The 133112-nt window shown below is 33.7% G+C and overlaps 16 protein-coding genes and 1 pseudogene across 21 annotated transcripts; 7 read left to right on the top strand and 10 right to left on the bottom strand.

Moving 5' to 3' along the window:
• Positions 1 to 7764: 7764 nt before the first annotated feature.
• LOC122589894 (probable beta-1,3-galactosyltransferase 8) lies at positions 7765 to 9980 on the bottom strand. Its single transcript, XM_043762223.1, has 7 exons — positions 9807 to 9980; positions 9626 to 9690; positions 9334 to 9533; positions 8751 to 9096; positions 8513 to 8638; positions 8320 to 8429; positions 7765 to 7913 (listed from the first exon to the last, which is right to left on the bottom strand). Exons 1-7 carry the CDS (start codon positions 9978 to 9980, stop codon positions 7765 to 7767), a joined length of 1170 nt encoding a protein of 389 aa, XP_043618158.1.
• Positions 9981 to 18587: 8607 nt separating this feature from the next.
• On the top strand, positions 18588 to 19985 carry LOC122590237 (protein BEARSKIN2-like; the record flags this gene model as incomplete). Its single annotated transcript, XM_043762568.1, has 3 exons — positions 18588 to 18747; positions 18914 to 19215; positions 19350 to 19985. Coding segments are annotated over 3 exons (1098 nt in total), but the record flags the coding sequence as incomplete, so codon positions are not given.
• A 3934-nt stretch (positions 19986 to 23919) lies between these two features.
• On the top strand, positions 23920 to 31951 carry LOC122586788 (general transcription factor 3C polypeptide 3). Of its 3 annotated transcripts, none has more exons than XM_043758775.1 (19): positions 23920 to 24127; positions 24583 to 24952; positions 25059 to 25161; positions 25437 to 25544; positions 25635 to 25816; positions 25985 to 26180; positions 26294 to 26551; positions 26671 to 26817; positions 26909 to 26987; positions 27308 to 27418; positions 27496 to 27665; positions 27821 to 27939; positions 29792 to 29915; positions 30147 to 30212; positions 30302 to 30428; positions 30698 to 30812; positions 30950 to 31134; positions 31228 to 31340; positions 31514 to 31951. In XM_043758775.1, the coding sequence occupies exons 2-19, from the start codon at positions 24585 to 24587 to the stop codon at positions 31778 to 31780; spliced, it is 2838 nt and encodes a 945-aa protein (XP_043614710.1). In that variant the 5' UTR covers positions 23920 to 24127; positions 24583 to 24584; the 3' UTR covers positions 31781 to 31951. The 3 variants fall into 3 exon arrangements, with proteins under 3 accessions (XP_043614710.1, XP_043614711.1, XP_043614709.1); XM_043758776.1 differs by having other exon boundaries at positions 24578 to 24952; positions 31234 to 31340; XM_043758774.1 differs by having other exon boundaries at positions 24578 to 24952.
• A 663-nt stretch (positions 31952 to 32614) lies between these two features.
• LOC122586792 (chlorophyll a-b binding protein CP26, chloroplastic-like) lies at positions 32615 to 34222 on the bottom strand. Its single transcript, XM_043758779.1, has 6 exons — positions 33928 to 34222; positions 33646 to 33730; positions 33510 to 33560; positions 33292 to 33412; positions 33071 to 33205; positions 32615 to 32985 (listed from the first exon to the last, which is right to left on the bottom strand). The coding sequence occupies exons 1-6, from the start codon at positions 34142 to 34144 to the stop codon at positions 32725 to 32727; spliced, it is 870 nt and encodes a 289-aa protein (XP_043614714.1). The 5' UTR covers positions 34145 to 34222; the 3' UTR covers positions 32615 to 32724.
• Positions 34223 to 35280: 1058 nt separating this feature from the next.
• LOC122586794 (chlorophyll a-b binding protein CP26, chloroplastic-like) lies at positions 35281 to 36907 on the bottom strand. Its single transcript, XM_043758781.1, has 6 exons — positions 36627 to 36907; positions 36335 to 36419; positions 36199 to 36249; positions 35981 to 36101; positions 35760 to 35894; positions 35281 to 35671 (listed from the first exon to the last, which is right to left on the bottom strand). Exons 1-6 carry the CDS (start codon positions 36841 to 36843, stop codon positions 35411 to 35413), a joined length of 870 nt encoding a protein of 289 aa, XP_043614716.1. The 5' UTR covers positions 36844 to 36907; the 3' UTR covers positions 35281 to 35410.
• Positions 36908 to 38588: 1681 nt separating this feature from the next.
• Positions 38589 to 40088, bottom strand: LOC122588215 (chlorophyll a-b binding protein CP26, chloroplastic-like). Its single transcript, XM_043760340.1, has 5 exons — positions 39880 to 40088; positions 39406 to 39456; positions 39160 to 39280; positions 38941 to 39075; positions 38589 to 38849 (listed from the first exon to the last, which is right to left on the bottom strand). The coding sequence occupies exons 1-5, from the start codon at positions 40086 to 40088 to the stop codon at positions 38589 to 38591; spliced, it is 777 nt and encodes a 258-aa protein (XP_043616275.1).
• Positions 40089 to 40757: 669 nt separating this feature from the next.
• Positions 40758 to 46987, top strand: LOC122586791 (annotated as a pseudogene).
• Positions 46988 to 48136: 1149 nt separating this feature from the next.
• LOC122586793 (chlorophyll a-b binding protein CP26, chloroplastic-like) lies at positions 48137 to 49742 on the bottom strand. Its single transcript, XM_043758780.1, has 6 exons — positions 49462 to 49742; positions 49171 to 49255; positions 49035 to 49085; positions 48817 to 48937; positions 48596 to 48730; positions 48137 to 48506 (listed from the first exon to the last, which is right to left on the bottom strand). Exons 1-6 carry the CDS (start codon positions 49676 to 49678, stop codon positions 48246 to 48248), a joined length of 870 nt encoding a protein of 289 aa, XP_043614715.1. The 5' UTR covers positions 49679 to 49742; the 3' UTR covers positions 48137 to 48245.
• A 1633-nt stretch (positions 49743 to 51375) lies between these two features.
• LOC122588214 (chlorophyll a-b binding protein CP26, chloroplastic-like) lies at positions 51376 to 52875 on the bottom strand. The gene is made up of 5 exons (XM_043760339.1): positions 52667 to 52875; positions 52193 to 52243; positions 51947 to 52067; positions 51728 to 51862; positions 51376 to 51636 (listed from the first exon to the last, which is right to left on the bottom strand). Exons 1-5 carry the CDS (start codon positions 52873 to 52875, stop codon positions 51376 to 51378), a joined length of 777 nt encoding a protein of 258 aa, XP_043616274.1.
• A 667-nt stretch (positions 52876 to 53542) lies between these two features.
• LOC122589257 (uncharacterized protein ycf45) lies at positions 53543 to 59379 on the top strand. Of its 2 annotated transcripts, none has more exons than XR_006322242.1 (9): positions 53543 to 53861; positions 56415 to 56477; positions 56748 to 56825; positions 57295 to 57515; positions 57814 to 57886; positions 57989 to 58226; positions 58495 to 58638; positions 58721 to 58771; positions 59091 to 59299. XR_006322242.1 is itself a non-coding variant. In XM_043761524.1 (9 exons), the coding sequence occupies exons 1-9, from the start codon at positions 53574 to 53576 to the stop codon at positions 59148 to 59150; spliced, it is 1263 nt and encodes a 420-aa protein (XP_043617459.1). In that variant the 5' UTR covers positions 53546 to 53573; the 3' UTR covers positions 59151 to 59379. The 2 variants fall into 2 exon arrangements, 1 of the variants encoding a protein (XP_043617459.1); XM_043761524.1 differs by having other exon boundaries at positions 53546 to 53861; positions 57989 to 58273; positions 59091 to 59379.
• A 2085-nt stretch (positions 59380 to 61464) lies between these two features.
• On the top strand, positions 61465 to 62687 carry LOC122588914. The gene is made up of 2 exons (XM_043761132.1): positions 61465 to 61800; positions 62400 to 62687. The coding sequence occupies exons 1-2, from the start codon at positions 61487 to 61489 to the stop codon at positions 62602 to 62604; spliced, it is 519 nt and encodes a 172-aa protein (XP_043617067.1). The 5' UTR covers positions 61465 to 61486; the 3' UTR covers positions 62605 to 62687.
• Positions 62688 to 65521: 2834 nt separating this feature from the next.
• On the top strand, positions 65522 to 67462 carry LOC122588913 (probable fructokinase-5). Its single transcript, XM_043761131.1, has 3 exons — positions 65522 to 65816; positions 66415 to 66825; positions 66935 to 67462. The coding sequence occupies exons 1-3, from the start codon at positions 65640 to 65642 to the stop codon at positions 67316 to 67318; spliced, it is 972 nt and encodes a 323-aa protein (XP_043617066.1). The 5' UTR covers positions 65522 to 65639; the 3' UTR covers positions 67319 to 67462.
• A 9351-nt stretch (positions 67463 to 76813) lies between these two features.
• Positions 76814 to 82866, bottom strand: LOC122588874 (CLP protease regulatory subunit CLPX3, mitochondrial-like). Its single transcript, XM_043761093.1, has 15 exons — positions 82784 to 82866; positions 81717 to 82529; positions 81342 to 81489; positions 81136 to 81215; positions 80450 to 80500; positions 79944 to 80018; positions 79773 to 79850; positions 79576 to 79632; positions 79316 to 79386; positions 79127 to 79226; positions 78924 to 79028; positions 78236 to 78298; positions 78039 to 78161; positions 77739 to 77897; positions 76814 to 77121 (listed from the first exon to the last, which is right to left on the bottom strand). Exons 1-15 carry the CDS (start codon positions 82829 to 82831, stop codon positions 77068 to 77070), a joined length of 2025 nt encoding a protein of 674 aa, XP_043617028.1. The 5' UTR covers positions 82832 to 82866; the 3' UTR covers positions 76814 to 77067.
• Positions 82867 to 84635: 1769 nt separating this feature from the next.
• On the top strand, positions 84636 to 86952 carry LOC122587166 (pheophytinase, chloroplastic). Its single transcript, XM_043759255.1, has 6 exons — positions 84636 to 85055; positions 85596 to 85707; positions 85820 to 85913; positions 86005 to 86182; positions 86312 to 86381; positions 86488 to 86952. Exons 1-6 carry the CDS (start codon positions 84700 to 84702, stop codon positions 86797 to 86799), a joined length of 1122 nt encoding a protein of 373 aa, XP_043615190.1. The 5' UTR covers positions 84636 to 84699; the 3' UTR covers positions 86800 to 86952.
• Positions 86953 to 88480: 1528 nt separating this feature from the next.
• Positions 88481 to 98038, bottom strand: LOC122586945 (histone acetyltransferase HAC1-like). Of its 3 annotated transcripts, XM_043758981.1 has the most exons (17): positions 97894 to 98038; positions 96783 to 96931; positions 95964 to 96069; positions 95609 to 95822; positions 95035 to 95544; positions 93338 to 94944; positions 92949 to 93245; positions 92580 to 92858; positions 92353 to 92481; positions 92050 to 92250; positions 91827 to 91969; positions 91423 to 91735; positions 91116 to 91255; positions 90889 to 90967; positions 90419 to 90811; positions 89094 to 89311; positions 88481 to 89007 (listed from the first exon to the last, which is right to left on the bottom strand). In XM_043758981.1, exons 2-17 carry the CDS (start codon positions 96884 to 96886, stop codon positions 88893 to 88895), a joined length of 4848 nt encoding a protein of 1615 aa, XP_043614916.1. In that variant the 5' UTR covers positions 96887 to 96931; positions 97894 to 98038; the 3' UTR covers positions 88481 to 88892. The 3 variants fall into 3 exon arrangements, with proteins under 3 accessions (XP_043614916.1, XP_043614913.1, XP_043614914.1); XM_043758978.1 differs by lacking the exon at positions 97894 to 98038 and having other exon boundaries at positions 96783 to 96943; XM_043758979.1 differs by lacking the exon at positions 97894 to 98038 and having other exon boundaries at positions 95035 to 95526; positions 96783 to 96943.
• Positions 98039 to 101072: 3034 nt separating this feature from the next.
• On the bottom strand, positions 101073 to 106523 carry LOC122589900 (NADPH:quinone oxidoreductase-like). Its single transcript, XM_043762229.1, has 3 exons — positions 106417 to 106523; positions 106111 to 106299; positions 101073 to 101695 (listed from the first exon to the last, which is right to left on the bottom strand). The coding sequence occupies exons 1-3, from the start codon at positions 106502 to 106504 to the stop codon at positions 101391 to 101393; spliced, it is 582 nt and encodes a 193-aa protein (XP_043618164.1). The 5' UTR covers positions 106505 to 106523; the 3' UTR covers positions 101073 to 101390.
• An 8391-nt stretch (positions 106524 to 114914) lies between these two features.
• On the bottom strand, positions 114915 to 116538 carry LOC122588213 (cytochrome P450 Tp4149-like). Its single transcript, XM_043760338.1, has 2 exons — positions 115696 to 116538; positions 114915 to 115578 (listed from the first exon to the last, which is right to left on the bottom strand). The coding sequence occupies exons 1-2, from the start codon at positions 116536 to 116538 to the stop codon at positions 114964 to 114966; spliced, it is 1458 nt and encodes a 485-aa protein (XP_043616273.1). The 3' UTR covers positions 114915 to 114963.
• Positions 116539 to 133112: the final 16574 nt, after the last annotated feature.

Raw genomic sequence — 133112 nt, 5'->3', positions numbered from 1 at the left:
TTTACAAAAGCATGATTTGACTTTTGGAAGTCAATCCATGAGATCCAAGAATTCTAGATAGTTGTATGTTGCATTTGAGTGCATGGAAGTTTTCAATTATTCTACAAAGAGACTATATATGACTTCAATATCTATTTAAAGATAAATAAATATATAGATAAGAATCTACTTGTGTCATGTTCACACATGGAATTATTTCCAGTAAAGCACCATTTTCACATAGTCACACATGAAACAAAATATATATTTTTTTCACTTGTCAAAAACAAGGTTTGAACCTAAAAGAAAAATATGGGGAAAGAAAATTTGAATTTTACATGAATCATCTAACGAGCTAAGTGAATTAATTTGATTATTGGAGTATGTCAATGAGAATATATAAGCTATTAGGGTTTATATACTTTAAAATATAAACAATTTTACACGAATCAGACAAATAAATCAAATCATGCAATAGCTTTCTTTACATTGGCATGTATTTAGCTTCCAAAAGCTTTTTTACAATGCAATAAGCTTTCCATAAGCTTTTCATTATCAGCCAAATAGGCTTTCTAATAAGTTTTTCATTTAGTTCCATTAGGAATGTTCATTGGCCTACTAATTTGGCATTCCAATGTTTGACATTTTTTAAGCTTAACATATCAGTCTAAGGGATACAAATACTAAAAAAAGGAAAAAAACCAAGGTGTGAAATGAGGAAAGGGGAGAGAAGAGTATTCTTTGGAAGGAAAAGTAAATTATAATAAGTAGTGTTGGTCTAGTGGAACATTCATTAAACTGTCCGGTCTCTTAAAAGATTTACATTATAGTTAGCAATTATTTAATATTTGAAAGTAAAAGAAATAAATTTTTATGTATTTGACTCTCTACAAAACTCGGAAAACAATATATGTACTTATGTAGAAACACATTTCATGAAAAATAAAATAAAAGTTGAGCCCCTTTAGTGATGTTCCATTTTAACTGGTGAGTAAAAAGAGAAAATTTAACACATCCTAATCAGACTCTTTCAGTAATTTTGGGTTTTAATTAGCAATTATCCATTATTTGAGGATACATTAAATGTGTGTGTGTGTTATTTAACCTCTCAAAACAATTTGGAAACAAAATTTTAGAAGCATATTTTATGTAAAAGAATTTTTTTAACCCCATGTTTAAGTTTCTTAACTGATTAATTAAGAAAGAAAAACTTAACACATATTTTTTTCATTTATTTGCTTCGTTAAAATCATTTAAATGAGACAATGTACATAGAAATTTACATTAAATCTTGTAACTTGACGGTTGAGACGACTAGACTAGTTTTTCAGTACTTTACATTAAATTATATCAAATAACCAGAAAATCTATCCAAAATCTATATATAGGTAAAAATACAGATCAATTGCTGGAGGCAGTTTGTTGTATGTTTCATCTTCTTGTTGTGGGCTTTTGATCAATATATAGAAGTTCTCGTATATCTCACAATAGAAACGTTGGAGCTGATATACATTAAGCTACAATATTTATTATTAATCTAAGAGTTAACGACCTAAATCGTCCTTGTGGTTTACCTAAAAAGTCAGATTTCGTCCTTTTTTTTCAAAACAGTCAACGGCAGTCCATTATGAGTGGATAAGGTTCAAGTTTGATCCTTTCCACTAAAAAAGCGTTATCTCAAGTTCGTTAAATTCCTCACATGCCTATCACGTGAGGGTAATATGGTCATTTCCCACTTCTAAAGGACCTTTGATGATGATTTTTTCCATATCTTCTTCAACCTCCATTCTTATTCGATTTACAATAAACCTAGTTTATATATATATATATATACAAACACATAGATACATAATTATACTTGCACAGAGATAAAATCTACAAAATAAATCCATTTCAATTCAACCAAAAATAATCTACATACATCCTGTTGTCAGATCCAATCAAACCAAACCAAAACAGTTATACGCATATAGTTATAAAAATATATAGAATATATATTATATATAAATATATATATATATATATATATATATATATATATATATATATATCCGGCGATCACTGTATCCATGAGGTGGATCCCCTTTTTAGTCTGCCTAACCTTCCTTCCCATGGTGGCCGCTGGCAGCCTATTTATTAGGATTTTTTTACAAGATTTTCGTAATTAGTTTACTTCCCTTCTTTTTCTGGACAATGATCAATGTCGTTGAACCAATCAAATATATAAACTAAGTACCTATAACTAGTATGGGTAAGTCGAGTATCGTATCCACAGGGAATCAAGGGAAAGTGTTATTACAAAGTTGATTAAACTAGACATAAACTTAAAATTGATTGATTGATTGGTTTGATTAACAACTAAAAGTGATTAAAGACTTAACAAAATAACTCAATTAAATAAAGTAGACCATTCTTATGCTTCAAATTATGTTTTCAAATATGTAATCTAACTTATACTCATTGGAAATCACATAGACATGATTCGTTATAACGTTTGGATTGAATGAATTCAAGAACTAGACTAATCGGTTGTGATGATTCACGATAACGAAAACCGGGGAATTGACACAACTAGACTTCTAATTCATTGAAGTAAAACTATAAGTTCATGAGAGATTCTTTCAATAATCCATGATAAACAATAATTTGAAATCAAAAAATAGATGAATTTCATTCAAAGTCATAAACAAGTAATCATTCAAACAATCCAAACAACATTAGATGTAAAAGACTAATGAGAATTAAACATCTAATCCAATATGAGTATAGGAAATATTGAACATAAATGTCTTACATAATTGTTCACATGAGAATGATCAATAGAAAACCTAGCCTATCATCTTCATCATTGAATCTTCAATTTGGATTGTCATCTCCATGAATTTATGATTTGATGATGAAATTGGGGTGTTGAGAATGTTAGGAACTGCTCCAGGGATGAGAAAATATGTGTTGTAACTTCCACAAGTCGTCCTTTGAATGATATAAACTGAACTTGAATTAAAACCATAAAATTCGGAATTTTGGTTCAGCAACTGGCGTAACCTACTACCCCCCTGGGCGTAAGTTACGCCCCTTGGATTTTCAACTGGCGTAACCTACTGCCAAGTCTGGCGTAAGTTACGCCCTTTGTAATTTCAGAATTCCAGATTTTTGCTTCTTGGTTCCTTGACTCGTTTCTTGATTCAATTAGCTCCATTTCATCACCTAGTGCCTGAAACACTTAACAAACATAAAGGTACCCCTAATCGTCTATTAAGCTTCACAAAACAACTTGATTTTACATCTTAAATCATGCATTCTAGGCGTTTATCAGACAATTTAGAGTCTGTGGCTCCACCGGATGTCTTAGTCTCACAATGAGGCTTCTATCCAAGATCGGAGGTCGGCCGTACAGTAGTGGTTTGCGGAGGCGGTATGGTGGTGATTGATGAGTGGCCAGGGAGAATAATTTGTTTCAAAAATTGAGGGATGTAACATGTTGCTTAAGTATTCGACCCAAGCTCCGGGTAAAATTGAAAAATCATAGTTCATTGATTAATAAATAAAGTGAGTTTGTGGGTGGTTGCTTGTTTCTCTTGCCAAGACCATATATAATTTTGATCTTGTTGTGTGTGGCTGCTCCTTTGCGTGAGGTGCTAGGCTTGCAGACTTCAACCCACAAGCATGAGATGTTTGTCTGATTTTTGTTGATTCAAATAATGGGTTGTGCAATCATCATCAGATAATGAGATATAGATTATATAGATTCAATGTAGATTGGGAAGGTGACATTGGCTGTGTAAAAGGGTTTTTGTTTTTGGGCTAACATCGTGTGTGTGATATTCAATCATAGATAGATTATATAGATACAAATATAAGATTTAGAAATATATATACATGTGGTATATGATAGTTGATGTGATTTAGATTTTTAGGTTTTGCATGTAGTGGAACAAGAAAAAAAGAAAAAATCCAACATCAATAGTACTTTAGAAGTAAGAAATGACCATATTACCCACACTTGATTGGCATGTGAGCGATTTAACAGACTTGAGATAACGATCGTTAGTGGAAAGGATCAAACCTGAACCTTATCCACTCATAATGGACTGCCATTGACTGTTTTGAAAATAAAGGATGAAACCTGACTTTTTAGGTAAACCACAAGGGCAATTTATGTCGTTAACTCTTAATCTAAGATATAAATTAATGATTTATGAAAAAATAGTAATACTTTATACATCACCATCCAATCATGAACATTGGCCACACCAAGAGGGATATGCCGACATTAAATTAAAATTATCGTATTTTATGACTTGTCACATGAAACATATGATATGTAATATTATTTATTTCCTCGATCCCTATTCATATTTTAAGTTGATTTCTTTTAGTGAGAGTGTTTGAAGCCAAAACTATATAAGTTTGACATTTTGTCTCATGCTAGTTAACACATGATCGAGATTTAAAAATGCTATAATATGTATTTTGTAACAATATATATATTGGATTTCAGGCTGACAAGGTGTCAAACTGTCAATTACATGTCAAATTATTGTGTCTTTTATCTCATTTAATTAAGCATCTAATTTTTTTAAGAATATTTTACAAATTTTTTTAACATATGTAAATTTAAAAAAAGTAAGCATTCAAATCAGTAAAATATATTAGTTGATTTAAACATGTAAATTAAATGTAATTTCGTTAATAAATAAGTTTAGTTTTCTGTTAGTTTTTTTATTCTCGGTTTTTTTTAGCTGTAAGTTTTGTTAGTTTAATTATTTTAATTAATAAAATCCATATATACTTCCACGTGAATTATACAAATACAAAAGAAATATCAAAGTACATAACACTTTTTGGTTCACATTTGGCTTATATATATTCAAAATGTAAACCTCATATAGTTTAACTTACTATGAAAAAGCAATGATGTAAATTAGAATTCGATATGAAGCGGGTGATCCGGGGAGACATGGGCCTATGGTGTCTCCCAATTACATGAAACACTTTTTGCCTTCTATCCACTCATATTGTTAAAAACCAACATGTCCATGATATGATCATTCCTAAATGGACGGCTGTTATCCCACTATTATTTTCATTATGCTACCTATTCGATCATAGTCTTTTTCATACGTTTCATCATTATCGTAAGGGATTTATGTTGATCCTGCATGTGTGTAGGAGAATCCTCTAACCATGAGTTCCATTTCCTAGAATGTGTGGAAGGTTATGTCATTAATATATATATACATAAAGATAATCATGAACAAACATATTTCATAAGAGTTAATTTCAAGAATCGTCCAGGTGGTTTACCCAAAAAATCAACTTTCGTCATTATGGTTTCATTATGAGTTTATGACAGTGACGATCTTTAATAGAGGATAAAGTCGATCCTTCAATTTGATGGTCGTTAGCGGGGTTCTATTAATCCCATCATGTACCTGTCACATGAGGATATTTGGACGAAAGTTGATTTTTTTTCGTAAACTAGAGGGACGATTCTTGAAATTAACTCTAAAACATTAATTTATAGTATATCTTTATAACATTTGGTCTACAACCCACAAAAACTGGGTCTATTCATAAATTGTTCGACGTGAAATCTATTTATGTTTATTTAATTATGAAAGGAATATACATGAATAAAACTACTTGTTGAAACTTATTTATGTTTGTTTATTTAGTAGACGAACATAAACAAACAAGAATACTTGTTCGTTTATCAGCGAACATAAATATGGACGAAGGATGGAACTTTTAAGGGACCAAAGGGGGTTCTAGCCCCTTCAAAAACTTTTATTTTTATTACTAATATTTTAATATATTCATTTAAAATTAATTTTTATTATAACATATTACTCCTCTAGCAAAGATAGATTTTATGTTTCATTTAGTTCTGCCCCCTTATAATAAGTGTTTAAGTTCCGCCAAATGGACCCATATATCAAAAAATGGGTACTTAAGATAATTAATGGTTATATACGGGTCTTCTTGCAATGCGGCTATTTTAATTGCAGTGGTCGAGTCAATATTTTTCAGTTTAGGCACGTTGAATTGTTTTTGTTATACTTACAAGCATAAAATTAAGATACAAAATTAAATTACACGTACATGTCTATAGTTGCCAAACTTTGCTACTATATGAAAATTATCACTTTCTCATAAAAATATTCCTATACGAAATGACCATTCTATCCTTAATGATATAATTAATTTTCTCTTTTTTTCATTAGTTAAACATATCCATTTAAAATACTTATAATACTCTTAATGAAATAATTTATAACATAAACTCATCAACTCCTAAAATAACTACACTACCCAGCTTACATGAATTATTTTAACAATAATATCCACACTGCCACCACCCGTCACGCCACCACCACTACCAACCACCGCCACCAACATTTCACTGCCGCTACTACCACTACTGCCGTATTGTGCGGGTAAAATGCTACTTACCTTTAAACTAAATAGAAACATAAAAATAATATTATAAATTTAGAGTTTATAGAGTAGGATTGTCCACCGCATAGTTAAAGGCCATCTTCATCTAGGTGCTTTTCAAGGTTAGTTTGGTTAAATGTATTTGTTATCTTGTACGTGTATAAATAATTAAGAAAAAGCTTTGTAAAGGTTTTTTGGATTGGAATAAATTTGTGTAAAGATAGACAAAAGTTAACATAAAACATGTACTCAAAAAATTTTGTAGTCCTATTTGTGGATATGTTGGATACACAAAATCAGAACAGGAGAGTCCAAAATGAGTGTGTGTGATAACCTAAGTTACACAAAAGTCAAAAATCAAAATTCCTGCATTGTTATTTGTGGGTGGTCATCAGGATTTTGTTCCGTAATATATGTGATATAATTGTCTGCCATGAACCAGACATTGATTGATGTTACAACTGTTACACTATCTTTTTGCACCACACTAGATTTACCTTGCATCACTACTACTGTATGTAAATCTACAAAGTTTGCATTTCTTGTTTTGTTTTGTCTTTTACTCTAATCCCTAGACTTGGTTCGTAAATTAGGAGCTATGAGTTTAAGATTTATGTCATGTTTGGGAGTGGGTTTTTTAAGTGGCTTAGAACCTCTACAACACAGATGGTGAAGCCGAGGTGAAAGGGCTTTCGTCGGAAGGTCTGCGTAGATGGGTTGGAGGCCGGCATGATAGGCTGTCTCGATCAAAAGCCGCATAATTGTATTTGCATTGTGTGTTCGGTTTGTAATATATTTTGTTTTTACTTTTTAACTGATATATGTTGGATGTGCATACGTGATGTCGTGATATGTCGGATCCCCAATGGTAGCAAGACAATATATGGTTCAGTTATATGGCAAATCTGATTAGCTATTACTCGTAAATGGTAAAAACAGTAAATGATCTGATAATATGAATGGGTTTTAGTGTTTTACTAAACCATCAAGACTATTCATTCACTAACATTTTTTGATCTTTGCAGCCAAAACATATGGATTTTGCAGCTCAAAAAACAAAGACATATTCTTTGCAGCCCATCATGCATTTTGTAAACGCAAGAGTTAAGTTATGAATAACAAACAGGACTGATAAGGTAACCAACAAGAATAACAGTTCCCATTAGGCCGAGTGACGTTTAATTTTCGTCTTTTGCTGATCATAGTTCACAAAAATATATTGATAAGACACAGATTAAGAAAATGGGCAAAACATATGAGAGAGATGCGTCGAAAAAATGGTATGCATTGATCCACTTGCCTACATCATATCCTAATATTTGTTTTTTCGGCATTGGGTACCCTTTAAACATCAACATTCCAAACAGCACCATCTCCTTCTCCACAAGAATTATGAACAAATTTCATCCGATCCACTGACTTACATATTCCGCTGCATGACCAATCAAATGAAGCCACACATACATTCCCTGCTTGTGTCTTCCACTCGCAATCTGTAGTGCATATCCATTCGCAAACAGTTAGTGATCTGCATACATTTCTGGTCCCAGAGGTGGTTCATTTGACCCATTCTGAGTGGGTCAATTTTGGTTGTCTATCTCAAACAAGCCAGTCAGGTTAAATCAAATAACTTAGCTTAATGGAGAACACGTTAAAAGTCGCCCAAAATCCATCTTTTATATCTTTGGGTAATCATAACTGATCCGTCATTTATTTTTAAAAATTGGACAAAAAAAAACTATTGAGGGTTATTCAAACCCAACCCAGCCCGTTCTGATCATTGCTTTAGAATGGGAAACATGTTGTGACCCGTTACCCAACCATGACCCATCCATCTTGCCACCTCTATCATGCACGATTGTGTATGTCTATATTCAGCTTAAAACATAATTTTTAAACCTGGAGGAGTTCCACAACACATGGAACGATCATCTATGTGTTGAACATCCAAGCCAATTAGCCAAGAGCCTAAAGATACATCTTCATTGGCATACCTATGTAATATACCCCTGCAGAAAGCAATCTTTAGTAAACAAATCTTCAAAGATGGCAGAAAATGAATCTTCTTATGACATTATGTGTGATGACATACGAGTTAGTAGAAATGTATGCTGCTAAGTCCTTGGAGATGGCATAAATTTGGCCTGTTGCATGCCTGAAATACTTATTTCCTTCTTCCCCGAATTTCCAATACTCTGGCTCGTGATATCGCACCCCTCTGCTCAATTCATTTGCAGTAAGCATTAAGTTCTCGTTCTTCATCTTTCAGATGATGAATTCAGTTATAAAACAATCAAAATAAACAAATGGTCAGAAAATAATTTACCGACTTTTGAGAGAGAACGGGCCCAGACTTCATGCATCCAATATAAGTTCTTGGTTTAGATTTGTAATGTGCAAGTGAAGTGGCAAGCATGCCCAAGTTGAGATGCACATCATCATCCACCTTGACATAGAACTCTGCATCCCAGATTGAGACTGCCCTCGAGAAATACAACCTTGTCTTGGTGGAGAGCTCGTGGTAGCCCTCCACGTGATTTAACCTCAAAAAATCCTTGTATTTTTCCTCCTCGGCATCAATGGCACGATCAAGAGCACCACCTGGTGTTGCACTATGTCCAATTACAAACCTTATAATGATCCCTTTTTCTTTCGCCAATTTTTTTAGTTTTGCTCCTGCATAGTGTCACATGAGATAAGAAACTTTAGTGTTTGTCTTCTCACAACCACGGGTAGATTGCATAAAAAGATAACCGAGTATTAGCTTAACTTCTATATCAAATAACTAACTATTTTTTCTTACAAAAAGCAAAACTTTACAAAAAGTTTGCTTGAAATAGAGATTTGATAAATTGGCTATCTTATTATCTTGTTACAAAAACTAGAGTTAGGGATTATGAATGAAAGACGAACCAGTGGGCATCCATGTTTCTCGAAGAGAGTCTCTGCGCTTCTTACTGCTAAAAGCGGTATTAATACCAATGACAACAAACGCTTTCTGTAAACTTGTCTTGTTAGATGTCCCCCTATCTGACAAAAGTTTGGCCCCGGATAGACTGGGCCGAGTCCTTTCTAGTTCCATTTCCAATGTTGATATCGTTTTGTCCAATGATCTGAATGAATTACACACATAAAAATTAAAAAAATAAAACTGAATAAGAGGCTTTTCCGAGTAACATGTTAAGCATGTAAAAATTTGGCTTACTTGACTGCCTGATGAGTTTTCGTGACTTCTGCCATAATGTCTACTGAATTCTCTTCGACCAGTTTCTGTTTAAAGGAAACCTACTATTAGGGTTACAAATAATCAATTTTAAGATAGTCTCAGGTACAGTTCCCTGAAAGACACCTACTGGAGCTTATAGACTGAAAATGTGCATACTTACACGTTTGTGATCACAGTCTCGAGGCATTGACAAACCAAACTTGTGATTCCTAAAACGTAAATCGTTATTTATGGGAGCGTAAGGCCATGTGTGTCTAGTGAAGAGGGTTCCCACCAGAAAACTAGAGATGCATAACATTAAAATGACTTTTCCGGGCAGCGACTTTCCCCTCATTTTCAGCATTTTTTGAGGTCTAAAGTGGCTATGGTTGCTTCAAACCACTGATCAAGCCTGCTTCCGCATAATACATGCACAAATGCATGGAAACACAAGAGTCGAATGAGAGGCAAATGGTGTGTGGCTGTTTAATCATGTGGAATTCATGGTTCAACCAACCTGCCTTTAGGTTCAAACTAGACCACCCTCCTTATCATTGTACATGATGCAACCACTTGCTGTTTCTTTGATCATACTACTAATCAAAATCACATATTTGAGTCCGAATAGTGTTTGATGTTAAAATGTAAATATACATATATAATCACACGCTACTAACTGTTGTTTTATCTGTTATATGCTAATTAACTAATTAGTGTTTCAGCCCGAAATGATGTCATTTTTGCTATGATCGATCACTTGATTCAAATTGGCACAAAACCTATCTCATCTTAGCTTTTTAACTTCAATAATAATATCGGGAGAAAACCGATCGAAAGGAATAAATAAATAAGTACTCGTATTATGTTCAGCATTTTACTCAAAAGAAGTCGGTCAACAGGTAGGCTCGAAATCGATCGAATGAGAGAAGACACGTACGTTTCACCCTTTCATAGTTCTACGGCTATTACCTAACTGGCCGGCCCGAAGAGTCTATGTTATAAATTGTTCATATGGGCAATTTAAAGATGCAACAAGTGGTGGTTTATTTTTTTGATAAGATGCTAAATATTTTTACGAGTTTTAGTACGTTTATATCAAACTGATCCACATGACTGGTATATACAATATGATCATGATCATATTAGTGCAAGCTGCATCTTAAGGTAACGGACACGAATGCTGAAAGGAGCTGAAAATCACTGGACCCAAACGTAATTCTACCAAATTTTCATTTTAATCTTTTTCCTGTAAATTACTACTCGTAATAAAAGTTCATTACTTAACGGAAAAATGGGAAACCGGGAGCTTTAAAGAGATCCGTCCTTGCACCTTGCTCAATACGGAGTAGTATTATGTATTGCAATATGTTTTGCTGTCTATTAATTAACCCCAGAATTATATAAAAATTCAACCTACCACCCAGCTTAATAACTTACTATATTTTTTTAGCTTGCTTATAACTTCAAAAAATAAAATAAAATAAAATTGGTAAGTACCACTCAACCGTTGTTTTTTACCAAGGATCTAAATCCACAATTCATTTTGGGGGCCAAATACCTTGGGTAGCCTTACTGGCCAATACCTAAGCGGTATAACATGTATCCAATTTATATGTTGCTAATGTATAGCATTAACCCAATATATATGATTATTTTGACCTTAGTCATATACATGAAACTAAAATTTGGAAGAATTATATATCAAAATTGTTATTATTAATATTTAAAACAAATACTCATAATTTTTATAACATAATAAAAATGTATGGAACACATATATTTTAATAAATATAGTTCACCATTATATTACTTGTGAAATAATAAATGGAATTCTTTATTAACACTAAGTTATAACTACATAACTTTTAATCATATTAATAGTATCAACGGTATTATTTTAATTTATGCAATTTAGCAATTACATAAATAAATCATGTAATATTAAGATATTTGAAAAAAGTCTATGGCGTTGTTGAAATAAAATCGGGATTAATAGAAAAGAAAATGTAATTATAATTTCTCGTTGTAATATTATATTTTTTATGTTTTATTGTAAATAAACAATAAAAGATAACACAACTAAGATTCTTTATAAAAAAAAAGTTAAGTAAATGGTATATATTATTAACTAACGAATAAACGCATAGTAAATTTATCAAAAAGTTTTTTTTTTTTTTTATCAAAGTTTAAATACGATATTCAACGTATCAACCCGTTATAAATAAAAACTTAGTCAAATTTACGTATCATTTACACCACATTAGAAATACAAATATATAAACTATGTATACATGAATATAATATACTATATGAATGATTTTATTTATTTATAAATTGTATACATTAAAGACTTATAAATATATGGTTAACAAAGTTATATAGTGGTATTCAATTAGGCCATTTATTAAATTAAAATAAATAAAATAAAGGACTTTATAAGACATATATGTAAAATATGAGGACCAAAAATGTTATTGACAAATTTTTTTAGTCAATGATGATGTCATTAAAATGATTTAATGGTAGAAATCAAGACATGAAATTTATTCAACGGTCTTTACTTTTTTAATTTAGAATTAATGGTTTTATTTTAATATATATTAAAGATATATATAGATGAAAATGATTAATCATATAAAGTTATGATTGTATAATATATAGAGAGGTTAAGGTTTATGTGTCTATTAGACACCTAAGATGAGGTGAACCTGTAACACCCCAAAGATTTTAAGGTAAAAGAAATTAACCTCTTTTTATAGTTTTGACATTAAATTAATTTTCTAGTATTTTGTTTTTAGTTATGGGGTTAATTTAATTAAAACTTTAGCGGATAACGAGTAAAATACCCACAATTGGAGAGATGGGTCGTGGCATCTCCAGGAAGTGTCAGCCATCCCTTTTGGTTATGACTCATGCTTCCACTCTATTTCTCTCCCCCATCATTTCTTTCATGCAATTCCTATTGTTATTTTCAAAATCAAAGCTAAAATCCTTCAAATTCAAGGATAGAAATCATAATAATAGTCATCACCATCAAATAATCTTCATTCGAGAATCAAAAGTTAGGGTTTGTTGGTTTATTGGGGGTGGCCGAAAATTGAGAGAATAAAGGGAAAAAATTGTGAATTGAAAACCTCAATCTATTGTCTTCCATTGTTGAGGTATAGATTTCCCTTAATTTAGTTTTATCTTTCTTTTGAAATTAGGGTTCATGGATGAACCAAATTGGGAGTTTTTGCTAGAATGTGAATTATGGTTAATTTTTCCCAATTCCTTAGATAACCTAGTTGTCATTGAGTTATGTGTTGAGTTTGATTATGAAATTGATAAGTTCATGTGATAATTTGAGTTTATGAGAAAATATGAGTTTTTCTAGTTATTGAAATGATAATGAAAATGGTAGGTTGAACTACCTATTGTGATTTTTGGAAATGAAAGTAACTCAATGACAAATGGGTTGGGTTTGGGTTTAGAAAGGCTAGTGATTGAGTTTGACTAGGTTGAACTAGTCAAGTTGTGAATATAAGCTTATGCATTTTTATGATATGATCATAGGTTGAAGCTTGTTGTGCATTATCGTTTTAGCTTTATTTTTCAAGTTGCGGAGGAGGTGAGTATATTTTCATACCTTTGTGTATATGTTGGATCAATTGACCACATCATGTTGAAGTCTTTTGTCCATGTGTGGTATTTGACCATATCATGTTGAAGTTTGTTTATCTATGTGTGGTAATTGATGCGGCATAAGCCCATGTGGGGCATTGTGATTATGAGGCCTAAGAACCTCCTGGGCCTAAGAATCCCGATAGTTGATATGATTTGAGGCCTAAGAACCTCCGGGGCCTAAAAACCTCCGGGGTCTAAGAATCCCGATAGATGTGATTGATATGATTGTTTAGCTTATATGGATCCATGTATAGCATGTTAGTGCATGTAAATGTGGCATGACGGTGTCATAGGTTACATGTGAAAGTCCTTGCACTTTGCCCTCCTTCGTATTCGTAAATGTATGCAAGTATATTCACTAAGCCTTTGCTTATTAGTTGTTTACCATTTTATAGGTAGTTCCGGAAGAAGGAACTAGTGTGGTTGAATTGAAAGAGTTGATTAGAGCTTGAAGTTGATTTTTGCAAGACTTGAAGGTATTAGGTCATTCTTGGATGAATGATAAACTTTTGGTTTAGAGGCTTAGAAATCTCTCTGCTCACGGCTCTTGGTACATTTTGATATGATGGTCATACTTTTGTTAAAATTATGTAAATGATCAGGTGTAAAGCTTTTAGAAAGTTTGTGAAGTTGCATTTTGGACGAAAATGGTGTCAAAAGGGGGTAAATGACCCATATGATGGTGTTCATGGGATTTGAAACAAGTTGATGTTGTAATTATCTTAAAATGTGTATATGTTGTTGTTGTCAATCTATGGAATGTGTTTTAAGATGTTTGTTTTGAAATTTAAAGGTTACAAGTTTGATCAAGTGTTAAAATGGTTTTAGGGCCGCTGAACTGATGCTCACTGCGGCGCAGTGGCAACCCACGGCCAAAATTGTTTTTCTTCCCGCTGCGCCGCAGTGGGAGTGTGTCAAACCCACTGCGGCGCAGTGGGGCTTTTCCAGTCTCGAGTCCGAGATTTCCCATTGCGGCGCAGTGAGAGTGTTCAACCTCACTGCGGCGCAGTGTGGGTATAAAAAAAAAAAATTTCGCGTTTTCGGTTTATCAAGTCTAGTCCTTTCAGAACCCCTCACACTATCACATCTTGTTTTTTTAATCCATAAAAAACATGGGGATCAATCAAATAAGAACACAGTGAGAACACCTTTAAAATATATATATTAAAAAATTAGTATGTGAGGAATTCTACACCCAAGCTTGGGTGTCTAACAGTCACATACTATGTTTTATTGTATATATATATATATATATATATGGTCAATCAAATAAGAACACCTTTAAAATAAGAACACAGTGAGAACACTTAAAAACTTCATTTTGATGCATTAAAAGTCCATAAAACTAAAATAGCACATAACTAATTATTATTATTTAAGTGTTTAACAACACATTGATATGTCAAAATCAAGAAAATCATGTTTTTTGTTTTGTGCACCCATAAAGAAAACGTGATTTTTTCCATAAGTACTTAATTAGTAGCATCATTTTAGCTAGTCATAAGTCACAATCGTTAAATCAACATTAATGTTATATTTAATTATAATCGTATATATAATTCAATCATCAAGTAATTAGAAGCTATAACCCCTAGCTCCTTAATAACGATGACAACCAATTAGCCATTAATGATTAGATCCAATCCTCAAACTTAACGTGAGTCTCAAATAATCCATTAGTAGCATAGTCAAATAATCATAATTCATACAGAGTATATGAAATTGCTCATTGAACATGTGGGTGTAGTTGGAGCTTTTTCAATGTTCTGATTTCCGTAGGTGATAGGTATATGCAACATGATTTGGATAAGCGGCAAATACTGGTCTCTGAAGACAGAAGTCATGAGTTCAATCCTTAGCCCATGTAAAATTTGAAGAGTCTTTTATACCATTTAGATAGTTAATAGAAGCAGTCTTTCTACTTAGATAAAAGTAAGGTCCGACTACATCTTAACCTCACCCATACAATGTTGAGGTATTTAGACTACTCAAAACCCGCAAAAGACGTCACTGAGCAATTTTTTCCTTTTTATTTGATTTTCATAAGTGTCTCTATTTAACTAATTACTTAATGCGTACGAGATTGTTACTCAAATGTGTATATGTAGTTTAATTAATTTTTGTATGAATTTTTTTAAAGCATTTTCTTTAGCCATCCATGATGTTTATTATTTACATGTATACATAAATGGTTTTAGTTAGCTATACATGTATCAACTTTGTGACGAACTGACAACTGATCAATTCTGTCACTAGAAATTAATGGCGTCCGAGTGCCTCGACGGGTCCATATGAATTGAAACGTTAGGCTCCTATTGTTTTCCATATATACGGCCAGCTACATATAAATTAATAAAACGCACATATATCGATCGATCAAAATGCATAAAATCAAACTTGAGTTTTGGAGCCATGGAAAAATGAGGATGATCGATCGAATTGAAGAATGCATGCATGGATAACGTAGCTTTCAAACAAGAAAAGTCAATGGATGGATATATTTCTATAAATTAAATATGATTAGACACTCAAAAGGTCGTAGCCGCATGTGCACATTAAACCGTCCAATCAACTCTAATCCCGATAAGCAGCTTGTGTTCCCATGAACTACTACGTACTTGCTTTCACAACAAGCAAATACCGTTTTCCTTAATTTCATGTTGTTACAAAAATATTTATATGTACTGTGTATTAATTTGTTTCAATAATGACGGTAATTAAATACTGTAGTTTTTATGGCGGCTTCTTTTTATTTTGAAGGTTTCGATATGTTTTGACCGATTGTACGTTTTACTATGTTTAACAAATATATAATATCATAAAAAAATAGCAAGATAAAAGTATTTTAACATATAGGTTAATTTTGTCACAAGAACTATGGGATTTCTTACCACTACAAGAACAATGAAATTATATTAATATCCATTTCAATTCGTGAAAAAATGCCATCCCCAAAGATATACGGTCGGAATCTTTTCATATTGGAGGAAAACAAAAAACTCTAAGAGAAAATAATTTCGAAACCCTTTAGCTATTATTACAATCTCCTTCGATGTTTAATTTATGGCCGAATTTATTTTGCGTACTAATTTGGAAGAAAAACAAAAAAAACTCATTTTCTACCAAAAGGGTGAAAGTCTAAAAAGTTAGCGTGAACAAATGAGGTGTTACAAAATAATTAAGAAAGCTCACACTAAAAAGTGTAACTTTTAGTTCTACACACTTTTTTTTATTGTGGAGAAAATTTCCATACGCTTTTATTTCTATATATTTTTACACACATAAAAGTGTGACAAATTTTTTAATTTGTTCACACTTATTAAAAGTGTAGATAAATATAATATTATTTGTAGTGAATTGAACTCATCAGTCCTTAAAATAACTAAGTACACTACCTTTTTTAAGATCAATTACTTTTACATTTACCATCATTGTCACACCCACCACCACCAACCACTACTACAAAAATAATGTAATAGAGACCGGTTTTTAAAATAGAGACCGGTTAATTTATAAAAGTGTGGTCTCTAAACTTATATAACTGGTCTCTATACACATACAAGTATAGAGACCGGTGAAATTAATAGCTCCCACTTAAAAAATTAAAGATAGAGACCGGTTAACTATAATAAAACAGGTCTCTAAACTTAAAAAGTTTAAAGACCTCTGCCTTTCTAATTAGGTGGTCTCTATACTATTCCAATCGTGTAACTTTTACTTTAAAACTTACACTCATTTTCACTATCTCACTAGTGCTCTAATCAGTGTCAAAAACAACCAACCAACCCCACCCCACCCTACCCTCCCCTAATATCTCATACAAATCAAATTTCACCCATTACTTAACTTCATAAAGCCAGATTTATATTTGTAGATCGGATGGTATTTATTTTGTTCATCATCTCTTTTATTATTTATTAAGTTATTATACATGGCTACCTTTAAGATTATAATTATTCGTTATTCACAGGTTGTGATACTTTAGATTTGGTGATCAAGATTCAAATTTACCTTGTATGGTTGGAGATAGAGATTTTGTTGTCTTTGGTGGATTACCATTACCAGCAAGATTAGGAAGAAAAAAAGGTTAGACCTATACTTATGAAGTTATTATATACCATACCACATATATACATATCTTATCTTATTTACTTTATATAAATACTCGTATATCATCTAATCTTATTTTTGTTTTTATTTTTATTTTGTAAGAACTTTAAAGTTGTGAATGTTTTCTTTGATTTTTTTTAGTCTATTTGTTTGAGAATATATGGAGCAAGAAGATTCAAACTCATTTTCCCATATGCCATTGTTGGATTTTCGGCTTATGATGGATTCGAAGGTTTTATAGGAGCATAGTTTACATGATTTTTGCACATATATTAGTTAGCTTATTATTTTGATTTCTTATTGTGTGCATAGTATGAATTGATGAATGTTTTTACATTTTAAATTGTATTGTTTGGATGGAACGAAAACTAGTTTTAAATTTAAAATTTTTTAGATCTGTGAATTAGTTTAGATGAAATTGGTTTGAAATTTGAATTAGTTTAGATCTGTGATGAAAACGATTAATATTAATTTTTTTTTTTTAATAAAAAAAAGAGAATAGAGACCGGTGTTTATATATATAACAGGTCTCTATAACAACTATAGAGACCGGCTGACAACCGGTCTCTATTTGAAAAACCAGTAGTCATAGAGACCGGTTGTACAACCGGTCTCTATACCCATTATAGCCGGTCTTTATTAGCTTTTTTTGTACTAGTGACCTGTTGCCGCTACCGTCGTTGCTACCACCACCACACAGTGCTAGCTACTACCATCGTCGTTGCATTGTGCGAGTATATAAACGGTACTATTAAAAAAGATGGTATTTATTTGGGTCTAGCTATATTAGGATTTTTCCAGCGCGCGTGTAGGTCTAAAGATTATTCAAAGCACATATAGTGTTATACTAGTATATATTATTGCCAATATATAACTAGTAAGTGGCTAGCCAAGATACGTGTGGCTTGAAATTTACGTCAGTTAGCTTTAGGCTGCACCGCCGCCGTAGTGACCGGCCGTCAACTTTCTATCCCTATATATATATATATAACAACAACTCACACTACTCCATCTTAAATGATTGATGATTTCGCGCGCCCGGCCGCCCTTAAAACACACACACAAATTAACCAGTACTATATATAGCTAGATTCTTTTAGTTACTAGCATATTGGTGGTTAACTATTAAGCTGTAGTAGTTCTGTGTACGGTCGGTACGTGAGCTAGCTAGCTAATATAATTAATTATGACAAACAACGGAGGTGTTCCTCCGGGGTTCCGGTTTCACCCAACCGATGAAGAACTGCTTCATTTCTACTTGAAGAAGAAGATTTCTTTTGAGAAGTTTGATATGGATGTCATTAGGGAAATTGATTTGAACAAGATCGAGCCATGGGACCTACAAGGTAACGTACTTAATTAATTTACGTATGTAGTGATCTATCAATTAATCTTAGTCTTTCATTTTCCTTTTTTAATTTATGTAATAATGCTTAACAATTAGTGAGTGTTCATATATGTAACTTAATCATGAGTCTTGTTTACGTACATGTACGATCGATGATCTTGTAGAGAGATGTAAGATAGGGTCAACACCGGAAAATGAGTGGTACTTCTTTAGCCATAAGGATAAGAAGTACCCGACTGGATCAAGGACGAATCGAGCAACAAATGCTGGTTTTTGGAAGGCAACCGGACGAGATAAGTGCATTCGTAACACCTTCAAGAAGATTGGTATGAGGAAAACCTTAGTTTTCTATCGCGGACGAGCTCCTCATGGTCAAAAGACTGATTGGATCATGCATGAGTATCGCCTTGAAGATATCGATGATCATCATCATCATGATCCTCTCAAGCCCATCTCTACTTCTTCTGTATGTTGAATTTTTCTCCCTCCCTTCTTGTTAGTTAATTATGGAATTAATTATACATTGTCGAACGGTGTTATGAGTTTAAGACTTGATGCTAGCTAGCTAATTATAGTATGTGCATGTATTCTTTCTTATAGGAAGATGGATGGGTGATTTGTCGCGTTTTTAAGAAGAGAAATTTGTTCAAGATAGGGGGAAACGAAGCTAATTCTAGTGGTAGCGTTGCATCAGATCAACGCACCAACAATATGACCCAACCGCGTACTTTCCCTTACGGTCAAGAAAATAATCAATATCTACCATACCATCACCATCAACAACAGAACTTCGATTTAGGCCTTAATTACACTCATCAATACCCTCACCTTATCCCTACCCATAAGTCTCTTGGATATGGTTTCTTGAATCTACCTTCTGAAGATTCACCGCTCATGGTTAGACAGCTCATGTCTAACCCTAGAGAATGTGATAGTGGAAGCTGTGAAAACCAACTTGATGTAGGATACCAAGCTTGTGAGCCTGGTTTAGAGGTTGACACCTCTGAACCAGCTCAAAGAATGGTTAATGCAAACTTAAGAGAAGAGACTTTAAACGAGTGGGGAATGATGGATAGGCTTGTAACTTCACACCTTGGTCAACCTAATAACAATGATGCCAATTCAACAAAAGGAGTCTTGAGGTATCGAGATGATGCAACATCATCTTCTTCAATGCAACCAATTAATCAACTCTCTTTGCGAGGAGGGATGGAATTTTGGGACTATGCAAAATAGCTTGATATAAGCTAAGTGATGTCTAATTAATGGTAATTTTCGTTAATATATATCTATACATAATGATCATATAATTAAGCATGGTTGAGAGCAAAGATGACTCATTACCATTTGATCACCCACAGTTTGTTTATTACAATTCAATAGTGTACTGTTTAACTTCTTGTGATTTGACATAATTTTGTTAAAATTAATTGGATATTATAGTGAATTATTTTTCACTTCAATGTATATTTTATTCTAATTCTATGGGCATTTTGTGATTCTAAAAATGTTCTTTAGTTTGCATACTGTTCTAATCATTCTTGTCATATATATGGTTTTCCTTCTTCATATGCCGTATCATCATAAACTTACACATGTTTTATGCCTAAACATGATTTTTCTCTACACTTAATTAACTCGACATGCGTTTTGTAAAGCATAAAAGTAGGAGTCATCATAAGCGTCTAAAAATTCTAAAATCTTTGAGAAACAATATTTACCAAAGTGTGCCGTAAAATTTAGATTTACAAGTAAAATCAAATTGGAATTTCAACATTTGATTGGACATATAGTTAAAAAGAACCGAAAACTATCGTGTACTAGTGCATTTTTATGCCTAAACAAGATAAGAGAAATGGTATCGTCTTTTCACCATCTACTTTAACTTCCCCACGAATAGAATGTGTCAGTAACAACTGATGGTCCATGAATGCACAACTTATGTTATATTTAAATTAGACAAGTAAGTAAATAAGCAAGTAAATAACAAGAACAATATCAAGTTCAATTGTAGTACATCAATGCAAGGATAATCATATGTATCATTGATTAAACGATGAATACATGGTTGATCTTACACACTTGACTTACAAGAATACAAAAGAACAGAGGTAATTTCTAAGTCTAGACACACTAAAAACTTAAACAATTACAAGTGACACACACTTTCAAGGTGACTAACACACATGATACAATGCGGCTGTGTTGCTTTATATAGAGGAAGAATTAGGACAACACAGCCTTACTTTGATAGAGATAGATGGTGGTTGTCGACATCCCATTGGCTCATGGTACTTGAATCATGTGCCCTTGTCTTCTATATCAAATCGGGTATGAGAGAGAGAACCCTTGCTTTGGTCCCAACATGTACCTTTGCCATTCAAGGCAAATTACAGTTGGTTAACCACCATGTGACTTCTTGTCATAATTTGATTTGAATTCTTCCCACCATGACCACCATGTTGGAGCATTCAACTTGCTAAAGAGGTCACTTCACCTGCTGATGACTTGCTAAATACTTGCTGACGACACACGTCAGCGAGCAAGTCTTCTTCAGCGAATCCCAAACTTAACAACAACTAGTATCCGTTTTCTTTTGTAAGCAATGTAAACAATTGACTTGACATATAGTTTGGTGAAGAATAAAATCATAAAAGACATGAATCATACAAGATAGTATTGTTTGATGTAAACATGAAGTACTTTCTATGTTAATTGTTAATAATTGTGCATATTGTTTTTTTCCATTATTATTATCTTTCTTTGAACATTACTATATTGTTATTTTAATTTTTGGAAAAATTTGTTCACTTGAATAATAAAAAAAAAACATTTAATTCATTGCTTGTTTACAACTACTTTTCTACTAGCTAGCTACTTTTACAAATCTATATGGGCCAATAATAAAACAGTGAGAATGAAGGAAAAAAAAAATTCTAACCTTTTATTTGAAACAAAAAATTTTCATTTTAATATAATAAATGTCTTTCTATTCTTTTTTTAAATGGAATAGGTACTCTTATTTTACAATTTATTGTGTTAGTCGATTCATTATTTTCTTATCAATTTATAATTTATCAATAACAAAAATTACATACATTTTTTTAGATATCTTTTGGTTTTATAATTTTAATTGAAATATATGTTTGAGTTGAACCCAAGTTCATTAGTTAGTTTATTTTAATATAAAAGAAATTAACAAGAAGCTAAAGATTACAATATCTTATAATGGTTTGAAAATGAAAGCTACCGATTATTATGGAACAAACTAGATCTATTAGATACTCATAAAAAACTTGTGGGTTGTGACTTTGATTTCCTTTATAGCAAACCCAAGTGACGGACTTTTATTAGAGAATGTGCATTTATTTTGAATTTTTCAGCTAACTCGTTGTATGATAAAATGCTTAAATTTAAAAATGATGAAGTATAACTGAAATAGAAAAATTGAAATGAAACTAATAACACTAGGGCTTTGGTATGTCATTTGGTTTGTTCTGCCACTTTATTGTGAGGGGTATTGAAAACATATTGTAAAAATTGTGTTCATTTTTTTTTCTTTCCTTTGTAGCATATGTATATGTATATGCGAATATAATGAATTGTAATTCAATATTGAATAATGAAATGGTAAAAATCGTACGAGTAAATTGAGTTTTCAGGATGAAGACAAAATAAATTTAATTTTTTTTTAATGTCAAATCTTAATCATTTCAATTTGTCAAAATAGATTTGTTCAAAACGTTGTTGAGTGGATATTGAAAGTAGAATTAGAAATGACTTAATAAAGTTGAACATAAATATAGGTTAAAAGCTTAAATTTGTCACTCTATCTATTAAAAAACAAATTTGCAACTATTTTTTTATAGGACCAAATTTGATTGTTTGAAAAAATGTAATAAAAGTTTTGTTGATTTTTTAAAACAATTTTTGATATATCATTTTAAAAATTAACATAAAAATCTTTTTATAATTCTAAGACAATAACATTTGAATATCATTTTATCACTCAATAATCTTAACCTTTATATTATCGATATCTATACTTTTATATCTATATTTATATTTATACTACTATATAAAATAAACTACCCCTCCATTTAAGTAATTAAGTCTTTGAAATACCTATATTACTCTTCTTTTTTATTCATTATATTAAACATCTTCACATATATTTCTATAATATCTTTAATAAAATAATCTACAATATAGATCCTCTAACCTTTAAATAACCATGTTAATCCCTCTTACATTAATTACTTTACATTTACTACCATGCCACCGCCACCGCCATACATCGCCGTTGCCACACCGTTTTCATTGCCACCATCATTGCCACATTGTGTCAACATCCGGGTTTATATATCTAAAAGCATTTTTGGGAGAATTGTTTAAAAGATATTTATTTATTTATTTAAACAACCAACTAAATTTTTATTGCACCAAACTAAAGGTGAGTACGATTCGGTTTGGTTCGGTTTTAGTGAAAAACCAAAACCCGAACCACTATAATTTGATTTTTGAAAACCAAAACCATTGGGTGTCGGTTTTTTCGGTTCAGTTTTTCGGTTTTAGTCAGTTTTTAACTACTTGTGGTTTCGGTCAAATTAAGCTTGAAAAATTTATAAGTTAATACCCTATAATTACACCATGATTAATTTCAAAAACCTTGCAAAACAATATTAGCAACAATAACACTACAACAATGACAACAAATCCATAAAAGTAAGTTGTATAAACTTCAAACTAATTTTATATATAACTATTTAGATCTTTTATGCGTTGTTTAATTATACAATTATTAAAGCAAATCAATCTTGTTGTGTATTTTCACTCGAAGATATAAATGATATTATTATATACACTTAAAAAAGCAAATATATTAGCATATTTATCAAAAATTAATAATAAAATAATACAAATATAAAATAAAGTAAAAAAAATATATTTTTGGTTCGGTTCAGTTTTTTCATTAAAAACCAAAACCAAACTATAACTTTCGGTTTTTAAAAAACCAAAACCAATGATTTTTTGTTTATTCGATTTTCGATTTTTTCAGTTTTTATGGTTTTTATGGTTTTCGGTTCGGTTTTTGTCCACCTCTTCGCCAAACTATCTTTCTTAACCAGGTTTTACCACAAGCAGGTAGAAAGGCAGTATCGTGTATGCAGAAGGGGTATTGTTACAGTTAAAAAGTGATACGTAATCTATTTAAATCCCAATTCCTTTGGATTTTAATTTTTCTGACGAAAAAATTCAATTCAATTAACAAACATTCGACCTCTCGGTAAAGATTCTAAGCTCTCCCGCACCCCAAATTAATCCGCCAATCTCCACCCACCGCCACTGTCACAGTCGCCGTCACCAGAAGTTATTAGGTAAATATATCTTCTCCCTTTTCTTTCTTTGTTGATACATTTGTGTTCATACTTGTTGTTAGTCAGCACTCTACTAATTATTAAGTAGAACTTTATATATTTAGTAGTATTATTATTATAATTGAATGAGAAAGAGATTGAATGACTGATGAACATTTAGACAAAATCTGCTGTTTCATAAATTCACTTTGGGCTGTGTCCAAACCTTGTTTTCATACCAAACGGAAGACCCGAACCGATATTACATCGAGAGGTGATCCAAGGGTGACATTTCCCTCCCTTAGTTTTATGGGTTTTTTGAATAATTAACTACTTGAAACCGAGGAGTTTAACGGGTTTTTATTCACTGAATGTTAGAATATTTGTATATGTGTTTGTTGGTTTTGTTTAAATAGCCAAATTTATGAGTGACTTTTTTCCGTGTTTACCGTTAAACTTGTTTTGCTTTAGATTAGTAATGGAGCGAGAAGAAGGAATAAGAGATGATGGATTGGGTACGGGTGATTCTGACAGCAAACAGAAAGAGGTCGGTGAATCGGTTTCTGGGTTAAATGAGAACGGAAATGAACACATGGGGTGCAGTCAAGAAAATCAAGCGGAAGACAGTAATGCTGAAGAAGAATATGACGACGATGAAGAAGAAGAAGAGGAAGACGCAGAAGCAGAAGAACCTTATACCCTAACATTTGAAGGAGAGATAAATCCATTGGATTTCACTGAGGTTGATGCTAATGGTGTTCAACCTTATCAACATTTGGAACGTATGGAGTATGAAGCTTTGGCTGCTAAAAAGCGTTTAGCAGACCTCGAGTACGAGCGTCAAGGGTAGTTACTATATATACTTTTTTATTCGTTCTAAGTTTGTTATATGGCCTATAGTGATGTTATGCCTAACGTAAAGACAATTTAACGGTTTACACATTTGTGCTAGAATGCCACCACAAAAGAAGTCGAGAAAAGAGGATTTTTATGAAGCAACCTTTCAGGAATTAGTAGATGAAATGACCAATGCAAAGAAAAGAAAGTCAAAGAAGGTATGATATTTTCTAGTCGTTTTCTTTTAGGATTATTTTTTCCAGCTACAAGTAGACTATTCATTGTAAGTTACTAAGAAATCAAGTACCCTTTGGTATACCGTAATTAAGTTGAATATGTTTATGTTTTTCCCTACATTTCTTATAAGAAATCTCCTGCACTAACTTACTTGTTTCACACAATGTTATTAAATTTCAACATGAATAGTTAGTATCTGGTTAGCAACTATATTATGGTCAACCATTTGATTGTTGATGGATACCGTTTGTGGCAGATTGGGAAAAGAGGTAGGAAGAAGGGATCTAAGAGGAAAGTTAGTCCGGAGATAACACGCAAATTAGGTGATGCTACACTCTTTTATGCACATGGACAATATGAAAAGGTACACTGACATATATTAGTTGAATACCCACAATCACACACTATTTTTTTGTTTCTTTTTGGTGATTGTTTCTTCTTTTTCAATGCTTAGGCCATACCTCTGTTGAAAGATATCATTCTGAGGTCACCAAACCTGCCTGAACCTTATCATACACTTGGTCTTATATATAAGTTGCAAGGGGATAAAAAGAGAGCCTTGGGGTTTTATATGCTTGCTGTACATTTAACGCCAAAGGATGCATCTCTCTGGAAGTTACTTGTTACTTGGTCTATGTGAGTTTTGTTACTTGGTTTATTTTCTTTTCAGAATAGCATACCGCTTGCAACTTAAGGACCATAAAGCAAGACACGACCTTCCATGCTTTGAATACATTTTTTGGAAGGAAAAAGAATTGTATTATCCTTTGAATCACCTTTCATCTAAGTCTCATTTATGCACAGGGAAGAAGGAAATCGTGGACAAGCTCGTTATTGTCTTGACCGAGCAATAAAAGCAGATCCTGAAGATATTGGCCTTAGATATCACCGTGCCACACTTTTTGTTGAGCTTGGAGAACATCAAAGGGCAGCTGAATCATATCACCAAATCTGGCAACTCCGTCCTCAGAATCTTGAAGCACTCAAGACAGCTGCAACAGTTCGAAACTACCAAATTTATATTCATTATTACTTAAGTTGTGCTCTACATAGTCAATTTCTTGCCCAAAATTGCAACTTTTTGTAACTACATTTTTTTCTTCTTATTTTCAGCTGTACCAAAAATGTGGTCGGAATGAACGTAGTGTCAACATTCTTGAAGACTATTTGAAAAAGAATCCAAAAGATGTTGATCTTAGTGTGATTCTTTTATTGGCTTCAGTGCTTATGTCGGGAAATGCTTATGCAAAAGCTCTTCACCATATTGAGTATGCACAACAAACTTATTCCGCTGATAAAGAGTTACCAGCTGAGTTTTTGATAAAAGCAGGAATATGCCATGTTCATCTTGGAAACATGGAAAAAGCCGAGGTTTGTTAATCTTTATATGATTCTTTGTTTATCATGAACTGCTATTCTTATAAGAGTTCATATTTTACTTATACTTGGAAACAAACCTTAGCTTTTTTCTGTTGTTCAATGACATTTAGGCTTTCTTCCGCGTGTTCAGACACGGGAATGCAAATGATTGCACTCACTTGGTTATTGAAGTTGCAAACACGTTAATGAGTGCTAAGCATCATGAATCTGCGTTGAAGTACTACCTGATGTTAGAAGGAAGGGACAGTTGCAACAAAGTTTGTAATTAGTATCATTTAACACGTAGTAGTGTATATTTTACTGTACATTTATCCTTACTTAGTTTTTTTTTTATTAACTTGCATAAAGGGCCTACTATATTTGAATATCGGGCGATGTTATTCTTTCGTAGATGCAAGAACACAAGCAATTGCCTACTTCTATAAAGGTATTGCTCAAAAATTTATCTATGCATGTTTTGAGGACCAGGACATGTGATTAAAAAAATGGTATGACAGAGTATTCAATTGACAATGGTATAATTGCATTCTGGTTCCATGAAAACTATGGTAGATTATAATTGAAGTCAACTTTTATGCATTTTAAAACATTCATATGCTATATGCTGAACAAAACCAAATATTCAGGCTACACATTGTGATAGACCACAATGTATAGACGTTTGATCTACAATAAACAGGGTCTGTTTTTCATTCATAATTCATTATTTTTTTCCTTTTTTATGTCCTCTGTTAATTTGTTTGACAGCTTTGAATGACCATGAGCACGATATTGATGTGAGGTTGGAACTGGTGTCACTTCTCTTAGTAGAAAATAAAGAAGATGAAGCCATTTGTGTACTTTCTCCTCCCGATTCAGGTGAATAGATTATGCTAATCATTACTCACAGACATCGTTGGTTTTTTTTATCTCATTGTTTACTTGTACATCTACAGAATCAATAGTTAACCAAACATCTGATAAGGGGAAACCGTGGTGGACTGATGGAAAAATAAAGTTAAAGCTATCTTACATTTATAAATCCAAAGGTTTGACCGAGGCCTTTGTAGAGGCAATATATTCATTGGTTCGTGAAACGTTGCTTCTTGAAACTTTCCAGCCGAAGGTAATTTTACCCAATTCTCTAGTGTTACAAATTATCAGCTTGCTTTTAGTCATAATTTTGTCCATCATTTTGTAATTAATTTGGATATATATTACTTCATTTTATACTTAAAAAATGTATATTCCATATCATTTGACAAGGAATTGGTTCATTAGGGTAGAAAAAAGAAAAGGCTAACAAAAAGCGAGCTTCTAAAAAGAGTTCAAGTACTAGATGAATATCAAGATCACAACGTATTTCAAGGATACCGTCCTGTTGCTTCGTCTTATGATCTGTGAGTATTGTTCCTTTGTTTTCTTTTCCCATATTCGAAATTGGATAGTTTTATAAGGTATGGTGAATACAATGTGATACCTACTGAATGCAGAACTAGGGCTGTAAATGAACTGAAATGTTCATGAACTGTATAGCGGGAAGTTCAGTCGTGTCCTTTTGTTTAGTTAAATGAACGAACATGAACACAAATTTGTTCGTTTTGTTAAACGTACGAACGTGAACAAAGCTCTCATTTGTTCATGAACGTGTAATTATCTGTTTGTGAACGTTTGTTCGTTTATTTTCGTGAACAATCGATCATTTATGCTCGTGAACATTCGTTTGTTTACATATATTAATACCTAATAAATTTTTCTTAAAAAAATTAATACTTAGTTATCTAGTTCAAGTTTAAATATAAATACTTCGTTTATAATAAAAGTATGTGATCATGTAATATTGGGCTCGAAGTTAAAGCTTTTAACCATGTTTTTTGAAAATGAGAGGATATAAACCTATTTGGTAATCTTGAATTTGAAGTCTAATATTTATAATTGTAAGTTTGTTCATTGGTGCTCGTTTGTGTTTGTTCATTAGTGTTCGTTCTTTTGTCTTCGTGAACATTAGCTCATGTCACGAACACTAACGAACAAACATGAACACACTATCATGTTCGTTTATCCGTTCGTGAACACAACAATATGTTCGTTTATCCATTTGTTAAGTTAAACAAACGAACATGAACAAGGCCCAGTTTGTGTTCGTTTGGTTCAATCACAGCCCTATGCAGAACACATAAGAACATAAGGAATACTGATGTGATCCCACATCGGCCAAGTATGGGATTGGTTGGTGGTTTATAAGTCAAGGTGTCCCCTCTTCCTTTGAGCTAGCTTTTGGGAGTGAGTTCTACACCTAGCTTATGGCATGATGCGAGCCTATTATGGGATGGGTTCATATCAATTGGTATCAGAACCAGCCCTACCTTTCGAGGTTCCAACACTCGGAGTGGTGGCCTATGGAGTGGTGGCTTGGACCCAAGGAGAAGGGTGCTAACCGTGACCAACATAGCCGTGACCAACGAGGACGTTGGCTCTTTAAAGGGTGGGGTCTTGATATGATCCCACATCGGCCAAGTATGGGATTGGTTGGTGGTTTATAAGTCAAGGTGCCCCCTCCTCCTTTGAGCTAGCTTTTGGGAGTGAGTTCTACACCTAGCTTATGGCATGATGCGTGCCTATTATGGGATGGGTTCGTATCAAATACATGTGTTGCCTTTTTTGCATAAGAATAACTAGTAAATTTCGGCCCCCACAATTGTCTTGTTGAAACGGTTGCGTTATTCTGGTGTACTTGTGTATTGCATAATTAAAAATCGTTCTGTTGGATACGTTTGTATAAAAGTTTGTCATATCAAATGTATATCCAAAAGGAAAATTTAGTGTGTAAGAAACTAAGAAATAACCCCAAGAAAAAAACCCAAGCGAGATGCGATGTAGCAAAATTCAAATAGTGATACCGGGGTCGGACCACAAAAAAGTTGAATAAACTTGTTCACTGAATTAGTTGAGAACCAAAGCGGGATGCGATATGTGAAAATCTGAATAATGGTATGAGGTGTGGGCACAAAAAACTTGAATGAAAGTGTTTATTTTATTAGTTAGAAACCCAAAAGGAAAAAAAATGTGTAAAAACCCAAGAAGTAACCCGTACTAAAATCACGAAAGAAATGCGACCTGGAAAATCCGAATAGTAGTATCAAGGTGTGGTGTGGACGAATAATAACTTGCCACGTGAGAGAGTTACTATTCATCCCCTATTGTATTATATATATACATATACACATAATTTCATCATTTGAATGGTTACAGATCAAAAGCTGCACGAGCAAAGAAGTTGCTCCAGAAACACGAAACAAAAAGAGAGGAAAAACGGGCTAGAGCGCTAGCTGCTGGAGATGTGTTGCAGAGTGACGATTCAGATGGCGAATCTCCTGTAAGTAGTCTAGACTTTAGAATAATATATATGTAAGGATAAAATAGTAAGTATTATACTCTTACATCTACAGGATATCATGTTTAAAATGCCATCTTTCACTTGATGCAAATGCAAACTGTACCAAGTATGGAGTAATGATTTGGCTACACTTGTAGCATGATGTTATACGATATTAAGATCTTGTGGCATTCTTATCTAGTTAAGGCCTTAAATTGTTTCATTTGACAGGCATATAGAGAACCTCCCCTGCCAAATCTCTTAAAGGATGAGGAGCATCTTACGCTCATTGTAGATGTGAGTGTTTATTATAGATTTAAAAGTATTCGTATCACCTTATGTGTGTTCTTTTTTATTTTATCCCACTGGACATCTGTTATTCGTAGTTGTGCAGAGACTTGGTATCTATGCAAAGATATTGGGACGCTCTGGAAATCATCAACCCGAGTCTGAAATTAGCACAAAACACTCTAACAATAGAGAAGCAAGAGGAGCTTCGATCACTTGGAGCACGTAAGAGTTCCAGTTGGTGGTATATATATTTTGCAAACATAAGATGATTAATAATTTTCCAGGTGCCCAAAATTTTGGTTACCTTTGTGTCCTAAGATGGCTGTGCATTCTTTTTTAATTACAAAAGTAATTTTGTCTATTGAAGTTTGATTTTTATTAATATATTTTTAATTGACTTCTCTGTAAACAATAGAGAAGTAATTTTCTTTTTTATCTTACCCCATTGCATTCTTTTTGGTTACCTTCTTATTGTTTTTTATTTTTTACAGAGATAGCATATAATATTGATGGTCCTGCGAATGGACGGGAATGTGCGCGACACATTGTTAGCCAAAATCCTTACAGCTTTGCAGCATGGAATTGCTACTATAAAATCATATCAAGGTACATACTTCATCTTATTTGCTACTATAATATTGATGGCCTTTTTCTCTTTTATATTTGTTTTCATTTATATAGTACTGAACTTTCCTTGGATTTTTAAATACATACTTTGTTCGTTTCTTCTTTTTCTTTATTAGATGCAGGCTGGATAATTTTAGCAAATTCTTGCGTGAGATGATTGTAAAGCATGAAGATTGTGTACCACCAATTTTAATTAAGGGACATCAGTTTACCATGAAGAGCCAGCATCAAGCCGCTGCAAGATATTACTTGAAAGCATATAAATTGATGCCTGAGAATGCGTTGATCAATCTTTGTGCTGGTATGCCTTTCTAGTTTCTCTTCACTAATTTGTTGCATTAGTCTTTCTAAATCCACAAGTAATTACTACTGATAATTCGTACTTGCTCCCAAGGAACGGCCCTAATCAACCTAGCCCTTGGATTAAGACTTCATAACAGGCATCAGTGTGTTTTGCAAGGTTTAGCTTTTCTCTACAACAATCTTCGCCTTTCAGGGAACAGCCAGGTGTTACTTATTCTCCTTTAATCTCGCTGTTGAGTTATTTAGTTTAAATTATTTATTATTGAAAAATGAGATCAAAGACAAATGGATAATTTAATAGTAAAGTAATAAAGACTTATGTTATTCAATACCATTGTGTCTGAATCATAACTGAATTGGCTCTGTGAAATGCTTAGGAAGCTTTATACAACCTAGCACGAGCTTATCAGCATGTTGGTCTAATATCGATTGCGGCTACGTACTATGAAAAGGTGCTTGCGGTTCATCAAAAAGATCACCCTATCCCAAAGCTACCGAATGATGGTCCAGAAATCACAAATGATCTCAAGCCTGGTTATTGTGATCTTAGAAGAGAGGCGGCTTACAATTTGCACCTAATTTATAAAGAAAGCAAATCTATGGATCTTGCCAGGCAGGTGCTTAAAGACCATTGTAGTGTTTAAGTAATGACCCGTATGTAATCTTGTGTAGTTAAAATCAGTAATGTAAAATCTGAATGCATAGTTAGCGTCAATATAGGTACATGAATTTTATCGCTTTTTAACATCTACTTGTATCCAACTGGTCTTGGCCTTATTAAGAATGATGGGGAAAAATGATGGTAGCTTGGAATATGCATTATCCTGCGAAGTGGTTGCTTGTGGTATGACACAGAAAACTTGCTGTTATTACTGTGTGTGTGTGTGTGTGCTTTGGTTAAAAATATAGAAGAGCTTCTTCATCAGCTGTAGAAATTTATGTTTACACTTCGAATGAACTAAACAAATCCTGGATCCAATGCGGCAATGCATGCATTTTATTATCTGCACATATCATATTTGGTGTTTGCAGTAACGGAATGCACCTATGTCTCGAGAGTTCTGTCAACTGCTTCTGTTTAAGTCAAGGATGTGAAATGTTGCTTATGAGGGTGTCAAACGGAAGCAAATGTTTTCTTTCTAGCATCAAACAATAACCGCTTCTAACCAGGTCAGTGTTTTCTTTCTTACCTACTTTAGCGTTTATTAGTAATTTGTTACTTTCTTAAGGGGTTGAAGTGGCTTGGTTTACCAAGTGTACGTGACTCAAGCAGTTGATGAGAATGCATATAGTTGTCACAAGTGTATTATTACATGACTAGTTATAAACTGGCAAATGCCAGTGTATTAGTTTAAGAGGTCTATAAGTTATTATACGTATTTGCATTGCATAATTGCAATGTCAGATGCTACACAATGCATTAGGCGATTACATAATGATGCCGAATATTTGGGTAACCCAATTGTCGTTAGAAGTTGTTTCATCAAACTACAATTACTGACCATTTGGACTCCTTTTTCATTAAAAAAAACCGAGAATATAGAATACATGAGTAAATGATTGTCATTGTTTAGCTTACAAATAGAGTTTATAGGGTTGGGGTTCTTTCGATGTTCCCAGAAATCACAGTTAGTATGTTGTTTCCAAAGGGATCACTTAAGTGAGATGTAAGGTTTTCTACTGGACCCTCTCCGGTCACATATGCTTGGATGAAGAATGCAAACATTGAGAACATTGCTAGTCTACCATTCTTGATTTCCTTAACCTTCAACAGAGCGAGCTGGTCTGGGTCCTTGCCAAGACCCAACGGATCAAATGGTCCACCAGGGTGCAACTTGTCCTCAAAATCCTGCACATAAGGCCCCTCAAAATCATCAACTGATAAATCAAGTAATATACATGGAAATCGCTGATGCATTCATTCATATACATACCAAGCCATTGGTGATTCTGTAGTATTCTGCACCACCTACAAGAACAACCTCAGCAACGACTGCCAAGACCAGGTTAATGGGGATGTTCTTTCCGAAGTAGTTCAATGTATTGCCATCGAGTAGCAGAGCTCCAGTCTACAAATACCGTTATGAATAAATAAGAACGGAGTTATTAAGCTTTTGGCTTTCATTAGTTTGGGATTGATTAGTCTGACACATACCTTGAACCAGACGGCTTCAGGGCCACAGGCAGCACCATATTTGTTGAAGGCCTCTGGAATAATGCAACCGGCTGCACCCAACATTGCCCATCGTGCATGAATCAGCTCAAAAGCTTGATATCTGCAGACCATATAAATGTAAGTATCTAGATACTGCAACCGAGTGTTTGGATTCGATCTCTAAATCCATGATTTCTGAGTGTTGGAAATGAACTTACTTGGCAAAGTCTTCTGGTTTCTTTCCAAGACCAAAAGGATCATAACCATAGCTGCATTTAAAGAAACATAGAAAAAGTCATTTTACTTGTATTTTTGTGTGTATATATTTTTATTTAATGTGTATATATTACTTACTCTCCAGCGACTTCTCCGTTGAGGTACTCTGGGATTTCTGATCGGTCCAAAAGACCTTCTGGCAAGAAGATTCTTCTCTCAGGTCCTATATATCCATTGCAAATATATAAACCGAATTAGAAAATCTAAACCATCAATTTTAATGTGTAACTTTGCATGTCATTCATAATTGCTATTTGAATTTGCAGTCTCCAAGTAACCTGTTTTTTTTAATGGTATAAATCTAAAGTTTTTATATGTTTACTTGCCTACTAAATATTAAAAAGTTGTAATGATACTTACCATACCACTTGGCGAGCTCGTCTGAAGCCGGGGTGACGGCTGCTGGCTTAGCCTTTGGTGCAGGTTTCTTCTTTTGGAAAAGGGCAACTGTCTTAAAGGTGACAGGACTGGAAGTAGAAGGAGCCGTCCTGGCTGCACTCGAGTAGTTGACTTTGTTCCCAAGCATTTCCGACACACTGAGGGAGGTTGCCGCAGTTGTTGCTGCCAAAGAAGCCATTCTTTCAGTTCACTGTTACCGGAAAAAAAATTTAGTTGGTTGGTTTCGCTGTTTTTGTGTTTGTGTTGATGAGAATTGAGGAGGAAGAGGGACCAACTAAATGGAAGTTCTGGTGGTTGTTGACTTGCCATGTAAGATGTCTATGATTGGTGAGGAGAGGAAGATGGAATCTGATACATGTATCCTATTGGATCATGAAGCTGACATGGCGGATTATGATATCTGATGTGGACTGTATGGGTGGGAACCACAGTAATGAAGTTGAAGTTGAATTTGTGGAAGAAAATGATGAAGTGAGGATAACTTGATATCTCATGACCACAAAAAAGTATATGATACTCTGGAAACAAGATTTTACTAGCAACATCCTTATTTACTTATATGACATCATATCATCCCACTTAATTAGTTATTGGTTATCTTTCAGCCCTTAACTTTGAATCGATCGTAGAGACATGGAAATATCGGATTACCAGTACTCATCAATCAAGACAAAATGTTTCATTTTGTAGTCCATTAGCTCCTACGAAAATGCCTAGCATTCGGGATCTGCTATTTCTTCTAACTTGATCACTAATTAAGCAAATGACTTCTACACTTATTGTGCCATTGTTAGGTTAATGACAATGGTGTTTTCAGATGAAACTGGAGTAGTGAAGCTGTTTGTCTTTGATTTCATGATCGATTTTTAAGAGTAACTTTTTCGTTGTCCATGATTGACTGCAAGTCTCATCATCCTTCATTTATCAAACAAAATGATTGAGTTATGTGTTTAGCTCTGCTGCTTTAGAAGCATATCGATATAATCTGAATTGTGCCAATACATAAAAACATATGCTTACTAATGGTAGTGACGATGAAGTTATTTAGGTTAAAGTGAGGATTAGAGTTTTTGATTAACATATCTTGTGATGATTGTATTTTGAGTTCACATATGATGTATCTATCTTTTAAGGACATACAGTTATGCTCAGCTAACAGATTAGTGCTTTTAGATCACATACTTCAGTAAATTCTTATTATGGCATTCGAACCCTGACTTTATGTTAACGAGTTACTGGTTCTTGTGTATGTGAATACTATAAACAGATCATTAGTGAAGTTGCAAAGTCCAAGAGCATACATAAAACCAAGGATTTCGTTTCTAAAATATAACGTCTACCAGTTCAACGATTGATCGTCTCCTCATAATACACAATGGATCAAAAACAAATATATAAGATACATAAACGATCTGATTGTCATCATTTAGAGTACAAATGGAGTTTACAGGGTTGGGGTTCTTTCGATATTCCCAGAAATCATAGTCAATAAGTTGTTTCCAAAGGGGTCGCTCAAGTGAGATGTAAGGTTTTCTACAGGACCCTCTCCGGTCACGTAAGCTTGGATGAAGAATGCAAACATGGAGAACATAGCTAGTCTGCCATTCTTGATCTCCTTAACCTTCAACAGAGCGAGCTGGTCTGGGTCCTTGCCAAGACCCAATGGATCAAATGGTCCACCAGGGTGCAACTTGTCCTCAAAATCCTGCACATAAAACCTCCCAAGTTCATTAACTGATATAAGAATTACATACTTTGGTACAGTTAATGTGTTCATTCTTATATAGGCATACCAAGCCATTGGTGATTCTGTAGTATTCTGCGCCACCAACAAGAACAACCTCGGCAGCAACAGCCAAGACCAGGTTAATGGGGATGTTCTTTCCGAAGTAGTTCAATGTATTGCCATCGAGTAGCAGAGCTCCAGTCTACAAATACCGTTATGAATAAATAAGAACGGAGTTATTAAGCTTTTGGCTTTCTTTAGTTTGGGATTGATTAGTCTGACACATACCTTGAACCAGACGGCTTCAGGGCCACAGGCTGCACCATATTTGTTGAAGGCCTCTGGAATAATGCAACCGGCTGCACCCAACATTGCCCATCGTGCATGAATCAGCTCAAAAGCTTGATATCTGCAGACCATATAAATGTAAGTATCTAGATACTGCAACCGAGTGTTTGGATTCGATCTCTAAATCAATGATTTCTGAGTGTTGGAAATGAACTTACTTGGCAAAGTCTTCTGGTTTCTTTCCAAGACCAAAAGGATCATAACCATAGCTGCATTTAAAGAAACATAGAAAAAGTCATTTTAATTGTATTTTTGTGTGTATATATTTTTATTTAATGTGTATATATTACTTACTCTCCAGCGACTTCTCCGTTGAGGTACTCTGGGATTTCTGATCGGTCCAAAAGACCTTCTGGCAAGAAGATTCTTCTCTCAGGTCCTATATATCCATTGCAAATATATAAACCGAATTAGAAAATCTAAACCATTAATTTTAATGTGTAACTTTGCATGTCATTCACTACTTTAAGTAATTGCCATTTGAATTTGCAGTCTCCAAGTAACCTGTTTTTTTTAATGGTATAAATCTAAAGTTTTTATATGTTTACTTACCTACTAAATATTAAAAAGTTGTAATGATACTTACCATACCACTTGGCGAGCTCGTCTGAAGCCGGGGTGACGGCTGCTGGCTTAGCCTTTGGTGCAGGTTTCTTCTTTTGGAAAAGGGCAACTGTCTTAAAGGTGACAGGACTGGAAGTAGAAGGAGCCGTCCTGGCTGCACTCGAGTAGTTGACTTTGTTCCCAAGCATTTCCGACACACTGAGGGAGGTTGCCGCAGTTGTTGCTGCCAAAGAAGCCATTCTTTCAGTTCACTGTTACCGGAAAAAAAATTTAGTTGGTTGGTTTTGCTGTTTTTAGAATTGAGGAGGAAAAGGGACCAACTAAATGGAAGTTCTGGTGGTTGTTGACTTGCCATGTAAGATGTCTATGATTGGTGAGGAGAGGAAGATGGAATCTGATACATGTATCCTATTGGATCATGAAGCTGACATGGCGGATTATGATATCTGACGTGGACTGTATGTGTGGGAACCACACTAATGAAGTTGAAGTTGAATTTGTGGAAGAAAATGATGAAGTGAGGATAACTTGATATCTCATGACCACAAAAAAGTATATGATACTCTGGAAACAAGATTTTACTAGCAACATCCTTATTTACTTATATGACATCATATCATCCCACTTAATTAGTTATTGGTTATCTTTCAGCCCTTAACTTTGAATCGATCGTAGAGACATGGAAATATCGGATTACCAGTACTCATCAATCAAGACGAAATGTTTATTTTGTAGTCCCTTAGCTCCTACGAAAATGCCTAGCATTCGGGATCTGCTATTTCTTCTAACTTGATCACTAATTAAGCAAATGACCTCAAAGTTCCTATGCCACTAAATCAAACGAGATTAAGTAACTAATGTATAAGTGCGGAAATTCTTATACAAAAGCAATCAACAACACGAACACAAATATGAATAAACTGGAACTGTATATTACTTCGGTAAATGCAATTACAAGTAAATACCAAGTCCCAAAATACGAATTACAATGACTAGAAAAGAACAATCTTAAACATAGGGTTTAATCTCTATTTATACTAAAACTAATGGACTAGTCGGACCTCAAACTTCATGGACCAAGCCCAACTCGTATGCCCATTCGAGCTTGACCAGGTCGAGCTCGACCAAATCAACTCGTATGCCCATTCGAGCTTGACCAGGTCAAGCTTGACCAAGTCAACGTGTTGACCAATTCGAAGTTTGACTTTATTATACGAAATACTTAACGTTTATTAAAAGTACATATTCAATAAACTCAAGACAAAATTTCTATAATGATGTTGTCACCCGAAAATGCACCAACATGACTTCTACACTTATTGTGCCATTGTTAGGTTAAAGACAACGGTGTTTTCAGATGAAACTGGAGTAGTGAAGCTGTTTGTCTTTGATTTCATGAGCGATTTTTAAGAGTTACTTTTTCGTTGTCCATGATTAACTGCAAGTCTCATCATCCTTCATTTATCAAACAAAATGATTGAATTATGTGTTTAGCTTTGCTGCTTTAGAAGCATATCGATATAATCTGAATTGTGCCAATACATAAAAACATCTGCTTCCTCATGGTAGTGACGATGAAGTTATTTAGGTTAAGATGAGGATTAGAGTTTTTGATTAACATATCTTGTGATGATTGTATTTTGAGTTCACATATGATGTATCTATCTTTTAAGGACATACAGTTATGCCCAGCTAACAGATTAGTGCTTTTAGATCACATACTTCAGTAAATTCTTATTATGGCATTCGAACCCTGACTTTATGTTAACGAGTTACTGGTTCTTGTGTATGTGAATACTATAAACAGATCATTAGTGAAGTTGCAAAGTCCAAGAGCATACATAAAACCAAGGATTTCGTTTCTAAAATATAACGTCTACCAGTTCAACGATTGATCGTCTCCTCATAATACACAATGGATCAAAAACAAATATATAAGATACATAAACGATCTGATTGTCATCATTTAGAGTACAAATGGAGTTTACAGGGTTGGGGTTCTTTCAATATTCCCAGAAATCACGGTCAATAAGTTGTTTCCAAAGGGGTCGCTCAAGTGAGATGTAAGGTTTTCTACAGGACCCTCTCCGGTCACGTAAGCTTGGATGAAGAATGCAAACATGGAGAACATAGCTAGTCTGCCATTCTTGATCTCCTTAACCTTCAACAAAGCAAGCTGGTCTGTGTCCTTGCCAAGACCCAATGGATCGAATGGTCCACCAGGGTGCAACTTGTCCTCAAAATCCTGCACATTAAACCTCCCAAGTTCATTAACTGATATAACAAGAATTACATACTTTGAAACAATTAATGTGTTCATTCATATATAGGCATACCAAGCCATTGGTGATTCTGTAGTATTCTGCACCACCAACAAGAACAACCTCGGCAGCAACAACCAGGACCAAATTTATAGGGATGTTCTTTCCAAAGTAGTTCAATGTGTTGCCGTCGAGTAGAAGAGCTCCAGTCTGCATTTAACCACAGTCACATACATCAGTTATAAATTAATGCTAAAGGTTTTGTCCTCAATTAGTTAGAGAATGATTCCAAACCTTGAACCACACAGCTTCAGGTTCACAGGAAGCGCCGTATTTGTTGAAGGCCTCAGGAATGATACAACCAGCTGCACCCAACATTGCCCATCGTGCATGAATCAGCTCGAATGCTTGGTATCTGAAATTAAGACACTTATATATATAACTACAGGGGCTTCTAATTAAGAATTACATTATACGAGTGTATATGATATATATTCCAACTCAGAATCAATCTTTTCTAAGACTTAAAAGTGAACTTACTTGGCAAAGTCTTCTGGTTTCTTTCCTAGACCAAACGGATCATAACCATAGCTGCATACAAAGTAATGTAGAAATTTAAGCTCATATTGCTTCTACTTTGAGTATTTACTTAATACTCCATGTGTAACAAACTTGAGAACTTGTGCAAAGATTTTACAAAGCTGCGCAACAATTTACGTGTTTCTTAAACTAGAATTCAGTAGATAGGTTAACTGTTATAATCACTTTTTTTTATTGTTTTTTTAATAAAGCTGTGTGTTTATGTCTATTGGATATATATTGGTTATTATTCTATTAGGTAAATATATAATAGATAGGAGGGACATTTTGGGGAAGTACTTAAAATCAATATTGAAAATTTCAAGTTCAATGTTGAAAATTTAAGAGAAATCTGCTTTATAATATAATATAGATATATAGTATAGATATAGATATAAATATAGTGATCGAGCATGTGAGCAGTACTTACCATACCACTTGGCGAGCTCATCGGAGGCCGGGGTGACAGCAACGGGCTTAGCCTTGGGTGCGGGTTTCTTCTTTTGGAAAAGAGCAACAATCTTAAAGGTGACAGGAGTGGAAGGAGCTGTCCTGGCTGCACCAGACAAGTTAAGTCTGTTTCCAAGGAGTTCCGACACTCCGAGGGATGCCGAGGCGGTAGAAGCTGCCAATGAAGAAGCCATTCTTAAATGTTTTCCGGTGATGGGGTTGGCCGGAAACAACAAAAAAAAAAGGGATATTGAGTTTGTTTGTGATAGTTTAGGATGAGAAAAAATGTGAAAGGAGAGGTGCATGCTAAATGGGAGGTTTAGGTGGATGTGGACTTGACATGTAGGATGGTTTTGATTGGTTGGACGTTGGACATGAAATCTGATGCTTCTATCACATAGGATAATTCTTGCTGATGTGGCGGATTATGTTATTTGGTTTGGGACCCACACCCCAGGAAGTTGAACTTGTGGTTAGAAGTGGCGGATGATATTATTTTGTAATCTCTCTTCCACGGTCCACATTCATGGGAAAAAAAAATCAAAATTTTTTTTTTCCATTTTTTAATGGCAATATCAATTAACATAAGTTTCATTTGTACGCAAAAAAAAAAAAAAACTCCCGTTTGGTTGTCAGCAAGTGTTTTCCAATTATTCATTTTTAGTTTTCTAAAAAAGAAAAGGGTTTTTAATTTTTTTAAAAAAAAATAAAATTTTAAAAATGCATTCTAATTAGAAAATAAAAAACATGTAAGAGATGAGAATACGAAAATGAAAAATGAAAAAAATAAATAAAAAAAAAATGTTTTCAAATATTCTATTAAAAAGTGAAAAACAATGTTTTGTACAATGTTTTTTGTTACAGTATAACTTCAGAAAACAATGTTTTTGTACTATGTATGATTCCCTTTGTTTACCCTTGTTCCGACTCCACAGTATAGGAGGATTAGGAAGGAGACGTCTACACCAGACCAGAGATTCAACACACCCAATTTTCATCATCATGTCCATACGTTGTGGTAGCTGTTCATCCTCATCTTCTTCTTCTTTTTATAAACACAATTTTCTACCTAATTACAATTACAGTTACAAACACAAACACAATAATTATAATTATAATAGTTCCATTTCAATTCCCATGGTCAAGTGCACACCTTCTGATGACATCCATGAATTATTAAAGGTATCAACAATAATAATGGATTTATTCAATTCCTTTTTCACTTCTTTTTCTGTGTATTGACTGCTGCTGCTTCATTTATTGCTTTCATCCTTACCTTAGCTACTACTCTATTGTTTCCTCCATGCTCAAACCTTGTCTTCTTGTTATATATATATATATATATATATAGGGGAAAGATAATTAGAGTATAACTTGATATGTTCATATGTGAACGAATATGTTCACATATACCATTCTCATATGAACATCAAGTTATAATTTAGAGGTTATCATGATCATTGGCGGATTTAGGTAATCATTTCAGAGTATGCATTATGTAGAAAGTTTTTTTAGCACAGGGTATTCTTTGGTTGTAATCTGGATGTGCACTAGTAATTATCCCATAATTGTTGTAAATATTGAAAATTTAGCACTAATATGTATTTTTGGAGGGTATGCAACCCTCAATTCAGCCCCTGATCATGATTATTTCAATTAAGATGGTTCTCGCATGAACCTTGTCCTATACACACACACACACACACACACATAGGGGTGGGTTATTTAGGCCGGTGCCAACCCCGGCGTTATTTCTCTTCCTCGCTCGTCTTCTCTCCTCTTGCGTTGGCACCGTGTCTCATCTTGGCTCTTCCTTGTTTACCTCTTCCCCCCATCACCGGGTGAGGAAGAGGTGTCGTGGACCCGACCTAAGTTTGTGTGTGTGTGTAAAGATAAAATATAGATAAATAAAGTGAAGGAAAAGATGAGGAAGAGGTGAAGAAGAGGTAGGGTTGGTAGTTAGTAGGAAGAGGTGATTTAAGGAGAGAGAAAAGCTGATGTGGTAGTAAGGAAGAGTCTGGAAGAGCTGCTGGGTTGGCAGAGGCCTTAGAGTACAAGCAATCCAAAAATTACAAGGCACCGTTGGATCCTCTTCCTCCTTCCTTTTTCTCCGAAGAGACTGTCGGCGCCAGCCACCACCTTCTTCTCCGGCGACCGCCACACCTCCTCCTCCTTCCTTCTTCTCCGACGAGACAACCACTGCCAGCACCTCCGGGCTCCGGCGACATCTCCGGAGACTTTTCCGGTGAGAATCAGGTTCGTTTTCGGGTGGATACGGTACGGGCGTTGCCCTCATTCGTTCTAAACCGGTTGTCAGGGAATGCATATGGAAATCGTATGGATTTGATGGGTGACGATCCAAGAGATGGTGGCGGTTTGATATGGTACGGGGGAAGCCCTTGCTGTTGGCGCCAGCGCAGTGGTTGGGGTGGTCGGAGATGATGATGGTGGTGGCGGTGGTTGTCTCGCCGGAGAAGGAGGGGGTGGCTGGCGGCGGCAATCTCCCGGAGAAGAAGGAAGGGGGAAGAAGATATCCCCTTGTACTTTTTTGTACCTTTTGAATTTCTTGTACTCTAGTTATCTTTCCCCTACATATATACATATATATAGGGGAAGGTTATGGATGGAAGTGTCTTTACATGCGAATTGTCATAAAAACACATTCTCAAACCACCACCACCACAGCCGAAAACTGTGATTCAGAGTGGCCTATGCCCTTAAGACATTAAATAAAGGGTAGCTGGTGAGGTGATAGGTCATAGGGTGTGATAGCTCAAAGGGGTGATTGGTGATGGGGTGATTTACCTATGGGCGGCAGCCCTAAGAACAATTGACAGATTTTTGCTGCCATGTATGGAAGTACTAACATAAAGCTTAGCTATCACTACTAATAGTTAAGTTGTATGTTAGTACATCTGAACTATTACTAATACCCTAAGATGTATATCAGTGTTAACAAGATGTATGTTAATAGTTCTATTAACATAGATCTTAATTAACACTGACATAGAGTGTCCATAGGAAAAGAAATAGTAGTTAAGTTGTATGTTTTTCTATCGACACTGTAATCTTTAAGCTGCATATTAGTGTTTTGCACACTTTGCACAGTAACCTAAAACTATATATATATATTAATGATTATAGTGAATACAAGTAATTACTGTGGATTAGGGGTGGCAAATTTCTGACACGACGAACAAGCCCAACACAAAAACAAACTGGTTGGAGTCATAATTGGTTGACGTGACTAAAACGTGCTATAAATGGCTCGGTTTTGGTTTGAACTTAATGACATGATTACTATATGTCTATATCTATACTTTATGTCTTAATAGTTATTGTGTGCATTCGAAATATCGACAATTTCGACGTATAAGTTATTATCGTGTACCTTTTGTGTTTGATATAGGTCATAAACGAGTTGACATGATTAAACTGTTTTAACATATGAATTGGCTTTGTGTTCAACATTTTGACACATTAAAGTAAATGGGTTGGATTTGGGTTGAGAAATCATCATCCTGAACACGACATGGTTGTTACCCCTAATGTAGATTTATGCTTTTTTTTCCAACTCTATGAATACTATGGTTCTTTGTCCTTTATATCTTGATTAATGTGATTTTTCCACGGATTGTGAGCTTGTGACGCACTGGCAATAGGCTCTTTCATTTTGTTCTTGGTTCATTTGGCCATTTGGAGTTTAATTTAATTCTTCCATGTGGTTTTCAGATCCTTCCACATGATTTGCGTGACAAGCTTGTAATGGAGTCTAAAAAAGATCAACTATTAGAGGTGATTCATTTCTGTCTCGTTTTCTTTTTCTAATATTCTATGATTTTGCAGTTTGTGTCCTGTATGTAAGTTAAATGTACAATGGTTTACAGGGGAAAACTGCTATAAACTGAACTTATATTCTACTATCCAACTGCCAAATATTCTAATTGATACAATGATACATTTGGCTCACTATGTTGTTCTCCTGCCAAAGCATAATTAAATGCACAAATCCTCTCCATCTTTACATTTTTCCCGCACTTCATTGTATCCTACTTATGCCAGTAGGTAATATTGGATCTAGGTCGGTTACCAGTTGCATGCTTCCTTGGTGATTCAGGGCGAAAGTATCTAAGAGATACCGAGGTAAATGTTACTTATATTGATAAAATCAGATATGTAATGTGCTTGGGGTTAGCTAGAGGTGGCAATGCTGATCAATCTACTAAAAAATGGGTCAAGTTGGGATAGGTTTATCTCTAACAGGTCAAAGGGGCAAAATCAATAGAATTAGCTTATTAGGAAATGTGTCAAATGGTTCAAGCAGGTTATTAGGCGACCAAGTCTTATTGAATGCATAAAATCTGCTAAAAGATACTACTCGTATTAGTTATTTTACCATTGAAGTAATTTTTTGTGCTCATATTTGACCTTGTAAAGTGAACCCATTTGTTTTTGACCTGTAACTATAAAAATTACCCTTTTTGTCCCCTCCCCAACACATGATTTTGTCACCTCTATGTTTAACCATTCTCGAAAGATGGTTCAATGGACCAGTAGTTCTCAGCTCATTTTGTAGTTTAGCTTATTAATAATTCATAAACACTTAAACAGATCTCAATGGATGAGTTAGAATTTGCTGAGAATGCAATTGGAGAAATTGGAGGGGATAATAGAGCCGGGATCACTGGCACCCTGCACCGCATATCTGCAGTCAGGAATCGAAAGGGTGTAGTAGTTGGGTTAACTTGTCGAGTTGGCAGGGCTGTACGGGGTCACATTGATATGGTCCGGGATCTGCTTCAGTTTGGAGAGAGTATCCTCTTTATTGGAAGGTAGATGGTTATTTTTACTGACAAGCATCTAAATTGATTGTCTAGATGGATTTATAAAAAAAATGCTGAGCTAAAGTGATGAACAAACTTGTTCTGAAGTATACTCTCTTTAAAATAATGGAGGACTATTTTTTTGTGAAGGTTCAAATCAGAATTGCATTTGTTGTTAAATATCCTAGAAAATGACTCCCTTTCGTCCCATGACACCACAAATGTCCTTTTGGTCAACACTTCTCTAATTTTATCATGATTGAAATATAATTCAGACAATCTTAATATTCAAAACTCCTATTTACAGACCCGGTGTAGGAAAGACTACTGTTATGCGAGAGATATCTCGAGTTTTATCAGATGAGCTACAAAAAAGAGTGGTACTTTTGGCTTTTACAATTCTGTTTGTGCTTTTTCTAAGTTCTTTAAACATACGCTGATGCCAAAACTGCATTTAAGAATCATACTAACAATAAAGATAGGTTGTTGTTGATACTAGTAATGAAATAGGAGGTGGCGGAGATATACCACATCCAGCAATAGGCAGTGCAAGAAGAATGCAGGTTTCAAAACCGTCTACGCAACACAAAGTGATGATTGAGGCAGTGGAGAATCACATGCCTGAAGTGATCATTATTGATGAAATCAGCACTCGGGCTGAAGCTAGTGCTTGCCAGTCAATTGCCGAAAGAGGGGTCATGCTTATCGGCAGTGCTCATGGTGAGCGACTCGAAAATATAATAAAGAATCCTGTTCTCTCTCATTTGGTAAGTTCCTAACTAATAGAATACAAACACTATGCTTTAACTTTTGAACTGTCAGCATTTGGCAAGTTAACCTTTTAAGAGATGCCATCAGATCATTTACTTATTGTGTATATCTTCACCTTTGACTTATTTCTTGTTACCAAGTTAGTTTTATTGTGTTTTTTTTTTTTTTGCAACGTAATTGGTGAAGTTTCGTCTCCTGGTATTTTTTTTGTACAGGCAGGGGGAGTAGAAAGTGTTACTTTAGGAGATCAAGAAGCCCGGAAGAGAGATGGCAGGAAAAGTATCAGCGAGAGAGGTAGTCCTCCTACCTTCCCCTTTATGATTGAAATGAGAGATAGACATCATTGGGTTGTGCATAAGGTATTCAATCTCTCACTCTGTATGTTTGTGTGTGCATGTGTGCCTGTTTGTATTCCTTATATATGTAAGTTTTTTTCTTCAGTCGGAAAGAAGTGTGGATGCGTTGCTTCGCGGAGAAAGGCCTCGGGTGGAGGTAAATGACCTTTAAATGCATACTGCCCACCTTGGATGTCAATGCCGGGGTTCGAATCATTAACATCTAACACTTGCCGTTCTAAAAAATAAGATGACCTTTAAACATATGGTTCCATGTTTGCATGCTACATTAGATAAGCAAAAGCTACCAAAAGTATATTGAACTGGTAACTAGGTTTAATTTAGCCAACTGCTAAGAGAGTAAGCAATCTGATACAGGGAAGGATGCATGTCCAACTGATGACCACTTTTAGCTAATTCTCTTTTACCTTTTGGGGTTCCATCTTTTTAACTGGACATCTTGTTTGTTTTACAGGTTCGAAAGCGAGACAGACAAATGAAAGTTATCATAGAAAAATGGAAAATCGAGAATTAGAGTGACTCATGATTTAAATGGGAACTCCCACAGATAATAGTAGTCGGTTCTAAGTCCATTACACACTGAAACCTAGGACTGGTCATATTACCACTGACATACAAGGGAATCATGTCTTGTGAAATAGAAATCTCATATGGGTTGTTCAAGTCTAAACTCTAAAGAGGAATCCAAATTATAGATCAAGCAGTGAAGTTGTGTCAGTTTACCATGAAGAGCCAGCATTCAGCCGCTGCAAGATATTACTTGAAAGCATATGAATTGATGCCTGAGAATGCGTTGATCAATCTTTGTGCTGGTATGCCTTTCTAGTTTCTCTTCACTAATTTGTTGCATTAGTCTTTCTAAATCCACAAGTAATTACTACTGATAATTCGTACTTGCTCCCAAGGAACGGCCCTAATCAACCTAGCCCTTGGATTAAGACTTCATAACAGGCATCAGTGTGTTTTGCAAGGTTTAGCTTTTCTCTACAACAATCTTCGCCTTTCAGGGAACAGCCAGGTGTTACTTATTCTCCTTTAATCTCGCTGTTGAGTTATTTAGTTTAAATTATTTATTATTGAAAAATGAGATCAAAGACAAATGGATAATTTAATAGTAAAGTAATAAAGACTTATGTTATTCAATACCATTGTGTCTGAATCATAACTGAATTGGCTCTGTGAAATGCTTAGGAGGCTTTATACAACCTAGCACGAGCTTATCAGCATGTTGGTCTAATATCGATTGCGGCTACGTACTATGAAAAGGTGCTTGCGGTTCATCAAAAAGATCACCCTATCCCAAAGCTACCGAATGATGGTCCAGAAATCACAAATGATCTCAAGCCTGGTTATTGTGATCTTAGAAGAGAGGCGGCTTACAATTTGCACCTAATTTATAAAGAAAGCAAATCTATGGATCTTGCCAGGCAGGTGCTTAAAGACCATTGTAGTGTTTAAGTAATGACCCGTATGTAATCTTGTGTAGTTAAAATCAGTAATGTAAAATCTGAATGCATAGTTAGCGTCAATATAGGTACATGAATTTTATCGCTTTTTAACATCTACTTGTATCCAACTGGTCTTGGCCTTATTAAGAATGATGGGGAAAAATGATGGTTGCTTGGAATATGCATTATCCTGCGAAGTGGTTGCTTGTGGTATGACACAGAAAACTTGCTGTTATTACTGTGTGTGTGTGTGTGTGCTTTGGTTAAAAATATAAAAGAGCTTCTTCATCAGCTGTAGAAATTTATGTTTACACTTCGACTGAACTAAACAAATCCTGGATCCAATGCGGCAATGCATGCATTTTATTATCTGCACATATCATATTTGGTGTTTGCAGTAACGGAATGCACCTATGTCTCGAGAGTTCTGTCAACTGCTTCTGTTTAAGTCAAGGATGTGAAATGTTGCTTATGAGGGTGTCAAACGGAAGCAAATGTTTTCTTTCTAGCATCAAACAATAACCGCTTCTAACCAGGTCAGTGTTTTCTTTCTTACCTACTTTAGCGTTTATTAGTAATTTGTTACTTTCTTAAGGGGTTGAAGTGGCTTGGTTTACCAAGTGTACGTGACTCAAGCAGTTGATGAGAATGCATATAGTTGTCACAAGTGTATTATTACATGACTAGTTATAAACTGGCAAATGCCAGTGTATTAGTTTAAGAGGTCTATAAGTTATTATACGTATTTGCATTGCATAATTGCAATGTCAGATGCTACACAATGCATTAGGCGATTACATAATGATGCCGAATATTTGGGTAACCCAATTGTCGTTAGAAGTTGTTTCATCAAACTACAATTACTGACCATTTGGACTCCTTTTTCATTAAAAAAAACCGAGAATATAGAATACATGAGTAAATGATTGTCATTGTTTAGCTTACAAATAGGTTTATAGGGTTGGGGTTCTTTCGATGTTCCCAGAAATCACAGTTAGTATGTTGTTTCCAAAGGGATCACTTAAGTGAGATGTAAGGTTTTCTACTGGACCCTCTCCGGTCACATATGCTTGGATGAAGAATGCAAACATTGAGAACATTGCTAGTCTACCATTCTTGATTTCCTTAACCTTCAACAGAGCGAGCTGGTCTGGGTCCTTGCCAAGACCCAACGGATCAAATGGTCCACCAGGGTGCAACTTGTCCTCAAAATCCTGCACATAAGACCCCTCAAAATCATCAACTGATAAATCAAGTAATATACATGGAAATTGCTGATGCATTCATTCATATATAGGCATACCAAGCCGTTGGTGATTCTGTAGTATTCTGCACCACCTACAAGAACAACCTCAGCAACGACTGCCAAGACCAGGTTAATGGGGATGTTCTTTCCGAAGTAGTTCAATGTATTGCCATCGAGTAGCAGAGCTCCAGTCTACAAATACCGTTATGAATAAATAAGAACGGAGTTATTAAGCTTTTGGCTTTCTTTAGTTTGGGATTGATTAGTCTGACACATACCTTGAACCAGACGGCTTCAGGGCCACAGGCTGCACCATATTTGTTGAAGGCCTCTGGAATAATGCAACCGGCTGCACCCAACATTGCCCATCGTGCATGAATCAGCTCAAAAGCTTGATATCTGCAGACCATATAAATGTAAGTATCTAGATACTGCAACCGAGTGTTTGGATTCGATCTCTAAATCAATGATTTCTGAGTGTTGGAAATGAACTTACTTGGCAAAGTCTTCTGGTTTCTTTCCAAGACCAAAAGGATCATAACCATAGCTGCATTTAAAGAAACATAGAAAAAGTCATTTTAATTGTATTTTTGTGTGTATATATTTTTATTTAATGTGTATATATTACTTACTCTCCAGCGACTTCTCCGTTGAGGTACTCTGGGATTTCTGATCGGTCCAAAAGACCTTCTGGCAAGAAGATTCTTCTCTCAGGTCCTATATATCCATTGCAAATATATAAACCGAATTAGAAAATCTAAACCATTAATTTTAATGTGTAACTTTGCATGTCATTCACTACTTTAAGTAATTGCCATTTGAATTTGCAGTCTCCAAGTAACCTGTTTTTTTAATGGTATAAATCTAAAGTTTTTATATGTTTACTTACCTACTAAATATTAAAAAGTTGTAATGATACTTACCATACCACTTGGCGAGCTCGTCTGAAGCCGGGGTGACGGCTGCTGGCTTAGCCTTTGGTGCAGGTTTCTTCTTTTGGAAAAGGGCAACTGTCTTAAAGGTGACAGGACTGGAAGTAGAAGGAGCCGTCCTGGCTGCACTCGAGTAGTTGACTTTGTTCCCAAGCATTTCCGACACACTGAGGGAGGTTGCCGCAGTTGTTGCTGCCAAAGAAGCCATTCTTTCAGTTCACTGTTACCGGAAAAAAAATTTAGTTGGTTGGTTTTGCTGTTTTTAGAATTGAGGAGGAAAAGGGACCAACTAAATGGAAGTTCTGGTGGTTGTTGACTTGCCATGTAAGATGTCTATGATTGGTGAGGAGAGGAAGATGGAATCTGATACATGTATCCTATTGGATCATGAAGCTGACATGGCGGATTATGATATCTGACGTGGACTGTATGTGTGGGAACCACACTAATGAAGTTGAAGTTGAATTTGTGGAAGAAAATGATGAAGTGAGGATAACTTGATATCTCATGACCACAAAAAAGTATATGATACTCTGGAAACAAGATTTTACTAGCAACATCCTTATTTACTTATATGACATCATATCATCCCACTTAATTAGTTATTGGTTATCTTTCAGCCCTTAACTTTGAATCGATCGTAGAGACATGGAAATATCGGATTACCAGTACTCATCAATCAAGACGAAATGTTTCATTTTGTAGTCCGTTAGCTCCTACGAAAATGCCTAGCATTCGGGATCTGCTATTTCTTCTAACTTGATCACTAATTAAGCAAATGACCTGAAAATCCCTATGCCACTAGATCAAACGAGATTAAGTAACTAATGTATAAGTGCGGAAATTCTTATACAAAAGCAATCAACAACACGAACACGAATATGAATAAACTGGAACTGTATATTACTTCGGTAAATGCAATTACAAGTAAATACCAAGTCCCAAAATACGAATTACAATGACTAGAAAAGAACAATCTTAAACATAGGGTTTAATCTCTATTTATACTAAAACTAATGGACTAGTCGGACCTCAAACTTTATGGACCAAGCCCAACTCGTATGCCCATTCGAGCTTGACCAGGTCGAGCTCGACCAAATCAACGTGTTGACCAATTCGAGGTTTGACTTTATTATACGAAATACTTAACGTTTATTAAAAGTACATATTCAATAAACTTAAGACAAAATTTCTATAATGATGTTGTCACCCGAAAATGCACCAACATGACTTCTACACTTATTGTGCCATTGTTAGGTTAAAGACAACGGTGTTTTCAGATGAAACTGGAGTAGTGAAGCTGTTTGTCTTTGATTTCATGAGCGATTTTAAGAGTTACTTTTTCGTTGTCCATGATTAACTGCAAGTCTCATCATCCTTCATTTATCAAACAAAATGATTGAATTATGTGTTTAGCTTTGCTGCTTTAGAAGCATATCGATATAATCTGAATTGTGCCAATACATAAAAACATCTGCTTCCTCATGGTAGTGACGATGAAGTTATTTAGGTTAAGATGAGGATTAGAGTTTTGATTAACATATCTTGTGATGATTGTATTTTGAGTTCACATATGATGTATCTATCTTTTAAGGACATACAGTTATGCCCAGCTAACAGATTAGTGCTTTTAGATCACATACTTCAGTAAATTCTTATTATGGCATTCGAACCCTGACTTTATGTTAACGAGTTACTGGTTCTTGTGTATGTGAATACTATAAACAGATCATTAGTGAAGTTGCAAAGTCCAAGAGCATACATAAAACCAAGGATTTCGTTTCTAAAATATAACGTCTACCAGTTCAACGATTGATCGTCTCCTCATAATACACAATGGATCAAAAACAAATATATAAGATACATAAACGATCTGATTGTCATCATTTAGAGTACAAATGGAGTTTACAGGGTTGGGGTTCTTTCAATATTCCCAGAAATCACGGTCAATAAGTTGTTTCCAAAGGGGTCGCTCAAGTGAGATGTAAGGTTTTCTACAGGACCCTCTCCGGTCACGTAAGCTTGGATGAAGAATGCAAACATGGAGAACATAGCTAGTCTGCCATTCTTGATCTCCTTAACCTTCAACAAAGCAAGCTGGTCTGTGTCCTTGCCAAGACCCAATGGATCGAATGGTCCACCAGGGTGCAACTTGTCCTCAAAATCCTGCACATTAAACCTCCCAAGTTCATTAACTGATATAACAAGAATTACATACTTTGAAACAATTAATGTGTTCATTCATATATAGGCATACCAAGCCATTGGTGATTCTGTAGTATTCTGCACCACCAACAAGAACAACCTCGGCAGCAACAACCAGGACCAAATTTATAGGGATGTTCTTTCCAAAGTAGTTCAATGTGTTGCCGTCGAGTAGAAGAGCTCCAGTCTGCATTTAACCACAGTCACATACATCAGTTATAAATTAATGCTAAAGGTTTTGTCCTCAATTAGTTAGAGAATGATTCCAAACCTTGAACCACACAGCTTCAGGTTCACAGGAAGCGCCGTATTTGTTGAAGGCCTCAGGAATGATACAACCAGCTGCACCCAACATTGCCCATCGTGCATGAATCAGCTCGAATGCTTGGTATCTGAAATTAAGACACTTATATATATAACTACAGGGGCTTCTAATTAAGAATTACATTATACGAGTGTATATGATATATATTCCAACTCAGAATCAATCTTTTCTAAGACTTAAAAGTGAACTTACTTGGCAAAGTCTTCTGGTTTCTTTCCTAGACCAAACGGATCATAACCATAGCTGCATACAAAGTAATGTAGAAATTTAAGCTCATATTGCTTCTACTTTGAGTATTTACTTAATACTCCATGTGTAACAAACTTGAGAACTTGTGCAAAGATTTTACAAAGCTGCGCAACAATTTACGTGTTTCTTAAACTAGAATTCAGTAGATAGGTTAACTGTTATAATCACTTTTTTTTATTGTTTTTTTAATAAAGCTGTGTGTTTATGTCTATTGGATATATATTGGTTATTATTCTATTAGGTAAATATATAATAGATAGGAGGGACATTTTGGGGAAGTACTTAAAATCAATATTGAAAATTTCAAGTTCAATGTTGAAAATTTAAGAGAAATCTGCTTTATAATATAATATAGATATATAGTATAGATATAGATATAAATATAGTGATCGAGCATGTGAGCAGTACTTACCATACCACTTGGCGAGCTCATCGGAGGCCGGGGTGACAGCAACGGGCTTAGCCTTGGGTGCGGGTTTCTTCTTTTGGAAAAGAGCAACAATCTTAAAGGTGACAGGAGTGGAAGGAGCTGTCCTGGCTGCACCAGACAAGTTAAGTCTGTTTCCAAGGAGTTCCGACACTCCGAGGGATGCCGAGGCGGTAGAAGCTGCCAATGAAGAAGCCATTCTTAAATGTTTTCCGGTGATGGGGTTGGCCGGAAACAACAAAAAAAAAGGGATATTGAGTTTGTTTGTGATAGTTTAGGATGAGAAAAAATGTGAAAGGAGAGGTGCATGCTAAATGGGAGGTTTAGGTGGATGTGGACTTGACATGTAGGATGGTTTTGATTGGTTGGACGTTGGACATGAAATCTGATGCTTCTATCACATAGGATAATTCTTGCTGATGTGGCGGATTATGTTATTTGGTTTGGGACCCACACCCCAGGAAGTTGAACTTGTGGTTAGAAGTGGCGGATGATATTATTTTGTAATCTCTCTTCCACGGTCCACATTCATGGGAAAAAAAAATCAAAATTTTTTTTTCCATTTTTAATGGCAATATCAATTAACATAAGTTTCATTTGTACGCAAAAAAAAAAAAAAACTCCCGTTTGGTTGTCAGCAAGTGTTTTCCAATTATTCATTTTTAGTTTTCTAAAAAAGAAAAGGGTTTTTAATTTTTTTAAAAAAAAATAAAATTTTAAAAATGCATTCTAATTAGAAAATAAAAAACATGTAAGAGATGAGAATACGAAAATGAAAAATGAAAAAAATAAATAAAAAAAAAATGTTTTCAAATATTCTATTAAAAAGTGAAAAACAATGTTTTTGTACAATGTTTTTTGTTACAGTATAACTTCAGAAAACAATGTTTTTGTACTATGTATGATTCCCTTTGTTTACCCTTGTTCCGACTCCACAGTATAGGAGGATTAGGAAGGAGACGTCTACACCAGACCAGAGATTCAACACACCCAATTTTCATCATCATGTCCATACGTTGTGGTAGCTGTTCATCCTCATCTTCTTCTTCTTTTTATAAACACAATTTTCTACCTAATTACAATTACAGTTACAAACACAAACACAATAATTATAATTATAATAGTTCCATTTCAATTCCCATGGTCAAGTGCACACCTTCTGATGACATCCATGAATTATTAAAGGTATCAACAATAATAATGGATTTATTCAATTCCTTTTTCACTTCTTTTTCTGTGTATTGACTGCTGCTGCTTCATTTATTGCTTTCATCCTTACCTTAGCTACTACTCTATTGTTTCCTCCATGCTCAAACCTTGTCTTCTTGTTATATATATATATATATATATATAGGGGAAAGATAATTAGAGTATAACTTGATATGTTCATATGTGAACGAATATGTTCACATATACCATTCTCATATGAACATCAAGTTATAATTTAGAGGTTATCATGATCATTGGCGGATTTAGGTAATCATTTCAGAGTATGCATTATGTAGAAAGTTTTTTTAGCACAGGGTATTCTTTGGTTGTAATCTGGATGTGCACTAGTAATTATCCCATAATTGTTGTAAATATTGAAAATTTAGCACTAATATGTATTTTTGGAGGGTATGCAACCCTCAATTCAGCCCCTGATCATGATTATTTCAATTAAGATGGTTCTCGCATGAACCTTGTCCTATACACACACACACACACACACACACATAGGGGTGGGTTATTTAGGCCGGTGCCAACCCCGGCGTTATTTCTCTTCCTCGCTCGTCTTCTCTCCTCTTGCGTTGGCACCGTGTCTCATCTTGGCTCTTCCTTGTTTACCTCTTCCCCCCATCACCGGGTGAGGAAGAGGTGTCGTGGACCCGACCTAAGTTTGTGTGTGTGTGTAAAGATAAAATATAGATAAATAAAGTGAAGGAAAAGATGAGGAAGAGGTGAAGAAGAGGTAGGGTTGGTAGTTAGTAGGAAGAGGTGATTTAAGGAGAGAGAAAAGCTGATGTGGTAGTAAGGAAGAGTCTGGAAGAGCTGCTGGGTTGGCAGAGGCCTTAGAGTACAAGCAATCCAAAAATTACAAGGCACCGTTGGATCCTCTTCCTCCTTCCTTTTTCTCCGAAGAGACTGTCGGCGCCAGCCACCACCTTCTTCTCCGGCGACCGCCACACCTCCTCCTCCTTCCTTCTTCTCCGACGAGACAACCACTGCCAGCACCTCCGGGCTCCGGCGACATCTCCGGAGACTTTTCCGGTGAGAATCAGGTTCGTTTTCGGGTGGATACGGTACGGGCGTTGCCCTCATTCGTTCTAAACCGGTTGTCAGGGAATGCATATGGAAATCGTATGGATTTGATGGGTGACGATCCAAGAGATGGTGGCGGTTTGATATGGTACGGGGGAAGCCCTTGCTGTTGGCGCCAGCGCAGTGGTTGGGGTGGTCGGAGATGATGATGGTGGTGGCGGTGGTTGTCTCGCCGGAGAAGGAGGGGGTGGCTGGCGGCGGCAATCTCCCCGGAGAAGAAGGAAGGGGGAAGAAGATATCCCCTTGTACTTTTTTGTACCTTTTGAATTTCTTGTACTCTAGTTATCTTTCCCCTACATATATACATATATATAGGGGAAGGTTATGGATGGAAGTGTCTTTACATGCGAATTGTCATAAAAACACATTCTCAAACCACCACCACCACAGCCGAAAACTGTGATTCAGAGTGGCCTATGCCCTTAAGACATTAAATAAAGGGTAGCTGGTGAGGTGATAGGTCATAGGGTGTGATAGCTCAAAGGGGTGATTGGTGATGGGGTGATTTACCTATGGGCGGCAGCCCTAAGAACAATTGACAGATTTTTGCTGCCATGTATGGAAGTACTAACATAAAGCTTAGCTATCACTACTAATAGTTAAGTTGTATGTTAGTACATCTGAACTATTACTAATACCCTAAGATGTATATCAGTGTTAACAAGATGTATGTTAATAGTTCTATTAACATAGATCTTAATTAACACTGACATAGAGTGTCCATAGGAAAAGAAATAGTAGTTAAGTTGTATGTTTTTCTATCGACACTGTAATCTTTAAGCTGCATATTAGTGTTTTGCACACTTTGCACAGTAACCTAAAACTATATATATATATTAATGATTATAGTGAATACAAGTAATTACTGTGGATTAGGGGTGGCAAATTTCTGACACGACGAACAAGCCCAACACAAAAACAAACTGGTTGGAGTCATAATTGGTTGACGTGACTAAAACGTGCTATAAATGGCTCGGTTTTGGTTTGAACTTAATGACATGATTACTATATGTCTATATCTATACTTTATGTCTTAATAGTTATTGTGTGCATTCGAAATATCGACAATTTCGACGTATAAGTTATTATCGTGTACCTTTTGTGTTTGATATAGGTCATAAACGAGTTGACATGATTAAACTGTTTTAACATATGAATTGGCTTTGTGTTCAACATTTTGACACATTAAAGTAAATGGGTTGGATTTGGGTTGAGAAATCATCATCCTGAACACGACATGGTTGTTACCCCTAATGTAGATTTATGCTTTTTTTTCCAACTCTATGAATACTATGGTTCTTTGTCCTTTATATCTTGATTAATGTGATTTTTCCACGGATTGTGAGCTTGTGACGCACTGGCAATAGGCTCTTTCATTTTGTTCTTGGTTCATTTGGCCATTTGGAGTTTAATTTAATTCTTCCATGTGGTTTTCAGATCCTTCCACATGATTTGCGTGACAAGCTTGTAATGGAGTCTAAAAAAGATCAACTATTAGAGGTGATTCATTTCTGTCTCGTTTTCTTTTTCTAATATTCTATGATTTTGCAGTTTGTGTCCTGTATGTAAGTTAAATGTACAATGGTTTACAGGGGAAAACTGCTATAAACTGAACTTATATTCTACTATCCAACTGCCAAATATTCTAATTGATACAATGATACATTTGGCTCACTATGTTGTTCTCCTGCCAAAGCATAATTAAATGCACAAATCCTCTCCATCTTTACATTTTTCCCGCACTTCATTGTATCCTACTTATGCCAGTAGGTAATATTGGATCTAGGTCGGTTACCAGTTGCATGCTTCCTTGGTGATTCAGGGCGAAAGTATCTAAGAGATACCGAGGTAAATGTTACTTATATTGATAAAATCAGATATGTAATGTGCTTGGGGTTAGCTAGAGGTGGCAATGCTGATCAATCTACTAAAAAATGGGTCAAGTTGGGATAGGTTTTATCTCTAACAGGTCAAAGGGGCAAAATCAATAGAATTAGCTTATTAGGAAATGTGTCAAATGGTTCAAGCAGGTTATTAGGCGACCAAGTCTTATTGAATGCATAAAATCTGCTAAAAGATACTACTCGTATTAGTTATTTTACCATTGAAGTAATTTTTTGTGCTCATATTTGACCTTGTAAAGTGAACCCATTTGTTTTTGACCTGTAACTATAAAAATTACCCTTTTTGTCCCCTCCCCAACACATGATTTTGTCACCTCTATGTTTAACCATTCTCGAAAGATGGTTCAATGGACCAGTAGTTCTCAGCTCATTTTGTAGTTTAGCTTATTAATAATTCATAAACACTTAAACAGATCTCAATGGATGAGTTAGAATTTGCTGAGAATGCAATTGGAGAAATTGGAGGGGATAATAGAGCCGGGATCACTGGCACCCTGCACCGCATATCTGCAGTCAGGAATCGAAAGGGTGTAGTAGTTGGGTTAACTTGTCGAGTTGGCAGGGCTGTACGGGGTCACATTGATATGGTCCGGGATCTGCTTCAGTTTGGAGAGAGTATCCTCTTTATTGGAAGGTAGATGGTTATTTTTACTGACAAGCATCTAAATTGATTGTCTAGATGGATTTATAAAAAAAATGCTGAGCTAAAGTGATGAACAAACTTGTTCTGAAGTATACTCTCTTTAAAATAATGGAGGACTATTTTTTTGTGAAGGTTCAAATCAGAATTGCATTTGTTGTTAAATATCCTAGAAAATGACTCCCTTTCGTCCCATGACACCACAAATGTCCTTTTGGTCAACACTTCTCTAATTTTATCATGATTGAAATATAATTCAGACAATCTTAATATTCAAAACTCCTATTTACAGACCCGGTGTAGGAAAGACTACTGTTATGCGAGAGATATCTCGAGTTTTATCAGATGAGCTACAAAAAAGAGTGGTACTTTTGGCTTTTACAATTCTGTTTGTGCTTTTTCTAAGTTCTTTAAACATACGCTGATGCCAAAACTGCATTTAAGAATCATACTAACAATAAAGATAGGTTGTTGTTGATACTAGTAATGAAATAGGAGGTGGCGGAGATATACCACATCCAGCAATAGGCAGTGCAAGAAGAATGCAGGTTTCAAAACCGTCTACGCAACACAAAGTGATGATTGAGGCAGTGGAGAATCACATGCCTGAAGTGATCATTATTGATGAAATCAGCACTCGGGCTGAAGCTAGTGCTTGCCAGTCAATTGCCGAAAGAGGGGTCATGCTTATCGGCAGTGCTCATGGTGAGCGACTCGAAAATATAATAAAGAATCCTGTTCTCTCTCATTTGGTAAGTTCCTAACTAATAGAATACAAACACTATGCTTTAACTTTTGAACTGTCAGCATTTGGCAAGTTAACCTTTTAAGAGATGCCATCAGATCATTTACTTATTGTGTATATCTTCACCTTTGACTTATTTCTTGTTACCAAGTTAGTTTTATTGTGTTTTTTTTTTTTTTTTGCAACGTAATTGGTGAAGTTTCGTCTCCTGGTATTTTTTTTGTACAGGCAGGGGGAGTAGAAAGTGTTACTTTAGGAGATCAAGAAGCCCGGAAGAGAGATGGCAGGAAAAGTATCAGCGAGAGAGGTAGTCCTCCTACCTTCCCCTTTATGATTGAAATGAGAGATAGACATCATTGGGTTGTGCATAAGGTATTCAATCTCTCACTCTGTATGTTTGTGTGTGCATGTGTGCCTGTTTGTATTCCTTATATATGTAAGTTTTTTTCTTCAGACGGAAAGAAGTGTGGATGCGTTGCTTCGCGGAGAAAGGCCTCGGGTGGAGGTAAATGACCTTTAAATGCATACTGCCCACCTTGGATGTCAATGCCCGGGTTCGAATCATTAACATCTAACACTTGCCGTTCTAAAAAATAAGATGACCTTTAAACTTATGGTTCCATGTTTGCATGCTACATTAGATAAGCAAAAGCTACCAAAAGTATATTGAACTGGTAACTAGGTTTAATTTAGCCAACTGCTAAGAGAGTAAGCAATCTGATACAGGGAAGGATGCATGTCCAACTGATGACCACTTTTAGCTAATTCTCTTTTACCTTTTTGGGGTTCCATCTTTTTAACTGGACATCTTGTTTGTTTTACAGGTTCGAAAGCGAGACAGACAAATGAAAGTTATCATAGAAAAATGGAAAATCGAGAATTAGAGTGACTCATGATTTAAATGGGAACTCCCACAGATAATAGTAGTCGGTTCTAAGTCCATTACACACTGAAACCTAGGACTGGTCATATTACCACTGACATACAAGGGAATCATGTCTTGTGAAATAGAAATCTCATATGGGTTGTTCAAGTCTAAACTCTAAAGAGGAATCCAAATTATAGATCAAGCAGTGAAGTTGTGTTATTTTACATGCATTGGTAAACTGTAAACTGTGATATAATGTTATTACTGCATTTAATATTTAATTCTCTGTTACAAAAAACTGGAAAAGATTTTTAAATTGCATGGATGATATACAACTCCATATGGACGTGCAGCATTCATATATTTTTTATTTTTTGAACAGCGAGTTAGTAGTTAGCATTCGAGAAACCACAGTGACATACAATTGAGCAGTATGTAGAGCTCGAACCACATATGTCTGAGATGAAACCCAGAATTCTCGAAAACCCCCCATAACAATCCATTCTTACAGATGTAGAAAGTGAAATTTGAGCCCTGGTGGGTTTTCTCAAAGTCAAAGACCTTACTAATGGGTCACCAACCCATAAGAGATGATTCTGGTTAACATTTGTGCATGGAGGGCAAACAAGAACTGTCTTCCAACCCGCACTGCTCTTGCAACTAGAGGTATGCACTTCAATTCTACTTTATGTCCACTTTGTGCACAAGCTGATGAAGACGCAGAGCACTTATTACATCATATATGAGACTTTGTTATATCTTGGTGTCACTTGCCATTGTTATATGCATTCTTTATCAAAGACTTGCTGGAGTTTCATAAACATAGCCAAGTATCAACGGAAAACGCAAAGTGATAAGTGTAATCATCCTTATAACTTGTTGGTGTATTTGGAAAGCTATGAATAATTATGAGATTCAACGATAAGTCATTCATACTCAACGAAATCAAGCATGAAATCAAAGCTCAAGCCTATTTTTGGATTAAAAACATGTCTAAGTTTAGATCCCTAACTTGTATGGATTGGTGTAATTTCAGTTTTTTTTTTGTGGGATGATTTTTCTTTATAAATTTCTAGTTGCTTGCTAGTTTATTAATGAAATTTTGCCGTTCATAAAAAAAAAGACATTAACATGTCAATGTAACTCGTTTCATGAGTCGTTAATACGAGTAATTTTCCATATTTTTAACATGTTATCTTGCATTTTTTTAAAAGATCTGATCATTAGACATGTTTATGTGATATTCAATCACCCAAAGCCTAGTTTAAAAATAGGGAAAATTATATGTATGGACAAAATTAAAGTTTTAGTTCTTAGTTTGGACTAGTTTTGTAAAAATCCCCGATTTAGACACATTTACCTTGAGAAACAGTAGAACAAAACACGGATTATCTATGGCCAGTAATAAAAAGACACTTGGCTTTTCCTTTTCTCCCTCCCTCCTCTGTGACATTAACCAAACCACATTCATATCCCATGAAACCTTTTTCTGCTTTCTTTCTCTCAAAACTAACAATTACATGAAGCCGATTCTAATAATGTTACACATACACACCCACGTCCACGTGCCCATGTTCTACTTTTCCGATAGTTTAGTTTGCTTAAATAAATTAGATTTCGTTTGTGTAGTTTGTAGTTATTTTCTATGGTCAGTAGTTTGTACTTAAGTCAAGTGGTGTAGTTAAGTTGTAATATACTCAAAAAATATTAATGATCAATCAGAGATCTCATGCTTTGTATTTGTGTGTTTTCATCATTGTCTCCAACAAGAACAAGTATTACGAGCAAGTCATTTGTATTAATGTTATGAGAGCACGCTGTTCATAATACAATTAATATTGGAAGGACCATTCATAGCATTGAAATATTTGAAGCATTTGATGAAGTATGCAGAAACTTCTTAAACTTCTTTAAAAAAATCTGTTATGTATTGACGGAAGAAGAATGAAAATGTTGGTTTTTGGCTTGGTAATTAGGTATTTTTTGGGTAGGCCACATGAAAAACTATGGAAGGGTTGGTTTTTGGCTTCTTGTTGTATTGCCACATGGAAAACTATGGAAGAAGGGAAAAAGCATGTCTTTTTTTTTATTGGTCATAGATTGATCCTTGTTGTTTTCTACTGTTCACCACGATGGGTTTGTCTAAATTGAAAATTTTTATAAAAGTAGTCTAAACCAAGAAGTATACCCTTTAATTTGTTCATACATGTAATTTTCCCTTAAAAATATGCATCCATCAAAGCATAGTGAATTAGTGATAAGATTTTAGTGGCCATAATGGATGGAAGAAAACATATAAATATTAGTGACAAATGAAAAATCCCATGTCCATTGCTTGCATAAGAAAAAAACATGGCATTACATTTCTCGGTCCCCAGCCAAACACAAGTTACTATACCAAGTACTCATTACAACAGCCTTACACCCGCAACCAATCACTCCATATCTTCATTTTTTAGTGGAAAAAAATTAATAACAAATCTCCATTCAAGGGGGGTTTATTACACCAACAATAACAAGGCTGCCAAAAAGCAAACACAAATCATCAAAGCTTCTTCATCTTCTTCAGAAACAATGACAACTACTATTGAGAAATCTGGAATTAAAATTGTTAAAAATCCTCCTGAATCAAAACTTACTGATCTTGGTGTTAGATCTTGGCCCAAGTAATTCCTTTTTCTCTCTTTTTCCTTTTTTGTTTAATTATTATTCACTACTGTATTATTATAATAATAATTATTGTTTTGTGTTCAACTTTGTTTGGTCTTGTTACATTAGCATTAATTAACATTCTCGTCACTATCAAAATATAGTTAACTGGTTTTAAGGTGAAGTTTTATGTTTTTTTTTTTGCCTCCGAGAAAATAACCATCATATCCCTAACAAATTAGTTATGTATGTTCAAATAATTTCAGATTATTTTATACGAATAGTTGTATATATGTTATACCCATAAATATAGTGTTGCATTCCAATTAATTTATACTCGTGTAACCTTTGATTTGGTATGTGTTGTAAACGGGTCGACATGACTAACCCATTTTCCAAAACGGGTTGGGTTATGGTTTAAAGTTTCGAAACTATTAGTTAAATAAGTTTACTATGGGTTGGTATCTATGATTGTTTCCGGCCTTTATTGAATGTGGAAATTCTTTTATAAGTTTCTGCATCTTGCAGATTTATAAGAAATTGTCTAGTACTGTGAATATTGGTGTTTGTTTGTACTCGAAAACAGATGTGAACTGAGTATGTGTGATTGATATAGGTGGGGATGCCCTCCAAGCAAATTTCCATGGACGTATTCGTCAAAAGAGACATGCTTTCTTCTGAAAGGGAAGGTGAAGGTGATCCCCGATGGATCCAATGAGGCTGTGGAGTTTGGCGCCGGCGACTTGGTTGAGTTCCCATCCGGTATGAGCTGCACATGGGATGTTTCAGAAACTGTTGACAAACATTACAAATTTGAGTAGTTTCTTTGTCTCAGAATCATCTAATGTGGTGTGACTGTGGTAAACTGTATTATTTAGTTATAAAAAACTGCTTGGCATGATTATAGTCTTTAGCATGAAAAACTAGGATGTTTATGTTTGCAAATTGCAACCTTTTACTAGTGTTGCTTGATACTGTTCTGGTATATACTATGTGAGTTTGATAGAATAATTTTTTTATCCAGGCTTAAAGTATAACTAGCCGAACTTGAATGATGAGTCTTTATGATACAAGCTTGAGTCTGGTTCGAGGAGGACTCAAGCTCGTTTAATTTGCTTAACTAGGTCGAAAGTATCTATATATAGAAACCAAATTCGACTAAACCTGATTTGAGTTCTATTTAGGAGCTCAACAATGATCAACATGGATGAGCTTGAGTTGGGTTTTTAGCTCTAGTTTACATATACATAGGGCTAAGTTCAATAAAAATTTCAAGTTGTCATTATATAATCTGAACTTTATATTCCAACTAAAATAATTACTTGACTCTTGCTATCATTTGTGATTGTAATTTTGTTTCTCCCTTGTTACAATTGCCCCCATTAGGGGCAAGGGTGTAGTACCAAGAAATTGGCAAATTGGTAAGTTTTAGCTAAATATTAGACAATTAGGAGATGCCACATGGATTTGCCAATACTAGCCGAAATCTTGCCAATATAGAGGGTATAGTGCCATAAATTTGCCAATAAAAAAAAAGTCACTTTGACCAAAAAACCAAAAAAAAAAATACGCTCCCAATGTTCAAAAGTGCAACCCCAACGTTCATTTGCATCGGCCAAAACTAGCCGATGAAACTTGCCGATTAAACTTGTCAAGCCAGATGCTATAGTGTAGCCGATTTGCCAAGCCAGATGAAAAAAACCGACTACACCCTTGCCGCTTAGATAACAAAAATTTAAGTTGGCAAGTGGCAACAGTAAAGTCTTTTCCACTTGTGGACCTATAGATACAATAAGGTCTTTTAAATTTCGCTGGGTCCGGCTACTATGCGGGTCGAACGTTTATCAATCATGCGTCCTACCGATATCTTAGAAACATGTTTGACAATACGTATTGGTATTTGTATTGTCAAACATGTTTCTAAGATATCGGTAGGACGCATGATTGATAAACGTTCGACCCGCATAGTAGCCGGACCCAGCGGACAGGTATTTCTGTTTTTCAGATTCTCGGCAGACAGGTATGATTTTCTAAACATTTCTCATTTTCCGTCTTGCACTCCTTTGTGGCCGGAGGTCCCTATATAAGCAGTCTCTCTACCTTTGTGTAGAGGTAAGACTGTCTACAGTTTACCTCCCTCATACCCGCGCAGGGATTGAGCCCTGTAGTTGTTGTTGTAATAAATTTCGCTTTTCAACTTTGCTCTTAACATTTGAATTTGTATCATAAGAAAAAACTATTGACAAGGGAAAATGAGGTTTTCTTCATAGTTTCACACTTTCACATACCCCCAAAAAACTCCCTGCATTGCCCCCAACCAAACATAAATATGCGACATTTTTCCGGTGCTAGCAGCTGCCATGAAGCTATCCAACCCTCGAACCTTACCGGCCACACGGCTTCCCTTGCCTTAAACCGGCCGCCATCAACACTCGAAAATTAAAAGACATGCTACAAACACCCAATGTTAATTAGGGTGGATGTTTGATTTGTCATTTTTTGAATAAATTTTAAGTTTGAATCTATTTAAGTTAAGACTTACATAGTTCTTTTAGAAATCAATTGTTGGTCCAGTTTTACTTAAACACTCTTATGAAAACCTTAATCAAGATACCTTAAAAAAAATATAATGAGCTTATATAATTACATTATAAGATGCAAGTCCAATCGGTTAATGCATCATGGTTCAATATCTTGAAGTCACAGTAATAAGTCGGTGGAGTTTTTTTTCATGAAAAGCATATCCATCTCCTAACCCCTATGGGATGACATTGTATAGTGAGTTATTCCCTAATTTTACTTATCGTCAAAAAAAAAATTATTATTTATTTATGAGTTTTGCTAATAACAAATTATGTTATTAATGTGCATAGATTGGTTGTTTTATTAACATAAAATTCAGTGATGAATTTTTGATACGAATAATACAAATTTTTTATGCTAAGTTTTGACAAAAATTCTGTACTTTATATATTACATTTATTAATTTTGTATTATATATGGATAATATCTTATCAATATATTCCGGTATTATTGTTGAGATAGGATTTGTGTGCTATTATTTTATAACTATAAACGGTCAAGATTAAATTTAAAGATAATGCAAAACTTCACTGATTTGCTCATATAATATTAATTACCGGTATTAAAATTTAGTTATTAGTTATTAATTTATAATAAGTAATTATCTAGGATAATTACTATTATTATCATTATACACTTTTTTGAACGAAAGGATATAGTAATTAAGGATAATGTATTCTTGTTCAAAAAGAAAACAGAGAGGATCGGATAAATATATTCACTTAAAATTGATCTTACTCAATTAATCTGTTATGTGAACGTAATAATACGAATATACATAATATTCTGTTGCATATAACTAACATAATTATATATATGGAAGGAAAAAATATATTATTTAAAAAAAAATCAGGATAGTTATTATGTCTCAACACATTTTGGATATATAATATAGTTCAAAAATTAAAAAAAAAAATAGTTATGGATATTCCAAATAAAGATAAAGATGGATAAAATAGCAAGAGATCGAGCACAAATAATAAAGAGTCAAAATTACGTTTCAATAATTATTCCGAAAATCCTTCAACAAACATGATTTCTTCATCTCACCCATCAAATCCTATTATTTTCATTTAAACTCTAATTTCTATCCATTCCTTCTTCTTCACGATCTCTATTTCTCCTCCTATATATACAATCATCATTATCAATATTCACACACATTCATTCATCAATCGATCGAATATTATTCTCATTGTATCATAAATTTTTAATAGCTTTCATTACGTCAAATTAAACAAATTCTACGTACTATTCAAATAAAAAAAAAAAAATGGCAGCTTCTTCAACAATCGTGTGTTTCGGAGAGATGTTGATTGATTTCGTTCCTGATGTTTCCGGTGTCTCGTTGGCTGAGTCGCCAGGATTCCTAAAAGCCCCCGGTGGTGCTCCCGCTAACGTTGCTTGTTCTATCTCCAAGCTAGGTGGCTCTGCTGCCTTTGTTGGCAAGGTACGTAATTTCATTACTTTTTTGTATGCATGATTTCTAATGCATTATGATTATAGATAGATATATCAAGCATTCTTTTTCTTTAAATCTAATATGTAATATATATTCATATCAATTATAACATGGATCATATATGCATCAAAAACTGTTATCATTGTTCTTGCTTATATTCATTGTTATTAACATTAATTAATCTTCTTTCTTAAATAACTATATAATCGACGTTAATGGATCAATATATAATTTGGTTTATATATATATAAGTAGTGATGAAGCGTTGTTGTTTTTAGTTTATTTTTTTAAAAGTTGTTTTCTATGGTTCTTATGTAAAGGACATATATGTAATAGATATGATCAATCATCAATAGTTTTGTTTGGTGATCATTAGACATTATTATTATGGTTGATTCATAGTTACTTTTTTTTTTATGAAGATACATCCAGATCTACTTTTTTGTAACTTATAATATATAAAATCATAAATTTATAATTATTTTAAAAGACTAATTTATAACTAGTGCACTATCTTCATATTTAGTGAAATTATTATTGATGTATAAGTGATCAATTATATATAATGTGAATAATGTATATATAGGTTGGGAAAGATGAGTTTGGATACATGTTGGCTGACATCTTGAAGAAGAATGGAGTGAACGCCGACGGTGTATTGTTTGATGATCACGCAAGGACGGCTTTAGCTTTCGTGACACTAAAGAAAGACGGCGAAAGAGAGTTCATGTTTTATAGGAATCCAAGTGCTGACATGCTTCTAAAAGAGTCTGAGCTCAACATGGACATGATTAAGAAAGCCAAGATCTTCCACTATGGCTCCATCAGTCTGATCACCGAGCCATGTAGGTCTGCTCACTTGGCTGCCATGAAGGCCGCTAAGCAGGCTGGGGTCCTTCTCTCTTATGACCCCAACGTCCGCCTTCCACTATGGCCCTCGGCCGAGGCAGCCAGGCAAGGAATCAAGAGCATTTGGAATGAAGCTGATTTCATCAAGGTATATATATGTGCATATTTGGAATTGAATATAATCCTAATCTAATTAATTAACTCTTTACAATATAAAACTTATAAATTATATACCTTTTGTGTGTGTGTGTGTGTAGGTGAGTGATGATGAGGTGGAATTCTTGACACAAAAGAGTGGTGATGATGAAGATGCAGTCAAGTCTTTGTGGCATGATGGTCTTAAGCTCTTGGTTGTTACCGATGGAGAGAAAGGGTGTCGATATTACACCAAGAACTTCAAGGGAAAGGTGGCCGGGTATCCAGTCAAGGCAATTGATACAACAGGAGCCGGTGACTCTTTTGTTGGCTCCTTGTTGGTTTCTATGGCAAAAGACACTTCCATCTTCACGGATGAAGCGAAGCTGAAACAGGCGTTAGCATTCTCAAACGCGTGTGGAGCAATATGCACGACCAAGAAAGGAGCCATCCCGGCGCTACCAACTGTGTCTGATGCCCAAGCTCTCATGTCCGGTTCCAAGTAGCTATAGATAAATTTTTAACTATCCATTTTGTGCCTTATTGTGGTGTTCTAGATGTTTTTGGTTTTTTTTTTTTTTTTTGTTATCTTTCTTTTTAATTTGCTAGACTTTTGTTCTGAATGGTTTTGAGAGCCAAGCTTTTGGATGTTAATTCGATTGTTCAATATTTTGAGTTTTTTTTTTCTTTATTGCAATTCAAACCATAAAAATAACGATTATCTTGATAATTTGAAAGTACGTAATCGGAGAGTACGACTTTTTAGATTATAATAATTTTATTAGCTTTTGATGATGTTAAATAAAAAAATTAGGAAAAAGTTATGTGTGTTGAGGTGGGTAGTTTATTAACCCCTCTAGACTCGATCTGACATGGTTCAAATAATAGACCAGTAGCCAGCCAACCCAAAAAGTTTAAGATATCACGCGTCTCGGTCGATATACGGCTCTAACCATTATTATTTTAGTTAAATTGCTATAAGTTTGCACTACTTAATCATGAAGAATAATTTCTACATTCGTTTGCTTTAGCAACTATCACAATTCAATGCCAACACGTAATTAATAAGGTCATCTAACTCTATCAAACTAACTCATTCTAAGTCCTAACCACTCCATCTTTACTTTGTTTTCCCTTTTTATTTTTAATTGTATTTGTTTTTACTCTTACCTACTTTAAGTGCAACCTAGAGGGGGGTGAATAGGTTATACCCGATTTTTATTTGGTTTGTAAGACTTTTTGATTAATCTCAATACTAGTTACAAAATTTGTTTCATTTGAACAACAAAGAGATATACTTGTAGTTTCCAACAACAATTCAATCCTTATGAAACAAATATAATAGCAATGAAATGATAAATAATAAGAGATAAGGGAAAGAGAATTTATCCCACATGAACACCACGATATATAGTGGTTGGGGTCGGATGTTAACTAATCCGCCTTAATCCACTCCTCGATTCACAATCGAGATTTAGTAGCACTATCTTTCTCCAAATCCGGTGGAGAGTCCGCAATACAATCTTGACACTTCAAGATGAACCAACAAGTCCTAACCAATAGGAATTAACCAAGTTTTGACACTTCAAGACACACCAATGATTCCTAACCACTAGGAAATCTTCAATTCTTGACACTTCAAGAATTTGCCCAACTCTAACCACTAGAGTTTAGATTAAACCCAAATGATCTTGACACTTCAAGATACAAAGTTTCCTAACCACTAGGAAAACACAAGCTCTTGACACTTCAAGAGAATATACAACAATCACACTCACTAGTGTAATTGAACAAACAATCTGTAGGCTCTCAATTACTTCACTAAATAATCTCCTCACTACAAATTTGACACTCTTGCTAATAATCAATGATATAAGATTTTGTATGATAAGAATGTATTTTTCCAGGAGTTGTAGATGCAAGAGGTGAGGTGCAAATAAGCCCAAGTCTTCATTTTATAGTCAAAGAATGCTTAATGACCGTTTGACCCGGACGGCTCTTAACTGAGGTCGTCCTCCATTGCACAAGAGCCGTGCTTCAAACAAGAGCCGTGCTATACCTGGAGATCTTCAAAAAGCCTTGATTTCCTCCCATGCACTCTCCACTACAACAATAACTTACCTAAACCAATATTACCTTCAAAATACAAAGAGAGAAAGAGTGGAAGATGCTTCAAAATACAAAGAGAGAAAGAGTGGAAGATGCTTACCAATTGAGGATGGATGGGGATTGAGAAAATCACAAAAAGTGTTATGGAAATGAAACAAAATCCCACTAACTTCAAATACAAATCAGATATATATAAGTTCTTGACCAATTTTGACCATTCCAACAATCTTGACTTTTATTGACCTTCAACACTTAGAAAAAATTTGGCCTCCAAATTTTGGTGAAAAATCAAAGTATTTAGATTTGTAATTTGACACTTGCAAACACCTTAGGATGATAAAATGAGACATAGTATCAAGTATCAGGTCATGAACATAAGTAACGAACGCTCGGTAAATGTCTTTGATTTGGACAGTGAGAGGACGACCTCTAATCCTGCAAGAGCCGTCCTCTGGAGCCGTGCTCCATGATACTTAGAAAATATTTCGACCTCAAATTTGATGAAAAACGAAAGTTGTTATTTTTGAGATTTGCCAAATCCAAATATCTTAGAACATCAATATATGGTTATAGAACAAGTTTGGAGTCACGGAAGTAAGCAATGAAGGCTCGGTGAAAAACTAACATTAGGACAGAAGGAGCACGGCTCTTACAGGACATGAGGCCGTCCTCTGGAGCCGTGCTCTGAAGTGAGGCCGTGCCAGGGTTTTTCGATGAAGTACTATACAAAACTCAAACTTGACGTTTTCAACGTTTTAGGTTCCGAATTAACGTATGTATGCCCAAATCATTATTAATACCATTTTACACATTCCATATAATGTTATGGCACGCCATACAATGACCGACGCTATAGATAGTGCTACATTGCGTTTTTATTAATCGTTATTTAGAAGGATGTTGAAGCATGTAAGAATATATGTATGATCAATTATATATAACACTTACTTTCATGTGGCATGTTCTCAATCATCATCAAAATTAAAGAATGCATTATAAAAATTATAACTTTATTAAACCATGTATGCACCAACACATCTCATTATCACTATCACATTCAATTTAGCAAAATATAACATGACTATATCATAGTATATATGAGGTATTCTCTTTTTCACAACCAATAACATCATTTGTTGACTTTATAAAGTCAGCCCCCATATTTTCCAATTTAACTAAATCCATCAAACACAATCAATAGATAGATATCATTTTATTTATTTTATTAACATCATATACAATCAAAAATTATCACTTGATCTAGGATTCCTCTATTTTCTATTAATTGGGTCAATTTAATACGGTAATAATCAAGACCTAACATTTAACATAAATAAATCAATATCTATACTACCATTCTACCAACTTATATAACATGTGATCGAGGTGTGTATCTTATATTTTACAACTTTTAAATACTAATCATTCTAATCTCATAATTAATATTATATTTTCTTTTAATATACAAAAACAAAAACACAGTTACTTAAATAATTAATCGACCAATCATAACTCTCAATTTCCTAATGTTGACTTTTATTTTTAATTTTGACTTTAATTTATACTTTTTTGTTTTGTTTTCCATCACAAATTTACATTTTTTACCAAATATTAAACATAGGTGCTCTAATAATTTATCGACCAATCATAGCTCTCAATTTCCTAATGTTGACTCTTGCTTTCAATTTTGACTTTAATTTACACTATTTTGTTTTTTATCACAACTTTATACTTTTTACCCAATAGTATTAATACAATAAATAAAAAATAAAGTTAATATATATCCAATAGAATAATAGTTAATATATATCTGATAAAATAATAGGTAATGTATATGCTAATAGTACGTTCTATCTCATAGGTACAATTAAGGTAAATAAAATTTAATGTAAATATATTAAGATTTTTAAAGTAATTGTAATATTATCCTTTTTTGAATTTTTTTTTTTAAAGAATCAATCATGACACATATAAAAAAGACAAAACATGTAAATATCATCTTTATAGAAAACACCTATAATATTATCATATTCTAAATTACATAATTAGGATATGTTTCATCTCAAAATAAATTTTATTTCTATATAGTGCAAAATAAAAATATAATATGCCATGTGTAACGATAAAATAAATAAAATGACACTGATCTACTATGATATTTTAGTACTCAAATATCGGCAAAAATTTTACACTCTACAACTGATGTAAATATTACGATTTTGTTATATTTCAGTATAAAGATCAAAGTTTTATTATATGGATCAACTTTTTATTAATAAAAACTAAATTTTGAAATTAAATAATTTAACATCTAATATTAATAATTTCATAAACTCTTGTATATTCCACACAAACCTAAAATCTAGTATTAATCCTATAATAAGATGCAATCCAATCATTATATTTATCTTATTTAATATAAAATTATTTATTCAAAGAAAATTCAATTAAAACTTAAAATTTTAATTTATTAATACAAATTAAAAAGTCAATCAGCATAAAAATAAATGTAATAACTTAAATAAAAAATCAACATTTTGTAGCATATATAATACCGTTATATAAATTGGCGACCGGTAAGTCACTCCTAACTTTTTAGTCATTATTTTTGCTAAAATACTTGAAGCATTCTAATCACGTGCATTACATAGATACGGGGTGGGTTATTTTAAGAACTTATAATAAAAAGAACTCAAAAACAATTATGGACCATACATTCTTTCTCTTTTTCTCTCTCTTCAATTTAATATGGAAATTCATCTAAATCATTCAAAATGTTTTATTTCACAAACCGTACATCGTTAAATCAGAGCCGATCCTGAGATTACGAATGCTCAGGGCTAGATGTTCAAAAATATGCCCTTGTTAAAAACTTTAAATAACTCAACACAAGTTTTTTAAAGGGTTTCTAAACTAGTCAAGCTACGCGGCTCACTCACACATCAATTTAGTTTTATTAGTTTATTTGACAGGCTTCATAAAAAAAAGGTTTTCTCAACCAAACAATATATATAAGTTTTGGAAACAATATATATGCGGATTAAAGGTAAAAGAAGAGAATGATATATTACAGAAACTAGAGCAAAAAGTAAGAAGTAAAAAAAGAAACGAAAACGAACTGATCAAAGAAGAAAAAAATTTATTGTGTCTGGAATCTAATTGGTGTGACATCCAAAGTAAGAGTGATTTCGTTCTCCAATTTATAATACAATAACATATGAGCCTAAAATTGAACATATGAAAGGGAAAAAAAAAACTGAAACTAGTATACCCTGACTTGGACTAAAAGCCGACTGCCCGCAACACAATTGCTGCTCTAGGCTTGCGCCCTAATGGCCCAGCAGCAGTGCTGGCTCTGCATTAAACGAAACAAAAAGCATAAATAGTCTTAAAATTTTGCCCTCTTTCATTAGAGATCCAATTCGATATATTTTTGACGACTTTTTAATTTTCGTTTTCTTTTTGGTACTTACATATAACTTACACATGTGTGAGGTTGAACAAAAATTATGATTCGGAGCAGGCTTCGCCCTTAAGGATATTAATAAACCAAAGCTGGTGGGGGTGATAGGTCATTGAGGGTGATAGGTCATAGTGTGATAGGTCATAAAGGGTGATAGGTCATAGGGAGTGACCGGTGATGGGTGATCTATCTAATGGGCTTCGCCCTTAGCCGCTATGGCTCCGCCTTAACCTTCATTGTTGTATACATATGTTCATTTACTAATTTACATGTGAAAACAATGATCCCACACATGTGTAGGTACACAAGTACAAGGGGAAAAAAACGAAAATTAAAAAGTCGTCAAAAGTATATTGAATTGGATCTCTAATGAAAGATGACGAAATTTTAAGACTACACATACTATTTGTTTCATCTAACGATTTACAGTTTAGGAGATAAAACATTTTGAATGATTTAGATGAATTTTATTATTTAATTGAAGAGAGAATAATAAGAGATATATGTCGTCCAAAATAGTTCTTGAGTTTTTTTTTTCATGAGTTCTTAAATAACTCTTCCTTTACATAGATATATTACGTAGTGTAGATATTGTGGAGGCCCTTTCCTTTGATAATTCTGTCAACAACCATCACCGGCCACTATAACAAGAACAATATTTCTTCGATGTTTATTATTACCACTTGCTTATAAAGTTCTTAAATTTCTTCCTTTTTTTTCTTTTAACTTTCTGATTTGGGCACTTAGAGCATAGGGTATGGAACCAAAATGCCGATCCCGAAAGCTTACATGGCAATCGGTGCCTAACAAGTTTCCATCCTTGCCTTGTTCTGCGCTGAGCACCACATGAAGATGCGTGGTTTCTTTGCCATAGTTCGGCGTCTAGCTTTTCTTTAAATTGATGGCCCCATCTATTGATAAAATAACTTATTTAATATAGAAAAGCTAAACTTATTTGTCTATTTGCATGTTAGATATTCATTATTTATTTATCTATTCAATGAAGATATCTACTTGCATTTTTTTAGTTAGTCTCATTCTCTCTCTATTAGTTCATACAATTTATTTCTTTTTCGTATGAACTAGTATTTCTACCCGGGCGATACTCCGGGAGAAAAACATAACTCTGGTGATAAAAGTTACAAAAACATTAAGCCGAAAACAAAATTTACGTGACAAAAGTTAAGAAAATAAAAGTTGTGGTTCAAAGTAAAGAAAATAAAACTTTGGTAGTAAAATTTAAAAATCAAAAGTTATATCGTAAAAGAAAATAAAAGAAAACTTTCGGAGCAAAGTTTAAAAACAAAGTTATATGAAAAAAAAGTACAAAAGTTAATAAACTTTATACCTAAAAACAAAGTTTGTATGTTGAAAGTTTAAAAAACAAAAGTTATGTGACGAAAGGTAAAAAAGGAAACGTAAAAAAAAAATTGGTGGAAAGTTTAAAAAGTAAAAGTTATGTAGTAAAAAAAATTAAAAAATAAGGGTCGTTAAGTCCGTCACCTAACAATCGTTAAGTCTGTTACCTAACCGGCGTTAAGTCCGTTATATATGTTGGATGCTTTAAAGACTTGTATCTTATGCTAAAGGGAGAGTACTTTTAGCTACAGTAAAATAAAATAAAATAAGGTTCGTAAGTCCGTCACCTAACAGTCGTTCAGTCTGTTACCTAACCGTCGTTAAGTCCGTTAATTATGATGGATGCTTTCAAGGCTTGTACCTTATGCTAAAGGGGGAGTACTTTTAGCTACAGTAACTCCCCCTCACAAACCAAAGTTGGTTTTTAGTATTATACTAGTTTTTGTACCCTGCGCGTTGCCGCGGGATACGCTTTCTACACGACAAAGTTTTGTTTCCAATTTTGTCTCGAACTCAAAATTTAAAAAATACAATTGAACATGTAGCAATAATAATAAAAAGTGCAAAAGAGTAAAAAGATGTATAAAAGCATATGCAATAACTATATTAATGCTTTAAATGTTATAAGAACGTAAGACGTAATGATGACAAAAGTTATTATATAAAAACATTATTTATATAAAAATACAGATTAAAATAATCAAAACAAATGTTTAAAAGTAAATTCGTAACTGTGTGAAAGTTGTCTGATAAAAATCCAAAAGTTTAGTGTGACGAAAATGAAAACTTTGATGTAAGGCAAAAGTTAAAAGATCGAAAAAATTGGTAAAAATTATTATATGTTATAAGAACTTGTAAGGCACAAAGGATTTGTAAATTTGTATAGACCTTTTGTATAAAAACATAAACAATAACTATGTTGATAATTTAAATGTTACATGAACCTAAGACGTAACGATAATGAAAGTTATTATATATTAAAAACGTTATATATATATATAAAGACGGATAAAAATAGTCAAACCAAATGTTTAAAAGTAAAATTGTAACCACGTGAAAGTTATTTGATGAAAAATTGAGAACCCAAAAACTTAGTGTCAAGAAAATTACTCGTAGAAAGAAAACTTTGATGTGGAACAAAAGTTAAAAGAATATAAAATTCAGGGGTTTAAACTGAAAAATGGTAAAAATTATCATGTGCTATAAGAACTTGTACATTCTACGTATAAAGCACTTATACATTCATATATGTTTTTAGTATATTATAAATGAGATAAAAGTTAAAAAATAGAAATTTTAGGGTGTTAAAACGAATATTGGTTAAAATTAAAAGGGTTAAAATAAAATTTAGTTAAAATTAGTATGTGCTTTAATAGCTTGTACCTTTCATGCTTAAAAGACTTGTACATAACACATTGGTTTTTAGTATGTATATAATATATAATATATAATTGCAATGAAATTATCACATGCAGACTTTTATTTATTAATACTAAATATAGACCTTTATTTATTTCTATATACATGTCAGTAATCAGTATATATGAATCTATATAACATTTAAATATTTAATCGTATATGTATGCAATGAAGTAATTATATTAATAACTTTATAAAAAAAGGGTAAGTTTATTAAAAACTTTACACAATTATAACCGTTTGACTATACATTTCTATCAATTAAAATACTTTCACCTCTATTAATAAGTCACCTTATATACTTTCACATACATTTTCACCTATAATCATCATCGAAAAATGTCATCGTCTAATTCGTTAGAAAGTGACTCAGATATCTATATAATCTATCAAAAAGCTATCAATTTAGTCATTCATTCATCGGATGATGAAGCAGAAAGCTCAATGGAACCAAGACGAAGAAGGAGGCGTCTTATTAGAGATCGAAGCGGAGCCAATGAACGACTAATGCGTGACTACTTTATCGACGCCTTGTTTCATCATCATCGTCAAGTCATTCGAATAAAGAAGAAAAAGTCGACGTGTTGAACAAGACAATGAACCGTATTGCTGGTCTTCGTCAAGAACAAAACGATTTCAAGATTTTAGGAAAGAAACTAAAAGGCTATTCGGGAGAACAACTCAAGATCATGCAAGTCCTCCAAAAGCGAGGGATGGAGCGCAACATGTAATATGTGACCGGAGATGAAGACAACAATGACGAGGAGTAATTTTAAGTAGTACTTTAATGTTTATCTAGATTTATTATTAATGTTATGTAACTTCAGGTTTACTATTAATGTATCTTAGGATTATTGTTAATGTATTTTTAGTTTATTGTTAATGTATTTTACTTTTTATATTAATGCCTTATTTCTATTATTAGTAATATCTTTTTATTAATACACTATTGAATAAAACATATAGTTAAAAAATAATATATGTGATATATTTAATAAATAATGAAAAAGTGGTGTTTTGCGTCCTGGATGGTTCTGCATCCATAACTGTTTAAAACTGATGAAATGATAAAAAAAAAACTAATGTGGCGCTGAAATGACATTCTGAATAATTGACATTCTGAATAATTGCATCCTGTATCCATACCTGATGCTCTTACACAAGTAGATAAAGAATGTAGAATGCACTCATGTAGGTTGGTGGGTCTGTCTAATGTCCAAATTTACAAGATTGGACCCTTCACTTTTAGTCTTTTACTTTCTTACCTTCTAAGTCCATAGCATTGCATTCTTACCATTATATATCCCTCTCCTACTTGGTAATTATTTCTATTTATTATATTTATATAGTATAGATATAAATATAAATATATTATCAAACATTTATTAGAAAAAAATAAGTAATACTCAATGCCATCTTTCATAGGTTTTAAATTACAATACCATTTTCAACGGTGTATGAAGGTTTAGATATAAATAGTCTTACTCCAAAAGTTAGTTTCCAGCTTCTCTACCAAATGTAGAAAAGACCTCCAACAACGTGTTCCATTTAACTCAAGATATATAAAAACAACTAAAATTAAAGGGAACAATGAAATTTACATATTTATATACAAACAGGGGTTAAGACATGCAACTTATAAGATGGCATATATAAAATGGGCCAATCCTTGATTTGCAAAGCTTATTTGTACAATGTACAGATCAAACAATAATGTTACATTTTCCTCTGTTTTACTCTTTGTCACCACCTCTTTTTCATTACTTTTCTTTCATCTCTATAGGCCAAAACCCGAATCGGGTGCTATTATGTTGTACGCTGAGGTATAATTACACCAAGCGGGTTTTCACAGTGCAGCTAATAAATGAGAAAAAAAGGTCAAATTTTGGTGTACTACTTCTAATGTTACATACTCATGGCTTTTGACGAGGTCTCTTCTTCGCCTTCTCCGTCAATATCCTGCATTTGGCACAACAAAAGTTCATTTTCAGAAACATTAGCCGAAAAAAAGGACTCTTCAAACAGTTCAGTATGTATTGATGGTAAGAATAAAAGTAATCTCCATTTACAGGCTTATGGTTCGATTGGGAATTTGGGATAATGCTATAGGGGTCAAGCAGATAAAGTAAAAAAAAGTAGCATTACAAAGAACTAGGTAGCCTGGCATGTGAGACAGTGCTGTAAGCGAAGAAGCTATAAACCTCTAACAATACTATTCAGAAGTTCTTATAAATGCAGCACTATTTTTTGCCAAACACGTACACATCAAAAGTTGCACAAAATGTGTGTGTGTTTTTTTTTTGGTGCATCAGGCCTTAATCATTGTATTTAAACATTAGAGTATAAATAGAATAATATAACTTTCATAATGATATATTAGACACTAGTCATTTATGATAGCAAAAAAAGAAAAATAATTGGACAAAAAGTGTTTAAGATAAGCCAACCAGACTTATACCAAATATTACCCGTTTTAACCCAAACCTGTTCGAACTTGTACCTAACCCGCCCGACCCGCCAACTTCGCCAATTCTAGGTACAACATAAAACAAAAAAAAGATGTTTTAATTTCATACCGGTTGTTCTTTAGACCTTGCCAATGCAAGATAATTTTCTAATGCACCATCCCCTCTAAGTATTTTTCCGCCACATCCGAACGAGTCTACTGAGCCAACTGATTCCTCATCAATCACAACAGCATCCACTCTATCCTTTCCCGTCTTGGCATCTGGAATCTGAATTTATAAAAGGAACATGAATGAATTCAACACCCTTTATAAGTTGACAAAATGTATACATAACAGAAAATAAACGCATACATCATACAAAACTAAAAAAAACGCATAGGTCATACATAACTAAAAAGACATACATACCTCGTACATAGAGTCGGTTAGAAGAGTTTCAAGTATGGCTCTTAACCCTCTAGCACCAGTATTCTTGGCCATTGCTTTTTGAGCAATTATTCTTTGTGCATTTTCCGAAAAATGTAGTTTGACCTACAGTTCACCATAGAGCTCCATGAGAATCAGCAAGACAAAGTCAAACAAATTTAAGCGAATAAAGTGCTTACATCGTTCATCTGAAATAATTTCTTGTATTGCTTCCCTAGAGCGTTTTTAGGTTCCATGAGGACCTGTCATACAGATAATATTACCAACTTTACTTCTAAGATTGGAGCACTATATTACACCTATTGATGGTATGATATGAGTAAGTTGGATGGGTTGAGTAACAGATCAAAACAGGTAAACTTTCTATGGGTGGATGGTTCGGTGAGATAGGTTTCCAGTGTTATTTGCTGGACAAAGAAAATCCTAATAGTTGAATTCATATACAAAATACAAAGATTATAGGTCAAAACTGGAAATAAAGAAAACTTGAAGGTTAAAAATTGAAATCCTATCATGACCATGTGTTAGTTTGATATTTGATATAATAGGTAATTGTTGTTATTCATTAGTTTGATTATTGATATTATAGGTAATTATCTTAGTAATACGAGAAACCATATTAGTACCAAAATAATGTACTTTTGAATAGACAATCTAGAAGGGTTGTATACATTGAAGATATACTTCGGAAATATATATCAGCCTGTTGGACTGATTTGACTTTTGCATAACTATATTTTGGATTTTACCCATTTTTAAGCAACATTGCCACCTCTAATGGTAACAAAAGTGTCAGAGGCTCATAAAAAGAATCCGCTACATCCAAACTACAATGAGAACTGAAGTCACGATTATCAAAGAACATACCTCAACAAGTTGATCTTCGGTTAAAGCCGACAAACTAACTAAAATGGGAAATCGTCCTATGAACTCGGGTATGAGTCCATAAGCTATAAGATCACTACTCTCAACCTGAAATTATAGAGAGAAAAAAGAAAGCAGTAATGTCTACCAGCTGGTAACATTCAAAATAGTGAAGGTAAGAACAAAAAATTCCAAAGGATGCTTACAGATTCAAGTAACGATGATGTAACAGCAGCATTTGTGAGTGCACCGTTTCTCATGTTAGCACGAATAGGTGCTCCAAAACCTATTGACGAGTCCTGCCGTCTGAAATAAACATTAATATTCAGATCCTTTGAAAACTTAATTACCAAAAATAATATATAAAAGATTCAACATAAACAGCAGGGGTTCACCTCTCAGATATAGTTTTTTCCAGATCAATAAATGCACCGCCACAAATAAAAAGGATGTCCTTTGTATCTATCTGCAAATGTACAAGTACACTTTAGAGCATAATTTGCTGAAAATATGGCTCATTCGATCTAGTATAAACAAAATTTTAATATGCGTATTCGGCAAACCATTACAGTCCTGTGAGAAAACACTGACTAATTGACTATAATAAGATGAAATCAAAAAGTGGATAACATAATCACAATAATCCAGGATGTACCTGAATGTTATCGCCACGAGGATGCTTCCTGGCCCCCTTTTCAGGCACATTCACTATCTGCAGAATATAATAACACACATCATACATGTCAGAAGTAGATGATGAAAAATTTACCATCACCAACCAACAAGTATCATCCATTAAATTTTGTAAATCAATGGATACTGGTTTGGTAATTTACAAGTATATTTACTTACAGTTCCTTCCAGCATCTTAAGTAGTGCTTGCTGAACACCTTCACCAGAGACATCCCTGCTAATGTTTAGGCTCTCGGCCTATTAATAGAGGCAAATGAAAGTTTGTCGAATCAGCAAGCATGGAAAAACAAAATAATTAGCACAAATGACTCAATATCAAATCAAAATTACCTTTTTAGTTATCTTATCAACTTCATCGATATAAACCATCCCCTGTTGTGCTGCTTGAACGTTGAATTCAGCAACCTTAAAACCAAATGATGAAAACCTTATATAAGCTTGTTAGGTGATATATATGGTACTCATAAACATAATACCCAAAAATTTCTTCATATGAACGATTATAAGCATAAAAACATATAATACAACATAAATCTTCATAAGAATATAGTAGAAAGCCAAAAAGTAGATAATACCTTCCAACAAAAAAAATATACATAGTGACCCTTAAATCTAAATTATATAAGTTGTAGATCAAAGATAGCAAGAAATTAATTTATTTTTGATATAAAATTCACAATCTTACAAACCACATGGCTAAGGTTCTCATTACTTCAATAAAAACAAAGACAGTTGAGCAAAAACTAGATAATGAAGTGATGAGTCTCAACTTCTGGATCAACATAAAAATTGTCACTTAATAAGAAGCAATCACATAATCAACAAATAAATTGTACCGTAAGTAGCTTGTGCAATATAGATTCAACGTCATCACCAACATAACCAGCCTGCATAATATAGAAAAATGAACCGTGTTCAGTTGATTAGAACACGTTAAGTCAACTCTATGATGATATGATCCCACATCGGTCAAGTATGATATTGGTTGGTGGTTTATAAGACTAGGTGTCCCATACTCCTTTGAGCTAGCTTTTGGGAGTGAGTTCTACACCTAGCTTGTGGCATGATACGAGCCTATTATGGGATGGGTTCGTATCAATTGGTATCAGAGCCAGCCCTACCTTTCGATGTTCCAACGCTCGGAGTGGTGGCTTGGACCCAAGGAGAAGGGTGTCAACCGTGACCAACATAGCCGTGACCAACAAGGACGTTGGCTCTTCAAAGGGTGGGGTATTGATATGATCCCACATCGGCCAAGTATGTGATTGGTTGGTGGTTTATAAGCCTAGGTGTCCCCTCCTCCTTTGAGCTAGCTTTTGGGAGTGAGTTCTACACCTAACTTGTGGCATGATGCGAGCCTATTACGGGATGGATTCGTATCATATGATTAGAGGAATTCATTGCCCCAATTTTCACGTTGATTTGATTACCAATGTCATAATGAACAAATTGCACCTCTCATGTCTCCAGGAAATGTCATTCATTTAAATATCTTATAGTATGAAATTTGAGCATAACTGACCTGAGTCAATGTTGTTGCATCAGCTATGACAAAGGGAACATTGACAAAACGAGCTAGAGTCTTTGCAAGTAATGTCTTTCCTGTTTTACAAAAAGGGTTAAGCTAACTACTAAAAGAGAAGATAGATCAAAAAAGATAGAAACTATAAATAATAAAATTCAAACATCTAACTACATAGCGACAACAAAACATCTTTGTGATCATACCCGAGCCAGTTGGGCCCATTAGAAGTACATTGCTTTTTTCTAAATCTACATTATCATCATCATCTTCGGTCTTAGATTTTTCTGGATTTTTCTGTAAAGAGCCATGATATATCCTTTTGTAATGGTTATAAACAGCCACCGAAAGCACCTATATACAAAATTGGAAACCAATTCAATGAACATAAAGCAACAAGGAACAATGTTGTACTAAAACTTCAATGATAACCCAATAATTTTACACAAGTCAATTCAGAACCATAATATGTCACCTTCCATTTATAAACAGGGTACCATAATACATGTTACACCACATAAAGAAATGATCATAAGACATTAACATCAATCCATATAAGCAAAAGATCTAAAAGTTGAAACCTTTTTGGCACGTTGTTGACCGATAACAAACTTATCAAGTCCCTCACAAATTTCCTTTGGAGTAGGCAAATTCTTGCCCAAATTCGACCCACCCCACCCATTCTTTTCTCCTCCATTCCCATCTCCACCCGGACCACCAGGACCGCCTGCACGTACCACGTTAACTCCAGGGGCAAAAGGAGGCCCCGGTGGAGTATGCACTGCAAGCCCATTATTATTATTATTATTACCATTAGTCCAATTCTCAGGTGGTTCACCACCATAAGTCCTCAATGTTTCCCAAAATGAAGCCCGAATCTTATTTCCATAAACATCCTCACCATCATCATTAACATTATTGTGACCACTCTGTCTCTTATTACTATTCTTAAACCTACCAATTTCGACAAACCTACCTTGCAAAGGAACCATCTTATAAGGCCTAAAATAATAAGCAGTATTACAATTCGGGCAAAGATTAACCGCCCGATAACCCGGTTTCCGGTTCCCATCAGAACCAATATCCGGTGGCGCCACCTCCGGTTCATCAGAACCTGCCGGCGGAATTAACTGCCCATTATTCGAAAACACAAGATTCATCTGTTTAGAACACCTAGGACAATTAGCTTCAGCTCTAATCCTACGTGTCACCGCCGTAGTTCTCCCATCATCTCCACCACCACCTCCGCTCACCAACCTTGCCTGGACTCCGGTCAACGTCCGGCGTCTAATGCACGGACTATTACCACCTCCGGCGCCGGAAAATGTATGCAAAGCTGAAATTCTTGCAAAATCTTGAATCTTTTTCCATCTCCATAACCCAGACATCATAATCTAATAAAGTTTGAATCTTTTAACACTTTTTGAACAATTCAATCAAATGGGTATCCGATTTTATGATTATATATACGATCTGAATCTAATCCATAAATCTATCCAAATTGAGATTATATATATGTATATATAGATATAGATGTTTGTGAGTGTATATGAATTGAAGACAAAGAAAGAAAAGGGGGGAAATTGAGAGTGTTTGTAGGGATGTATGTATTGTATCTGTATGATATATATGAATGAATGAAACTAACCGTGAATTGCTCTCTGGAGTTCCCACTGTTTAGTTTTTCATTTGCCATTTTTAGTTTATATTTTCTTTATTTTATTTCTTTCAGATTTGGTGCAGTATTTTATTTTGGATATTATATCCACCTCATGATGCCTTAAAAATATATAATTGTTGACCCTTTGATTTTACTCTTTTAAGATTCTTTTTTTCAAGTTTAGATAAAAGACTTAAAAGAGAAAATTATTTAGTATGAAAAACTAAGCACATTGTTTTGAAGTGATCAATCTGTTACCTATTATCTACTTACACAATCAACAAAATATGAATTTGTGGTTGTCATATTGGTGAGGGGTTGATTTCGAATTTTCTATTTTCAATATATTTTGTAATGCAAAGTGCTTAGATTTTTGTAATTTGTATGTAAATGTAGTGTAGATTATATATATCTATAATTTGTAATGATCTATCAATATAACTTTAACAATTATATTTTTTAAAATTATAAACTGATATTAATGTCCTGCAGAGGGGACAAAGTTTTACCTAATTAAATGTCGTGTCTTCGGGCGGTTTAGTTGGGGGATACTCCTCCTACTAGGTATTAAGAGTGAGGGGCTCTCTAGAACGGATCCGGTTAAGACAATGTAAATAAAAAAATTAAAAATAAATAAAAAAAAAAAAACTTGATATTAATGTAGGACTAGCCCACTTAGTAGAGACTTATGTCTTTCAAGAAAAGACTAAGGTTTAAACTTTGGCATAACAGTTTTTGGGGTAATTTAGGAGTAGAGTTGGAGGTTGTATAATAACTTGCCACTCAAGAAAAACAAAACTATATTAATATAATCGAGTTCATAAAATAATCTGATGTACACCTATTTTTTTTACTGAATAGAGCATGTTTAAATCACAATATTATACATATACTAATAAGGGGTGAGTTGTGTGTGTTCAATAGGTAGCGTATAGGAAGGGTATAAGTGTAATTTCGTCTTGGGTAACTTTCAGCATGTAAGGGAGAGTCTATTTTTTTTATAAAAGAATATAGATATTGATATTTTGGTTTCAACGATCAATGCAATTGTCTCGATAAGACATCATAGTTTTTTCAATTTTAATATTTATAAAATACAAATAAATAAATAATAAAATTATTTATCAATAAACTAAAACAGGATTGACATATCCTTTAATTGACACATGACGTAATATTTAAGCGACACGTGTTTTTTAGTATATATCCTAATCCCAATTCGTATATTATTATTATTATTATTATCTACCAATAAACTAAAACATAATTGTCATGTTTTTGAAACGACACGTGACGTAATCATTGATCGATACATGTCCTTTTAATTTATTTATTTTGTTAAATTAGTTTTTTTAGTTGTATATAAATTCAATTTCCTTATTAGAGTTAGAACTAAACTCTAACTCTAACTCTTGGCTTATTAATAGAAAAAATATTATAACCTTATTTAATTGATTGTTTTCTCATTAATAAATTGTCTCTTTTTCTTTCTCAAATCTTCTACTCCTATTACTTATATTAGTTATAGAGTTAATTGCAAAATTGGTCCCCGTGGTTTGTACATTTTAACAAAAGAGGTCCCTATTTGAGAATCGTTACATTGGGGTCCCTATTCTGAGAATTTTTTGTAAAATTATCCAAATCTGACGGATTTGTTAAAGGTGTTCATCAGGCGTGCACGTAGTTATACTAACAAAGTAACATAATGACCCATATTAACCCACAATTATAGAAAAATGGTTTATTAATTTCGAATCAAGAGAAAATTGAAGTTTTTTGTTATCCGTAAAAGAAAAAAAAAAATGAAAACTAATTAAATGAAACATCAAACTGACGCTAGACAAATAATTTGCGCACAAAACTACAAAAAAAAAAAAGGAAAAAAAGAAAGAAAGAAAAAAGAAATGGAAGTAGTGGCGGTAAAGGTAACCGCTATCCTCCATAAACAACCACCACCACCACTTCCACTCATTCTCACACAGCCAATCCACCACCTCAATTTCCGCCACAAACTCACCGGCGTGAATCTGAGCAAAAGCTGTTTAACAACTTGTAGCACAAGTGCAGCTGCAAGCGGTGAGATAATAAATGATGATGTGCTGCCATTAGAGGTGAGTAAGATAAAAGAAATATGTAGCAAATGGGAATGGAGAGGATATGGTGTCAATTACTTGAAATATGAAATTAATAATAAATCAAACTCACCTCCTCCGTTACTTCTTGTTCATGGCTTTGGTGCCTCTGTTGCTCATTGGCGCAGGTATCTATTTATCTATGACCCCTTTTTTTTTAATTATAATTATGTGGTATATTACTTAATTACTACGTATTTGGTTCTATAATGACATGTATCTATGTATTAATGTATGTATGTATCTATCATATGCGTTTTAGTGGGATCACTGTATATGATCCCCAGCCTAGCTCTATCTTGTAATTAAAAAAATCCCGATAGTTACGTTGTTTCCAAATGGACATCAATTAGAATGGTAACTAAGTTGAAGAATTGTAATCTTGTTATTGAAAAATATCTTTTTTTCTTTTTTAACAATGATGTCTTCCTTTCACATTTGGTATTAACAAGTCCACTACTTGAGTCTTGTCTCTCCTTACTTTTTAGGTTAATGAAGTAGTATAAGAACCCAAGAAATATACATATACATATACATACACGTTCACACGTAGATTTATGTTTGTGTAATTACATGTGCATGTAGTAGTAGTATTAGTCCTTGTCTAATAATTTGGTGATTTAGCATATACTTGAATTCGTCTTTTAAAAGTTAAAGGCATCTACCAGGAATATTCCCACATTGGCTCAGACTAGCACAGTTTATGCAATTGATCTTCTTGGTTTTGGTGCGTCCGATAAACCTATAGGTTTTCAATACACCATGGAAGCATGGGCTGAGGTATACTTATATCGGTTAAAGTTTGTTTTATTTTGTATATGTATATATGCAGGGCTTAACTTGCCTTTCTAAATCTGAATACCTGATATCATGTGTCACTTAACGGCAACAGTTGATATTGGATTTCTTGAATGAAGTTGTCCAAAAGCCTACGGTACTGGTAGGAAACTCTGTTGGAAGTCTTGCATGTGTTATTGCAGCTGCAGGTTTGTTTTATGTACCTATTTATTTACATATGCATATCGGGTTATGTCCCTTCAACATTTCTTTCTCATTGTTATATACTTGTTCAAAAAGATGCTCAGAACTCGCTGGTTCGAGGGCTTGTTCTGTTAAACTGTTCGGGTGGCATGAATAATAAGGCAATAGTTGATGATTGGCGTATTAAGCTTGTATATCCTTTGTTATTGCTTATTGATTTCTTGTTGAAGCAAAAAGGAATTGCATCATTCATCTTTGAACGGGTCAGGCAAAGGTTCTCTCTCTCTCTCTCTCTCTCTCTCTCTCTCTCACACACACACACACACACACACACATTTTAGCTTTACATATGTTACGGATATGAGTTTTAAAAATCATACTCTTCTAAACTTGTTTTATCCAGAGAAAGTCTTAAGAACATCCTATTGTCAGTTTACGGAAACAAGGACTCTGTGGACGACGATCTCGTACAGGTGTTTTTTTTTATATATACTCTTCTAAACTTGTTTTATCCAGAGAAAGTCTTCCTTTTTATTTTTCTTTCTTGCATGTCTGATAAAAAGGTTTGTTTGGCAATAGATAATCAGGGAACCGGCACTTGATGAAGGGGCACTTGATGCCTTTGTGTCTATTGTGACCGGGCCACCAGGACCCAACCCGGTGCAATTGATGCCAAACATTAAATTACCTGTCCTAATCCTCTGGGGAGATGAAGACCCCTTTACACCTCTTGATGGACCTGTTGGTAAATACTTCTCGTCGCTACCATCTAAAGTTCCAAATATTAGCCTTTCTGTTTTACCAGGTGTTGGACACTGCCCTCATGATGACAGACCAAACTTGGTCCATGATAAACTGGTTCCGTGGCTGGCAGGTCTTCCATCCTCATAAATATATTCTTTCGCTTCACCATTAAACTCTCAGGTATCTGTAACTGTATATTGTTTAAGTATATCAGTAAACAGATTGGTTCAAGGCTTTGCCTCGATTCTACCAATTATTGTTGCAGTTGAAGATGGCTACTGTTGTTTATAGTTTTTTCAAGTCGTGCTCCCATTTCAACTTCATCTACAGTCTATATACCATTATCATATTTCAGCTGCCAATTGAAGTAAACACTTGGACAATGGAACCAAACCGAATCTGTGTTTTTGGTTTTGGGATATTACAGCTTGTTCTGATTACGAAATTATCAAATGTGACATTCTGTGGTATTTGACATCGCCTGTCAGGGCACAGTTGAACGCTCAAACTAGCCAAATGCACTTCTTACTAACTTGAGATATGTACAATACTGATTAAACTCCGCTAAATCACGGACATTATTACATCACTTCCGTTTCAAAAAGAAGAGAAATTGCTTACTGATAAAGCTGTTTCTAGGAACATTGTAATAAACTTTTGGGCTAAGTGCACCGGAATGCACTCAACTAATCACCAAAAGTTATTGTGTGCACGAACTCTAGATTTATGTTTATTGTGAACATAAAACGGATGTGGGACCGGTTACTTCACATAAAACTTGTTTATTTTCATATATATTTTTTTTATTGTGTACATGAACTAATTCCAAAAAGTTATTGTGTGCATGCCACGTAAGCAGTCAATGGGTCAACGTGAAAGTGGTAAACGGCTAACTTCTTACCCGGTAACTTTTGTTTAATATGGGACTCTTGAACAAGTTTCCTGAATACAATAAAGCCGACCTAGAGTTCGTGCACACAATAACTTTTCAGGATTAGTTAACTGCATTCCGGCGCACTTAGCCCTAAACTTTTATCTTATATTCACCGACAATAACTTGAAACATTGAATGCCATTAGACAAACTAATCACCAAATATAGATATTCAATCAACAGGCAACTCGTAAACTCCTGACGAAAATTAAGGTTCTTGATTTGCCAACACACACAGTTTTGATGGCAAAATGTATCCAAACCCACTTCAATACAATTGCTATCAAAAGCTTCAACCTTCTAACGTCATCCTTTCTCTTGTTGGTGGTAACATTTTTTTCATTGTTTCCAATAAAGAACTTCTTAATACATATAGGTAGGTTGCCAATCTCATGTCCTGTGCATACTATTTCATGGTTATCGTGTTGAGAAATACGTTTGACCCAGCACGTCAAATCCGTGTAAAGAAACAATTAACATGGCCTGAAAAACTTTAGTATCTACATCTAAGATTTTGAAGCGTGAGCAATTGCGTATGTCAGATGACTGATAGCTCATACAGTCGGATACAACTTTGAACTTAAGAATTTCATGAGGCAATGACTAACCAGATAGTTGGTGCCAAGCAAACCCCGTGGTTTTGCAGCCTCTGTACCTAATCAATAAATCGTCATTTTTGCACATGTATTTAACAGTCATGACCTGATACAAAGGAAATGGTAGGGATGGCATATATAGAAGTTTGAAAGGTAATGGATGAATAAGCTGCTTCGGAGTTTGGCTGGCATGATGATATTCAATTCTCCATTGTTTCATACAATATAGGCAATATGGCTAGAACAAAAAATAAAAATAAAAAACATGAGATTTGAACAATCAAGTGCACATTTTCTAATATAAAATAATTTACCGAATATGCATTATATGTGCTACTAACATGTTGCAAATTGCTTGTTTTCATCTTTAAACATTTACAATGGTTTTTAACTAGGAAATAGCATAAATCTACATTTGGCAAAAAGAAAGTAATGTATTGTACACTCTGCCATCACCAGATGACAAAAGCATGTGATGTAAGAATAAAAGAATCACTGGTAACTAACCCATATGGAAGAATGTGATGATGTTATGTAAACACTCACTCTACTGTAGTTCATTTATTACCATTACCTTTTTCGTAATCGTCATGTTTCTCTGCCTACGCTGTGCTCAAACACATGCACTTCAAAATTCTTTCGATCATATACGGTACATCATTGTAAGCAATCAAGACGAATGCTAAGACATATATATCCTTTACAACTTTGTCATGATCTGCTGCAACCAACCTCAGCAGCACGCTGCCTCATCATCTCCATTACAGCCGCCCTCCTCCTGCTATCAGATTGTTGTTGCAGCCTTCTCGAATGTACTTTCAGATCCCTGGATACATCATCCAATAAAATACAATAATGACTATAAAGCCAATAACATTTTTGAAATCTTCTGATAATTGCAGATAAACTAACCTGCAACGTGGTACAGTACATTGGGAATCTTTACATGCACGGGAATGGAGATGGAGCATATACCACATTCTCTTGCAAAGAAGACAACCACCTGATGCACGTAGCTTGCATTGTGTCCCATGTCGGAAAAGGCCTTTCACCTTCCGACAATTATGGTACTGGCAAAGTGGGGACCGACACTGAGATGCATGTATCAGAAGATCAAGCATCTTCCTTAGCTGCAATACCAACAAAAGAATCAGCCAAGTTATATTCGACTCTGGTAAATATCCAAGTCCTAGAACCAGTCAACTAAATCTTCTGACAATTAGTTGTAAGGAGCAGTGTTGTCAAAGGCGAGCGCTAGGCGCAAAAGGCGGGCAAGGAGCACCTCCAGCGCCTGAAACCCTAGGCCCAGGTCGACCATGAAAAAGGCGATCAACAACAGTCAACTCTGGTAGTCAACGGCGATCAAATTGGTTAAATGGGTCAATATTCGACTAAATCATTCAATATCCGGCCAAATCGTGGCTAGATCTAATGTTTTCCGGCCAAAATGAGTGACCATAGTTGTTTAAGAAGATAAAATAAGAGAGAGAAAATATAAAATGGGGGAAGAAGACACAGAGTAGTGCCCATAGTCTAAAAAATTGAAGTTTTTGGTTGAAAAGTTTGTATTTTTTGAATGATATTTGGTTTTATATATGACATCTGATTTTTCTTTTACTATTAGTTTTCACTATATATAAATATTTTATAATTATTTACTTAATGCGCTTTTTTTTTCTCGGGCGTGCGCTTTTTTTGCGCCTCTTGCCTTCGCCCTATTTGAGGTCTTTGCGCTTTGACATCGCCTTCGTTTTTGACAACTATGGTAAGGAGGCTCGGAAATTCTCAGCAAAAGACCTAAATCTTCAAATGTTCACTTGCTGTAGAGCTAAAAGCACAAAAGCAAGTTTGATGGTACAGGACTAGATACTTGGTTATTAAATAAAGACCTAAGCTTGATTAAAACCAGCACCAATATATGTACTAGGGTGGCAAATTGGATGAAGAGTCAATTGGGGTACAGGTCCACACAAGATGGGGGAGATCTGGTTCAACCAAAAGACTTTTGTTATTTATTTATTGATAACTTGCGTTATATATATTATTACCAAATCTATTTTTCTAGTAAAGCGATTTGTAGGTTGTATGCATTAGAAATACATTTTGAGGCGAGTTTCTAGTGTCTACTAGTTTGATCAATTTCCCTTCATCTAATTTTCCTATTTTCCCATTATATCAACCAGATATAGTTGCTAATGTGCTATAAACAAGGCACAAACTGACATATAGATGTATACCTGCACAACACGTTGTTGGCGAGCTTCTTTATTTTGTGCATCACGTTCAGCAATCGAGGGATGATGTGTCAACTTATGTGGATGATCAATGCCTCCCTCCTTGTAATAGCAGTTGTTGCACACATCAAAATCAGGACAAACATCACAACGCCAGCCTTGTCCTGTTTCTATATCAAGATGACATCTGTTGCATGTTGTCACAAATGCAGGAGCAGTAGGATTATGTAAGTGATACAACACCATCATTGATGAGTGCTTTGCACGACGAAGCGTTTCATATTGATAATGATTTCCTTGGCAAAGACTAAGAAAAGCCTGTCTCGTGTCAAAAAACTCACTTTCAAGAATCTCATCTTTATCTTTGGTATCTTCCGACACATCATTAATTTCAATCTGCATAGTTTCTCCATTGTTAATCATAACCATAACATGAATGTATATCTAAATATGATTGTGAAGCTGTTGCTTACTGGATAAAGAGGGTGCTTCTCCCTATGATTGATAGGATGTCTCTCCCTATCCTCAAGTTTTTGTTCTATTTCATAGCACCTGTGAGTCGAAATCAGAACCAGATATTAGATGCATTTTAAAAAGATAGAATATCTCCTACATATCACTGGTGATATATATTATATACCATTCTTAAATAGATAGGAATCAGGAGTTCAGGAAAAAGGTAAGATATCACAGTGCTTACTTATCACAGAGCTGAAACTTTTTGCACTGACTGCAAACCCATCGTTTCCCAGATACCATCAACATACAGCAACGAGTGCACGAATGCTGAAAGTGAACCATAATGAAGTCTTCCTTCATTGGGGAAATTGAATCACCAAGCTGAACCAAACAGATTACAAGAACAAGAAAAGGTATCAAAAAAGGAAATGTGCAAGAACAAGTGTAGAATACAATAATCATTCAAGGACTATTATCGAAGGGACTTAATTAATCCAATTTTTAATGAATAAATGAGGCTGGAGTAAGGAATCAAAGAAAACAATTACCCTATTCATGAGTAGCAAATCTTTTGATAGATTTCCAGAAAGATCGGTTTGACCAGAAGCTTTCATAGCTCTTTTTGTCATGGTTTTCTTTAGTGATCCTTTCTTATTTTGCTTTCTTCCCTCCTCTTCATGATGAAACCGATCAATTATATCCTCAGCAGCACCAGGCCAATAGTCTCCATCAAAATATGGTAGTCGAGCTGCAGTTACCTTAGCTTTACATTCACCAGAAGATACGAAGAAATGATCGTATAGATTAGTGAGATCGACTACAATATTTTCCTTGGTAGCTTTTCTCAACATTGATAAATACCTGATATACAGCACCAAAGATGCATCAGTAGCAATACTAGTGATAGCTAGTGTAAAAATAATGCAGTAATGCACATCTCATTTTTCCTCACCATTCTCTAAGTTTATCAGATTTTGGTGTCTTCTGAATTTCAGGATGGCAATATAAGATGTAATCTTCACCCTTCAATGGTGGGCAAGCCCATATATAGCAACTCGTAAAACCACGTAATTTGCAATATTCCAGATAACCTATCTGATAAAAGAACGGAAGAAAATTGGTTGACAAGCTTTATTGAAGAAAAAGTAAGCAATCTTATGGGAAATAAAACTTGCCAGAATTTCATGATACACAAATGTACGTAAAGCCTCCCCTGTAACCGTCCTAATCTCAGGTCTGAAGTACTTGACGGAATCCAGATAAGAAAGATACACACGCCGATGATTTGGCTGCTCACAATCTGCCCCGAATTCTTGAACATACATGCCAAAAAGACATACTTCAACACCTTCAATTTTCTGAAACAACAGAACTACCTAAAACAAGAAACTGTATCAGACAGGTAAGGATAGTAGAACCACAAGATAACGAACTCCATCAAAAGAAAGCATCCATGCCAGTACTAATATTTTAACTACCTTTGACTTGTATCCAAATTCCACAGGGTAATTTTCATCTTGGAAAATCTCAAGAAAGCATTGCTTAACTTCCAATTTCTTGTCAACAGATGATACAACTCTGACAACAAGTGCTTCTGCTCCAGGAACCTGATATAATCACAATTCAGAAAGTAAATTAGAAATTTCATCATTATTACAGAAATTCCTTCAAATTAGATCAAAAGCAGAAAGGGTACTTAGATCACCTCATCATAACTTTTCCCATGAAACGTAGCCCGATCTAGTCTCTCCTGCTTCAATTTTGCAAACAACCTATTCTCTATGTGATCGCTGAGTATCGTTCGAGGTAAATCCTTTGCTCCAAGCACAGCACTCTGTGGTAATGGCTTCCGTTCTCCTCTTTCAACCTCTTCTATATAACAATTTGGACAAGTGTACTCTGCTTCTCCACCATCATTTCTTTTACCATTGAATAAAGCACATATTTGATGTTGCCATGCTTCACACTTGTCACATTGAACCCACTGCAGAAAGCCACAAGAGTTAGTAACGCATTCCAACAATCATGCAAATACATACATATGTATGTCTACATATAAACTTATATAATATACCCATTCTTCAGTCTCCTCGTCATTTTTCTTTTTCTCCAATCGAGCTTTCGAAATATCGGTTCCATCAACACTGATAGTGTCTCCACGGACATCACTGTAGCAAGAAACACAAATGTAGTGCAGAGTATCACCAGTCCCAGCAGTGTAGAACATTGCATTTCTTTTGATGCGAGCACCACAAGGTGTGCAATATATAGGTGGTGGTTCAAAACTCAGCCTTTCTACTGCACATAGTTGACAGGAATTCTCACTCATCGAGTGTTTCAAAGCTTGATTCTTTTCTACTTTCGTTTTGCTCTGTAATGAAAGATAAATACCCAACATAAATTTCAAAAATTAAAAATTTAGAGCACAGTCAAAGTGATACAATGACACTCGAGATATCTCACCTGGCCTACCCACTGCCTGAGACCAGAAATATGCTCCCGGACCTGCTCTGGTGTAAATAACTCTATCATTGATACTCCCTTTATATCTGCCTTTCCAGATTTAGTTCCAGTAGCAGTCTCAGCAGGAAGTGCTGGATTTTCCAGTTTCTGTTGACCCACCTCTTTCTCAGTTTTAATGACCTCTTTCTCAGATTTAACAACCTCTTTCTCAGTTTTAACGACCTCTTTCTCAGTTTTAACGACCTCTTTCTCAGTTTTAACAACCTCTTTCTCAGTTTTAATGACCTCTTTCTCAGTTTTAACAACTTCCAGCTTAGGAAAACCATTGACATTATTAGGCAAAACTGGAGCACCTACAGACTTCTGGTTTTCAGAACCTTCCATGTAATCCTTCTTGGGACTCTCATGCACTGAACTAGTGGGAATTTCTAACTTTACCCCAATGACCTCAGATTTTGTTGGAGTATGTGTGTCCACAATTTCATTCTGAAGTTCAGATGCACTAGTTACAGGAACTAGTATGGAAGGATTTTCACTTTCTGGAGCTAACGACTCTGACGACGGTTCTATTTTGATTTTTTTCAAAGTTGGATATAGATCTTCTGAAGTTTCGAAAACAGATGGACTCCTTTGCATGGTATGCTTACCTGTTCCACCGCAGTGATGTTCACTTGAGGCCCCTTTCCGTTGCCAATAACGCTTTACAGGAGCGCAAACAGGACATCTAAGATCCCTACAATGCTTTGTATGACAAAATAAACGTGTTGTCATCCGACAACGGGGATATTGACATTGAACACGATTATTACATGATACCATATGGCTCAATAACTGTTTAGCAGTGATGCAATAGATTTCTGAACATTTTCCTGTCAGAGGTACACAGTTACTAGCATGTCGCAAGAATATTAGCCATCTTTGTTGAAAAGTAACCTGCCATTCACGTTTTGAATCAGTAGATTTACAGATAGCACCAGAGTTTGGTGGGTCTACTGATCTATTGGCACCACTTTGATTAGTAATAGATCCTTTTGAAGAAAGATTATTCTTCTGAGCTTGATCTTGACACACTATTCTTCGGCTGAATTCTTCTTGGACATTGTGGCCTGACACGTGACTGGTCATATGAAGCACTTCTTGAGATCTTGAATGGCGTTGACCCTGCATTCCAGACCCAGGTTGAGTTCCTACCGGCCAAGAAAGATCATTTTGAGCGTCACCAACAAACTGGTCCTCTTGTGAGTTCCCTTGAAAGTGATTAGCTGTTTTGGAAGACTCAAACTGATCAGAGATCAGATTTTGCTTCTTTGATTGACTTGGAAGAAATTGTTGCTGAATATGAACAGGCTGCTGAGATTGCACAGCGCTCTTGTGGAGCGAGTGTTGCGACCGAATATCCATCTTTTGTGATCGATTAACTGAAGATTTAATGTTCGGCGCCTGTTGACTAGTGACCAAATTTGATTGATTGACCAACAAGGGAGAGTTTGCTTTATGCAGTACATTAAAGCTTACTGGGTTTATGTTCTGATTATTCTTCATTGAGGTAACTGAAGCTGTGGGAACAAATTTTTCCCCAGAATCAGTGCTATGTACATAACCATCACCTGCAAAGTATAATTAAAAGATATAAACAAACATAATTACATGTATTTGTTGCATATATGTACATGTAAATGCGCGTAAAAAGAGAGTACCCTGTGACATCTGCTGATTAAAATGCTGTGGTAGTGTTCTGTGAGACTTCGCATAATGACAAGCTGTCACATAGCTTTCTGAGGTTCCTGGACCATTCACCGGCGGTAAATTATTTCCCAAATTTCCTAGACCACTGTTTATAGTACCATTCGGAAACCCATGAGCTCTCTGATGTATACTAGAACTAATTTTCGCACCCAAATGGCTCACCAAGTTATGAAATATGCGGCTGTTCTGCCCACCAACTTGCTGCTTCTGTTGCAGTGGTTGAGATGCCATTGTAGAGTCAATAGTTGGTGGTCCAACAACACTGTCAGGAGAAACCATATTCATGCAAGACTGGTTACTTGTGCTATTACTGTTATAAAATCCAGGAGTAGGTATCATTTGACTGGACATCCTTTGTGCACCCATTGATGAAATCAAACTGTGTCCTCCTGGATTGTTAGGGTAACTTGATTTGGAATGTTGATAACCATTAGTCAAACCTCCTGCATTATCAGATCCAACTGTAATGTAGATCAGAAGAAAATTAGTAATACAAAAAAAGGAAAAACATGAGGCAAAGTTTACCATCAGATGAACCCAATGAACCCTTGTATGTCTCACTGGAAACCATTATACTTGAATTCCCACTTTGAGGCATGCTAGGATTTGGAATCATAGTTCCCATAGGAACAGAAGTATTTCCTTGCTGATGATATTGTTGATTTTGATTACTCAACTGGAGCTTTTTATTCAAAATACGTAAACGGGTTTCCAGTGTGTCCAAATTCATGTATTCTTCCTAAAATGAAAAATTATATTATATTAAAGACAATTATACTCTTTCAATAAAATCTACGTAAAGAAAAATGAAGGGCCTCCAAGTATTGGAGTATAGACATGACTAAACAGAATTAGACAGATGGGTGAATTTAACTAAAACCTCAGTGGTTGCAGTTTTTAACAGGCCTTCATCTAAGCGTCTAACGATGTCCATCACCTTTTCAGGAGCTACCGCCTGAGTCTGTTGCCGCCTCATTAAGTCATAGCTGCAGAAGCATATGACAAAAGTGTAAGAGTTTAAACATCTAAATAGAAAATATCAAGGGTGCAATAATATGTAGAAAAATGCTAGCTTAGCACAAATATATTGTAGTCTGATGAATGTCACCGGTTTATATTCAACATGGCACGCAAGGTTACTTTACTATAAGACTATAAACAGCTAGAGATGCCCAAAACAACAAGTTTTAGAATAATACCGATTTCGTTATTACCTTCTTGTTCTAATTTTTCCCGTCAATGGCCAAATATCATTCATAACCAAATATATAAGTGTCTAGTTCATAGTATGTGTAATGACATATTATGTGTTAAGACTGCAGAGTGAGATCAAAAGTTAAGTAGGTCTTGCAATTACCTCAAGTACATAGTATCAAGTATGCTCTATGGGAAACATATATATGGGTCACTCAGCAGACATTCATGTTCTAGATCATACATGAGTATATATGCTTCTACGTTTGCACACATGAATCACGTTAAGTATGTCATTTGCATTGTCAGGTGTAATACAGGTAGACTAATACTCTAAAGTGTAAACGCTTTCTTTATTCCTGGTGAAGCCATGACCCATGTACCTCTACACATATGAGTGCATGCACATGCACACAAGCACGTACATGCAAAAAATACACTTGCAAAGCCCATTTTATAACTTATGGAATAGATGATATACATAACATGTAAAGAAAGAGCTTACATTCTCTCTTGTATGAATTGTCGAGCCTTTAAAAAATCAGGCTCCATGATGTATGTATTGTGTGAACCTCCAGAGCTATGCATTATGTTCTGCTGTTGTGGCATGCCAAACAGTGATGTTCCAGCTAGATTGCGTATCTGCTCGGAGAACTGTCCTGACATCATTTTTTTAACTTGATTAACAATAAACTTAGGTCTTTTCCATGTACTACTATGCTATAATTAGTTTTACAGAGAAAAGTGAATTAATCTGTATGATCTAACTAAAAGCAGGGTTGTCTACTTTTCTTAACAAATTATTTTCCCACGGCAATTGTATACATGCCCTTCTCAGGTAGAAACTAACTGAAACGAATAACTTCATATCCTTTATGTTCTAAACCATCACTTCTATAAAAATGATTACCGAATACAGAATATGGTATTAGAAGTATTGGTGTCACGTACACAAAAAGATTCTATTGACCGAAGAACATATACCTAGTGAGTCGATAAAAGCTCATGTTTCATACTTAACTGTATTCTACTATCATCATTGGTCATGCAACTATTTAGCAACTAATCAACTATCACCAACACTCCGTAACATTCTTAGTCCCTCCACCCTCAAGTTTTTCCTACATTGCAGAACGAGTATGCTATCCACTTTGGGTGTCAAACAAATAACTAGCTAACAACAACTTAAATACGGTCGAAAAGTAATAAACATTATACAAAAAGAAAACACGAAATATGGTCCCGAGCTTAAACTAAGGTGTTAAACAGCTTCAAATCATTCCAGATTGAATATTGCAAAACCCTGTATACTAACACCCTAATCTTTAACTAACATTCACTATAAATCCCAAAAACTAAACACTAAAAACCAAAGTTCACTACTTTATCAACTACTAATAATATTTCCTAATATAAAGATATAATAAATTATGGGAAATCACTTGTGTAAGCAATGGATTAATTAAACCAATAAAAGATTTCAACTTTTCAAATACCCAAATTAAATTTCAATTTAATGTTTTAACAATTATTTTTAAATTGGAATATTAGAATGAAACAAGATTGAAATTAACGTAACATTAAAGAAAGATTGGAGATTAAATCCCAGATAATACCTTAGTTCAATGTTGAAATTGGAGAATGATGACTAATTAACGACTTATAGAGACAATATTAGATATAGAAAAGGGGGCGAAAAATTAGGGATTTAGCTATATAAATTTTGACCCGATAACTTTACCGGGTTGAAATAAAGGTGTTTTTTTTGGGGGGTCGGACCTTGATGACTAATTAAGACGATGGCATTCTAAGAAGAAGAAAAAAATAAGTAAAGAGAAAATATATGAAAAATAAATGGGTTTTTGGGATTGTGTTTACAAGTTACCAGATTGATGCTCACACGATGCAGCGACGATGGTGTGATGATGGCGGGAGCGGTGGCGACAGTGGCAATGGTAGTGAATGTAAACTAATTGATGTAAGATTGTTAATATGGTTATTTAAGAGTTGGATGATCTATGTTTTAAGTTACTCCTTCCGTCCCATATTAAATGTGCAATTTTGACTTGTCAAGTCTTCTACGTTACACTTTGACCGCGAAAATATTTGTCCATATCATATAACCCTTCATATAAAATATATGGACGAATTGAGTTTTCAATGTACTTTTCATTGATATAACTTTCGTCAACTATTATATAAAAAAAAAATATTTATGGTCAAAGTTGCAAGCAGAAGACTTGACAAGTCAAAATTGGACATTTAATATGGGACGGAGGGAGTATTTCATTAACGGTATTATATGTATATAAGTGAAGATGTTTAAATTAATAAATAAAAAAAGATGGGTAATATGATCATTTCAAAGTCTTAATTACTTAAAGTGAGAGTGTAGTTTGGTTTATATAGTAGTATAGATAATAGTATAGATATAGATATTTTGTGTTCAAAGCTGTTTTTCTGAAGAAGCATATGCCTACTCTTTTTTTTTCTTTTCTTTTTAAAGTGAATCTCGCAGAAAACTTCGTGTCGTGATTCAACAGTGGGAGGTATACGTTGTCTTAATCGGGTCCGCGCTAGAGAGTTCCCTCCAAGGCAACTTCTGACACGGGTCTGTTAGCACGACACGACACGACCTGTTTTTTTTGTGTTTCGCGTGTTGGCCTTAACATGTTTCGTGTCTTAACAGGTCCGGACCTGTTAAGACACGATAATTATTCGTGTCTTAACATGTCCAGACCTGTTAAAGCACGATAAGACACGATAAGACAAGTGGTATATATATATATATATATATATATATATATATATATATATATGGACATGTTAAGACATGTTAAAGACCCGCTAAAGACACGTTAAGGACACGATAAGACACAATAAAATACGTTATCAGGTCCCTTAACATGTCCCTTATCGTGTAACTTTTAACAAGTCCCTTAACAAACCCCTTATCGTGTGACCTGTTAAAAATCGTGTCATGTTCGTGTTTGGAAAAACTGACACGTATCGTGTCGTGTTCGTGTTTAACCTTATCGTGTTCGTGTCTTATCGTAATCGTGTCATGTCGGACACGATATGCCAGCTCTAATTGTTATCACCATTAGAGGATAAAATTTTTAATTTATATTTACAACTAAGAAATATACCTTACAAATACTATTTATTACAAGATAAATGACATGCAACTAATTCAATCAAAGATTTGATAGGTCTTTTTCATGTCTATGATGAGGATTTGATTTGATTAGATCCAATAAAATGTTATATGAAAGACGATTTGGTTGCAGATTTAGGAGATGAATAGTAATCACCCATCAAAAACAAAAAAAAATAAGATCATAAATATTTATCAACACAAATCTAATAAAAAAGTGCAAGACATGTGCTTTTGTTATACATCTCTAGGTTATTAATCAATACCCTCTTATTTACACCAAGAATGGTCATATATTTTTTTTTAGCTTTCCCTTTCCTTTGTCGACCTTCTTCAACATTTTTAAAGGAATAAAACAAGCAGAAAGAAATTTTTTATTCATTCTATATTTCCATTCTATTAGATTGGTGCTTGCGCAATGCAGCAGTGGTAACGCGCGACGGTGATGGTGTGGTTATGTGATAAATTGTTGTGTGGGATATGAAAAGGGGAGGGGGAGGAGGGGGACGATTTTTGTGTTAGGGTTTTTGCTGTGTGGTTCTGTGTGACAGAGACAGAGGTTGAATTTTTTTTAAGGGCATTTTAGTCACAGTTTATAAAATATACTTAAAGATGTATTAAGATGAAAAATAAATGTGTCATTTCAGGTTCTTAAAATTAAGGAGGGAGAGGAAAAATTTGTTTTATAAAGGAGTATAAATATAGATATGTTAAATAAACAAGGGAAAATGACTGGATTCCATTCTTATGGTTTCCATTCATCTATACCAAAAAACATGTGTATAAAGGTTGTCAGGTGATTAGCATCTTGGGCTTTTACGCTCTATTCTTGAGTTTTTTTTTGAACGAAAAGAAATGGGGGAAGAAAGGATAGGAAAAAATCTTTTCCATCCAAATCAGGCCATATTGGTCAGAAAGTTTTTGAGTGTAAAAACCATTACTTTTCCTTTCTTATACTTTCTTTTCTTGTAAGAGGTAAAACTCAATAATGCAAAAAAAATCAACTTTCTTACCTTTTTTTTTCTTTTCCTTTAAAACAAAAACTCAAGAATATAGTGTTAAACAAGAGATTATGTTCGAATCAATAATCGAATCCCATAAATACAACTTTAGAATTGTCAAGAAAAAGGTTAATTTAATTAAAAGCAATCACAAAATATCCAAATTAGGTCACATACGTGTAAATAAACCACCCCCCCCCCCCCCCCCCCCCCCACACACACACACTAGGAACCTCATCTATTTTCCATGGAAAGTCATATACTAACTCTACAATACTTGTTTGTATAGTTACTTATAAAATTAACCTCATCTATTTTACATGGAAAGTCATATACTAACTCTACAATACTTGTTTGTATAGTTACTTATAAAATTTATACGTTACAGTGCATTCATCAAAAACAAAGATACGAATATCATCTTCCATTTTATAATATCCATTTTTAGAAAAGATTGACATTGAGTCAGCCTTATACATGTCTTGTAAGCATTTGTTTGAGTTTCTATACATGTAACATATCAACAATGACATCAATTAATTTAATTGCATTAATTGTGAGTTAGATTTAATACTCACCAAAACAATCTTATACTTGGCATTGTATCAAATTCGTAACGTTTCTCACAATAAAGTTATAAAAGATCAACAAAACATCAAATTAACACACTGTACACAACGAACACAATATTGTCTATTAGCAAATCTGCCCAATTTGTGCTCGACAATTTAAAGATAACCAGAGAGACCATGCATACACGACAACTGTGATAAAATAAAAAGCATGTAACACAAGATTCAACAAGACTAACATGCCATGACTCACTCTCATCAAGAATAATGTAAACTTCACCTTCCTAAGTTAGCGTTACTAAAGAAGGGAAGCGCAACATTTTATTTCATTATCATCAATACTTTAAAGACGGGATTTCGCAAGCCTTTTATGCAAATCATCATCACTTGGCTTGTTTTAGTCGTAAGGTAAACTCTTTTAGAGCTACGAGAACAGTATTTAACCTCTCTTTAGCCTGAGGGTCGATCAAATTGCCATCATCGTCGAACTTTGCAGGAGGTTGGAACGCATTCAAGACAAACAAGGGCTTGTTTAGTATATGAATATCAAGAAACACGGCAGTTTGACGAAGATGAAACTGTGACAGTCCTCCACCAAATGATCCCCCGGCACTCACGATAGCAGCGGTCTTATCAGCCCACACATTTGGTGGCCTTGATGCCCAATCTATTGCATTCTTTAAAGGTGCTATACATAGAATGATGAAATATGAGCATAATATTTGTAACCACCGTTTCAAAACATGAACTATAATGATCATAAAAAAATATTGACCCAGATTACAACTAAGACTTTGGATACATAATTACGTAAAATGTTCATTTGAAAACTAAAATTTTTGTGAAAACTAGAAAACTGATTAAAACACACTGTGATCTGAATCTAATACAATGTGTTTTAATTGTATATTTTATGTTTTTATTGTGTAATCTAAAAGCACATATATTGTGTTAAGTTTAAATCACAGTGTGTTTTTGATAGCGCGTGAAATTCAGAAAATTGTTCAAACACACTGTGATATGAACTTAACATAATGTGTAATTCTAAAAAGAATTAAAAACACATTGTGTTAAATTCAGATTGTATTATGTTTTGGCCAATTTTCTACAAAAATTTTAGTTTTCAAATGATCACAACCCACATAATTACACATACAGTCATACTTATAGGCGGATGCAAGTAACTAGAAGGGGGGGGGGAGTATGAACCCAACGAACTAAAGCCCAACTTTACTAAATTTCTTAAAATTTTAGTTATGACCCCAGCCCAAAATAATAAAAGAACCCAACCCATAACAAAAAAAAAAAAAAATTTAGGCTTTGAGAGAAAAAAAAAAGAACGTACAGGAGTCAGGGGGAAAAACGTGTTTGGAAGCTTCACAAGGCTTTTGGTGGAAGTTTGCAATTTTGCTAATAATTGCTAGATAAATCAAGGACAACAATTTTGCACTTATAGTTATTGATATTCTACCTAAAATCTTTGATCATTCTATGGTTCCACCTTATTGAACAGGTATTTCATTTTCTAAATCCTATTTCAATTTTTAAATCCCCAATTTTATTAGGGTTTATCATTAGGTCATAATTTTAATTAGTAATGTTATAAACTTATAATGACTTTTGTTTTTTGGTTTTTGTAAAATGTTTTATAATTCTATTAGTTATTTTTGTTTTATTAGGAGACATGGAAAAATTCTTGAAAAGAAAGTTACCATCTTCAAGAGATGATGTTATTGGTAGCGAATCATCAACTAGAAATACGACTCATAATATTTCTCGACCAGCCTCTACCTCTACTCCTACAATGCCTGTATTAGTTGATTTAGATAATCTTCCATGGGATCCCGCCGATAGGAAAAGGATTCTTGAATATCACCCTAATCAAAGAGATGAGATAAGACGAAAGTATTGGCTTAGGGGACCTTGTCAACCACGTGGTCATAAGTTCCCAAAAAGGGTAATAGGGAATCAAGAAAGGGCTTTTAGCCCGAATTGGTTTAACAAGTATGGGAATTGGTTAGAATATAGTATCAAATTAGATAAAGTCTTTTGCTTGTGTTGTTATTTATGTAGAGATTATATTGTCAATCAAAGTGGTAGTGATGCTTATGTGACACAAGGCTTTAATAGTTGGAATAAGACGAAGAGACTTAAGAGTCATGTTGGTGATATTAATAGTTTTCACAATAGAGCACTTAAAAATTGTGAAGATCTAATGAAACCAAATCAATCTATTGGTGTTGCCCTTCATAAGCAAGATGATATTGTTAAGAATGCGAATCGAATTAGATTAAATGCTACAATTGATGCTTGTAGATATTGCTTAAAATGTGCATTAGCATTCCGTGGACATGATGAGAAGAAAACGTCTCTTTTTAAAGGTAACTTCTTGGAGTTAATGGACTTAATTTTAAGTCAAAACGAAGAACTTCGTAAGTTGCCAAAAGCGGCGGGGAATAATCAATATTTGGCTCCAAGTATTCAAAAAGATATTGCTACTTGCTTTGAAGTGGAAGTACTTAAATCTATTTTTAAAGATATTGGTGATGATGTTTTTGCATTATTAGTTGATGAGTCTAGTGATGTATCAAAAAAAGAGCAAATGGCGATAGTTTTAAGATATGTTGATACTCATGGACTTGTTAAAGAGAGATTTGTGGGTCTTGTTCATGTAATGGAAACTTCTTCTTCGTCTCTTAAAGCTTCCATTGATGAATTTTTTGCTAAACATAAGTTGAGTTTGATGCAGTTAAGGGGTCAAGGTTATGATGGCGCAAGTAATATGCGTGGTGAGTTTAATGGTTTGAAAGCAAAAATCTTAGAAGAAAATAATTCGGCATATTATGTACATTCTTTTGCTCACCAACTTCAACTGGTGGTTGTAGCGGTTGCAAGAAATCATTTGGGCGTAGTGAATTTCTTTGACAAGTTATCTACTTTGATGAATGTGGTTTTGGCTTCATGTAAACGAACAGACATTTTGCGGGAAAAGGAGAAAGAGAGAGTGGCAAATGATATTCGTTGTGGTTTACTTACAACAGGAAGTGGCTTAAACCAAGAACTTTCTCTAACACGGCCCGGAGATACAAGATGGAACTCTCATTACAGAACACTTTTGCGTTTGGAAGTTTTGTTTCCATCCGTTCTTAGCGTACTTGATTATGTTAAAAAGGAAGGAACAAATGGTTCTACACAGAATAAGGCAATTGGTCTCAAACGGTATTTAAGTTCATTTGATTGTGTGTTTCTTTTGCATTTGATGTCACACATTTTAGGGATCACGGATGTATTGTCACGGGTACTTCAAAGAAAAGATCAAGACATTTTGGAAGCGGTTTCAATGGTGAATTCTACAAAAAGAAAACTTCAAGAGTATAGGCTTAATGGGTTTGAGCGACTTTTAGAGAAAGTCTCTTTGTTTTGTGTGAAACATGGCATCAAGTTGTTGAAAATGGATGAAATTTGTGCTAATAAAAGATGCCAAAGGGACAACATTACCAATCGACATTATTATGAGTTTGAATCTTTCAATACCATATTGGATTTGATCATCATTGAATTTGGCGATCGTTTTAGTGAGGCTAGCACCAAATTACTTGACAATATGGCCGCTTTGAATCCATGTGCTTCATTCTCTAACTTTGATGTATCAAAGTTAGTGAAGTTAAGTGAAATGTATCCTTATGATTTTGATGACAATGAAAGAAAGACTCTTTTGCATGAACTTGAGTTGTACCATGATAATGTGCAACATGATGTAAGATTTGTTAACTTGAATAGCATCACCGCTCTTGCAATGTTAATGGTGGAAACAAGAAAACATCTTTCATACCCTTTGGTATATCGTCTATTAAAGCTAGCATTGGTTTTGCCCGTTGCAACCGCCACAGTCGAGAGATGTTTTTCGTCAATGAAGCTTGTAAAGACGGATTTGCGAAATCGAATTGGTGATATGTTCTTTAACTCATGTTTGATTTGTTCGATAGAAAGAGAAGCACTTGCCAATGTCACGAATGAACAAATCATAGAGCGCTTTCTAAATATGGGTACTCGCAAAGGACAATTGTAATTTGTAATTTGGTTACCTTAGTTTGATGAAACTTACTTTTGTTAGTACCTTTATGATGATTTTATACTATCTTTAGCTTGTTTTGGGCACTTAAAATGCTGTTTTTTGGTGATGTTTTACTGTTGTTCTTACAACAGTTTTTACTGCCATTTGTATGTTGTTTTTATCCTCTTTTAAGCATTTTTAGTGTTGTTTTTGGTGCTATTTCTATGCTGAATTTAAGCTGTTGCTAGTGCTGTTTGTATGCTGAAAAATATGTTGTTTATATGCTGAATTTTGTGCTGTTTTGGTGTTGTTTTCTTGCTGATTTAAGGCTGTTTAGGTGAGATTTAGGTGTTGTTTGTAGCTGATTTAAGGCTGCTGGAATGTTGAATTTGGTGCTGATTTTGCAGCTGATTTGAGGCTACTTAGATGAAGCTATTCGACTAAGGTAACTTTTTTTTGCCCCCACCACCTCAATTTTCTGGATCCGTCTATACTTGTAGACAATAATACGAAATGAGTTCAAGTAAGCAACCGTAAAAGTGGCCTAGTATTAACCTCACACCGTCGCACGAAATGTGAGACTAGTCTCGGTAAAGGTTTATGTTTCTTGGGATGAAAATAAAGAATAGGCATTTGGAGTAGTTTTAAAAGTGGAGTATAATATTAATGAAAAAAGAGAAGAAAAAAGAAAAAAGTTCCAGAACAATCACGGGATGCTCAATTGCTCACGTTTAGCCCACCTCTACTTGTTTACGGTTTTAAAATGGAATTCATTGACTAACAAGTTGATGTGACTTTATAACGACTTCTCAAATTTAATACTCCATAAAATCACCTCTCATTTTACACAATCTCCAATTGGTAAATTTATACTTTCACGATTCACAAATTAATTAATTGATTTTTTTTTTTTTTTTATCTTTCTCATTTTTTGCATAAACAAAATAAAAATATCACAACTAATTTGAACTTATAAATATGGAATGAATTGAATCCACAACATAATAAGTAATTAAGTAAAAACTTAAGGAAAGTAGTAATGATGTTACCAGTGATGGAGAAATTATATTCCGGAGAAGCAATAAGGAAACCATCAGATTCGAGTATCTTTTGACGAAAAGCTTCTACAGAAGCCGGGAATGTCCCATCAACTTCAAGATCGGTGTTGAGCATCGGCAAAGCTGATATATCTACATATTCTATGCCTATTCCTTCTATCGACTTGCTCAGCTCGATCGCTACACACAAATTCATTAATAACTTAATATTATTATTACTACTATTATACCCATAATAATTAATATGTCAACTATATTCATGCATGGAAAAGAAGAAATTAAGGAAGAAAGAAGTACCGGTTCGAATGAGGCCAGCGTGGTAAGAAGCTTTTCTAAGCGATCCACAGATGGCAGCAACTTTGACTATTGGCATGGGTGCTGCCATGTTGGTTTCTGTTGTTTTTTTTTTGGTTTGAACTTTCAAGTAATTAAATGTGTATATAGTATAGATAGATGTAGGGTGGCCGAATGGTGGTTGGTGTTATTTGGTGGGCTAAAGACTAATTAATGACCACATACAACTAATCAATTCGGTTAACTTTTTAAAGGAAAATTTTAGGTAAAATTTTTAAGGCTTTCATTTAACGTACATAAAAAAAACTTGTACTTTTTTATATTAAAAGTTTAACGTCTGTATTTTATAATAAATACACAACTATTTAATGTAACTTAACAAAAGTCCTTAACGCTTTATTTAGCAAAACTCATTTTCAAATCACTAAATCATATGGGAAGCTATATAAAATTTATTTATCACTAATAATGCTAAAATTTTTAATCACATAAATCAATTTGGCTAATAATTAATGTCCAAGTGCAACTAATCAATTAATTTGACTAAATTTTTTAATCACTAATAATATGGCAAGCCCCTAATCGATTTGGCTAAATATTTTAATCACTAAAGCAATTTGGCTAATAACTAATGTCCAGATACAACTAACCGATTCTTTTAAGACAATTATCTATATTTATAATAGGAGTGATATTTGTATCACAACTATCGATTAGTGTACCACATTCATGTATTACTGACTTGTACAGTCAGCTATAATACATATACAATGTGGGACATTAATTAAAAGCGGTGATACTAATATCAATAACTTACACTACTTGCCGCCGCCTCCATCACCAACCATCGCCGCCAACGTAACACCGTCGTCATCGTTATTACCGCACGCCAACATTCGTTACTGCCACGTCGTCGCCATTACATCGTCATCACCACTGTCACCTCCACCACCTTCGCTACCGCCACATGCCACCACCACCGTCACCATCATTACCGCTCATCGCGCAGGTACTCTTCTCGTTGCGCAGGTACTCTTCTCGTTTTTACAAAGGCAAGCCCATATAATAAATAAAAAAGCGAATTCATGGGTCATCATAAATTCACTGATTCCACATAGGAAACTACCAGCTAGGTGTGTAAAAGCATAAATGGGCCGTGTTTTTTGGCCAAATTCTATATGGATCGATGATATGGAGAGTAAAGTTGGTGAAAGTAGCTTCCGAGGTGTGTGATGGTATATTTTTGTGCGTTCCCGAAGAAGATGGAAATCTTTTAAGGTACAGTAAATTTTTGAGAGCAATATTAACATAACTACATAAGTGATCGAGGAAATAACATTAGAGAAAATTTATATCAAGCCCAAAGTAAGCAATAGCCGGCCTGCCTCATATAATTAATTTAAGATTTATCTAAAACCTTGATATAGGAGTCTTTGTGTAAATCCAAAAAGCTAATAGCCTGCCTCGTATAATTAATTTATGATTTATCTAAAACTTATGCTATTAAGTTAAATTATCAATGTTTTATTTTGGCTCGTAGTGATACCTCGTGAAAAGTGATTATTAAATATACATTAACTAGTACTGATACTCGCGCGTGTTACACGGTCGACTCATAATGGTTTATTTTTGTATTATTTTTTATTATAATAAATATATATTAATAGCCATTATGTCTAACCAAAGGTAGCAATAAATTATATAATATAATTTATATAATACCTGCACAATACGGCGGTGGTGATAGGGAAGGCGGTCTACTAATAAATAATCATCAACTAACTAATAACAATAACCAAGAAAACTTGACATAGCCAATATACTTAAAACAATATAATTAAAACTTATCTTATTTACGATAGTATTATCTTAGATATTACTTAGTTGTATATGAGCAACTTTGCATTGGTATGATTGTGCTTCTGGTGTACATTCTTGAGGCAACGTTGTCGAATTGCTAAGATTGCCTGAACGGTTTATGAATGTTGAGTTTAATGTCAAAGAATAAATATAAGATAAACTTTAAAATTTTAATTAGATATGGAGAACAACAAATAGGTTTAATTTAGAATTTCAATTAGATACAGATTCCAACTTATAGGTATCTACGGAGTAGTTATTATATAATAATATTTATTTTATTTAAAGTAATTTATTTATTTTAAAATTCTTAAAATAAAAAGTGACATTTGTTGTTTATATAATGTGACATATGTCGTTTTAAAAAGATATCAATCATGTTTTAGTATATAAGTAGATGTGATCTAAGAATAAATTAAATGAGATAGTTTTCTATAAAAATAGACTTACTTTGATGTGTATTAGGTGCATTTCAATTTTGAGATAAAATGATAAAATATGTCTTAAAATGGTGATAAGCGGATCAGAAGTCAAATAAGTGATGGGACTGCAATATTACAAAGCAATTTAACCATCAATGTACAAGTGGATAAAGGTGGTGTACAAGTCTTCGAAGAATACACCATATAGTCCTAGTTGTTATATTTGAATTTTGAAAGCATAAAAATAAAGCAGCCATAATTGTTTTGGGCCTTAGCTGCGAATGGACTACATCACAAAAGAAAAAATATAGCTCAACTTTACTTCTCGTTTTTGGTTTTGTTCTCTTGCGGCTTGACATCAGACTAGGAGTCAACAAAACAACATTAAATTTTAATTGGTTAATTTCCATATCATTCGACAAACCAACTGAGTTAGATCAGTGGTTTTGAAGCCCTTGCTTCTGAAACAAAGGTCATTGGTTCGATCCTCATGCCCAAGTTGGAGGTCATTTTCTATCTTTGATAGAACCTGGAAGTAGCTTCTCTACCTTTGGTAGGGATAAGGTTGTCTACATATCAACCCCTTTCATGCACCGTAAAAGACGGCATTGAGAGTTACCTTTTTTCCATATCATTCGACACACATATTGGTGATTTGGGAATGACAATGTTCGGGTAAGTATTTCGTCATCTCCCCGGTGAATGATTCTTGTTAACTATGTTTTGCAAACTTTTATCTAATTGTATGACATTGATTTTTTATTGGTGATTTATGCAGTTTGTGTTTAATTAAGTTGTTATTTAAATTTTTGCAAGACAGTCTATTCCGAGTCAATAATTTGTGCCGGATTCAATTAGATTAGAGATTAAGACAAGTTATGTGGTAAATATAGATTATACCCAAAATAGTTTATTTCAACTTAACAAATTATGTCCATGTGAATTTGAACAAATAATTCATAAGGTTTGTTAATCTAGTTAATTCAATTATCCCGAGAAGGATACACCATTTTATTATTGTCTATAACTTTTATTTTTATTATTGTTTTGCTTAATTATTATAAGTCTAATTAGTAAATTTTCATAGTCATTTTAGTCGATCACCTCAATCACAATATCCATTGTTAAAATTGATGGAGATTCTTTTCATTGAGACAATCTCAATAATTAGATCAACTTACCCCCTCCGTTCCATTGTAGTGTCTTACTTTGAATATTCAAAGTGGACTGGTGATCGTCGGAGGTGTTCCCCCTGCAATGTTGTTGAATTGTCTTTAAATTTTGACCTTAAATGTATATTTTTTGTGTTATATAAAATTTGATGAAAATTATATCATTGAAAAAAACTTCTAATACACAATAGATTCATATAACTTTCATCAAGTATCATCTAACACACAAAAAATTATTTAAGGTCAAATTTGCAAGAGTTAAATTTTGAAAATTCAAAACATGACACTTTTAGTGGGACGGAAAGAATAATTTTAAATTTTCACTTTTAATTTTAATCCAATGACTGAGATTAAGGATGCGTACGGATCGAAACCCAGCCTGACTAGGCCCGAACTGGGTTGACGCGTAAGTCTAGTGGTGTACAAAAACCGGTTTTTACTCAACCCAAACCTGACCTGATTTGAAACCGGTTTTGGGTCAAACTTTGACCTAGTATTGACCTGGTTTGACCAAGTATTTTGACCAAAAACCGAATCCGGCCAAATCTCAACCTAATAAAAAACCAAAAACCCAAACCAGTTAGTAACCGCTAGGTTAGGTCGGACCTCGTTGTTAACCAGTTTCGGGTTCGGCTTTCAACCCGATTTCTTTTACACCTCTAGTGCCCCGTGACCCGCGAATGCATGAAAAACATAACCGTGACCCAGACTGTAAGGTTCGGGTCACAAGTTTTCTTCACATTTTCTCGATTTTTGGCATCACCCGGCCCGGTCCAACCAACCCGGGACCCAGGAATAAGACAAAAACTTGACCCGAGACTCAACCCGTTCGGGAGGGAGGGGGGTCACGGGTTTATCGATTATTTGCACATTCCTAACTGAGATAGCACTAAATTGATTAGACAAATTGAAAGAATTTTTATCCCGTTTAAATTCTTCTTCAATGTATGCAAATGCAAACTTTACTACTGAGTGGGCATGTGGGCCTAATGTTAGTTCTTCGGGTGCCAAAAATGATACTGTGTTGAAATGTAATTAGCTCTCTACGATCAATATTTACAAAGACAAAAACTAATTTGGTCATTGATGAATTATTTTTTAACTCCATCAATTGTTAGCTATTGAAGATTCAAAGTTACAAATAAGTATTGGTTGAAAACTTGTTAAAATGTGGCTCAATATATAACTAAAGATTAATTTTTTTGAACAGTGACCGTGTTAACAATATTATGAGTGAGAGTACCTTCTTAGGAGGACTTACGGTACATGGTGTCACATTCAGTGGCGGAGCCACGTTGGTAGGAGGGAGGGCCAAGGCTCATCCAAGCCCATTGATAATACTTAACAATCATATGTGTAGTTTAGTAAAATTTTGGTTTATAATTGAGTTGGCCAATCATATGAAAGTAAACTTTTTTTAACATTGGCTCATTCACTAAAGGTTACAACAAGTCAACCACTCGTTTTTTCTGCCACTCTTGGAAGGATTTTCATTCTCTTTTTTCTTTTTCTATCTAACGAACTAACATATCCCTCAAGGAAATTTTAATATTCTCCATTTTTTTTTTCTAATCTATAAAGAGACTACATGGGTACATATTAATTAATTCATTGAATTTTTATTTTTTTATCCTTTTTAATTCAATCTAACATATGTATATTTGTAGTAATAGATCCAAGTTGTTGTTGTTTTTGTTTTGATTTATGTGGTTTATATTTGTTCTTCAATTTACAAGGTATGAACGGGTTTTGACTATGTATTTAATTTGAGTGAAATGTTCATTTGAAAATTAAAATTTTTATAAAAACTAGAAAACTGGCAAAAACAAACTATGATAGGAATTTAATACAATGCGTTTTTATTGTATATTCTAAAAACACATTGTATTAAGTTTTAAATCACAGTATGTTTTTAATAGTGCTTTAAAATCAAAAAACTGTTCAATCACACTGTGATATGAACTTAGCATAATGTGTTTTCTAAATACATATTAAAAAACACATTGTGTTAAATTCAGATCACAGTGTGTTTTGGTCAGTTTTCTATTTTTTACGAAAATATTTAGTTTTCAAATGATCACAACTCTTTTAATTGGTGTTACGGGTTTGATAAATATGAGATACTGGTCAATGCAACTAAATTTAATCTTTCGAAAAAAAATTAACAAAAAAACTCATAAAGCTAATGAGAATTGTTTGTGCTATGAGTCACATTTAATTTTAGTTCCGCTACTGCTTAGTCATTGTCTAGTTTTGGCTAAATCTTGGCTTCGCCACTTGATCAACAAGCAGTAAATCCCTCAAAAAATATGAAGTGAGGCTACCTTTTATGGTGGAGGACCTGTGGCACGTGACACTACACTAGCTATGTAATGCCTCACACGGAATAGGCCCAGCGGGGCGGTGTGGATGTCGACCAGGGGCAACACGCCCTTTTTCTTGCCTTATACGGAATAGCCTAATTAGCTAGCGAGATGCTGGAGAGTTAGCTAGCTAGTTAAAGGGCCATATATGTAACATCATCAGACAGTAAGTTAGGTGATTAGAAGCCTTTCTAGTTAGGGGAAGGATTGGACAGCCTTCAAGTTTTTGCTATTACAGAGAAGCCAAATAAGAACAGTTTAGTTTGATCAGTTAGAGCATCAGGTATGGTTAAGCCATACAGAATCATGCAGAACGACACCTCATCTCCACATCACCTTTTACTATTTCATCAATTTTGGGCTGTTATGGATGCAGAACCACGCAGAACGCAGAACATCACTTTTTATATATCTTTATTTACCTATATAAATTATATTATATACTTTTATTAAAAACCTTTTACTCAATAATAAAAGTTACATGTAATAAAACTAAAATATATTAATAAACTAAAATATGCATTAATTTTTTTTCACAATAAATATAAAACGAATGCTAATATTTTTGTAAATATGATTGCCTAACACACTTATATATGAATTTATTTTGCTTAAATTACTACTAAGTTACTAATTTTTCTTTTTACAACTTCTTTTATTCAGCTAAATAATGTATCTTTTTATTATTATATGCACATATACATATTGAATGTTATTAATAAAAATTCTTTGTCTTCTCCACTTGTTCTACTACCTTATCTTCTCCAAAGAACAGCTGACCATCACAATTTTTTTAGTCAAACAATTTCTTCAAATTATAACTTGCAACTCCTAAACAATTTTGCTTCAAATAAAACCCACCTCTTTCATCTTTTTCTTTCGGTGCTTGGACACAACAATGCACGAACATCATCATCATCGGAAAACAATTAATCATCACGACCACCGGCGGATGTATACACATTGGTTAGTTTCATTCTAATATACATAGAGGTATATATATTAATATTAATATTATATTATATATACACACGTAAAAGTATTGTAAACCAAAAACAAAGACAAAAAGGGAGAAAGAGAAAGTGACGCCGAGCATCGGCTTTCAGATGCCGGACCACGAATCAAGGGTCGGCGCCGAAAGGGGCGGAATGGTGGCTGGTTCTTTGCCGACATGCCACATCACGTTCGGGGTCGGGGTAAACCCTCCCATACCTGATGCTCTTAGAATGCCTAAACACATCGTCACGTCCAGTCTAATAATATAATAATCCCTTTTGTTGGTTCAGGCTAATTAAAATGTCACTTCGACGTCATGAAATCTAAGAAAGGATTTGGTGTACGTAGACATGTAATTCTCTTTATAACTGACTAAGATCATTCACGGGGACGTGCACCCAAACTTTTTATGTAGGCACCATCGGCTTATTTCTTAAGCAAAATAATTTCCTCTGGATCAATTAATGACTGATCTTGTCCAGAAAGAATCTATCATTTTGACAGCATCGATCAATTCGATCTGGTCGAATGAGCCATGGATTTAATTAATTAGTAGCACCTCGGACTTTGTCTTTGTATGAAAAACTTAACTAGAAGGGCTCAAGGAATTAACCTGTAAGCGTATTCGATCAAGAATGTCCCATATGGGTTATGTCAAGATTGATTTGTGGGCGCGTAGCTCTAATTAAGCTTAGTAGATTGTATATAGGCTCTACTACTCGATCAAAATTCCAATAAAATATCCAATACCGGAATTTAATATATATATATAGGTTGTCATTCTAGTCTCAAGTGTCCGGGGACCAATCTAAAGAACACCTTTTGTCAGCTCAAATATTGTGTGTGTTGTGGGTTTTAGTTTGGCACGGACCCTTTTTTATGCTAATCTTCCTAACCTCCTGGCACAGACTATGGACCATGCAACCCGACTATCACTTGTAGTTTGACATATATGCACTATTACCCGTGGATTAACATTGGCTAAAATCGTAGGAATCGAAAAAAAAGGCTCGTACATAATATTTTCGGACGAATTTACCTATAGAAATTTTCGTCAATAATCTGATCGACACTGTAACTATTTTAATTTGTTAAATAAATTATTTAATTTAATATATAGTGACGGATTTCTGTCAGAAATATTAACAACTGAATTAGAGACGGATTTCTATGGGAATATAGAAAATTGTAAGCCGACTGTGGCTTGTTCACGGATGATCCGAAATTTAATTAGGGGAGGAAATGCTTGGGAATATGACATATGAAAAGTGACCTAGCTTGTATCAACAAATGTGTTTTAAGGTGTTATATTATATAATACTCAGATCATGTGAAATATATATGTTTAATGATTTACGGTTAAACAAAATATGGTGTGCAGATCATCTCGATCCCTTTCCTTGTTAACTTCTCTAGCTATTTGTTCAAGATCAAGAAGATGACATATATCACCTATATATATACAGTATACTAAAGAATCAGATAACAAAGAAAAGGCATATATATATATATAGCAAATCAACCAAAGCGCGCATATGTATAGACAGACATGATATAATACAACAACAACTTCGGAAGCAAATGATTAGTGCATGGTACAAAGTAATACAATCTCTAATCTGACACATACATGGTATGATATAATAGAACCACATAAGATCTCTTATTTCACACAAGCAGGTACAAACTGAAACATATAGAGGATAACAGAACACCATTCGTTTAGAATAACGACGGCTATGGTTTAGAATGTGGACCAGCAACAAGAAGTAAATGGTTCTTCCTATGAACAGTAAGCGCAATACGATCAGTCATGTCCAGATTCTCCCTTTTCTCTCCACCGGGGAGATTAAAATCGAACTTGTAAATCATGTTGGCGAGAACAAGCTCCATCAGGGTGTTGGCAAAATTAATACCCGGGCACCCTCTCCTTCCACCACCAAAAGGTATGAACTCATGATGATTTCCTTTGTAATCAAAATATGGACTATCCAAAAATCTCTCGGGTCTGAACTCCTTAGGATCCTTCCATATTTCATGATCTTGTCCTAGTGCCCATAAGTTAATAAATACTCTTGTTTTGGCTTTAATATCATATCCCATTATTTTGACATCTTGAGATGATGCTCTTACAACTAGAGGAGCTGGAGCGTGTAGTCGCATTGTCTCTTTGAACACAGCTTTAAGGTACTCGAGTTTTCCCAAATCCTCATCGCTGATTTGTGGTTTGCCTTGTGCTATAGTGTTCACCTCGTTTTGTAGCTTTTTCATTACTAGTGGGTTCTTGACTAACTCACTTAGTGCCCACTCTAGAGTTGTGAACATCGTATCAGCTACACCAGAAAACATGTCCTGAACAAAGATATTTACGGTAAATATCATATTAATACAAAACAAATAATACTCCATGCATATTCAAAAAGTCAAATAGAACTTTAATTAAGTTGGGACAGAGATAGTATTACGTACCAAAATGGTGGCTTTAATGGTATCTCTATCCATGTAAAAATTGCCACCCCCTTCTTCTTTTTGTTTTTCCAGCAGTGTGTCAATGAAGTATTTGGCTTGATCAACCATCACGCCATTCTGATGCATACGAGCGGATTCTTCTTTATTGCTATTCAAGCGTTCTTCAATTACGCCCTCGAGAAACTCATCGAATTCTTTGGCAACTTTTTGAGTTCTAACGTTTAAGCCTCGTATACGGTCTACCCATGCCAAGCAAGGTATATATTGCCCAACAGTAAATAAAACAACTAGCTTCTTAAAATCTTCAACCAATTTAAGGAACCTTTTATCGGTGTATTTTTTACCCAAGGTTACCCTACACACAACATTATTTACTACTGAAAGTAACAACTCTGTGAAATCGACTACTAAACCACAACTATCGCTAATATTGTCTATCATAATGGATATTTCCTCTTCTCTAACTTTTTGAAATGACTGAACTGTTTTATTACTAAGAAGATGTAACACAACAAGGCTTTTGAGCTGCCTCCAATACTCTCCATAATCAGCTAGTGCTAAATCCTTGCCATTGTATGACAATTTTTTTAAAATGCCTATTTCACCTCTATTTAAGAAAGCGAATTCATTTGTTTTCATTATTTCTCGGGCTGGTTCCATGGAGGAAACCACCAGCACCGGTACGCTACCTAGGTGTAAAAGCATAAGCGGGCCGTGTTTCTTGGCCAAATTCCATAAGGATCGATGATATGGAGCGTAAAGTTGGTGAAAGTTTCCGATAAACGGTAGCTTCCAAGGAGATGGTGGTACGTTTTTGTGCCTTCCTGAAGAAGACGAAAACATTTTGAGGTAAATTATTGGGAGCATTATTAGTATAAGTAACGAAGCAAGAAAAATATTCGAGAGAAACATTTTTGTTGTTATGATGTTTCAATCAAATTAATACGAAAGTCGCTAATTTGAGATGTCTATATGTTCTCTTATATACTCATTAAACAACTTGGTCAGCCAATGATTGAGTGCCACATTACATATACACTAAATAAAAGCTTATACAAAAGTATAAGTTGTTTATGCATGAAAATGTACAAGTCAGCTTTGCATACTATTTCTACAATAATAAAAAAAAAATCCATTTTCAACCCCAAATTTTTTTATTTTTTTACTCGTATTTTTTTTTACCCCTATCAAATTTTCATTTTTAATTTTCTCACCAAATTTTTTTCTCATGTGTCTACGACATATCTTTTACACATTTATGGTTTCACTCATAAAAATTTTTCTTTGGCTTTTACACGTTTATGGCTTCACCCCTGAGAATTTTTCTTTTGTTTTTCGCTTTTCGTTACACCCCGAAAATTACAACTTCATGATTTTCGCCCTAATTTTTTTTAACATTTTAGTTTTTGGTTGATTTTTTTGTTTTTATTGTTATATGTAATTTTCATTATTGTTTTGTTTTATGTTCGTGTAACATTTATAGCAATTTACATCACCATCACCTATAAATATTTACAAGTTCTTTATACAAAAAATGTACAACTTCATTATGTATACTATTCCTTTAATAGTAACTTTTATTTTCGCTTTTAACCCCAAAGTTTCTATCTTTTTATATTTACCCTTATCAAATCAAGTTTTCATTTTCATTTTTTTTGCGTCAAACTATTTTTTCCTCAAGTTTCTACCACATAACTCACACATTTACGACTTTAACCCCTGAAAAATTTTTATTTGGTATTTTACACATTTGCGGTTTCACTCCGTTAGAATTTTTCTTTGGTTTTTTTACTTTTCGTCTCACCCTAAAATTTACAATTTTACAATTCTCTAATTTTCATCATTGTTTTGTCTTACGTGTGTGTAGCGTTTATAGCAAGACACTATATTACATCACCGTCTTCAACATTTCATTATTTGCTTCAAAATAGTTATTATTTGATTTATGTTTTTTATCTGTTATTCTTATCGCTATTTTATGTTATTTTCATTATTGGTACATGTTTAGTTGACCTTTTTACGATAAAATTGGGTTCAAAGATTTAATTTAAATATATTTGTATTATGCTAATTTCGTATTTTGGTATCAACTTAGTCAATGAATTCTATAATTCAAAATAATTTTACAATTACTTTAATAAAAAGGTGTTTGATGTTTTATCAAAACTTAAATATCTACCTGTAAAGAATTACAAAACTTTGAGGCAAAGAATACTAAAAAGCTTAACGATATATAAGTATATAGTTTGTAAAAAAAAAGTGATTTTTGATGTTTAAAAACTAAGTTAGTGAATGTAATTAGTTTTTAAGTGAAACTAAATAAAACAAATTCGCTGAGAAGCATGAGGTATTATTCTAGTACTTTCCTTTTGTAAAATGTTAGAGGTTTGTAGGTTACTTATGGTGATTTTATTGGATTCTTTCTTCTTTTCTTATTTTTCAAAATTAAATTCTCAACTAAACTGGCATTATTTATCTATTTGGAACTCCATTTTTTAGGTAGCCACATATCACATCCCGTCAATCTAACTCCCTCATTAGAGACATCTCCACCTATGTATTGTCATTTTGCCTTTTTAATTAATATGCAACACCTCAATATCTCCTAACAACCTTTCGTTGGCAATAGCATTGGTTGAAAAATATCAATCCTTCTAATTTATCATCCTACAAATCCTCTTAATAATATGATTATGATACATGGTGCAATCAAATGATTAAATTATGAGAGATAATTGATAGATTACACTTAAAATTAAGTTAAGATATTAAGAAGATTATAAATTATTTTCCGCATCGGTTGATACATGTGCAATTTGTGTATCATATAAATATTCACTTTGGGCCTCTTTGGGGCCCCTCTTGTCTTTATCCTATAAACTTACAGACGCCTTTGGTAATACTTACATATGCCCATTGAGGATAATATGTATAACTAGTTGGTTCTGAGCCTCGTGTTGTGGGGCCATAATCTTCATGTTGATATAAACTCGAAGTAAGAGATCAAATAGGATGCAGCGTGACAAAATCTGAGCGGTAAAATGGTTAAGAAAACTAAAAATTAAAAACGATGCAAAAACAAAAATTCGAATGAAAGTTTCTAAGATATTAGTTCGAAACGAAAAAGAAAAAAAACGAAGGAAAAACCCAAGCGAGATGCATCGTGATAAAGTTTAAATTGATGAACAATGACATGGAAACCAAAAAGGAAAAAACTATGTAAGAAACAACAAAAACCTGGAAAAAAAACTCGAAGAGACTGAGTTGTGACAAAATTTAGGTGATAAAACAAGATGTAACCTGACATCATCTTCTCTTAATAGAGAAGAGACAATAATTTTCTATAGCAACTTCCTAAATCTTATCTTACCCGTTGTAAATCATTTGGTATTATTCTCTATAGCAACTCAGACAAATGGTGCAATGCATTACTTGTCGGTTTCCGGTCTAAATATTTCGTACCTATATGTTTTTCCATTTTCTATTTAATAAAAATCCATCTACCTCTTCTTATCTAGTTATCTCTTCTCTTCTATGGTATGTCACCTTAATTTTTCTTTGTTCTCTGAATTCCTCTCTGTCTCTTTACAGTTAATATATATATATATATATATATATATATTTGTAGTGTTTGTATCTATTCATATTTCATTTTGCTAAAATGACTTTGTATGAAACAACGACTCAAGGTTGTTTTATTTTTTGGTCTTCCTATTTGCATATACCTTCCTCATCACCATATATACCTATATGGTTTACTTAAGAGTTAAAACATTCATTTGCTTTACACAACATGTATACTTGAATTTTGTACACAAGGCTCTCGAAATGCAAATGTACTAAAAGATTTTGGTCTACTATTGATAGTACTTGTTTTTGCATTTTAGGTTATTCATTCGGGTGTACATTAAATCTATTTTGGGTGTGAAATTAGTTGATACGTATAGGGTAAAGATGGTGAAGTACCATATTTCTCCAATATAACAAAATCTCAATGTAAATATCACATATGCGTTTTTTTTTTTCTAAGGCATACTATTTTACCCATATTTAAACTTTCGAAAAAGCCTTTATTAATCCACTTACAAAAGTAACACCAAAAATGTTAACAATAGGACACCAATAACTCCGTTAGAAAGGTTACAGAGAATGGTACGTTAACCAAATGGAATCTTTCAAATGATGGAGGGAACTGAACGGAGTGGGTTTCCAATTGATTCACATTAGATATGATATGATAAGAGAAAATAATAATAGTAATAAAAAATACTTTTGTTCCCTTCTTTTAATTCAGCATCTCACCCATCCTTCTATTAATTTCCGGGTTTTTTTTTTTTTTTTTTTTTTTTTTTTTTTTTTTTTTTTTTTTTTTTTTTCAAATGTTTTAAAACGGGTTCTTTTTTACTACGTTTATCGTCATTGGCTTCAATTCGATCAATTGATCTGGTCAGTTTAATGAGTCCATTTTATTTTATAAATAAACCTATAAAAATAGGATAAAAATCCTTGAAGTTATCTAACCTTATAATTCACTAGATTAAACCCATGCGGTGAATGATGAATAATTATTATTATAAAAATTGTTAAAAAATAAATTATATATTTTTTAAATTTAAAGTATAAGACTACTATATCATATTATACAACAATGTATATAAATGTAAATTTTTTTATTAAATATAATTACATTATATTATAAATGAATAATTTTAATATTAATCAATAAATCTGTTTTTTTATTAATGTTTAAATTATGCAATCATGCATGTAACAACAAATTATATTAAGCAATAAAATGTATAAATTATATAAACATAAGTTCAACTTCAAATGCATAAATCATAAATAATTGAAAAGGTTAATTTGCAAGAAATATATAATTTATTGAATTTAAGTAAGAGATTGAATTTTATTTAATAACTAAAAGATAAAATAAAATATTTTAAATTTTAAAGGATGAAAAGAAAAAATTCACCGCACCATATTTAATTCAATGTTAAAATAATTTAATATAATCGATATGTAATTATTACTGTAAATAATAACTAAAACATGTACACAACTAAATTTAAAGTTTGAAAGTTTTTATTCCTTTTTAAATGATGTATTTGATTAAGTATTTTATTTAAATAATATCATAAAATACTTAAAAGAGAAAAAAAATTACAAACAAACAATCGATAATTTGATATAATCGATATGTAATTATTACTATGAATAATAACTAAAACATGTACACAACTAAATTTAAAGTTTGGAAGTTTTTATTCCTTTTTAAATAATGTATTTGATTAAGTATTTTATTTAAATAATATCATAAAATACTTAAAAGAGAAAAAAAATTACAAACAAACAAAAATTTTAGTTGACACGAAAAGACTTAAGCCACATTATCCCTAAATTACCCGCATTAAAAATAACATACTAAATAAACTAACTAAGAATACATATTAAATACAAAAAAGATTAAATAAATTAAAAGATTAAAAATCTATATGGGAAGAAATTTTTTTTAAAATATTTGAAAACTTACAACTAAACAAAAATCATACTTGTCATTTAGATATGTGTGTCACATAGGATTTTTCATATTCTCTTTTATTTGTATAGAGAGAAGTTGGATCATCTTACACCGTTGGATTAAAATTAATAATCAGAAACTTAATTATTTTATCTTTATTTTTTATTTTTAATTTAAAGGTTAAAATTACTTCAACTTTACCTATAAAATTGAAATAACTTTAGATAATCTTTATTCAAAAATTAAAAGTGGTTGTAAATATGCACTAAAATTATACACAACCTATAAAACAAGAGGCCATAACTTAAAAGAAACACACTAAAATTTAGAAGTCAAACAATATATTACAGTCTACTAAAAATTAATTAATAGCAATTACTAAGAATCTAACGAGAATAGAAATTTTACATTTCAAAACAATATTTAGAAATGTTACACAAACTATATGATCAAATCTAAATTATATATATATGTATATATATATTATATATATGTGAGTTAATAACTGATAATATAAAAAATTGATATAAAATTACGGCCATTTCTCGTTTTCTTAAAAGGTAAAATCGACTAGAACCATATGTGGGTTACCGTATCAACCCGATTCAACCGGAACCATAACAATTTTTGGGAAAGGGACAAACTCCAAAATATTAGTTGTCATTGGACTGGTCATCGACGAGTTCCATGTTGACCCGGTTCAATTAGCCAGGTTGATCAAGGTCTTAAAGCATTGGTTTTCTTTTAGCTTGTATGGAATGTAATATTTATATTAACATATCTAACAAATATTCTATATGCAAATTGTTATCGGGAGATGATCCCCTCAAGTTGTTTCTAATTAACTTGAGAGGTCAAGTTAAAATATCTTAATCATTATATTAATATCAATGATCAAGATCTCAACCATTAATTTAATCAAATGATCAAATTTTTTCTAAAATAACTAATCATGTTAAAGAACTTGAGAAATTAAATCCCTTCCCATCATTACTGATCACTATCTATCAACGTTCATTTTGTGGCAATTCTAACATTCATCCACATCAATGCTTGTCATTGGCTAAAGTTGTTTGTAAGTTGTCAAACAGGCCGGGTTGATGACTCAATGATATAGTCTTTTATTTTGGGGTATTCCATCAGGATTTGAGTCTTGGATTGTGTTAAAAGGTATAATCTTATTCTCAAAATTGTTCTTAGTATTTGGTTAAGATGTGCAGGACATGAAGATGAGTTGTAGATAGCAAGAAGAAGAAAGATGGAGGACTGTTTAAGAAGTATAAAGAGTTTGAAGCTGGAATTGGTTTATTGTATTTTTCAGGGACCAAAGCTGGACAATTGACATTCTCTTCTCCTTACTATATATAATCGCTATCAACCATTTAGGGTTGATAGACGAATATACATATTCTGCTTATATTGTTTTCTCTATTTTGATTCATTCAATTCATAAAAATTCTGTAATAATAATTAGAGTTTCTGTTGTTGATTGTAATAGAACATTCAACACTTTAGTTGAGTGATCTATACTTGAGTAGCAGGTATAGATTTTGATTGTGTTGATTCTTATTTCTGATCTAATATAATTAGATCTTGATTTGTATTCTTGAAAGAATATTTTTGGTATCAATTCAGTTTCTGTTCATGGTATCAGAGCCAGGTTGCAATTTAGATCATCGGTTTTAAATCGAATTAAAACTGTTTAATAATAATCTCTTCCGATTTAGGGTTTCATAATTTTTTGGGGGTTTTGGTTGAGATCTGGTTTTTTAAGAACGACGTATGATCCTTTGATCACCGTTTGAATTATTAGATCTAATTGTGTAAGAAAACTCTAATTTTATTGACTAAGTGAATCAATAAGGAGTTAGGGTTTTCTGATTTACGATCTGGTGTTTTCGCTGCAGAGATTCAAAAGATTAATCAAATCCTGCTAAAATTATTGACTAAGTGAATCAATAATTTAGTAGGGTTCCATCTTCGCTTCAGCCGATAGCACTGTTTGCGATTTCTTTCCCTTTTCTCTTTTATTTTTAAAATAAACTAAAAGTTTTTTTTTTTTTTATCTTATTCTCATTCAAAACAATTTTGTTAAACTTGACCTACCTTCGTGAAAGGCAAGGAATCCTGTCCCTGACATTATTGCGAGATAAGATCTATTTTCAAAATATATATATTTTTTTTGTTTTTTTTGTTTATTCTTGTTTGAAGTGATTAATTGAGATTAACTTGCTTATTGTGTGCTTGTCTGCTACTGTTAATTGAGATTAACTGTATTCTTTGCTATTTGTTTACAATGGATGATGATAATGTGAATTATTCTAGTTATCAATATGAAACTGAGTCTAATATGAGTGATAACAATGTGACTTTAATTAGTAAACTTGATCTTGGTAGTCCTTTACATTTGCATCCTAATGATTCAAGTACTTTGTCTATTGTGTCTATTAAACTAAAAGGTACTGAGAATTATAAAGTATGGAGTTGTGCTATGATTTTAGCTTTAGAAGCAAAAAATAAAATTGGATTTATTGATGGAACATGTAGGAGGTCTAATACTGATGAAGTTCTTGGTAGACAATGGGATAGATGTAATGCTGTTGTGATTTCTTGGATTCTTAATTCTATTGCTGAAGAATTATATCTTGGTCAGATTTTTTCTAGAAAAGCATCTTTAATCTGGAAAGAACTTAAAGAAACTTATGATAAAGTAGATGGTTCTGTCACATTTAATCTTCATCATAAAATTAATTCTATGTGTCAGAATGGTATGCCTATTGCTGATTATTATCATAAGTTGAATGCATTATGGAAACAGTTTGATGCTCTTGTTCAATTGCCTAGATGTACTTGTCATGCTGCTGCAGATTTTTCTAAGTATAACCAGTTGATAAAATTGATGCAATTCTTAATGGGTCTTGATGATGTGTATATGCCTATTAGAAGCAATATTTTGACCAAAGAGCCCTTGCCAGATGTGAAAACTGCTTATTCTTTAATTTCTAGAGAAGAGTCACATAGAGGAATTGTGTCTAATGGTTCTATGCAAAAATCTCAGTCTTCTGCTTTTAATTCTAGAATTGTTAACAAAGATTTCAGTTCAAGGTTTAGCAATGTTAATAACAATTCTCAAAAAAATCCAAGGTTTGGCAATAGTCAGAATTTTCAAAAAAATCAAAATCAGTCTACTATTGTTTGTAAACACTGTGGATTTAATGGACATACAAAAGAAAGATGTTTCAAAATTATAGGTTATCCTAATGACTTTGGAAAGAAAAAGAATTTTAATAATCAATTTTCACAAAAGAAAAGTTCTAACAGCAGTTTTACCACATCTCAAGGAACTGTTAATTCTTCTGTGAGTTTTACTGATGAGCAACTTGCTAAAATTGTGAATTTGATTAAGGAAAATACTGTTCAAGATGGAGCTGCTAGCTCAAATATGGCAGATGTGTTTATGAATCATAGTAGAGTGTTTAATGAAAATTTTGATAGATTTTTTTGTGCTAATAAGAGTGCTAATAAGAGTTTACTTATTAAAACACTAATTGAGTGGATTGTTGATTCTGGTACAAATCATCATATTACTTTTACTGATAAAAATATGACTGATGTTGTAGATATTTCAAACTTAAAAATCAAAGTTGGTCATCCTAATGGAACTGTTGCATACATTCAGAAAATAGGAAATTTAAAATTAACTAGTTTTTTAACCTTGTATGATGTTCTTGTTGTTCTTGAATATTGTGTGAGTCTGCTTTCAGTTCATAAAGTTGCTAGAGATAGCAAAATGCTTATCTTGTTTGATGATATTAAGTGTTATGTTATGCATCAGGCTTTGAATGCAAAGATGATTTTAGGGACTGGTAGACAATCTGGAGGATTGTATTATATAAAAAATGATTTGGAAGGTAATCAAAGTGTTTATACTTGTAATGTGACTAAATCTGTCTGACATGCTAGACTAGGACATCTTGCTGATATTGTGTTGCAAAAACTACATACTGAATTACATTTTAAAGAAGAAAAGATAAAAGTGTGTGATATATGTCATCAAGCTAAACAAACAAGAAATCCTTTTCCACTAAGTGATCATAAAACAACTGAATTAGGTCAATTAATTCATCTTGATGTTTGGGGTCCATATAGAGTTACAAGCAGAGGAGGTTTTAGATATATTCTTACTATAGTGGATGATTATACAAGGGTTGTTTGGGTATATTTATTAAGAGGTAAAGATGAAGTTCTTGATAATTTATTTGTTTTTCACAATTTGTTAAAAAATCAGTTTCAAAAGACTATTAAAACCTTGAGAACAGATAATGGAACTGAGTTTATTAACAATAATTTTGCTAAATTTGTTGAAACAAATGGAATTGTTCATCAAACATCTTGTGTGTACAGTCCTCAACAAAATAGGATTGTTGAAAGAAAGCATAGACATCTTCTTAATGTTGCTAGGTCTTTGATGTTTCAAAGTGGTATCCCACTTAATCTATGAACTGAATGTGTTCTGACTGCTACTTATCTTATTAACAGATTGCCTTCATCTGTGCTGTTAGGAAAGTCACCTTTTGAATTGATTTTTGGTCATTCTCCTTCCCTTTCTCACCTAAGATCATTTGGATGTCTTTGTTTTTCAAAAAAATTAAATTTAAATGACAAGTTTTTAAGCAGATCATCTAAATGTATATTACTAGGGTATTCAAGTTCAAAGAAAGGTTACAAATTATTATCTTTAGAAGATAAATCAATATTTTTTTCTAGGGATGTAAAATTTTTTGAAACAGAATGTCCTTTAAAAGAAAAACCTGAATTAAGTGTTCAAAACTTAAAAAATGATACAAATCTTTTAAACTTCTTTGATCTTGACAACCCTAGTGAACCCTATGATGAAGAAAGGGAACATTTGAGTTCTGAAAGTGATGGCAGTAATAACACTCATTCTGGCAGTATCTCAAATGATATTACCAATGAGGTTGATGTTACAGCAACACATGATGAACATAACTATGAGTCTGAGGGTGATGATATACATCAAAATGAGAACATTGATCCTATTATTTCTGAACCAATACATCAAGAAAACTTTAATACAAATGATCAAGGTTTGAGAAGATCAAACAGAGACACCCATGCACCTAGACACTTTAATGACTATGTAATGCAAAGTAATGTAAAATATGGTCTTGAAAATTATGTGTGTTATGCAAATTTAGATCATGAATGCTCTAGTTTTGTTTCTGAATTTAATAAAAGTATAGAACCAAATACTTACTTTCAAGCATCTAAAGAGGCACATTGGGTTGATGCAATGAATAAAGAAATGGAAGCTTTATATAGGAATAATACTTGGGACATTGTTGATTTACCTAAAGGTAGAGAACCTATAGGATGTAAGTGGGTATATAAAATCAAATACAAATCAAATGGAGAAATAGAAAGATATAAGGCAAGATTAGTGGCTAAAGGATATAGTCAAAAGGCTGGTATAGACTTTGATGAGACCTTTTCACCTGTAGTTAAGATTGTTACAGTTAGATGTCTTATCACTTTAGCTGTTCAGAAGGGTTGGCCTTTATATCAACTTGATATTAACAATGCTTTTCTCTATGGGGATTTAGAAGAAACTGTATACATGAAACTACCTGAAGGTTTCTTTAATAAAACTGATCAAAAGGTTTGTAAATTAAACAAGTCATTATATGGCTTGAAACAAGCACCTAGGCAATGGAATGCTAAATTAACTAATGCCTTGCTTGATAATGGATTCTTACAAAGTAAAAGTGATTATTCCTTATTTACAAAATCTGAGAAGGATGTTTTTCTTGCTATACTTGTGTATGTTGATGATATAATAATTACAGGAAATAATTATAGTGAAATTGATAAGTTTAAAGTGTACCTTAAAACACAATTTCAAATTAAAGATCTTGGAAAGTTGAAATATTTCTTAGGAATTGAAGTTATTGAAAATGATCAAGGTTTATGTTTAAATCAAAGGAAATATTGCTTGGATTTACTTTCTGATTATGGGTTACTTGCAAGTAAACCCATGAATACTCCTCTTGATCCTAATGTTAGTATTTCCAATTTTGAGACAAATGATGATCCTGTAATTGTTAATATTTCTGAGTATCAAAAGCTTATTGGGAAGCTTATTTATTGACACATACAAGACCTGATATTTCTTATACTGTACGTTGTTTGAGTCAGTTTATGCATAGACCTTTGAATTCTCATCTGAAACTTGCTTTAAGGATATTGAGATATCTTAAAGGAAATCCAGGTAAAGGTATTTTCATTTCTAAAGATAGTACTATTACTTTAGAAGCTTATGTAGATGCAGACTGGGCCAAAAGTATGGTTCATAGAAGGTCAGTAACTGGTTATTGCTTTTTTTTTGTGGTTCACTTGTTTCTTGGAAAAGTAAAAAACAGAACACAGTGTCAAAATCTTCTACAGAATAGAGCTATGGCAGCTGTTACATGTGAAGTTTTTTGGGTGTTAAAAATTTTAAAGGACTTGCATATTGACAATGTACTTCCTGTAAATGTGTTCTGTGACAATAAATCTGCTATTAAAATAGCTGCAAATCCTGTATTATGAAAGGACAAAACATTTGGAAATAGATCTTCACTTTGTTAGAGAGAAACAATTAGCTGGGGTTATTCAAACCAAGAAAATAGAATCTGAAAACCAAATTGCTGATATTTTTACCAAAGGATTAGATAAGCATACTCATAGTTTATTCTGTTCCAAATTGGGATTGATTGATCTTTTTGAGAATAAGATCAAGGGGGGATGTTAAAAGGTATAATCTTATTCTCAAAATTGTTCTTAGTATTTGGTTAAGATGTGTAGGACATGAAGATGAGTTGTAGATAGCAAGAAGAAGAAAAATGGAGGACTGTTTAAGAAGTATAAAGAGTTTGAAGCTGGAATTGGTTTATTGTATTTTTCAGGGACCAAAGCTGGACAATTGGCATTCTCTTCTCCTTACTATATATAATCGCTATCAACCATTTAGGGTTGATAGACGAATATACATATTCTGCTTATATTGTTTTCTCTATTTTGATCAATTCATAAAAATTCTGTAATAATAATTAGAGTTTCTGTTGTTGATTGTAATAGAACATTCAACACTTTAGTTGAGTGATTTATACTTGAGTAGCAGGTATAGATTTTGATTGTGTTGATTCTTATTTCTGATCTAATTGAAATTAGATCTTGATTTGTATTCTTGAAAGAATATTTTTGGTATCAATTCAGTTTCTGTTCAGATTGCATCCTAGACATTCACGTAATTTTGAAGTAAGCAGTGTATAATAGTTTGTCGTTGAAAAAAGATTCTTTGTGAGTTATTATCTTTTTTATTTGTAAAGATAGATTATTAGGAGGTTTTTAGCGGTCGTGAGTTTCATCTCATCATTCATCTAAATTAAATATAGTATTAGAAAAATTTGGCGTTAAAAACAAGCAAAGTAAAAAATGAATGAGGTGAACTTTCTTCTCCACGAGCTAGGCTCCTCACTCGTCTATCATTTATGTCTTATTCACGTCTACTCGCGATGGTGTTTTCTCTCTTGTGTAGGCCTTTATCATTATTCGGACTTCCCGTAACTACTCATCCCTCCAAAACCATGTGTCAATGAATTAATATGTCATATTAACTGTGTAACAGATGATTGTTAGAAAACGTGTTTATGCAGTTATGCCCCCATTTTGCCACTGCACGGTCCCATATTGATCGATCGGTAGTCAATTTGCAACGCCTACGTAGTAGTAATGTTAGTCTAATTAATTAAATAATCTTTGTTGTAAAATTTTGAGTCACTCAAATATATATTGCATGCCTAGCTAGCTCGTGATGCAATGCAAGATCAGATTTTGGCTCAATATGGTGTCAGTATATTAATATATAATATTTGTTGCAGCAATTATACATACATACTTATTTTGTCATGTATGGGGGGCAGCAGGGTATGTAGAGTGGTAGACTAGTTAGTTGGGGAGGAAGATGTTTATGGAGGGCACATTGTGTAGTTAACGCCTTTCAAAAAAAAAAAAAAAAAAAAAAAAACAAAAACAAAAACAAAAAACAAACTGTGTAGTTGATGATGTGATATAGAATATGCATTTGATCAGAGATCTTGATTATACAAAAGCAAGTTGGTAGCTCTCAACAGCCGATACTCACGTCGTCCATATGAATTGACACAAATTGTCGTCGGCATCAATCAAAGCTAATAATGTGACCTTTCATGCATGTTGTCACAAATGAGAAAATAAATGCCCAAAAATAATATAAAAAAAAAAAGTCACAAATGAGAAAATAGTGTGACCTTCATGTTGTCACAAATGTGACACAAATTCGTATCATCCATAAGTCAAAAAAAGGATGCCCAAAAATCATTCAAAACTAATAACGAAGGAATGATTCCTTCAAGTTTCCTCAAATTAACTAGTCAAGTTGGGAGAATCTTGACCCTTGATTGAAAATCAAAGGCTAAGATTAAATAAGTATCATTGAATATATCTTGGCCCTTGATTTTCATCCAAAGGTGTCAAGTTAGAAAAACTTGAGAGAATCATCATCCAATAATGTGACCTTTCATGTTGTCATAATAAGTGATTATATGATATATCCAACGGTGTAGCTCTCACATAAAAGTAACTTTATGGAGTAAAAGTCGCGTTTTCTGGTGACGAGTGATGATAAACATATATGAAATAAAATGTTATACATAAAAGTTATGGGTCTTTCAAAATAATTTTCAACTGTTCATGCATGTATCATAGTTTATTGTGCTTTAAACATAGTCTAAGAAGTATATATGTTTCACATGCTAGTGGATAGTGTTACCGTCCTTGCTCATGAGTATTAGTGATCTAACATTCTAACATATTCTTCATTATCCAAAATTTACTATTGTAATAAGAACTAGTTTATAAGAAATTTGAAAAATAAAAATATGTCACTACTTTTAATCTGGACACCACTAAATATACATAATATCAATGTATAACACCTTAAAATATATTCAGTGATGTACAGTTAAAAAAACATTAAACAAAAGAAAACTTTTCATAATGGTATCTTTTGCCATGTGTGGAGTTTTTTATTTTTTTGGAATGAAACGTTAATAGTAAGTCCTCTGTTGGCCAACTTTGGTGTTTCTATATAATTTTTAATTTTACATTTATATTTATATACCTTTTATAAGTTTTATAAATAAATAAATGTATCTTTGTCTAAATAAAACTTACTAATATCATTAAATAACTAAAACTGTTACATATTAATATTATTACATAACTAATACATTTAACTAAAACTACTAAAACTACAAAACTACTTACCAATACAACTAAAACTACATAACAATAATGCAAACCCATGTTTTGCTCAGATTTTTTGTTTCATAGTCTCCACCGTCAGAGGTGGGCATTGGATCAAAACCGGAATCAAAACCGGTTCCAGCCAACGTGACGAAGAACCGGTTCCGGTTCTTGGTCAAAATTTGATCGCTATTTTCGGTTCGGGACCGGTTTGAAACCAATTTTTTTTGCCCACGTCTATCCACCGCTAACCAATCGGCCTCATTAAGTCAAGATAATCCATAACCAACATTTTCATATCCTGAACATATTATTTTTTTCATCTTTCATCTCGTACTTTTTATGTTCAAGATCAATGTTGCTTCTCGGATTCCACCCATTGTTTGCCAACTCCAACCAAGCCCTCCAACTTCTCCCCTAACTGGACAAACTCATCCGTATACAAGACCTTACCGGATGAACCGGATAATCCCGCACGCGCGACGTTGTTAGCTGCATCTCTACTCCCGGACATTAATACCTACTCTCCCCCTAGCTAGTCTCCCCTTCTTCCTCCGTGGTGTTTAGGTCGAGCTAGACTCTCGCATTGGAACTTTAACTATGTAGACCCGCTGAATCGGATGTCGTCTTTGACCTTTTAGCACTTGGCTCACCACGAGTGCCTTTTGGATACCAATTAGTCAACACATGGAACTTCTGATGTTGGCGTTATACTCGTCCAAAGAAATATCTATATAAGAGTCTAGATAGCTATATAAACAATGTAGCAAAACAGAGTAATGAATATGGCCTTGGTTGGATACTTGGATTGGATAATTTTCTTTTTCTTAAACCGTAGGTCTTCATATCCTTTAACCTTCATTCTTCATTTTTCATTTTAGTTTTTGCCAAATCTAAGAAATTACAGATGCAGATAAATGAAAAATGAATCTCTTAAATAGTACTAAATTTTGTTTGTAGATTAATTTTTTTATATCAAAGTTATTTTCTAAAGGCTTATTCCCCTTTCTTTGGAGCCTTGAAATTACACACGCGATTGTCCTATTTTCCTTAAAATATCCTTTTTTAAAACAAAGTTGTTTTAATAAAAAAATATATATAAAAATCTTTTCCCCTTCGTTTGACAGGTTAATTGTTACGTAACAATTTCTTTTCCATGCGTTTTTTGTGTTTTCATTTGACGTGTTTATTGTCACTTCAATTTATAAATAAAAAAAATAGCAGTACCGCATCAATAACAAATGAGAAAGCGATATTCGAACTAATTCACGCAACCTACTAGTTAACGTTAAATTATGTGGGCTAAGCACAATTGGACTCTAGATATAATATCACTAGCTTATTTTTTCCTTTTCTGGAGAAACCCAACCCAAATCCAAAAGCAAGCCCAAACCCCAACCCAAACTTATATTCACAAATGCACTTACTCCAGCTCCCTTTTTCGCACACGAAGCCACTTCCCACATGCTACTGATCTCTATCCTAATTTCCAAATAAAAGTTTGTGTGGAACCCCCTCCTCCTTTGCATAGAATTGATAGATTCGGAATGAAGTGAAATTGATTTTAATTAATTCATATCTAATTTTGGTTTACGGCCGATCAAGTTATTTATAAATTTTTCTGGTGAAAAGAAAAAATTTATATGAACACTGTTAATTTTTTTTTGACAATTGTAGTAATTTTCACTTAAAACAAAATTGATTTTAATATGTAGAGATATATGTTTATATTAGGAACTATTTATGTAATTAGTTCATAGTTAGTGGTTAAGCTAGTTATACAAAGAGAAGTGTTATTCGTACCAAATAAATAGATTTATTTGTCACAATGTATAACTTTTATAACAGATTGTACAAGTCAATAAAATGAATTTGTGGTAAATATATTGATTCTTGTGGTACGGATATCAATTCCCTTATACAAATAGTCTTTTTGTATTCTATGTTATTGGTCGAATGCTTGATTTTTATCCTCGGTTTGTGTTTCTTCTTTTTAAAATATAATCACACTTAATCTTATAAAATGATATATCTAGAATTAATTTTAATGGAAACTCAAAAGAAAAAGAAAAAAAATTTTTTTTTTCTTTTCAATTTTTCCATATTCCAAATTGCAATAAATAGTTGTGTATTTGGGTTAAAACGGTCAAACTCATTCAAAAGTAATTGTTCAACGTTCAATTAGTTCTTGCCATATAAATTCTTTAACGCTAAGAGGAGCTAGGCTATCTAACTTAGGAGGACTTGTGCCATGTGGCGTCATGTCACCAAATGGGTAAACCCTTAAAATTGGAGGAGTGGTTCTATCTAGATGTAGGGGACTTTACACAAAACACATTACCCTACTAGATTAAATCATGTAGTTCATAAATAAAAAACATTACACAACCTAATTAAAAATCATGTAGTTCGAATAAATAAGAAACATTACACAACCTAATTAAAAATCATGTAGTTCATAAATAAGAAACATTACACAACTTAATTAAAAGACATCATAAGAAACACTAAAATAATTTAAAATAAAACGAGATTAAATATAACAAACTAC

This window comes from Erigeron canadensis, chromosome 2 (genome assembly GCF_010389155.1).
Source record: "Erigeron canadensis isolate Cc75 chromosome 2, C_canadensis_v1, whole genome shotgun sequence".
In the NCBI taxonomy this organism is placed as follows: domain Eukaryota; kingdom Viridiplantae; phylum Streptophyta; class Magnoliopsida; order Asterales; family Asteraceae; genus Erigeron; species Erigeron canadensis.
The sequence above is the reverse complement of the archived record's forward strand: the minus strand, read 5'-3'. Positions and strand labels throughout refer to the sequence as shown.

Bases quoted from the DNA above. Each gene is read 5' to 3' on its own strand.
- LOC122588874 (XM_043761093.1), bottom strand. From the start codon at position 82,831: ATGGCAAATGAAAAACTAAACAGTGGGAACTCCAGAGAGCAATTCACG. The intron at 80,019-80,449 runs GTACAATTTATT...TTTGGTTTTAAG, and splicing joins TATTGCACAAGCTACTTACG to GTTGCTGAATTCAACGTTCA. The intron at 78,162-78,235 runs GTAAGCACTTTA...GGTGAACTGTAG, and splicing joins AATTATTTCAGATGAACGAT to GTCAAACTACATTTTTCGGA.
- LOC122586793 (XM_043758780.1), bottom strand. From the start codon at position 49,678: ATGGCTTCTTTGGCAGCAACAACTGCGGCAACCTCCCTCAGTGTGTCG. The intron at 49,256-49,461 runs GTAAGTATCATT...ATGGATATATAG, and splicing joins CGAGCTCGCCAAGTGGTATG to GACCTGAGAGAAGAATCTTC. The intron at 48,938-49,034 runs GTAAGTTCATTT...TATGGTCTGCAG, and splicing joins AAACCAGAAGACTTTGCCAA to ATATCAAGCTTTTGAGCTGA.
- LOC122588214 (XM_043760339.1), bottom strand. From the start codon at position 52,875: ATGGCTTCTTCATTGGCAGCTTCTACCGCCTCGGCATCCCTCGGAGTG. The intron at 52,244-52,666 runs GTATGGTAAGTA...CTTTGTATGCAG, and splicing joins TCCGATGAGCTCGCCAAGTG to CTATGGTTATGATCCGTTTG. The intron at 52,068-52,192 runs GTAAGTTCACTT...TCTTAATTTCAG, and splicing joins AAACCAGAAGACTTTGCCAA to ATACCAAGCATTCGAGCTGA.
- LOC122589894 (XM_043762223.1), bottom strand. From the start codon at position 9,980: ATGAGGGGAAAGTCGCTGCCCGGAAAAGTCATTTTAATGTTATGCATC. The intron at 9,691-9,806 runs GTAAGTATGCAC...TCCTTTAAACAG, and splicing joins GAGACTGTGATCACAAACGT to AAACTGGTCGAAGAGAATTC. The intron at 7,914-8,319 runs GTTTAAAAATTA...TATGCACTACAG, and splicing joins GTGTTGTGGAACTCCTCCAG to ATTGCGAGTGGAAGACACAA.
- LOC122586794 (XM_043758781.1), bottom strand. From the start codon at position 36,843: ATGGCTTCTTTGGCAGCAACAACTGCGGCAACCTCCCTCAGTGTGTCG. The intron at 35,895-35,980 runs GTATGTGTCAGA...CGGTATTTGTAG, and splicing joins CTGAAGCCGTCTGGTTCAAG to ACTGGAGCTCTGCTACTCGA. The intron at 35,672-35,759 runs GTATGCCTATAT...TTTTATGTGCAG, and splicing joins ACAGAATCACCAATGGCTTG to GATTTTGAGGACAAGTTGCA.
- LOC122589900 (XM_043762229.1), bottom strand. From the start codon at position 106,504: ATGGCAGCACCCATGCCAATAGTCAAAGTTGCTGCCATCTGTGGATCG. The intron at 106,300-106,416 runs GTACTTCTTTCT...ATTTGTGTGTAG, and splicing joins CGCTGGCCTCATTCGAACCG to CGATCGAGCTGAGCAAGTCG. The intron at 101,696-106,110 runs GTAACATCATTA...TTCTATGTATAG, and splicing joins ATATAATTTCTCCATCACTG to CACCTTTAAAGAATGCAATA.
- LOC122588215 (XM_043760340.1), bottom strand. From the start codon at position 40,088: ATGGCTTCTTCATTGGCAGCTTCTACCGCCTCGGCATCCCTCGGAGTG. The intron at 39,457-39,879 runs GTATGGTAAGTA...CTTTGTATGCAG, and splicing joins TCCGATGAGCTCGCCAAGTG to CTATGGTTATGATCCGTTTG. The intron at 39,281-39,405 runs GTAAGTTCACTT...TCTTAATTTCAG, and splicing joins AAACCAGAAGACTTTGCCAA to ATACCAAGCATTCGAGCTGA.
- LOC122587166 (XM_043759255.1), top strand. From the start codon at position 84,700: ATGGAAGTAGTGGCGGTAAAGGTAACCGCTATCCTCCATAAACAACCA. The intron at 85,056-85,595 runs GTATCTATTTAT...GGCATCTACCAG, and splicing joins TCTGTTGCTCATTGGCGCAG to GAATATTCCCACATTGGCTC. The intron at 85,708-85,819 runs GTATACTTATAT...TAACGGCAACAG, and splicing joins CCATGGAAGCATGGGCTGAG to TTGATATTGGATTTCTTGAA.
- LOC122586945 (XM_043758978.1), bottom strand. From the start codon at position 96,943: ATGTCAGGACAGTTCTCCGAGCAGATACGCAATCTAGCTGGAACATCA. The intron at 94,945-95,034 runs GTACTCTCTTTT...TATACTTTGCAG, and splicing joins TAATCAGCAGATGTCACAGG to GTGATGGTTATGTACATAGC. The intron at 91,970-92,049 runs GCAAGTTTTATT...TTCTTTTATCAG, and splicing joins TTGTGTATCATGAAATTCTG to ATAGGTTATCTGGAATATTG.
- LOC122586788 (XM_043758775.1), top strand. From the start codon at position 24,585: ATGGAGCGAGAAGAAGGAATAAGAGATGATGGATTGGGTACGGGTGAT. The intron at 27,666-27,820 runs GTAATTTTACCC...TTGGTTCATTAG, and splicing joins TTGAAACTTTCCAGCCGAAG to GGTAGAAAAAAGAAAAGGCT. The intron at 30,813-30,949 runs GTACATACTTCA...TTTCTTTATTAG, and splicing joins TACTATAAAATCATATCAAG to ATGCAGGCTGGATAATTTTA.
- LOC122589257 (XM_043761524.1), top strand. From the start codon at position 53,574: ATGTATGATTCCCTTTGTTTACCCTTGTTCCGACTCCACAGTATAGGA. The intron at 53,862-56,414 runs GTATCAACAATA...TGTGGTTTTCAG, and splicing joins ACATCCATGAATTATTAAAG to ATCCTTCCACATGATTTGCG. The intron at 58,772-59,090 runs GTAAATGACCTT...TTTGTTTTACAG, and splicing joins GAGAAAGGCCTCGGGTGGAG to GTTCGAAAGCGAGACAGACA.
- LOC122588913 (XM_043761131.1), top strand. From the start codon at position 65,640: ATGGCAGCTTCTTCAACAATCGTGTGTTTCGGAGAGATGTTGATTGAT. The intron at 65,817-66,414 runs GTACGTAATTTC...ATGTATATATAG, and splicing joins CTGCTGCCTTTGTTGGCAAG to GTTGGGAAAGATGAGTTTGG. The intron at 66,826-66,934 runs GTATATATATGT...GTGTGTGTGTAG, and splicing joins ATGAAGCTGATTTCATCAAG to GTGAGTGATGATGAGGTGGA.
- LOC122588213 (XM_043760338.1), bottom strand. From the start codon at position 116,538: ATGTTTTCGTCTTCTTCAGGAAGGCACAAAAACGTACCACCATCTCCT. The intron at 115,579-115,695 runs GTACGTAATACT...ATCTTTGTTCAG, and splicing joins CCATTAAAGCCACCATTTTG to GACATGTTTTCTGGTGTAGC.
- LOC122588914 (XM_043761132.1), top strand. From the start codon at position 61,487: ATGGCATTACATTTCTCGGTCCCCAGCCAAACACAAGTTACTATACCA. The intron at 61,801-62,399 runs GTAATTCCTTTT...TGATTGATATAG, and splicing joins GGTGTTAGATCTTGGCCCAA to GTGGGGATGCCCTCCAAGCA.
- LOC122586792 (XM_043758779.1), bottom strand. From the start codon at position 34,144: ATGGCTTCTTTGGCAGCAACAACTGCGGCAACCTCCCTCAGTGTGTCG. The intron at 33,561-33,645 runs GTAAGTAATATA...CTTTAAATGCAG, and splicing joins AACGGAGAAGTCGCTGGAGA to CTATGGTTATGATCCTTTTG. The intron at 33,206-33,291 runs GTATGTGTCAGA...CGGTATTTGTAG, and splicing joins CTGAAGCCGTCTGGTTCAAG to ACTGGAGCTCTGCTACTCGA.